The 101936-nt window shown below is 43.0% G+C and overlaps 2 protein-coding genes across 2 annotated transcripts; one reads left to right on the top strand and one right to left on the bottom strand.

Annotated features, from left to right (window-relative positions):
* Positions 1-10170: 10170 nt before the first annotated feature.
* On the top strand, positions 10171-77486 carry CNOT6L (CCR4-NOT transcription complex subunit 6 like). The gene is made up of 12 exons (XM_039541050.1): positions 10171-10320; positions 53268-53389; positions 53961-54147; positions 54862-54947; positions 57290-57379; positions 59643-59711; positions 61441-61598; positions 62682-62836; positions 64058-64209; positions 65730-65957; positions 66788-66990; positions 69282-77486. Exons 2-12 carry the CDS (start codon positions 53278-53280, stop codon positions 69492-69494), a joined length of 1653 nt encoding a protein of 550 aa, XP_039396984.1. The 5' UTR covers positions 10171-10320; positions 53268-53277; the 3' UTR covers positions 69495-77486.
* A 10910-nt stretch (positions 77487-88396) lies between these two features.
* On the bottom strand, positions 88397-99418 carry LOC120407083 (C-X-C motif chemokine 13-like). Its single transcript, XM_039542424.1, has 4 exons — positions 99275-99418; positions 96224-96359; positions 92556-92639; positions 88397-91334 (listed from the first exon to the last, which is right to left on the bottom strand). The coding sequence occupies exons 1-4, from the start codon at positions 99390-99392 to the stop codon at positions 91301-91303; spliced, it is 372 nt and encodes a 123-aa protein (XP_039398358.1). The 5' UTR covers positions 99393-99418; the 3' UTR covers positions 88397-91300.
* Positions 99419-101936: the final 2518 nt, after the last annotated feature.

Here is a 101936-nt window from a genome sequence, read left to right as displayed (position 1 = left end):
TATTTTCAAAGGGAAAACTCCAGCATGGTGATCTTTTTGCATTTGAAAGGTTATCTTGGCAATAAGAAGAGTGGGGATTTGTTTTCCCCCTACCAAAAACTTAGAATAGGGGGAGTAGAGGTCCTATCACTTGTCAGCTCTCCCATAACTGTAACTCCCTTAGGTAACTAACACTTCAGTCTCTAATACCCGGGGGTCTGATTCTGTGAACACTTCATTTAATGCAGCTCTAATAGCCTCACCTCAAAAAAGGTATACTAGAATTGGGAAAGGGGTGGAGAAGGGCAACAAAAATGATCAGGGGTATTGAACAACTTCCATATGAAGAGAGATTAACAAGACTGGGACTGTTCGTCTTAGAAAAGAAATGACTATGGAGGGATAGGATAGAGGTCTATACAACCATGAATGTTGTAGAGAAAATGAACAGAGATGTGTTATTTACCCCTTTACATAACACAAGAACCCGGGGTCACCCAATTAAATTAATAAGCAGCAGGTTCAAAATGAACATAAGGAAATACTTCTTCACATAATGCTCAGTCAGCCTGTGGAACTCATTGCCAAGGGATGCTGTGAAAGTATAGCTGGGTTCAAAAAAGAACTAGATAAGTTCATGGACAATAAGTCCATCAATGGATATGAGCCAAGCCGGTCAGGGAGGCAACCCCATGCTCTGGGCATCCCTAAACCTCTGATTGCCAAAAGCTGGGAATGAGCAACAGGGGATGGATAACTCGATTACCTGTTCTGTTCATTCCCTCTGGAATATCTGGCATTGGCCACTGTTGGAAGACAGGATACTGGGCTAAATGGACCATTGGTCTGACCCAGTATGACCGTCCTTATGTTTCATTAACTCAAATCAGCAAGCATCAAATACAGTCTAACTGCTTCATACTTCAGCTGCATTTAAATGCAAACTCCCTCAGTCTGGAACTTGATTACCTCAAGATGGTATCTTTCACCTAGTCAGACTCCTAGAACCTAATCCTAAAAGATAACAAAAGTTCCATGTATTGTTACATCAACAACCTCTGGCCCTTGGTGTCTTCATTTAGAAGCTCTCAGTACTTCATTGTACCATCTATTACAACCAATATCCCCAATTTTAAGACAGTTTTTGTTATGCTATTTTTTTCTCTTTAAAACCAAGACCTTATTGGTTTAACCAATTTAAGCAACCGAATAGTCCTTTCAAACCATTCCTGGAGCTACAGAAGATCGGTGTCTCCTGGCTCAAGTGAGTCTCATTCCATTTCAAACATATTTGACAGAGGGTCAGTGGTGTCTAGAAATGAATCATTGCAGGATTTAAGGACCCACTCTATCATTTAATTGGAGTGCCTGATGGTCCTCCTGAGTAAGCCTTCAGGAGTCTATTGATAAATCCACTATTGTTGACAGGATGTGCCATGAACATCCATCATCATCTGCTTTTGTCTGCAGGATGTTATTGCTATCTTTTGAGGGTTCATTCTGAGAAAGTGGGGTGCGGAATATTCCCTGGATTGAGAATATTCTGTTGGAGACTCTGGGTCCTTTCTGTTTCTGAAACAGAGGGTTACCCAGTCTATCAGCTCTCTGTAGCCTTCTGTTAAAACGCTCTGATTTCCCACCCCACTTCTGGATAGAGTGGTGGGGAAATAATCTTCCTCCTCTGCAAACACTTTAAACACTTCTTAGGGGGGAGGGATAGCTCAGTGGTTTGAGCATTGGCCTGCTAAACCCAGGGTTGTGAGTTCAATCCTTAAGGGGGCCACTTAGGGATCTGGGGCAAAAATTGGTCCTGCTAGTGAAGGCAGGGGGCTGGACTTGATGACCTTTCAAGGTCCCTTCCAGTTCTAGGAGATTGGTATATTTCCAATTATTATTACCTTTCTTAGTGGCTCTAGTTGACACTGAAGAAAAGGGATCCCAGCCCGTCACTTTGAAATGTGTTTGATCTTCTTGGATACTTGCCCTTGCCATGTTCTTGTCACAAATACTAATACACCTCTACCTTGATATAATCTGTCCTGGGGAGCCAAAAAATCTGACCGCATTATAGGTGAAACCACGTTATATCGAACTTGCTTTGGTCCACCGGAGTGTGCAGCCCCGCCCCCTCAGAGCACTGCTTTACCGCATTATATCTGAATTTGTGTTATATTGGGTCACGTTATATCGAGGTAGAGGTGTATATGTGTGTGTGGGGGGGGCGGGCTTTCTATTAGTGTGATATTATTTATTATTTATGTTACCATGGTGCCTAGGAGCCCTGGTCATGGACCAGGACCCCATTGTGCTAGGTGCTGTACAAACACAGAACATGATGACAGCCCCTCCCCCAAAGAGCTTATATCTATTACAGGTAGCCTTCCGATGGCTCGCCTCTGGCCCTTCATTATTAACCGGTTTCACTCTGGGGTCCCCACTGCTTACAAGAGCAAGTTACTAATCCTAACTGTGCACTCCTTAGGGGTTGGGTGGAAGCATCCTGTGGCAGCTGCACCCAGATTTATTTCAAGTGGTGCTGGGTGTGCTTACCACTGGGTTCCTCGTTTTAGGAATCGAACCCTGCAACTGACAGAGCACAGGCAGGCTTCTGCACCTGAATGGATTTCTGTTGAGAACAAGGGCTCCATGCTGGTGCAACAGTCCATGCATTTGCTATAAATTGCAGGATTAGAGTAAGTAACATCTCACAGCTTTTCATGTGAGCAGCAAGATTATGAAGGTAAATTAATGGTGGCGTCTGCATTTCTTGCTGATGATATTGTCACCAATTTTAATTTTTTTTTCCCACCACACTTGATGCTTCCTGGTCTCACAGGGCCAGCAATCCCTTTGTTTCTTCAGTGGCTTTGCATTCTGTGACCTCCAGCAGAGACCAAAACATTTTAAGTCCTGATGAGTGCCATCTATGTTCTGTGATATGACGCAAGAGCCAAAGGGTAAGTTGGAATCCTGCCATTACAGGAACTATGTGACCTGTGAAGATACGATATGATAGATGGTGGAGCTTGTTTGTCCTAAAGGTTTGTTTATTTTCTTGTCTATTGCTTGCTCCTGTACTTTGGAATTAAAGAAGAGGAGCTATAATAACACACCTCTGAACTGGAACTAAACTTCATCTTAAATGAGACTAATTTAACACATTGATTCATGTATGTAAAGAGGCAGTAAGAAAATTGGAATGTATCCATCCAATCCCATTATTTGCTCCTTATCCTAAACAAGGAATAAGATGTGTGGGAAAATAATAGCTTGCTCATGAAGAAAACCCAGGAATTGATGACAAGGAAAAAATTCACAGATGTAAAATACAGCTACAGAGCATATGATTTTTTTTTTAAACACTAGTGTCTACTCCAGTCACACACATCACAGTAGGTGGTGGTGAGAGAGTGTGATAAACTGCAGAACCAAGTAATAAAATTTTGACCTGCCCTCTGTGCCCATTAAGCCATCTCCCCTGGAACTACTGCTAACCTTCCAAATCTAAAACCAGTCTCAAACAACGCCTTAAAAAAGAAGCCACAAACAAAGAAACCCTTTCCTCCCCCAAGAATTACACTGGTCTGAGGCTCAGGCCAGGTAACATTCAATCCCAGTATGGGGGTGGCAACATTTAAAAAAAAAATGCCAGCACACGCAACTGTAATATCCTCCTTGCATGGGGTATCAACTGAGTTTGACCCTGAAATCTTCATATCTGTAGTACAGACCTTCACTATTTGAGCTAAAGTAGTAACTTGTAGTAACAGTAGTAGTCTGTTAACCTTTATGGACTAGTCACTAGAAGGGAACACGACCCACACTGTGTAACTGGGTTACAATCCAGATCCTCAACGGTATTTAGGATCTTAACTTCCAGTGATTTCAATGGAAGTAAAGGCACCCAGATACCTTTGGATCTATGCCTATGTGACTGTTTTCCAGACCACAATGAAATGCTGGCAATCAGGAATCCTGGATTCTATTCCTGGCTCTGGGAAGGGAGTATTTTCTAGTGGCTCATTTGCTAATTTACATGCTCACTCATCTGTATGTCAAACAGCTTTTTGAAGGAGGATAGGCAGGAGTAACCTCTTCTGGTACACAGCCTAGCCAAGAACATAGATTTGCTACCTGTATTCTACTAGGCAGTGTGGCTAAGCAAATAAGACTACAGACTGCCTTATAAAAGACTTGGGATCCCCTGGAGACAACTCTGCCAGAAGTGTCTTTGTGCAACTGCTCTGAACTCTGATTCTCATTAACCTTTTCTTTAAGAAGTGGGTTAAATATCACTTCCCTCTACCTTATGAGGTTGTCATGAGGCCAGGGTCTCTAATAAGGCCTGAGAAATGTACAGAATTATTAACACAAGCAGGGCTTAAATTCAGCCAGAGCTGTCCGGAGTAGAGCTCCAGTAAATATTTTCAACCCCTGTGGAGTTTTTATAGCATGTTGGTGGGAGGTGTAAGGGCGGGTTCTAGGAAATACTTAAATGAAAATTTAAGACTTCCACAAATCAGTGGAAGAAAAGAGATTACAGCACAATCTCCTGGCTTCCAGTTTAGCACACTTCCCTTAGGCTAAAGGGTACTGTGATGAGGAAGCTCAGTAGGATTTAGGAGCATGCTCAGTGCAGATGGAATATTCAGATAATTGAAGAACAAGGGTAAAAAAAGTTCTATTGAATGTATGCAAATCGTGATTTTTTTTTAAAGGACATTAACACTGCCAAATCTGCACAGCTGTTCATGGAGACAGCAAATGACACCTATCTTACCCCAAGACAATCCCCCTACTCCAAATCCCTGATGGGCTAGAGTTCTTCAAAAACAAATGGCTGGAAACAATTTTAATATTGTCAAAACTATGTATTTTTCACTAACCTCAATCTGAGAAGAGGCTGAACTGTTTTGGCTCAGATTTTGTTTTTTTAAATTAACTTGAGGAAGAGATCAAGCAAGGAAAATTTCAGCTGGAACAGTTAGTTTGCCATAGCTATAACCCATTTTCAGTTGCTTGTAATAGAAAGTGTTGGGCAACATTAACGTATAATATTCCTTTGCATCCTGCCTGTAATAGCAAAACCATGCTAGTGACTACATAGTTAAGTATGCACTGAGAGCTCCATGGCAAACCTTATTTTGGCATACTCTAATGATTACCCTCAAAATTGCTTTGAATAAGCAATTTGCTTGAAAATGTATAATGTAGGTCAGTAGATCACACTTTTCAGAATACTTCATAACCTTAGGATTTGTAATTTTCACATACTAGTTAATAAAATGTAGTACTTTTAAAATTCTGATGTAATCTCATTATTTTTGCAGTCTTTATTTTCTTAGCATATTCACACTTCTAAATCCCCAAATTAGCACATGAATACTTGGGTCTGTAGATTTGAGCACTTAACAGAACTTTTGGCCTTTTTTTATATAGAGAAAAATAACAACTGTGTATATTAAATGAATCCCTGACAACGAAGCCAGCAAGTAAAAATGTAGATGGGATTTCACCACCATTCGAAGATGTGTACTGGGGGAGAAAAGGGGTGTTATCCAGCATGCAACGAAATACATTCTAGTTAATATTCTCTTTAAATAAGGTGGTTTGTCTCCTTCCATTCCCCCTTAAAACTGTCCTCCCCACTCCCTTAAATACCCATCTGCTATTTGACTCTATTCATTCGGTCTTGTCCCCCAACAAATCTAAATAATCTCAGTGGATGTTGATGAGTAATAATTCCATATACCAGAGCTCTCTGCCAACACTTCTGCCCCTTCATTGTCTTTCAACACGCTACCTCCCTCCTCCCTTCCTTCCTAGACACTTTTAAAATCTCCCTCAATCACCTCCATTCCCCAATAACCTTTCTGCAACAGACTTTCTCCTGCTTTCCTTGTGCTGCTGTCTACACCTCACCAGTTTTTAGAAACTTGGGAACCTGTCAGCACATGAAGAACAGGTTGGCCGTGTTCCAACTAAACAAATTGGCCTTGTGTGTACAGATTTTCAAAACAGCAGGATTAAATAGGTGTCTCTTTATATCCAGATGCTTTTTGCCCTCCTTTAGGTCAAAAGCCTGGAAAAAAAAAAAGTGCTTTGAAGGTCAACAGACTTGTGGTCTGTCCTAACAAGGGGTGGGGCGGAGAATATCAAAATTGTGTTTTTATAACATTATTTGGTCTCCTCATGGTCCCATTATAACAATGAACTGTATATACCACAAGTGGGGGAAAAAACCAAACACTCTCCTCACTATCAATAACTCGCCTTAAATCTTCTTAATAACAATAGTTCTTCTTCTAGGGGCTGTGATTATTCAAAGCGCGTTACAGCATTAAAAGGGCACAATTTATATATGTCTGAAAATGTTGACATGCTATAGTTACAAAAAACAGCTAAGCCCTGGTCTACACTACGAGTTTAGGTTGAATTTAGAAGCCTTAGATTGATTTAACCCTGCACTCGTCCACACGATGAAGCCATTTTTGTCGACTTAAAGGGCTCTTAAAATTGATTTCTGTACTCCTCCCTGATGAGGGGATTAGCGCTGAAATAACCCTGCTGGGTTGAATTTGGGGTAGTGCGGACACAATTCAACAGCATTGGCCTCCGGGAGCTATCCCAGAGTGCTCCACTGTAACTGCTCTGGACAGCACTCTCAACTCAGATGCACTGGCCAGGTAGACAAGAAAAGCCACGCAAACTTTTGATCAGTACAGGTGACCATGGAGTCCCAGAATCGCAAAAGAGCTCCAGCATGGACTGAACAGGAGGTGCTGCATCTGATTGCTGTATGGGGAGACACATCTGTCCTATTCGAACTCTGTTCCAAAAGACAAAATGCTGGAATATTTGAAAAAAATCTCAAAGGGCATGAAAGACAAAGGTTATAACAGAGACCCGCAGCAGTGCCGCATGAAACCTACCAAAGAACCAGAGAGGCAAACGGCTGCTCCGGGTCAGAGCCCCAGACATGCCGCTTCTATGATGAGCTGCATGCCATTCTAGGGGGTGCCCCAACAACTACTCCACCCCTCCTGGGCTACTTTGGCAGTCATCCACCCATTTGTGTGATGAATTAATAAAGAATGCATGACTTTGAAACAACAATGACTTTATTGCCTCCGCAAGCAGAGATCGAAGGGGGGAGGGGAGGGCAGTTGGCTTACAGGGAAGTATAGTGAACCAAGGGGACGGGTTTTCATCAAGGAGAAACAAACAGAACTTTCACACTGTAGCCTGGCCAGTCATGAAACTGGTTTTCAAGGATTCTCTGATGCACAGTGCGCCCTGCTGTGCTCTTCTAACCACCCTGGTGTCTGGCTGTGTGTAGGCAGCAGCCAGGCGATTTGCCTCAACCTCCCACCCTGCCATAAATGTCTCCCCCTTACTCTCACAGATACTGTGGAGCACACAGCAAGCAGTAATAATGATGGAAATACTGGTTTTGCTGAGGACTAACCAAGTCAGTAAACAGCGCCAGCGAGCTTTTAAACTTCCAAAGGCACATTCTACCACCATTATGCACTTGCTCAGCCTATAGTTGAATTGCTCCTTACTACTGTCCAGGCTTCATGAGCCATGGGAGCAAGGGGTAGGCTGGGGTAGGTGCGACCGTGTGGTGCTACCAACTGGGAGAGCAGCCTGAGGCAGAAGCCTCCAGCTGGCATGATATTCCAGGCAGGACTGAAACTCCATTAAACGAAACTTAAAGAGTCATTCCCATTTTTGTCCAGGCACCCCCAACCAACCTCACTGAGGCTGGCCAGGCACCCCCGACCAACCTAACCGAGGTCAGCCAGGAGCACCCACGGGATGATGACGGCAGCTAGCAATCGTATTGTACCGTCTGCCATCTGCAAGGCAAGGCAAGGGGATGCTGCTGTGTAGCACTGCAGTACCGCGTCTGCCAGCAGCACCCAGCAGACATACGGTAACAGTGAGCTGAGCTCCATGCTTGCCGTGGTATGTTGTCTGCATGAGTAACCTGTTGCTTTCACGGAGGGAGGCCTGACGACATGTACCCAGAACCATCCACGACAATGTTTTTGCCCCATAAGGCATAGGGAGCTCAACCCAGAATTCCAATGGGCGGCAGAACAGTGCAATGTTCCAAAAGTCGATGCTAGCCTCGGTACTGTGGATGCACACCGCTGACTTAATGTGCTTAGTAAGGACACACACAATTGACTATCAAATGGATTTCTAAAAAATTGACTTCTATTAAATCGACCAATTTCATAGGGTAGACATACCCTTGATCATTATAAAGGATAGCAATTTCCCCTATTTCTGTTGAGTTTGTACATTTGGACAATACTTCCTTCAGTTTCATGCTTTGGCCTGTACTATCACAGTTGTTTGTGCAGGCCTTTCAGATAGTGCCAGAGGAGAAAAAAAAGCACTTCAGAAAAAAAGAAAACATGATTGCAAAGTCCACAACTGACCCTGCAACTCCAAGGCAGGGGCAGATTCCAACATTTTATAAAATATATATGTAATTTCAAGTCCACTGTTGTTTCTCATTATCCCCATTTTACAGATGGAAAAATGGAGGCCCAGAATCGTCAGTGACTTGTTTAAGATTGCTGTCACACAAGGCCTGATTCACCACTGCTATGAGCTGTGTGTTGCCATTGTCACTGGTGTAAGCTGAGTGTAAAATACGGCCATGCTGACTTGCAGTGTGTTTTGTTTTTCTCAGTAAGGGCTATGCACAGAGGTAACTGACCACACTAATTGCAAGAGCAAGGATGCACTGCTCCCAGGGAGAGTCTGTGGCAGGGATAGGAACAGAACCCAGGAGCTCCCCCCCAGTACATGCATGCATGCATATACATAGTAGGATACACCCTCTCCGCATGCACACACACACACAGGGTGTGACACCCACTCCCCCCAGCACGTGTATACCCACAAAACAGGTGGGATACCCCTTCCCCCCAGCATGCGCACACAGGCTGCTACCTCCTCTCCTCATCACAAACACAGGGTTCAGTACCCCGTCCCCAGCATAAACACTCACACACACAGTGCAGTACCCCGTCCCCAACAAGTGCACATGGTGCAATACCCCAACCCAAGCGCACACATGAGGGTGTGGTATCCCCTCCCCACATCTCTCTCTGTCACACACACATATTATGGTATCCCCTCCCTCACGCGTGTGCGCGCGCGCACACACACACACAGAGCATGTGGTACCCCTCCCCCCCGCACACACACAGAGCATGTGGTACCCCTCCCCCACCCCCGTGCACGCGCGCACCCACACCCACACAGTGTGGTACCCCTTCCCCCATGCACACACACATGCAGGTTGTGGTACCCCTCCCCCCGCACACACACACACACACACAGCGGGTGGTACCCCTCCCCCCGCACACACACCGGGTGGGGTACCCCTGCCCCCCCGCACACACACACACACAGAGCAGGTGGTACCCCTTCCCCCCCCCCACACACACACAGAGCGGGTGGTACCCCTTCCCCCCCCGCACACACACACACAGAGCGGGTGGTACCCCTCCCCCCGCACACACACACACACACAGCGGGTGGTACCCCGCCCCCCGCACACACACACACACCCACACACAGCGGGGGGTACCCTCCCCACACACACACACACACACACAGCGGGTGGTACCCCCGCACCCACCCACACCCACAGCGGTTGGTACCCCCCGCACACACACACACACACACACACACAGCGGGTGGTACCCCTCCCCCCGCACACACACACACACACACAGCGGGTGGTACCCTCCCCCACACACACACACACACAGCGGGTGGTCCCCCTCCCCACGGTGTGGTCCCCCTCCCCTCCGCGCACCCCACAAGGTGTGGTACCCTCCCCGCACACGGTGTGGTACCCCTCCCCACACACACCCACACACACAGAGGGTGGTACCCCTCCCCCCGCCCACCCCCCCACGCGGTGGGGTACCCTCCCAGTGCACACACCCCCTCCCACGGTGTGGGGTACCCTGCACACACACTCTCTCATCCCCACCCCCCGCAGGCCCAACCTGCCCGGGGCGCAGAGCGGGCTCCCGTGGCCGGGCCGCGGGCCGGCGGCGCTGTGCGGAGCGGGAAGCAAGAGAGGCAGGGCCCGCCCGGCCAGCGGGGAGGAGGCGGAGACAGGGCCCGAGCCCCGCCCCGTCGCTCCCGCCCCGAATAATCCCAATATTTATCCGGCAGCAGGCGCCTGCGGCCCCCCGCCCGCCGATCCCCGCGCCCCGGCGGGCCGCTGCCTGCATGTATTTGCTGCCCTCCGCGCCGCCGCCCAGCCCCGCCGCCCTCGCCAGCCCGGCGCGCTGGATGCAGGTGAGCTGGGCCGGGGGGCGGCGGGCGCGGCCTAACCGGCCGAGCGCCCGGGGCGCGCGCTGAGGCGGCCGGGCCTGCCCCGGCGGCCGGGGGGGGCCGCTCGCCGCCCCGCGTTAATGAAGGGTCTCCCGCCACGGGGGCGGGGCCGCGCGGCCATGGGCGCCTGTGCGCGAGCCGGACCAGCGCCAGGCCTCGGCCCCGCGCGGCCATCGCGGCCCCCGGCTGCCCGCTCCCGCCCCGCCATGGCGCGGGGCGGGCGGTGTAACACGTGGCCCGAGCCCCGGGAAGGCGCTGGATGTGTGGGGTTCCCCGCAGCGTGGGGGGAAGCGTCAGCGCTCGCTCCTGCTTGGGGGCCGGGAGTTTGGGGGGGGGAAAGCTTGGCTCGGCTCCCCCCCCACTGCCCCAGCCAAGGCTTGGTCCTGAAAGCTGCTGAGAGCCCTCCCCGGGGGGACGAGCGTCAGGTGCTCGGGAACTTTTGGGATCAAGTCCCAGGGCTGTAAATTTGTCATGTAACCCTAGGTCTTTATACTGCTTTTCCTGTAGCTCAGGGGTAGGCAACCTATGGCACGCGTCCCAAAGGCGGCACACCAGCTGCTTTTCAGTGGCATTCACGCTGCTCAGCTCCTGGCCACGGGTCCGGGGGGCTCTGCATTTTAATTTAATTTTAAATGACGTTTCTTAAACATTTTAAAAACCTTATTTACTTTACATACAACAATAGTTTAGTTTTATATCATAGACTTATAGAAAGAGACCTTCGAAAAACGTTAAGATGTATTACTGGCTCGCGAAACCTTAAATTAGAGTGAATAAAGGAAGACTTGGCACAGCATTTCTGAAAGGTTGCCGACCCCTGGTTTAGTTGGAGGCTCTTTGTCTCATGTGTCCATCCAGGCAGAAATACAACTTTTAGTAGCTGACACCGCCAGTTATCCATAAAACTGTTTCCAGTGAGACCTCTGACACTTATTTTATCTTCAAGTTTGTTTTGTGATACTAAACCTCATAGGGGACTTCATCATAACTGGTATTATGGGTTTTCTTAGTTCCTTAGTAAAGAAAGTTTTTAAAAATCTTGTTTTTAAATTGTGTATTTGTGTTGATAAATGCCAAGTAATGCACACTGGAAAACATCATCCCAAGTATACATATAAAATGATGGGGTCCACTCAAGAGAGACGTCTTGCAGTCATTGTGGACAGTTCTCTGAAAACATGCGCTCGGCAGTCAAAAAGGTGAACAGAATATTGGGAATCATTAAGAAAGGAACAGATAAGAGAGAAAGTTTCATATTGCCTCTATGTAAATCCTTGGTACGCCCACATCTTGAATACTGAGTGCAAATGTGGTCACCCCATCTCATAAAAGATATATCGGAATTGGAAAAGGTTCAGAAAAGGGTAACAAAATTATTGGAGGTATGTAACAGCTGCCATGCAAGGAGAGATTAATAAAATTGGGACTTTTCAGCTTGGAAGAGAGACTAAGGGGGGATATGATATAGGTCTATAAAATCATGGCTGGTGTGGAGAAAGTAAATAAGGAAGTGTTATTTACTCCTCATAACACAAGAATGGTTTGAGCATTGGCCTGCTAAACCCAGGGTTGTGAGTTCAATCCTTGAGTGGGCCACTTAGGGATCTGGCGCAAAAAAATTGGTCCTGCTAGTGAAGGCAGGGGGCTGGACTTGATGACCTTTCAAGGTCCCTTCCAGTTCTAGGAGATTGGTATATCTCCAATAATTACCTAACTAGGGGTCACCAAGTAAAATTAATAGGCAGCAGGTTTAAAACAAACAAGTGTTTTTTCACACAGGGCACAGTCAACCTCTGGAACTCCTTGCCAGAGGATGTTGTGAAGGCCAAGAGTATACCAGGATTCAAAAAAGAACTACATAAATTCATGGAGGATAGGTCCATCAGTGGCTGTTAACCAGGATGGACAGGGATGGTGTCCCTAGCCTCTGGCCATGGCTAGACTTGCAAATTTGCAGCGCTGCAGCAGGGTGTGAAAACACACCCTCTCCAGCGCTGCAAAGCCCCAGTGTGATCAAAGCCCCAGCGCTGGGAGCGCAGCTCCCAGTGCTGTACTTTATTCCCCACAGGGAGGTGGAGCACGGACAGCGCTGGGAGAGCTCTCTCCCAGCGCTGGCGCTTTGACTGCACTTAGCACTTTGAAGCGCTGCCACGGTAGTGCTTTGAACTGCAAGTGTAGCCTCAGCCTTTGTTTTGCCAGAAGCTGGGAATGTGTGATGGGCTGGATCACTTGATGATCACCTGTTCTGTTCATTCACCCTGGCACTGGCCACTGTTGGAAGATAGGATACTGGGCTAGATGGACCTTTGGTCTGACCCACTATTGCCGTTCTTATGGTCTCGTGTTGCAATACCAGCCAGAGGTTAGACACTGTAGAAATATGTGGTAAAAACACAGGTCCTGTTCTATAGAGCTTACTATTGAGGCAATGACAACTCAAGACAAACAGGTGCGAGGACAAGGTGGCAAAGGAGGAATGTTTTCACTTAGTCTGGAGTGTAGACATAGCCTATGTCGACATAATTTATGTCGCTCAGGTGTGTGAAAAACACACCTGAGCGACATAAATTACACTGACATAAGCACTTGTGTGTACTGCACTATGTTGGTGGGAGAACTCCTCCCCCTGAAATAGCTTCTGCTGCTTGTGGAGGTGGTTTTATTATGCCGATGGGAGAGCTCCTGTTGGCATAAATGTCTTCACCAGATGCACCAAAGTGGCGCGGCTGTATTGGTACAACTGCCGTGCTGTATATATAGACACGGCCTTAGATTAGCTTGCCACTTGCCTACCTGTCATCAGCTTGTAGCGTTTCTGCAGGCACTGTTTTGCGGATGTCATGGTTAAAATTGAGTCTTAAGGAGAGATTTGGTGGAGGCTAAATTAGCTACTTTTCATATTTGTAGGGGGAATTTGTGCCAGGCATGGGAGTGTCAGGGAAGTACAGTAACTTCACTTAATGTGTAGTTACGTTCCTGAAAAATGCGACTTTAAGCGAAGTGATGTTAAGTGAATCCAATTTCCCCATAAGAATTAATGTAAATGGGGGGGTTAGGTTCCAGGGAAAAAATTTTCATCAGACAAAAAACTATATATTATATAGATATACACACACTATATGTTTTAAACAAACAATTTAATACTGTTAACAGCTATGATAATTGTGAAGCTTGGTTAAGGTGGTGAAGTTAGAGGGTGGAAGAGGGAGGGATATTTCCCGGAGGATGTCTTGCTGCTAAATGATCAACTAGTACTCAGCTGAGCCCTCAAGGGTTAACACATTGTGGTTAATGTAGCCTCTCACACAAGGCCGCACGAACACGAGGGAGGGGAGACAGCATAGCAGACAGAGACAGACACCTTGTGTGTGTGGGAGAGAGAGAGAGGCACATTGCCCCTTTAAAAGCTGACCCACTCTTTTAAGTGTACTGTCTTTTTAAGTGGATCAGGAAGTTGAGACAGCAGCTGCTGCCCCAAGCTCTCTCTGTCTCTCTCGGTCGGGTCGGTGTTCCCTGCCTGGGGGTAAGCAGGGTGCAGGAGAACACCCGAACATTAGTCCCGTCCCCCCCTGCATAGCAAGCAGGAGTCTCTGGGAGCAGCTCCAAGGCAGAGGGCAGGATCGCACATGGTAGTGCGGGGGGAGGGACAGCTGAAGTGCCGGCAATTGATAGCCTGCTGGGCGGCTGCAGCACAGGGGACTTAGGGGAGCGGGGAGCTGATAGGGGGGCTGCCGGTCCACCCTGGTTACAAGCCCCCACCAGCTAGCTGCAACGGGCTGCTCTTCCTGAAAGCAGTGAACAAAGCAGGTGGCTGCCAAAGACATTAGAAGGGAGCATTGCACAACTTTAAACTAGCATGTTCCCTAACTGATCAGCAACGTAATAACGAAACATTAACCAGGACGACTATAAGTGAGGATTACTGTACACAGTTGTTTGTGGGAGAAGTTGACTAATATAGTAAAGAGTGGCAGAGATGGTGAGGTAAGATAGTGGGTCTGGTAATAGGGCTGGTTTCAACTATGAATGTCCCTTAAAGTCATGATAATAAGCACGTTTGATGCTACAGGGAGGGGGGAATTTAGTGGACCAACAAATGGGTGTATGATATGAGTGAAGTGATGAAGTGTGAAGACTTTGGCAGCAGCATTTTGAATTGACTTGAGGATGGCAAAGTTGCAGTAGTCGAGGCTACAGAAGAAGAGACCTGTTGTATGAAGATGTGATATAGAGCAGCGGTCCCCAACCTTCTTAGGACCAGGGACCGGTTTCGTCCTGCCCCCCAGGACCCTCCGCAGTCATGCCTGCGGGAGGTCCACCGGCTCCAGTGTAGCTTCCGCAGGCATGCCTGCGGGAGGTCCAGCTGAGCCGCGCGACCAGCGAACCGTCCGCGGTCATGCCTGCGGGAGGTCCACGGCTCCAGTGGAGCTTCCGCAGGCGTGCCTGCAGGAGGTCCAGCTGAGCCACGCGACCAGCGAACCGTCCGCAGTCATGCCTGCGGGAGGTCCACCGGAGCCCCGGGAGCAGCGGACCTCCCGCAGGCATGACTGCAGAGGGAGCGCTCGTCCCGCGGCTCGGGTAGACCTTCCGCAGGCACGCCTGCGGAAGCTCCACTGGGTTGGTTCGCGGCCCGGTTTCTAAGAGGCCGCGGACCGGGGGTTGGGGCCCCCTGATATAGAGGACCTAGATAAGATGTATTGCTTCAGCAGTCAGAAGAGAACAAATACATATCGCTGTGTTGAAGCAAGTTTTTCTGTTACATAGTTGCATACATACTTGAGTCCTGATCCTGCAAATGCTTAAGCATGTGCTTAACTTAGCATGTGTGAGTACTCTCATTGAAGTCTGCATGAAGTTAATCATGTGCATAAATATTAGCAGGATATGGGCCTGTGCTAGTTAACATGTATGGATGGCTCAGATGTCTGGGACATGTATTCATATTAGAGAGGTGAATTCTCTCATTTATCCGATTCTCCAGAGCAGCCCACTAGAAGGAATTAGCATCACCTTTAAATGACGAGAGGAACACTGTCAACTAGACCAGTGTTTTCTCAATCTGTGGTCCATGGACCTTTGGGGGTCTGCGGACTATGTCAAAGGGGTCCGTGAAGGGCTTTGACTGAAAACAACAGAATTCAGCTATATATACAAACAATAGATTGCCAAAGGGGTCTGCACCTACAATCAAATTATTTTAGGGATCTGCGAATGAAAAAAGGTTGAGAACCACTGACCTAGACTTCAGAAAGTTAGATTTTGTAAATAAAATGTTGCAAAACCAAATATGAATAGAAATATTTTCACAAATGTTTAATTAAATGAAGACTCTTCTATGTAAAGGGATATAACTCTAGTTAGTTTTTTTTTTTTAAGATTAAAAAATAGCTTAGATACTACTCTGCTTCTGAGTTCCTCTGATAGTTTTTTCTTTATAACCACATTTTCCACATAGCTGGTTATAAGGCCCACATGAACAGGAAGACAATAGCAAGGTAAAACATAAAGAAACTAAAATGAGCCAGTTTTTATCTAACCTTTTAGTTAAAGTTATCTTAAAATATTCTCAAGCAAGTAACATTTATCTACTATCACAAAGTTTTTAAAAATTTGAGTTGGCTGTATAAGCATTTGCTGCAGGGTGCTATGATTCCAAACAGTGTTCTTGTGCATAAGAGCTTGAAAGTTAAATTGACAAAGGCCTTGTCTACATGTAAAAAAAAAAAAAATTCGGTATAACCCTGCCCTGTACAGACACTCTTATTTCTGTATAATATTGTATTTTTGGATTATCTTAAACCTGTTTCCAGCCATCATAAAGCTAAATTGAAAAAAGCCACTCTTTTACCAGAACAAGTGTGTCCACACAGGGGGATTATGCCTGCATAACTGAAAACTTTCCTGTGTAGACAATGTCTTAATAAAAGTGATTGCAAACAGTCGAATTTCAGCCCCTGCCACTACTTTAGAGAAATAAATGCAAAACCAGAAAGTTTCAGTGGCAAAAAGTAAAGTTATTTTTTACTGTTTTTAATAATGAAGTTGCTACTAGTGGCAGAGAGGTTTTTTTTCCCTAAGTTCGTTTCTAATTTGGAGGTTCAGGAAATGGACAGTCAGTCTCAGTAAGCATGAAGTATGGCCACACACAGATACTACTATGACAGTAGGTTGCACTTTTCTGTTCTGTTCCTTAAAATATGCATTGATAGTGAAATTCTTAAGTTTGCAGTAAAATATGATTCTGATAAAATTCAACTAATGTTTGTCTTGGTTAATTATTTTACAGTTATAAATTATTATGACGGCAATACTTTACACAAGGTAATTTAAACGCTGAAACACAAGGGTTCACTTATATTTGTGGCTTACTCTGTGGTGAAAACAAGTGCAGCAACCTGATCTGATTTCCTGTGCTTAGCATTTCTCACTTGCATGGTATATTATGCTTCATACATTTGATTTAATTATTCTTCAGTGCAAACAACTCATTAAGAACCCTGGTATTGTGAATGGTCACCCTTAAATCTTCTCTGTTTAGTGCAGCAGAAATTTATTTACTTCCTTCTGTGGTTTTGGTAGTATTGCTCGAGAATAGATCAAAATGGAGAAACTTCTATGACTTATTGCCCTTCACTGCTCTCATAGAGATGACTCCACCATATGTATGACCTGGACTTTCATGTTGAGTCTGGTTCATCCTAACAAAACCCAGATCAGCTCAGGCATAAGATTGAAGATAATAATAAAGTAATGACATTTTGCTTGGGTGTTCAAGGCAATTTTGCAAAGCTGTATTGACCAATGCCTATCTAGTGTACAGTACACCCGTGCTATAACAAACGTGTCAGGATCCAAGCCATTTGTTCATTATAGCCAGGAGTTTGTTATAGTGAAAGAGCCCCGCTGGTGGTGGTGGTGGGGAGCACTGACAACTCCTCCAGCCTCAGCTATGGGGCTCGAGGTGGGATCTGGGGAAGGGGTTCATTATAGCAGAAGGTTCATTATTATGAAGGGCATTATAGCGAGGGTGTACTGTGGTTTGTAATTCTGTTACACAGTAGCAGGTGAGGCTTGTAATGGTCCTCTTTGCTTGGGGAGCCCCAATATATTTGCATCTCCATTTGGCAGTTTTCTTTTTGTTTTTCATCTATCAGGAATGTTTCCTTTTAGTTTAGTTTTGCAGAATTTAATCTGAAACTCTGAAGGACAATGTGAATAGATAATAGTTGAAGATTCTCAAGATACCTATGTTTACCGTGCCTCTGTCCTTGAGGACTGAAACTCTACAATGGTAAGATATGAGTGTAAATATTAATCATCTAGTTGTTAGACAAGAGGTACGTTTGGTGATTGCATAGCTTTTCTGCAGTTGTGGGAGTGTGAAGCTTTACAGCTTCTGTTTGAAAGTGCACAAGCTGTAGTGTAGACTAAAATTTTACTTGAAGGAAGTGATAGGTTAGTTTGTTGTTTGCATCCTCAACCTCTTCCATTGTAAATGGAAACTTGTAAATTTTAGGTTTGCAGAATTTTGTTGTGTGCTAACAGCTGAAATGGGAGATGGTATAAAACTATTGCTTATTTTGAAGGTTTTTATTTCCTTTGTGTCATATAGTTTTTCATTAACTATTAATTTTTCTATCATAATCTTTACAAAGATAATTACTTTGCTTAAGTTTGCCTAGCCCAGCACTATAGTAATGTCAACATTAACATTAAATTCACACCTGTTTTCAGAAAATAAAGCAGTTTTCTCCGAGCAGTACCAGGAACTAGAATCATAGAATTGGAAGGGACCTCAAGAGGTCATCTAGTCCAGTCCTGTGCACTTAAAGCAGGACTAAGTATTATCTAGATCATCCCTGTTAGGTGTTTGTCTAACCTGCTCTTTAAAATCACCAATGGTGGAGATTCCACAACCTACCTAGGCAATTTATTCCAGTGGTTAACCACCCTGACAGTTAGGAAGTTTTTCCTAATGCCCAACCTAAACCGCCCTTGCTTCAATTTTAGCCGATTGCTTCTTGTCCTACGCTCAGAGGTTAAGAAGAGCAATTTTTCTCCCTCCTCCTTGTAACAATCTTTTATGTACTTGAAAACTGTTATCATGTTCCCTCTGTCTTCTTTTCTCCAGACTAAACAACCCCAATAATCTTCCCTTATAGGTAATGTTTTCTAGACCTTTAATCGTTTTTGTTGCTCTTCTCTGGACTTTCTCCAATTTGTCCACTTTTTTCCTGAAATGTGATGCCCAGAACTGGACACAGTATTCCCGTTGAGGCCTAAATAGAGTGGAGTAGAGCAGAAGAATTACTTCTCCTGTCTTGCTTACAATACTCCTGCTAATACGTTCCAGAATGATGTTTGCTTTTTTTGCAACAACATTACACTGTTGACTCGTATTTAGCGTGTGATCCACTATCACCCCCAGATCCCTTTCCGCAGTACTCCTGTCTGGGCAGTCATTTCCCATTTTGTATGTGTGCAACTGATTATTCCTTCCTAAGTGGAGTACTTTGTTTGTCCTCATTGAATCTCATCCTATTTACTTCAGACCATTTCTCCAGTTTGTCCAGATCATTTTGAATTTTAATCCTAAAACTAAGCCGGAGAGGAAGTCTTTTGTAGTAAACTGAAGGAGAAATGGTAGAGAAAATGTTTCATTGGCACTCTGGCGTTAGTAATTTATTTTACTCCAAAACAGACTGCGATGGGATCCCTGGGGTACAACCTGAAACTGGGGTACCGCTGTGCCCCTTAACGCTCCAGCGTGGGCTGTCTCTCTGTGCTTTGCTAGTGACAAAAAGCAAACCCCTCCAGGTGCTGTGATCACTTAGCACAACAGCACGTGGACCCCCACACCTAGATCAATTGTGTGAATGCTCCCTGAGCTACTCATGAATCACATAGAGAAAGGCACCAGCAAATCTTCCAGGACCCCACCTTTGCACCGCAGGAATATATATCGCCTTGCCCTGGTCAGAAGCCTTGACCAGTATAAGTTCATTACTCAGTCCGCCCCTTCCTCGATGTGGAGTGGAGACACACTAGGGTGACCACACAGCAAATGTGAAAAATCGGGACGGGGGTGGGGGATAATAGGAACCTATACAAGAAAAAGACTCAAAAATCGGGACTGACTCAATAAAATTGGGACATCTGGTCACCCCAAAACACACTAGCCCAGGGGTGGCCAACCTGTGGCTCCGGAGCCACATGCGGAAGTTAATATGCGGCTCCTTGTATAGGCACCGACTCCGAGGCTGGAGCTACAGGCGCCAACTTTCCAATGGGCCAGGGGGTGCTCACTGCTCAACCCCTGGCTCTGCCCCCTCTCCACCCCTTCCTGCCCCCTCCCCCGAGCCTCTTGCATGCCACGAAACAGCTGATTGGGAGGTGCAGGGAGGGAGCAGGAGGCGCTGATCGGCAGGGCTGCCGGTGGGTGGGAGGCATGGGGGGGCGAGGAACTGATGCGGGGGCTGCTGACGTATCACTGTGTCTCTTTGGCAATGTGCACTGATAAATTCTGGCTACTTCTCAGGCTCAGGTCAGCCACCCCTGCACTAGCCTTTGTAAACTGAACTGAGATTTCCCAAGCACTTCAACCAGAACACGCTGTTTTAGGTAAAATGTAAAACAGATTTATTAATTACAGATAGATTTTAAGTGAATATAAGTGGTAGGCACAAAAGGTCGGAGATAGTTACCAAAGAAAATAAAAGGAGATTGCAGTATTGGAGATCTATCCTATGCACTGCCACCAAACCCCTGATTGACAGGGTTGTCAGTTTGGCATCCTTGACAAGCATTAAAATGAGGCAAGGGTCTGACAAAGTTGGAAGGAGTACTGTGTGTGCATGTAACTGGACTGTCATCATGCATATGCATAAGGGGACAGAATTAAGATTGCATGGGCAACCTTAATTCTGGCATTTCCTAACTTGAGAGCTTGACTTTGCAACCTTAAACTTTGCTATTTTTTTTTGTTTTGTTTATTTCTCTTAGAATGTAGGCACCTTGGCATCCCAACTGTGGATAGAATTTGTTTGAACAGTCAGAGCTCTTATGAAGATAACTGTCTAGCAAGATTTATTTTTCTAATTGTGTATCTCTGCAGTTCAGCAAAAGCAATCTCATGTGTTACTAAAAATATTGGACTCTAACTGTAGCCTAGGGAACAAATGGAAATACTCATTTTTTTTAAAACCTGAACAAAAAACTGACCACTTCTGATGTGCATTGTTCTCCATATGTCTGAAATCTTCCCGTGTCATATTTGTGTTTGCTAATTTTTCCTGTAGGAGGAACCATGTTATGGATGATGCTCCTGGATTTTTATATAATGCCCAAGTGTGCTTGTATAGGTCCTTTCACTCATTGAGAGAGGTGGTTTGAAAATTGAAGTGCTTATTTGACCTCTAAGCATACATTTTTATCTGCTTTTATTACATTTGAAAATACAGAGCAATATAAATTATTGCAGAACTGTACTTCATGATGGCTAGGAAAACTTGTAGTTGAACTTTAAATTATACCACGATAAACTCAGAGATCTTTGAACAGAAAACTATACTACTTTGATTTGAGTTTGTTGGCCATGACTTTTTATTTTAATTATATTTTTTTTAAATGCAGGATTCTTAGATTGTGTATCAGTGGCTTTTGTAAGTTTGTTTGAATAGGTTTTTTTAAAAACAAAAAAGGCTTGTGGGGTGTATTGCATACAGTCTGTTTAGCAAAACACTGGAGAGGCAATCATATCAATGAAGTTGACCAGTTTGGGTGTGAGGGAAAGGAAAGTGCTGTAGAAAACACTGTAAAATAAGTTTGAACCTGTATATATATGCAGGCCTGTTGGATCTAGTTCAGATTTGCTAGTGGATTTACTCCTATGGGAGCATGAATTCTTACTCATATGCTTTTCTTTCCTCTTAAAATTCTGTGACTCCTTAGATCAGGGGCGGGCAAACTTTGGGGTTTCCGAGGGCCACATTGAGGGTTTCCGAAATTGTGTGGAGCGCTGATTAGGGGAAGCCATGCCTCCCTAAAAAGCCAGGCATGGCCCGGCCCACGCCCCCTATCCAACCCCCCTGCTTTTCACTCCCTGACGGCCCCCCCGGGACCCCTGCTCCATCCAACCCCCCTTCTCCCTGTCTGTCCCTAGAACCCCTACCCCTGACTGCCCCCCGCTGCCCCATCCAACCCCCCATCTCCTTCCTGACTGCTCCCCCAGAACTCCTGCCCCCCTTCAACCTTCCTGTTCCCGCCTTCTGACCGCCCCGACCCCTATCCACACAGCCCGAACTCACCTGCCCTCTATCCAACCGCCCTATTCCATGCCCTCTTAACCGTGCTGCCTGGAGCACCAGTGGCTGGCGGCGTTACAGCCATGCCACCCAGAGCACCAGGACAGGGAGCCGCGCCGCTCAGCAGGAGCCAGCCACGCACCGTGCAGCACAGAGCACCGGGTCAGGCAGCTGCGCCGCCCAGCAGGAGCCAGCCACGCACCGTGCAGCACAGAGCACCGGGTCAGGCCATAGCTCTGCAGCTGTGCTGCCTTAGGAGCTCACAGCCCGAGCTGAGGTTGTGGGGGAGGGGGAACAGCAGGGGAGGGGCTGGGGGCTAGCCCCCTGGGCCAGGAGCTCAGGGGCTGGGCAGGACGGTCCCTTGGGCTGGATATGGCCCGTGGGCCATAGTTTGCCCACCTCTGCCTTAGATAATTGCATATGACAATACTTCAAGTGTTCTTGTAACCCGCTTTTCAGTTTAACAGAAAACTCCTGCTATCTTTGCCATAGCCATAAAGATGTATATTTAGATTTCTGTTTCTGCAGATCTGATATGTACTGTGGAGCCCCACTGACCTATCTGTTACTCAGACTGGACCAGCCAGTCTGCCAGATAGAGGTGCTGCTTGCCTAACATCCATTTATTTTACTTCATGACAACTCATTTGGTTTTCAGGTCTTCCTTTATTCCAAAGAATTGTGTGTAATCTGAAGGCAAATCCAAGAACTGCTCATTCATCCAAGTTTGTCATCTTGCACACCAAAAAGCAGCACATAACTGGAGTTTGTCACTGGAACAGTAAAACAAGGGGTGGTCTTTTTATTCAGGGTTTTGAAGAAGGCCAGTTGTTATTGTCTTCCACAGGCGTCGTCTAACTCTCCGGTAAATCGTAGTCCTGGTCTTTTCTTTATTTTCCTTCTCTCTATCCTAAGGGAGTTTCTGAAGGTGCTAGTTGTTGAAACATGTAGATGTTTATTTATCACACTATCTCTTATATAAAACTTTCCCTTAATGAAATCTAGGTTGCAGGTAAATCTGTGCCATTAGTTAACTTTATACGGTAGCGTTTTTTTTTTTTTTTAAATAAAAAATGTAATGTTAAGATTGCACTCACATGCAAACCATTTGTGGTGAAACAATAATCACAAACTTAACCCTGTCCCAGCACTATTGCAGTCATGTTGAATTTTTGTAATGAGTAGCATGGTAATAGACGTGTTTAGAGTTGAGCTTAAGGAAGTGTCTAGTTAATAGAATATGATGCAATCTGAGTTGTTGACTTCACTTATTATTGATTTACGGACCAGCTGTACAATTCTCTTCCATAAATTTGTCCTGAGTGTTTTGGTTTGTTGTCTTAAATATTTTTATGATGTAGTCCCACAGATTCTAACAGTCACTCTGGCAGCTTTGCAGGAGGAGACCTGTTAACACTAGAAGGAAAAGGCTGATTTCCTTCCAGTGGAAAGCCAGATGGTTCTCTCTCCCTCCAGACTAGCAAAGGAGGTAGCAGACCTTCCCTTAGGACAGGGAAACCTTGCCTCCTCCCTCCAAAATTTCTTTTCTTTGCCTATAGCCCAATTTTGAGCAGTGTCTGATTAATTTGGCTCCAAATTCTGATTATGGGGTAGTTGTGTTTTTTCTCTGAGGTGCTGCTGCAGCTTCCCTAAGGGGGCAGGCAGACTCAAAAATGGTAGGACCCCTCAGTAAAAAGACCAGGGGTGAGAAATGCCTGTCCTGTTCCTCTATTCTGCCAAATTCCATTGAAAGGGATGTTTGCTGCTTTTACAACCAAGGGAAAGCCTCATGTTGGCACAGAGTTGCCTTTGGAAAGCCACAGGATCATCCTCCTTCCTCAGTTAGTCACCCAGTGAGGGGAAAAAGCATAAAAGAAAATGGCAATTGCTCTGCTTTAAACATTCCCAGGGACTGGAATTCTAAGACAGTCCGAGCCAAAGAGGGTGTAATAGAGGCTTTCAGCATCCCTTTGAAACTGGGTGTGGACCCTGCCACAGCCACTCATGGGACTGAGTTGCTGGCCAAATGGTGGGCTCCCCCCAACTCTTCCAATTTGTCAAGGTCATTTTGAATTTTAAACTTTTTTTAAATTTAATGTGGCAGTTAAATATAAACTTAGTGTTTGTTTGGCTAAATGGTTTACTGCTGGATATTTCACTGTTTTCTTGTCTAAGAGGTTTCCTAATTATATTTTTTCCTCCGTACTGAGGAATCTGCAGAACGTGACTGTAAAACTCTATGGGATTTAGTCTTTGGATCCCTAAGGGGATTAAGAAAGAATGTATGGTGTCAGTGCTTAAATTAGGCTTAGATCAACTATATGTACATTTGGTCTGTAGGTTTTTGTTTTTTTTGTTGTATTATATGCACAAGTGGCACCAATTTAGAACATTGGTATATCGTGCAGTGTCATGTCAATGCATTAATGAGGACACAGAAAATCCGGAGGGAAGGGGAAAACCTAGGAATTGTATATTTCATTTCTTAATCTCTCTTCCCCTCCCCCCCCCCCCGAAAATAAAATAAAATCAAAATAGGGAAAATACTGATTCCTCCCCCTCTGAGAAAATTGGTGTAGCAATGTATATAGACAGAGAAGAGTAGAGTGTTGTATAAGTGCCTGGAATGCTGGCACAGTCTAAAGCAAGATCAGGCATGTTTATGACCTGATAGTTAAAATTGGCAGAGTCAGAAATAGCTAAATTGAGAACACCACCTCTATAGAAATTCCATATCTGGCTTCACTTTAAGTAGGGTCATGGAACGGCTATATCACACTGTCAGTCCCATCTTTTTTGCTATCCTGCCTACAATGGCCAGTGCAAGTCTCTCCAATGGAAAGTATGGGGGGGGGGGTGGCAGTGATATGGGAATAATGGTGTACGTGGTGCTTGAGTAGTGTTTTAAGTAGGAGAATATTCCTTCTGGACCCCTAGAGGTGCTGACCTTTAAAATAGTTTCTGGTTTGTATGTAGGAGCAACAGTTTGGTCATCTTCCATCAGATGTGAGAATCTCCAGAGTGACTTATGAATTAATCCTTCATGCCACCCCTGTGATTATTACCATTTTACAGATAGGGAAACTGAAGCAAATAATATTGTTCACTGCCCTGTATGAACCTACAAAGGAGAAACATATCATGCCTCCATCCTCATCTGTACGTGGGTTGTGAATAATGGGAGTCTTTGCAATCAGGGAGTACAGGTGACACAGCATCTACAAAGGAGTTGAGAAGTAGACAGTAGCTATACTTCCCCCTGCAGAGGGAGTCTTCAACACACATTCTTTGCCAGAGTCTAGTCCAGGGGTCGTCAACCTTTCAGAAGTGGTGTGCCGAGTCTTCCTTCATTCACTTTAATTTAAGGTTTTGCGTGCCAGTAATACATTTCAACATTTTTAGAAGGTCTCTTTCGATAATATATAACTATACCATTGTTGTATGTAAAGTAAATAAGGTTTTAAAAATGTTTAAGATGCTTCATTTAAAATTAAATTAAAATGCAGAGCCCCCCCAGACTGGTGACCATGATCTGGGCAGCGTGAGTGCCACTGAATATCAGCTTGCATGCCGCCTTTGGCACCTGTGCCATAGGTTGCCTAACCCTGGTCTAGCCGTTAGTGACGTATTTGAGGTCATATGCAGTGGTGGTGTAGCCGTATTGGTCCCAGGATATTAGAGAAACATGGTGGATGAGATAATATCTTTTATTGGTTTTATTGAACCAATAAAAGATACTACCTCATCCACCTTGACTTTCTAATATTCAGGGTCACACAGGAAACCTGTGGCAGAGAGATGAATAAAAAAACCTCACCTCCTTATTACTAGTATTTTGCACTAACCACAAGCCCATTAATCCTTTCACAAATACCATTGAAGGTACATGAAAGGGAGTGAATAGTTCTTACTTTTCAAAAAGAAAATCAAAGCACAGTATTTTTAAATGATCTTCAGAGGGAACAAGTTTCATTGGTTGAGTTGACTAAACTATGGTGGCGGGGTGGGGGTGGGGGGCATCACTTTTTAAAGAGACCTGCCAAAGGAGGAAAATGCATTTGAGCCTTTTATTTGCTATTGTAGCAATAATGAAGGCCTGAAAATTAAGTCTGCTGTGTTGTACCCTTAGAAATAAGCAATATGAAGTCAGAGAACTGTAGTGGTGGAGTGGGAGTTTTCTCAGCACTTAAATGGATGCTGTCAACTAGAATCTTTTTTAAATTGACTAAAATAAAAAAATAAAACTTTAAGAAAACAATGATGTTTTGTTTTGCTACCCTGTTGATGATGATAAGAAGGGATGTTTGGGCAGATATGAAACCAGAAATGCTCAGCCTTTCCTGTTCTTTTCTCTGCCACTCCTGCCTACTGCTGCTTTAGTCTTAGCTCTGCTGCTGCTATTTTTATTTTTTAAAGAGACAATTTTTATCAGGGGGGTGGGAGGGCTAGGGAACATGGGAGGAGTGTAGAGTGGAATTTTCAGTTTTAAGATCTATCTAATGTATTTGGTTTAGTCTAGTGAATTTCACAAGTAGAAAAGCCAGTTACACCTCTACCCCAATAGAACGCGACCCAATATAACACGAATTCGGATATAACACAGTAAAGCAGTGGGGAGCCCCGGGCCCTTAAGCACCACCCAAGCCCCGCTGCTTTACTAAGTTGTATCCGAATTCGTGTGGAGCCCCGGGCCCTTTAAATCACCGCCCGAGTCCCGCTGCCAGGGCACCAGCGGTGATTTAAAGGGACCAAGGCTCCCCACAGCAGCTGGAGCACCGGGCCCTTTAAATCCCTGCCGGGCCTCTGGCAGCCGGGCTCAGACAGTGATTTAAAGGGCTTGGGGTTCTGGCCGCTGCGGGGAGCCCTGGGCCCTTTAAATTCCCACCAGAGCCCCACTGCCCGAGCTCTGGCGGTGATTTAAAGGGGCCAGGGCTCCCTGCAGCAGCTGGAGCACCGGGACCTTTAAATCACCGCTGGGAAAGCCGGTCCAGTCCGGCATGGCATACTGGCTCTTGCCGGTACACTGTACCGGACCAAACCCGATATAACATGGTCTCACCTATAAGGCGGTGAGATTTTTTGGCTCCCAAGGACCGTGTTATATTAGGGTAGAGGTGTACTAAAGTAATCTAAGTAAAGATACCTTAATGTAAAAATGACTCTGTGTGTGTACATGTCCTGATTGTATCTTGTTTAACCTTTCTCCTTCAAAGGTTTGTAAACTGTGTGCACACACTCTGAATTTGGGGATGTGTGGGAAGGCCAGACAAACTAAGCTTTCTGTTGTTAAACGTGACTAGGGCCCTACCAGATTCACAGTCCATTTTGGTCCATTTCACGGTCCGGGGTTTTAAAATTTGTTTTCAGATATTTACGTCTGAAATTTCATGGTGTTGGAACCGTGGGGGTCCCAACCCAAAAGGCAGTCGGGGGGCGGGGGTCCTGGGATTGCCACCCCTTCTTCTGCCCTCCTGCTGGCAAGGGTGCTGCCTTCAGACCTGGGCAGCCAGAGAGGAAGGCTGCTGGCCGGGCGCCCAGCTCTAAAGCCAGCACCACTGCCAGGAACAGCACAGAAGTGAAGGTCGCAGGGTATAGGGTGATGGGTTACCATATGTCCGGTTTTCCTGGTAGTCTCCCACCCGAGTGGGGGCTGACAGCTGGAGCCACAGCCTCCTTGTGCAGAGAGGTGACAGCCGAAGCCACCAAGCTTCTTGCAGCCAGGGGAGATCCCGGAGGTGGGTTTGAGCAGCTCAGGGTGCAGCCACTGCAGGGGAAGAGGAAGTCTTGTCCATCCCCATCCCAGCAGCGGGAGCCCCTGTGCCGGGTAGTAACCCCTGGCTGCATGCCACATTTCACAGGGGAGATCAGATTTCAGTTTGTGACACGTTTTTCACGGCCGGGAATTTGGTCGGGCCCTAAACGTGACCATTTAAATGGAACTCTCTTTGTGATGTGGCTGCAGACTGACCAATGTGGAGTCTCCCCCTTTGTATATCAGGAAGATGGCAACCAACAGAAGCAAAGCATTTGTGTGCCTTCTAATCAGTGTAACTGCTTTTCTTATCACTGCTAATTTCACTTTCTGCCTCTCTGCAAAGTCCACCAAAAATCTCTGCGTGAAAATGATATTTTGGCGACTTAATCTTTCTTGGGCGGCTTTTGTTCTTATTTCTTGCTTTTCATGTTGTAGGTGAAATAATCTACTAAGCTGAAGGGGAAGAAAATATTATAATTTGGAACCACTTCATATGCCTTGGTAGTAGGTTCTTATATTCTTTATGCGGCTAAGCTGAGAAAACCTTCAACTTCTCCAGTTTTCATTTGGGTTGATTACAACTATTCCAGCTTCTGGTGTTCAGTGCCCGGAATCCAAGGCCCAGAAGGAAATCTGATATCCTCTGATGGAAGGATTTCAGCATGGCTATACTGAGACAATAGGCTGCTTTCCCGGGTGGACTAGCTGTTGTATCCACTGGGTGTACGAGCTTGGGATGGTTCTCAGGGTACCCAGGTCTGAGTCGCTGTGTTACCCCCTGCCTCTAGCGGGAGGAGCCTTGCCAGTGATGGCTGGGTTTTTGCCTCCTAATACCACCAACCTTGTAGCCACTCAAGTGCTCTCCTGTGGGCTTTGCCAACGCTGCCTTCACCTTGCAGGTTAACAAATAGGTGCACCCCAGTCCTTGAGATCATTTGATGTCCAGCCCATGACACTGGCTACTCACAGAAATCCCAGATCCTCTGCCCCAAAGGAGCAGTGTACCACACTTTACTCATTTTTACTGTAAATCACTGCTTCTGTATAAAGCACAGCGCTTGTAATAAAACAAAAGATTTATTTAAGAAGGAATAGAGATTCAGCTAGAAACGAGAGAGTGATGGAAACATGATTACATACAAAACAAAATAATAATAAAACATGAACTAGAGTCTACAGTTACTAAGAGTTACTTTTCCTATTTGAACTTTGGAGAGAAACCTAGTTTTAGTCTGTTGCAGAGCTGGCTGGCTTTCTCGGAATCAGGATCCAAACTTGCATGAAAACACCCCCACTCCACAAGATGTTTCCTCCAAGTGGTTTTGATTGTTTGCTGTTGTCTCTCGTGGTTTTCCATTGGGATGGAGCAAGGCTAGACAATTCAGCCTTGCGTTATATCACTGGCTAACCAGGAAAATTGACAACTCCCTCCTGCTTGAACAGACGTATTCTCCCTTAATGACTAACTTTTACTCCAAATCCATAAAGCATACTTTCAACATAGCAACATTATTTCTTAAATATTACTTGTACAGACATCTTTCAGTGATTGAGTCTTGATAATTATGAGCTTTCTGTGGATACCTTATCTATTTCCCTTTATGGATAAATACTGTTTAAGACATGTGTTTGGTACAGTGAGTTTGTCAGGTCTGAGATGAGAGTTGTTTGCAAAGAATAGGGGACCCTTTGCCAAGGGGCTTCTGTGTCGCACCAGTCTGTTTAGCTTATTAGATAACCAAATGCAGCACCACACCCACCTAAAATTAATAAGTGGTTTATCTCAGGCGGTCTCCTCAAATTAGTTATTCATTTAGCCTTTTAAGTTCTCCTTCTGTGGTAGGGGATTCCAAGCTTGGGGAAGATCCTTTTCCCTTCCCACTTCTTCAGCCTTATTGTGTCTCTGAGTTGGAGTGGAACTGAAACCTTCATATGAGAATGTGAAGTTGTCCTCCACAGTCCTCACTGGGCATTTATTCAGGAGAACTGAAGATAGGAACTGTGGCTAGTCTGAGGTCTGGTCTACACTGGGGGGGGGGATCGATCTAAGTTACCCAACTTCAGCTACGTGAATAACATGGCTGAAGTCGACGTACTTAGATCTACTCACTACGGCGAGTCGACTGCTGACGCTCCCCCGTTGACTCTGCTTGTGCCTTTTGCTCTGGTGGAGTACCAGAGTCAACAGGAGAGTGCTCGGCGGTCGATTTATCGCGTCTAGTCTAGACGCGATAAATTGACCCCTGCTGAATCGATCACTGCCCGTCAATCAAGTGGGTAATGTAGACAAGCCCTGAGCGTCCAGCTGTTCCTGGAGTCTCAGAGAAAGGCTTGTTCACTTTTTTAGTTGACCACTTCTCCATGTGCACTGCACTCAGACTCTTCTTACACAAGTGAGAAGAGGCTTATCAAAACTCCATCTTTCTGAGAACAGACAGTAAATGTGCAAGTGACAACTGTGATCTGTTAACTGGCAATAGACATGGAAAACAAAGTCCTCCTCCGATAAACTATTCTCTTCAGATTGTCAAAAACACTCCCCTCCCCCGCTCCTCCCAAATCACAGCTCATCACGTTCTGGAGTAATGGAACCTGGCAAGGTGGGTGAGGAAATCCACCTGGACGTGTGGCAGTTAGAGGAGATGATGGAATAATTATTGCCTAGTTATTTCATATGCCTAAATGTTGGTTTTCGTTTGTATTTGTCCTGATGTACAATTTTTGTAATCTGCCCTGGAAATGGGAGAGCTGGCACAGGATGAATTCTCCACCCAATAGAAATTTCCACTTGTGAACGCCTTTCCTGTAATCCCTTTTTGTTTTGGAAAGCTTTAAGGAAGGCAAAGGGAAAACAAGGCAAGACAATGTCTCAAGTACTGGAATATAGTCAGAAGTGCCAGGAAGACCTAGTTTCAAATTGTCAGCTGACCTCAATGGAGTCCTGCTGGACTTTCAGCCTCTGTGGATCTGGCCTTTGGCTTGCATATTTTCTCCAAATTGACCGGGCCCTGCCCTTACGATTCACTATGTGTCTGGACAAAGTCACATGCCTGTACTTTGACCACCTTCCTACTCATCGTATCTGCAATGAGTGGAAGAGTCCGAAGAAGCTAGGATTGTCAGATAAAATGATCAGCTTTCAGTTGAGGAGATAAGAGCACCTCTTCAGGATAGCATTGAGTATTTAACGGGTGTTGGTAGAGTAAGGGAACTTTAGCACAAAGACCTCCCTTAAATGTCTTAGACTAAGAGAAGGCTTCATATACCAAAGCATTTATCTGCTAGGTTACACAGCCTTTACAGATATGAGGTGGTATTGTGGCCACCAAAGGAATCCATATTGTTCCATAGATGTGTTTTGGTTTAAGAGCAGCTGACTATATTTTTAGCATTGTGCAGTGAATAGGTCAGTGTACAAAGTTTCTCAGCTTGGGATAGTCAGGGAAGTAATTCATACTCACTGTCAAGTTTAGTCCTTTTGTAGTTATAAAAATGGAACTGCTCTCTTCCCAAACTGAGATCTACTTTTTCCATGACACATACAAGTTATAAGCCAACTAATTATGGATAGGCTGAGGGGTAACTGGGTATAGCTCATAAGCATTTGTTTATCTAGCTAGAAAACAAAACTAGGTGTGTTTTTAAAAACAAAACCCCAAAATGACCAAAAGTGTACATTGACTTTTCTCCCTCTCCTTCACCCTTTGTGTGGTATTTGCTGTTTTAGGCTCTGATTCTGCAGTGCTTCGATCCCGGTGTCTGTGCATGCCCACGTGTTTGTGATGCATTGCAAGACTGGGACCTTGGATTACAAATTCTTTGGGACAAATTCTTTCTATGTGTTTATACAGCATCTGGCGCAGTGGGGAACTGATTGCATACTTGGAGTGCTACCACAATAGAAATAACTTTGAGTCAGTGCCACTGCTCTCAGTGGTTGGTGGTTTATGTAACTTTACATCAACAGCAAATGACAGTGGCCCATACCGAACATACAAAAAATGTACAATGAAGCTTTTCAAAATGAAAACATGAAGTAAACTATTTAACATCCAGTGCCTCACAACATAAAATAATAATAATAAAAAAAACCCTGACCTGTTAAAGGAATAACAAGCTAAATGTATCTTCTGACTAGCAAATAAACATATTTTTTTAAAAACCAAGTCCTCCAAGTGACAATTAGAGGAGGCACTCTATTAAACCAAACTTAGTTTGACAAAATATATAGAAATAAATTTCTGCTTATGCCCCTCTCCAGCTGCTGTATAGTTCAAGGCTTCCTCATGTTTGTTGATCTACTTTGTTCCGTTAGGCTAAGAGTAGTGTTACCAGTATTAGCCTGCTACTGAATTTCATTTGATTCGGAGACCAGAATACTTGTTATAATTACATAGTAGCTGTCTGATGCTGTATTTAGTGGATCAGCACTGTTGTTGTACTCTTGAGGTGAGTTGCTTTACTGGTCTTCATGGTTGAATTTAAATTATTTTATGAGTGCTTATGATGACGACGTAAATGGGATTTTTGAAAAAGCTCTTTTGCATATTTCAGACTCATGGTTCCCACTTCTGGCAAAGATTGTTACTTTAACTGCTTTGGGTATAATGTATTTCAGTTTTCTCAGTGTCATACTGCAAGTTAGTTATGACTATAAGAATGCATGCTGATAGCTGTCAGATCAGTTTTGTGAAAAAACAAATAGGTTTGGAAACCTGGTGTTCTGTAGAGTTATAACCTTGAATTAATACAGATATGCAGAGCAATGAATACATGAGAGGGGCTGAGTTGCGTGTATCTAAGTTTCTGGATATAAAGTAAGATTTCAAGCTAGACCAGGTGAGCATTGTTGACTTCCCTAATCAAATAACGAAGATTTCCTCCTTTTAAATATATCCCTTGGGAGGGATTTGTCACTTGTACTACTGTTCTTTCTATTTCTCATCTTCCACCTCCGGTTTCTGCCCGTCCCCTCCCCGCAAACACCCCAAGCTCTGGGTGGTTTAAACATTGCTGTAGGTTAGTGTGACCTGTTAAGATTGTTCTGTAATGTCAGTTTGTCTAACAAAAAAAGCCTGGTTATTGTGCCAATGATTGCAAAACACAATTCATTTCAGTATCAAGCTTTGACTAATCTAACTTTATTTACTGACAGCTGGATCTCTTTGGGTAAGCCTTGGAACTTTTAAGCTGTGTGAAATAAGGTGGGGTTTTTTGGTGACTTCATTCCACATAGTTAATCATTGCTGCAAAGAATAGATCGAGAGAGAGGAAGCTGGCCATTATCTTTCTGTAACGGAATGAGTGAGAGCTGTAGTGCTGCTGGGCTTCACTTGTTTTATTTATTTTGGCGCTGTACAACATCAAGAGTAAAGACAGCGGTACAGCCTGGGGAATAATCTCCCTTCTCCCTTTTTCCCCCAAGTGTAAATTTTCTTTGAGGGATGAAATGTTACTGATCATTTGATGGACATTAAACATTTCTTTCTGTAAGGTATAGAACTTTTTTTTTTTTTTTAGAATTGCTATCACTGTGTGTGAATTATTCTGAAAAATTCTTGCTCACAGAATATGGATTTCTATTTCAACCCCTGGGGACTCAGCCCGTTAGTGGCCTCATCAGATATGCCAAGGCAGTCACTCAAGACAACTTGATCAGTGACTCTCTCCTTTTACGTTAGAATACTTTACCCTTCTGAACTCTGATATAGTGGAAGGTCTGTCAGTAAAAACTCATCCCTCTACTGTAGGCCTGTGGTTTGCTTGGAAACAGGGCTTCCTTCGTCACTCAGGATCTTCCCAAAGAGAAAAGCTTTCTGTTCAGGTACTGCCATCGTCAATTGGGAACCATAAATGTGCTGTCTTACATTAGGACTATGGACGGTCACTCTTATTCCACCCCCATGGTCAGAGAAAATTTTTTCCTGATGGTGGTTGCCGTTGGTCATGTGATTACTCCAACTGCCCCTCAGTTGCTCCTGACTTCTTTCTGTAAGTGCTTCATGACTGCAGGTCTAACTCTTAGGCTGCTCTGATGTCCTTGTTATATCTAATCTAAGGCCACTAGTAATGCCCTCTTTTTGGGAAGGGTGGAGTCTCCAAACTAGCTATTTCATTGGACAATCCAGGATACTTCTGAATCCTTATGTAAACAGGAGTCTTATTTACACTGACTCTTTCTCATGGGGTTAGTTAATTTACAGTCTGATTGGTGGAACACCATTTCTTCCTGATCAAGAAGTCACAAACATTCAGGCTCCTGTGCATTTAGATGATGAAACTAGAATTTCTCATTTGACAAGGCTTATACTTCTCTCTATATTTATAACCTTCTAGGAACTTACTTACTAATTTTCAATTAAGAAAAAAACCCTTGCATGTACTACATTCTTCATTGTTGTAGCTATTGTTCCTGTGGAAGAGAATAAACACAGCAAACTCTTCTATCTCTCATTTAAGAGAGATCATGCAGACTATCAGGATAATGGAAGAAACTCACTTCTGCTTTACTTACTATACAAATAAAAAATAAAAATCTGCGTGTAAGGACTTAGGAAAACGAAGTATAAAAACTGAAAAACGTAAGTATTTCAAATGGTATCTGGCATTTCCATGCAGTAAACGTTTTAATCTTTCTTGTAAAAATGCTGATTGGAGGAAATGATGGAGGAAACAAGAAAAGGGAAGGGGAGAAATAAAAATCAAGCTGGCTTTACTGTAGTACCAGGGATGGTTTACAAAATAATTGATTGTTATTGCCATTCATTTAAAGGCAGGGGAAAAAAACATGCTGTGATACAGTGGAAAAATTATGCATTTCCACTAAATGTAATTGCAGGTTGGCCCAAAAGCTAAGAGAATAGATGCCCCTGAGGTTTTTGCAACTTTTCTTCATGATTGGTTTCTATAGAATACTTTTTGTGAGCTTTGTTGATAACATGAAGCCCTTTGGAATTCCACCACCATAAAAGTTACTGTCAGCTGCAGATTCCCAGATACCCTGGTGTTTCATGATTTCCTGGTGATAGAATTTCACTACACTTAGGTTTGCACCATATGTCAAGAAAAACACCCCTAGAGTAAGGGGGAGGGTTGGGGAGCCCCAGAGGATGTGGTTGCTGAATATTGTTGCACCCAGCTGTACATTTTTGCTTCTTTTTACATTATAGGGGTTTGGCAATACGCTCTTGGCTCCACACCAAACAGAGGCAGCATTATAAACCTAGAATACTAGATTTGTTTAGCGTGTTATTAGAAAGGAAGCTAGCTGAGTAATTTTAAAGTAGTCTTGCTGTTTGTTTCCTAACTAGTCACTTTACCAGATAGGAAACTAAGATGGTGCTGCAGATTTCTAATGAATAGCTCCACAAAGTTTGGCAGGATGTGAAGCATGTTACTTTAACATACAAACAAACGGAATTTTCATTTAGATTTGGGGAGAAAAGGTTCATCTGTGTCCTACGTGTTCACTTTAAGTGCTCTCTGCCATGAAACATGAACAGGATATGCATTTTATTGCTGTTTATGTTGAAAACTAACTTGCCCTTTCCACATCAGCACTGACCAAAGACATTCATGATGTTCACCTTGAGCAGGTGAACACAAACCCACTCTAAAATTCTGGATTTAGCTTCGCAGAGGTGACTTTCTCCCGTCTACTTTTGTTTGTTTACTGTTTTGGTAATGGTAACTGTATATTGGCCCGATAGAATTTTTTTAAGGCTCTTGGAGTTGTCCTATTTTCTCCATGATAGAAATAATGGGCATAATGCCTGCATTGCAGAGTATCAGTGGAAATTACATCAAGGCAGATAGTTTTTAAATTCAGTCTTAGTGTTTGAATACGCGGGTGTGTGTGCGTGAAAGAGAGAGCAAGAACATGCAGACCTTCCTAAGATAGCCCAGTCATTGAGTTTATACCTCCCTTCCAACAGATGGAGACAGGAAAAAACTCAGTGTTGTGGACACGAGTCCTGTATATGCTTGTCCACTGCTGGGCCTTGGGTGTCCCTGTCTTTACTTTAGGCAGTGGAAAAGCTGCAGCTGATGGCACAGGGTTTCTGTCCTGCAGGTGGATCTTCTCCCCCCCCCCCCCCCCTTGATGAGATTGCAGCAGCTTCTTGTGTATGTGATGGCACATCTGCTGCTGAGCACGGAGAGAGGACCATCATCTTAATCAAATTCAAAGTGCCATTTTCTCTCTTTCTTCACTTTTCTTCTCTTCTTCCTCCCTCCTCTGAGTTCTGAGGGAGGGAGTGGAGATGTGTGAGTGAGAGGAGCCATCTAGTCCTGCCTGTGCTTTTCAGATGAAAGAGCTGGGAGAGACAGCCAAGCCTGTGTAGCTGATGTTCTCCCCTTCCTCCATGCTGGCAAATCCCCTCTCAGCAGCCTGCTCTTTGGTTTTCCCTTGCCAATATAGATCCTGGCTGAGGTATGCTAGTTCTTGTCACAGATCCACAGGTCGCTGCTACACCCCAGCTTTTAAATAGTCCCGAAGAAGCCCCACTCTGCCTTACAGGTAGGTCATGGGGCCGAGCCTCCGGGCTCCAGCGCTCCTGTTGCACACCGTGACCGAGCTCCAATAGAGAGAGACCCCCTGTTCAGAGACTTTTTGCCTTCTTCAGGGATCAGTGAATCTTAGCAAGTATTTGCAGTGGCGCCAGATAGTCTTTTCAAAACAGAGAAGGATTTATTAGTCAAGTGAGACACAGCATCAGGAAGTCCTTAGGTTAGCACAGAAAAACAAAGGTGATGGCAGAGTTCAGGCTGGCCACCATCAGGGCTCTACCCAGCCAAGCTGCCGTGGAGTCCATATTTGGCTTGGTCTCCCTCTGTCTCTGTGAGTCCCAGGTGAGATCTCTGAGTCTCTCCAAAGGCCAGCTCCTAACGCAGACATCTGATGCCTCTCACCTTGTTCTCCAGCTTGGGGCCTTTGCTCTGCTCTTTTGGCTGTTGGCTGCTATTTGTAAATAACTTGAACAATGGGGTTCCTATTGTCTTTCTGGATCCTCCATTGATATGGACTGACTAGAACAACCCATTCATGTCACGTCAGAGAGTTAAGTGACACAGCCATCTCCTGTCTCTTTCCCTTTACACTCAGTGCATAACAATGCAATGTAAAGCACAGAGAGAAACTGTTACATGCATAGGAATCACGCAAAATTACCAAAATGCCTCACTTTGTCACAGTTCTGTTTACTAGTTGTTGAAAGCAAAGGCCAAAACTTGAGTTAAAGAGGAACAGATTTTTTTGGGCAGCTTGGGGCTGTGTTTTCCTAGCTGGGTCTCCATTGGGATATGTATGAAGAAAGTGAAATTTTTCTTCTGAAGACACTAAATTGTCATCTGGAAGCATTTCCCAGAGAAGAGTATAGTGAGCTAAATTTCCTCCTAAATCTAGGAGATTATAAAACCCAGAATCCTCCAGGGGGAGGATCTCATCTAAATTTACATGAAGTTGATATTGGTCCAAGTGAGATGATTTTGATAGGAAATTCTCTCCTATTCTCTTTGAGGGAGTGATGTGGCATTTGTGGGCTAGATGTGTCTTGGACTGGCATGGACTCCTATACAGCTGGTTATAGTCAGGAAAACTACCACCCTAGTAGGAGGTGCAAAATCTTCCAAACATGAACAGATCTTAATATAATGAGGGCTGTCTTCCCATGTATGCAGACAGCTAGCTCCAATGTCTCTCCGCTACTGCTTATAGCTTTGCTAAGTTGCAGTAGAGTGAAAACTGACCAGAGTCTCATCAGCTTTTACTGCTGTTATTCAGAGCCTAGTGGGCAGCTGTGGAAGTGGTGAGAATTGAGTCAGTTTCACTCTGCTGTTACTTTTGGAAAATTGAGCTTAGCAGAGGCAAGACCTGGAGCTATTCACTGGAGAGGAACCAAAAATGGAGGTGGAGGGAAGGTTAGAGTGGCTGAAACCCTTTCCTTACAGCAGCCAGAGGCTCTGAGGTGGAAGTAGGAGAACACAGAATGGTGGGCTTCCTTTCTTCAGAAAAGGAGAGGGATTGCAGGTTGGGTTTCAAATTTATCAGACCCCTCTGAACTGGATGCTGTTGCAAACTATGGAAGCACTGTGACAGCACCTTTTGTAAGAATCCCTTCCTCTTTCTGAGCAGTGGGGAGATGATTGCTGGTGATTTCTTACCTGGGTATTTCTTCCCCCCTCTCCCTCCTTTCCCCTCCTAGGAAAATCCTTTCATATTTGTCTATAACTAGTATAGTCTAGTCTCCTTACTGAGTGTCTGGTAAAATCACAAACGCTATAGATGGGCATGGAAGTAAGGGGGACATTGATAGGGAATACAGTTTATGAAAATATTACACTGCCTGTAAAACTGTTTAAATATGTAGGAGCTTCTTGAAATAGGAGAAACAGTTGTCTGAGTTCCTGTGCTGAAGGGAATATATTACAGCAAACCACGAGAGAGAGAGTAACAGTCTCATTTCATTTTGTGATGAAGGCAGTGGCCAAAAAGTTACTGACCGACTATGATATGACTTCTTTGTATATGTAAAAATACACAAAAGAAAAAAAGGACCAAGAAACTAAGATTATGTTAAATGCTTAGCAGTTGGAAGAAAGGTCAAGATCTCCGTCATGGTGTGTGTGCTGTTCTGCTGCATACATGTGAGGAGAATTGCTAAGAACATAAGAACGGCGGTACTGGGTCAGACCAAAAGGTCCATCTAGCCCAGTATCTGTCTACCAACAGTGGCCAATGCCACGTGCCCCAGAGGGAGTGAACCTAACAGGCAATGATCAAGTGATCTCTCTCCTGCCGTCCATCTCCATCCTCTGACGAACAGAGGCTAGGGACACCATTCATTACCCATCCTGGCTAATAGCCATTTATGGACTTAACCACCATGAATTTATCCAGTTCTCTTTTAAACACTGTTATAGTCCTAGCCTTCATAACCTCCTCAGGTAAGGAGTTCCACAAGTTGACTGTGCGCTGAGTGAAGAACTTCCTTTTATTTGTTTTAAACCTGCTGCCTATTAATTTCATTTGGTGACCCCTAGTTCTTGTATTATGGGAATAAGTAAATAACTTTTCCTTATCTGAATACATCTAAGGTACGTATTTAAAAAGAAACTGGGATGCTATACCTCTAAGAGCACATGGCATACTCCTAGGTGGTTATTTTAGAGCTCTGTAGTAACATGTATTGCAGTTCATACTGTATTGTCAACAACCTTAAGATTTATCAGATCTCTGTTAAATTGTAGATGCATGTAAAAGAAGCTTCTGACTTTTCAGTATTGGTCCACTAGAAAGGATAACAAATGTATTAAATTTACTACATATGTGCAGCATAGCCATTTAAGGTTACCACGAGAAACTGAACTGAACTTGCTAACTTCCTGTCTTGGGTGTAAAATATAGCTACTTTTTAACATTCTTCTGTTCAGGAAGGTCCTCTGATTTACAGGAAGGTCTTCAGCCTGTTCATGGCTCATCAGAAAGAACCAGACCCAGCAGGGGAGGAGATACCAAACCTGGAGACCTCACTGGTTATATTCTGCCTTTTCAGCTACAAGTTAGGTTTTGCAGATCATTCTCTGGCAGAGCACTATTTCTAAAAGGGGGAGGGAGGGAAGATAAAGGCATCTCTCATCCTATGACTAGATTATGTTTGTTTCCTGGGCTTGATTTCCCCATGAAAGGGGTTCTGCAGTTCCCCCACATCGCTTTCTTGCAGGTTGAACATTCCGTTCATACACTAGTGCTAGGGACCGCTGCCTAGGTTGCTGGGAGTAAGCAGGCCCATTCACAGGTCCCAGGTAGTGGAACATCCCCCCCACTCTCCCTCGGCACTGAGAACCCATTATTATAAGGCTTAAACTGCATTTCAGTCATTGTGCAAGAGTAGGCCTCGTAATACATACAGCCTACAAGAGCTGCCTAAACTGTTTCAGAACCATTTGAACACAGTTTTCGAGTACGTAAACTGTTTCTATGTTGAAAGACTTTTCTGTATAGATATTAGCTGCAATATTATTTTAGTCATGCAGATAATAGCATCGCGGGGAATGTTAGCAAAAGTTTCTGCTGTGTGTATGCAAAACTGAGGATTATACCTGAAAAGTTTAAAGTTTAGAAATTCGGGCATTTGAGCTATGCATGAACAAAGGTATCGTCATATTTTTTACTGAATAAAGCAAGAGTGGGCACACTTTTTGGCCTGAGGGCCACATATGGGAATAGAAATTGTATGGCAGGCCATGAATGCTCACAAACTTAGGGGTTGGAGTGCGGGAGGGGGTGAGGGCTCCAGCTGGGGGTGCGGGCTCTGGGATGAGGCCAGGGATGAGGGGTTGGGGGTGCAGAAGGGTGCTCTGGGCTGTGACTGAGGGGTTTGGAGGGCGGGAAGGGGATCAGGGCTGGGACACGGGGAAGGGGGAGGGCTCTGGGGTGGGGCTGAGGATGAGAGGCTGGGGTGCAGGAGGTGCTCTGGGCTGGGACTGAGGGGTTTGGAGGGCAGGAGGGGGATCAAGGCTGGGGCAGCAGGTTGGGGCACGGGAGGAGGTCAGGGGTGCAGGCTCCAGGCGAAACTTACATCAAGCAGTTCCTGGAAGCAGTGGCATGTCCCCCCTCCAGCTCCTTTGCGGAGGTGTGGCGCGAGCCAGGTGGCTTTGTGCACTGTCCCGTCCACAGGCACTGTCCCTGCAGCTCCCATTGGCCACGGTTTCTGGCCAATAGGAGCTGCAGAGCAGGCGCTTGAGGTGGAGGCAGCGTGCGGAGCCCTTTGGCTGCCCCTACGTGTAGAAGTCAGAGGGGGGACATGCTGCTGCTTCCAGGAGCCGTGCGGAGCCACAGTATGTGTGGAGTGGGGCAAGCCTCCTACCCCGCTCCCTGGTGAGCGCTTGAGGGCTAGATTCAAAGGTCTGACGGGCCAGATGCGGCCCGTGAGCCGAAGTTTGTCCACCCCTGATATAAAGTCTGTCGTTTTCACCCCTGTGTAACTTGAAAGTAGGTGAACTGATTTTACTCCGAAAATTGTTTTTAAATTGCTTTACTGTAACCTTAACTACATTGTTCAGTACCAGACATTCTATAAATGAATTGTACATCAGGATAAAAATGTTACATGAAGGGTTTTTTCTTCTGTCATGTACATATCAACTGATTTTCACACAAACTGACTTCTCTAAAATGTGGAGCTGCTCTGAACTCTGTCATGATAATTAAGGCATATGTTTCTTTAGGAGAATATAGATGGTAGCTTGCCCCCGTGGATAAATCCAGTCCATTTCTAAGAAGCGTTTAAAAACTGAATGTATATTGACAGTATTTCTAGCTGTTGCTTAAGTCAGACTATATTCAGGTATATTAAGCTTCTAAAATGGTAGATAAACTTCTGCTTTACTTTAAGTCACAGGAGGGTTGCAAGGTGATACAGTTTAGCTACAGCTCTACATTGTTGGGCCCCATGCTTCTAGAGTACAACTTCAAAAGAGCAAAATAAGAATAGCGTCTGCCAACAGGTGCCTTTAGGGGCTTAGGCGGTGTAACTGTCTCAACAGAATTGAAAGGAGATAGAAGGAAGTGACCTTTAATGCACTACACTTCTGAAGTTCTCTTTAATGTTTAACTTATGATTGATTCTCTTTGTTTAATAGAGTCTTCATGCTAGAGAAAAGGAGATACTGAGGTAATTTAGACCTACCCTTACATTCTGCTCACTTAGGAGAAACATTGCTGCAGGGTCAGAATATCTCTGGCAGCATCCTCTGAGAATGGGACAATAGATGGATAGTATAAAGAAAAACTAGTCAGGGTTTCTTCACTAATCCTTTGTTACAGATGTGTCCACAGACTCTGAAATTTGTTGCTAGATCCATGATATCAGACATAATGTTCAAATTCAGTTGCCGTTCCTGGGAGGTGAATATTCATTTAAGAACTGGTCTCTGTGAATATCATTTGAAGCATACTATTAATTATTTTATTCTCCTCCTATTAGCTGGTGAATATCTGAGTTAAGGTCTGATAAGCAGTCTTTTTTTTGTGGTTGTACTTGTGATTTAACTAAAAGAGGTATCTAAATTTTAAATATTTCATAATAGCAGTAACAGTAGCTGCACAAAAGAATAAGCATTCCCTGCTCTCAGCAAAAGCTGCAAAAATAAGTGTTTCCTTTATATACTTCATTAATAATCTAGTTTCAACAGAATTACTAGAATAAAAAAGTAAGCAAAGATGAGGCCAGAAAAGATGCAATGCTTTTGTTGTTGACAAAACCACAATGGGCCTATTAATGTTTTTTTCAATATGAACATCAGCTATGGGAATAGCTGAAGTTACTCTTGGAGGACTAGAAGAGGAAAAAATCCTCAGACAGATTCTGGCAATGATAGAATTTAGAGACAGTAGAGCCAAAAGATGTCCCTGAATGTTCTGTGTCTAGCATCCATCTTATGAAAGCCAGAGAAACAGCAATGCAAACTGTAGTATTTTCATTTTTTATGAATAAGATCCATAGAAATTCCACCTGAACGAGAATAGTTATCTGGGTTGTATTTATTCTAACTTTCTGAAGAAGTGGAGAGAGACTGAAGCAGCTCTCATTTAAGAGGCTCCCTAATTCCGAATCTTGAATTTCTGGCATCCACGCTAATGACTTTCACAAAGGGATTTTTAATCTCGATAGAACCTCTGAAGAATGCCTAAGCCTCCCAGTGAGATCAGGACACAGGAATTTGATATCAAGCCATATGCTAGCAGTACTACACCCTTCTGTTTGGTTTGTCAGCTGCATCCAAGGGTACTTGAAGATTCTGGGACTTCATTTATCTGTGTTTTGGCGTGCTTGCTTAATTGAGTAGGCAGTTTTGCTATGGCAGAAATGAAGACCCGACAAAAACAAGCATTTACACTTGGAGCCAGCAAACGCTACTCCAAAAATATCTGATCTGCTTCTATATATAAAGATAGCCTGTGCATGAGTCTGAGTGGATGTTGCTTCAGAGAGAATATATTTACAAGTTTTTTTAAATGTACACAATCTTTTTCCCTGCTCCTGTCTTAGTGCTGCTAATAATGGGCATCTATATTTTGCCTTTCGTTTCAGCAGTAGGGGAGAGAAGAGGGCAAGGCGTAGTCTTGTCTTGCTTGCCAGTAATGCAGCTAGCTTGTGACTGACTGGCACTTGCACTCAGAGAGCCAACATCTGTGGATCTTGTCCTTGTGATCTGAACTTGTTAAAGCTCTGTTTTATTGCACTTTTGTTCAGAAATAATTGGAAGACTTTTTTTCAGTATGTAATTTTGTCCTAATTTTTCCAGACTAAAGTGATATTTTTTTGGTCATTTAATACACTGAAATTTAAAGGGACACACACCCTCTTCCTGGCTTATTTGCTGTGGTTTTTGTTTGTATCAATATCTAGCTGTGTAGCCTTAGGGCGGGCATCCTACTCTTGCTACTGATAATTTATCTTGTTGCTGGAAATAGGTTTTGTTTTGTGTTGTTTTGCTTAAACAGCTCATCCTGTTTTCCCCATGAAGAGAGAAACCTGCAGAATGGACTTGTCTGTTTTGTTTTTTTTCTAGTAAATTCATTTTAAGTTCCCACAAGCATGTCCTACAAATCAGTTATTTTAATTTGCTAGCCAAACATGATGGGTTAACCTCTTCTCTTGCCCTGTGATAGTGATAACTTGCAGCATTGAGGACCAGGTACAGGTTAGGAATTAGCTGCTCAGAAGGTTAGTTACAAAGTGAAAGATCTAATGCTAGCCAAAAAAGTGACATTTAAGTAATACAGGCTCATCTGGCGTCCAACAAGCCAATCTGGGCCTCCATTCAAGTAGGTCCTTTTTTTACATTTTCCAGTGTCCTATTCTTCCCGCCCCCCACAAAAAAAAGGGGGGGGGAGGAGAAAGAGATTTAAACACTGTTTTAGAGTATAAGTATGTTAAGCTTGCATTTAGAATAAAAGTCCTACTTCTCACCAAAGCTAGCCTACCAGTCTTTGAAGCAAGTATGGATGTTAGATAAAGGACCAAAATTAGTAGCTTTCAATGGAAACTATGCTGCTCCATAATAAATAGAAGCAAAATTATATTTACTGTGGCTAGGTTTTTTGCTCAAGTCTTAAAATGTTTGGCTAATTAACGAGATGGCACAAATGTCATATTGTGAAAACAAGTGTCCAAAAGTATAGCTAATTACTTCAGTGCAGTGACCGCCTGCAGAGAAAAAGTTCAGCTGTGTGTGTAGGGAACTTATTCCTAGAATATTTTTTAAATTAATAAACGCACCCTTAAAATAGTGGAGTGTTTCACTGTTTTGTTTTCATTCTGCTTTTCCCCCATTGTTCTACTAGGATGCAGTTGTAACACACTGGTCATTGTGCATTACATTTGCCCTTCTGTGCCCAAACTGCCTAAGATACAGGTCTGTCGAAGCTCTCTGCTTTAGAGCCTGGCTCTCTCTAGCTCAGGCTTTAGCCAGGGGCGGGCAAACTTTTTGGCCTGAGGGCCACATCGAGTTTCCAAAATTGTATGGAGGGTCGGTTAGGGGAGGCTGTGCCTCCCCAAACAGCCAGGCCTGGCCCAGCCCCACCCGCTATCTGACCCCACACACATTTCTTGCCCCCTGAGAGCCCCCTCGGGACTCCTGCCCCATCCACACACAGCCCCCTGCTCCCTGTCCCATGACCGCCCCAGATCCCCCACCCCGACTGCCCCATCCAACCCTCTTCTCATTCCTGATGACCTCCCCGGGACCTCTGCTCCATCCAACCATCCCTTCTCCCTAACCTTCCCCAGAACCCCTGCCACCCCACTCCTTCCTGACTGCCCCCTGGGATCTCTGCCCCCATTCAACCCCCCTGTTCTCTGCCCTCTGACTGCCCCGACCCCTATCCATGCCCCCGCCCACCTCCCCGAACTCCCCTGCCCCCTTACTGCGCTCCCTGGAGCACTGGTGGCTGGCAGCGCTACAGCCGCGCCGCCCAGAGCACCAGGACAGCCAGCCACGCCGCCCGGCTGGAGCCAGCCACGCCGCCCGGCTGGAGCCAGCCACGCTGCCGCACAGCACAGCGCACCGGGTCAGGCCGTGGCTCTGTAGTTGCGCTGCCCCAGGATCTCGCAGCCTCACTGCCAAGAGCATTGCACTGGAGGCGCAGTGAGCTGAGGCTGGGGGGAAGGGGGAACAGCAGGGGAGGGGCTGGGGGCTAGCCTCCTGGGCCAGGAACTATGGGGCCAGGCAGGACGGTCCCACAGGCCACAGTTTGCCCACCTCCGGTTTTAGCTCTGGAGGTCCCAGGATCAGTTTCTGGTGTTGGCCATTGGACAATCGCGGATCTCCTTGGTTAAGGTGTAAATGCTGTTGTGTATGCACAGGTGTGCAGTACCAGAACGCAAGAAAAGCACTGTCAAGCCACTCTTCAGGGATTTCAGCACAGAGAGTTTTCAGGTGATACAATCAACTTGAAAAATGACATCTGTCTCAACTTTTATACCTACTACTATTACAGTAATCTTAGGAGTTGCTTGTAACTGAAAAGTTAGCAAAAACCCTCCCTTTTCAGTTTGCGCATTTGACAGCACGGATTGTCAGCTCTTTTGGGGATGATTGGTTGTATATCCTGTCTCCTCCTAGTATGGTGGTCCTGCTCTCAAGCACAGTGATGGACCAGAGGACAGTGCAAATCTGGGGAAGGTGTCCAGTGGAGCCGCTCGCTTCCTTTTTTAGACCACTGAATAAAGCAAGAAAGCATTAGGAGAAGAAGCAAAGCAGGAGTGGGGGTGTCTACTCCCTGGAACTGGGAATTCTCTGAAGGTTGGAAAGTAGGAGAGTGAAGGAGGAGTGAAACTAAGTGCAGACATTAGTAGAAATCAAAAGTTTAGTGGCTACATAAGAATAATTTCCTATCCTTGATCTTTCATAGAATATCAGGGTTGGAAGGGACCTGAGGAGGTCATCTAATCCAGCCCCCTGCTCAAAGCAGGGCCAATCTCCAGACAGATTTTTTTCCCCCAGATCCCTAAATGGCTCCCTCCAGGATTGAACTCACAACCGTGGGTTTAGCAGGCCAATGCTCAAACCACTGAGCTATCCCTCCCCCTGAAACTTGCATGTAACTTTCATTTATACCCATGGAAGATGTGTTGTGGAGGTGGATTGAGGTTTGTTTGTTGTCCTGTGTTTATTATACTCTGGTCCATGAGCCATAATTAAAAATAGAATTGGGCTACAATATTAATTGAATGTTTTTGGTGGTAGGGTTAGTTGTAGGGGGGGGGTCTCAGTGCAGTGTTGTTGCTGCAGTAAGAGGGAAGTTGGTCTTGTGGCTATGGCACTGGCATGGGACTTGAGAGAATTGGGTTCAACTTCTGCCCACAGATTTTGTGAGCTTGGGCAAGGTACTTAGTGTGCCTGGGCCTCAACTCCCCTATATGTAAAAGCAGGATGCGGTTCCTCTTCTCTCCCACCCTGCGGCCATCCTGCAGATTTAGATCATATGCCTTCCAGAGCCTCTAGACATTACAGCATTACTCATATCTGTAACCAGACCAGCAAGAACTTCCTGCCATTGAAAACAGCCAATATATCGAGGGATTGGTACAAATATGTGAAGTTTAATTAGCTTGATTGTGGTGAGTGTCAGTTTCCAGGTAACTGCAGGTGTATTCCCTCCTCTGTGATCCACTCTAGGTGCTCCCAGTCTCTGGGCAGGAACCCTTGTCCCACTCCCTTCTGACCATGGGTTTAAGGTTCCACAGCTCCCTGCCTTACACTGTGATATCCCCAGCAAGCCAGACTGCCTAAAGGCCAGCATGGCTATGTGTTTGTTACACTGTTCATAGCCCAGGAGAGAAAGTGTGCCATCACTTACAAGTTACTACACAGCTCTTTCTAAGCAAGCATCTTCATTGTTAAGGCCAAAAGCATTATAAAAAGGATAAAAATTCCTATATGCATGCTAAAAGCTCACCAGAGGTCACCCATCAGTCCTATTGGGCCCCACTACGCCAAAGTCTTCACAACCTTTCTGCATACTTGGGGACGGGGTCCCCTTTAGACAGGAAGTCCTGTCCATTTGCTGGGTCAGAAAAAAGGTCCTGAGTCAATTTAAAGGCAGCATTTTTGTGCCAAAAGCCCATTCTTTCAGTCTGTTGGTCTGTGGAAAACTCAGTTTGAATCAGTATATGCAAGCCTCCCCAGGAGGTAGTACCTCTCTGGAGGTGTCTACCACCTAGAAGATTCAGCTTAGTCATGCCCCAACCAAATTTTGTTCCTGGAGCAGTTGTAGTAACCTTACCCCCTGGAATTGCACACAGTTTCTGGCCCACGGTGATGCATTAATTCAATAGATTATGATCCCCAAAGATACTGCATGGGATTCCAATATCTGTCACCTGAGGTTTTTGCCTGTGAAGATTTCTGGTTGTAATAAAGAGTACTACAGTAGATGGAACAAACAATTTTGTGGGTTTTTTTTATTGGGGATTGAGTTCTGCTGGCTGTCCAGGGTAAACTACTTGTAACATGTGGAAGGGGCAGCAAAAGCCTTGGATAAGTGACCGTTTTCATTGTATAAATCCAAGTAAATGTAATTTTGACAAACTAATTTTCATCTCAAGTTTTGTTTCTTTTCTCTTTTAGTTTCTCACAGGTTCAGAGCAAAGGGACTGCATGCGTCTTTGCTAGTACTTGATGATTAAACTGAAACTAATTAATAATCAATTCAGAAACTTTTATTTTCGGCTTGATCGCTCCCTACGTCATGTTAGGAGCACGGTTCTACTTCATACCTTTATGTTAACATAATTGTATCACTATTAGAATTAAGCGTCGTCAGACATTTGTTAATCTTTGTTTACATACAATATGTAAATAATGTAGCACACCCCAGTTTTATGTTTGAAGTTTTGTCTTACAAAGTATTTCTGAAGTTATTATTTCTGACTTCATTCTCTACATTCATGTTGAGAACTGGAAGTGTTTGGTGGGGAAAACGTCCCTTCACTTCAAGGAAAACCAAAGCGCTAAGGAACGCTGACATCTCTGATGTAGGTCAGTGCAGTAAGTGTTAAGTAGAATAATTTTAGTACTCCTGGGAATTATTTACTCTTGCTTACAGTATATTTTAATGGATTTTTTTTTCATATTTTGTGATCCAGGTCTCCAGAGGTGAAAACAAATGTATTGATAAACACTCCTATCTTTTTAAGGAGGTGTGGTTTTAATCCCATTTGGCAAGCATTAAATGGGGTTGATGGACATTAGACTGTTTTACTTTACAGGGGAGGGAGAAATTATGCAGGCTATCTGCTGGAGAACCTTCAAAAAGCACTTGGAGTTTTACCAAGACTTTGAAAAAATCATGAAAATGTCAATGTGCTTAAGGCCTAGAAGGAGGATTTGAATTGTGCCAACGTGTTTATGAATAACTTTTATATCTCATTGCAGTCCTACATAGCTTCCTGCTTCCTTCCTCATTAAAAAAGAGAAAATGCATTTGTGTGTTCAAGCCTCTGTTCAGGCATGAAAGAACTAAGACTGAACAGTATATGCCATAATGACTCAGTAAAATGGATTTATATTAGATCGTAAGCATTTGGGGGGAAGGGACTGTCACATGTTTATACAGGGCACAGCTGGTCTCTAGATGCTAGTGCAATAGAGATATTAAATAATAACTGTAGGCAGAAGCAAGTTGACTATTCTCTCTTCCCCCCTCCCCCAAACACAAATTAGTAACTTCTTCCTAGCTCAGGGTTTCTCAAACAGGGGTCGCCACTTGTGTAGGGAAAGCCTCTGGTGGGCTGGGACAGTGTGATTACCTGCCCCGTCCGCAGGTCCGGCCGATCACGGCTCCCAATGGCCATTTCCAGCAGCTCCCATTGGCCTGGAGCAGCAGTTCCGTGTAGGCAGGTGTAAATGAGTGCAAGAGACCAAGATTATTTAACCACCTCAACCTCTAACTAAAATCTTAACTAAGACCAGACTCTTCAGGGTTTTTTTTCTGTCTTTCTGGGTCATATTTGCATCAAGTACAGCATCAGCATTATCCTACATACAGGACATGGATTTCGTGATATGCCTGTCATCAGGAACTGTTGCTTGACTTGTGCATTAACCTATCACAATCAGCTAGAAGTGCCATCTGATCACTATGTTAGAGTAAAGTGTTCAGGCTATAGATGTGAGTATGTTCGAGGAAACCTCCTCTTCTAGGAAACGTGTTGATACAGATATCTTAGTCATTGAAGGGAGTCTGCCTTGTCCATAAGGGAGTGAATCTTCCTTGTTTTCTGGACCGGGCTTCTGTTGCTCCTGAAGAGTATATTGATGTTAATGAGGCCTGAGATGCAGCAGAGACCTTGTATTGTAGTTCTGACCTAGGAAAGATTTGATTATGTATAATTTTGAACATAGGGTGTGTAGATATTCATGACAACACATGTGACAAGGTGAGAAACTAACTGAAATTTTTCTGGTTATCTCTATTTAGAAAGAAGAAAACATACAGTGGGAGGAGCGGGTCCATTAATTTTATAGTAATACCTAACTGCCTGTCATTATTACTAGAACTCCTCAAATTCAGTGCAAGTAGATTTCAGCATCACTTACCTTTTTGTATATCAACAGTGAGTAACATTGAACTGGGGGGACTATATCAGTCCAGCAGATTCTGACTCAATTCCTGTTGTTCTGTAAACATGCAGTTCTCAGTTGTGTGATCTGGATGGATTACAGCTTGTAAGCCAATGATGAAATATTTTACTGCTTGGTGTAATAATGAGATGTGATTCCTATTTAATTTACTGCATTTTGCCTTTTAATGGTGCTGAATTTTAGGAAAGACACACAAAACAACAACCCTACACTCAAGTTCCAGGTATTTTTGTTTGCTTACATAGCTTGCTGACAAGTTAACATAGCATCACAAGCTTTCATAAAAAATGTTCTAGTCCATACCTGGTATCCATTACCATTGTAATTAAGGTAAGGATAAAGCAGGTGATTCTACTTCAACTGGGTGAAAAGCTGAGTTGAAATTTCCAAGGAGGAACTTGCCTCTTATTAAAGGGAACATTACAGTAAAAAAGACACCTGTGCCGGGGGACCTGTATCCAACGTTCGTTCAGTTGCTAGGATTTGGCTGTGTGGAAGCACTTGATGTATATTTTGGATCTCAGCAAGAATTCTGAACAATTATAAAATGGTAACTTTTGCGTCTATGAAAGTTTCCAGTTGAGATGCATTTAATAAAAAGATTGACATTTGAGCTTAACGTTCCATGTCAGATGGCTTGAAGCTTGACGTCTGATGAAACAACAAAAGCAAAAACCTAAATAATTTTGAAATGTTTTTTGTTTTTATTTAAAAAATATATTTTGAGAAGCAACAGGAAAGTGTTGCCAACCTTTTCCCCTAAATGGGTGTCTTTTTATATAAAGAAACTTAGTATAAACATAAACTGCGTGAATCTAATGCTGTAACATTACCCTGCTCTAGAAATTAGTGCTGGAAAAGACCTGTTGAACATAGTCCATTTCACTGAGCATTCAGCTCCAGGTGCTGTAGTTACCATTTTATAAGAGTTCAGAATTCTTGCTGAGAACCAGAATGTACATTTACCTGCATCCACACAGCCAAATCCTAGGAGCTTTGCTCCCCAACCTAACAGCCGTAGGATAACGGTTGTGAGGCAGAGGTGTCTTAGACTTAGATACATTAGCGGTTCTCAAACTGGTACGCAGGCCATAACCAGGTTGAACATGGGTTGGTTTCACGTCTAGCATTAGTCTCAAAATCAGGGTTACAGCTACACTGATTTAAATTATGAATATGATGCACTGAGTATTCGATTTTAAGCGTGGTATGCTAAGTTTTAAATAAATATAAGAACCACTGGCCGCTGGTACTGCAGCAGCAAAATGCGGGGCTTATGGAGTCAAGGGTAGCAGCCAGCTAACCAGAGTAATTGCACATTAGAAGAAGCGATGAGGAAGTTTTGGCAAACAGCAGGACCACCTCTCTTACGGGGAGTGACATGGAATACTTAATGTCCATTTGGAGCCAGAATGGATTGACTTTATTGTGATTTAAGTCTTTGGGCTCCACAGAACATTTAATTTTTCAGTAAACACTCAATAACAATACAAATACTTGCTTTATTAAAAATCTGCACTGAACAAAATCCTGTTAAAATGTCTGAAAAAGAACAGTTAAGGGATCCAAATGGTGCCCCATAAATTCATCATCACTTATTGGCATTCCAACTGACTTGTACTACCCGGCTGACCGTATGTTGCCCCCTTGCAGAAATGTACATAAGTCCAAAAAATTATTTCTAGGTTATAAAGTTTCATTTCCTATTAAGGGATCAACTTCAAATAATGCTAACAAATTACAACATTACTCACTACAATACTAAACTACAGCTCTTCAAGGCATGGACCGTCTTACTGTGTGTTTGTAGAGCATCTAACACAGTGGGGCCCTGATCTTGAATTATTGTATATTGGGGTTGGTGGTATTGCCGCGCCCTTTCCAGCAGAGATTAGAATTTGGGTCTTGCACTCCAAGGCTGGCGGAGCCTGTGGTTTTGAGAGCCCTCCACATACAGAGGTGCTGATAGTGCCTTGTTACTTTGTAGAACCTCTCTGGTTTGCTTGAGTTGTTCTAGTAAAATACAGAAGGAGCTACGGACTCACTGTAATGTAGGTTCCTGGTGCATGTCTGAAAGCAAGGAACCTTGTAAATACTGTGGAAATAAGAGCTGCTTTCTGGAGTCCCAGATGGGACTGGAGGAATCTCTTTATTGGAGCTGGGGCAGTGTGCTGTTATATTACATGAATGGCTTTGGAGACTTAGCAGAACATCAGTGAAATCTGTAACCTGAAATCAGTCATTAGCAAAATCCTAGTATTCAGACTCTGAAACCAGGTTCTGATTTACTCATGACAAATGCTGTATCCTTGCTTAGTCTGTTCAGTTCATGGATGAATGAAATTGCTGCACATGGGCAGCCTGAGTATAGAATCCTCTTAACAGGATAGCCCTTCTATTGCAATACAACTTAGTCTGTCAGTGGAAGTTCACTGTCATTAGCACTTTGGTTTGCATACTGCTATGTACCTTGAAGATATTTGAAACCTTCGTTCAGATGTGTTATAAATGAAATTTTACTGTGAGTTTGTCATAAGGTTTCTTTTCTGTATAATAACTGAGACGGTTGCTCAAAGGAAAGCTTTGATAACTCAGGCCTTTCCATTTAAAAGGCCAAAGTTCTATTTTGTATGCACTGTTGTAGCCGTGTTGGTCTCAGGATATTAGAGACACAAGGAGGGTGAGGTAATATCTTTTATTGGACCAACTTCTATTGGTGAGAGAGATGAGCTTTGTAACTCACCCACCTTCTCTCTAAAGTTCTGTTTTGTCTTTTGTACCAATGGAAGCCTGAATTTGGAAGAGTATCATCTAAATAGTGAATGATCAATCAGCTGATGAATCAGAGATGCACAACACTTACTGATTAGACTGGCTGAAATAATTTGAACTAGCTTCCTCAAATTCTTCATAGGTTTTTTGAGTTGTCATTTCAGCATACCAAAGAAGTTACAATTATTTTAACATTTTCAAATATACTAGAAGCATAATTACTAAGGAAAACGTGCATTCTGTAGATGACTTTGCTTAAAATTCCAGGAAATGGAGATATACATGTGTTGTGTGTAAAAGCAACTCCACAGATTATAATTGTTACAAATCAAAAGCCTTTATTTTGTTGTTCAGCACAGTCTGAGTGTATAGAGAGAACCACTTCTCACCACATGATATGTAAAATATATTAATCTTTTTTTACTGGAATGGAATTTGAGCTCCCCACTCTGCTGAAAACGTATATCATTTGAACTTAGAGAGACAAAGTGGGTGAGGTAATATCTTTTATTGGACCAACTTCTGTTGGTAAGAGCAACAAGCTTTTGAACTGCACAGAGCTCTTCCTCAGGTCTGGGAAATGTACTCAGAGTGTCACAGCTAAATACAAGGTTAAACAGGTAGTTTAGCATAAGTAGTTGGCGCACATTCTAAGGCACCATTCAAGGTAAACGCAAGCTCAGTTTGAAAAGACTATAAAGCATGTGAGATAATCAGAAAATCTAATTGCTGGATTGGCTCTAACCCTATAATTAAATAATAATGCTAATGGAAATTTACCTTCCACCTTATTTTTCAATTTCACCAATCATAGATAGTGTAAGAGTCTCTTAATGTAAACATTGGGAGGCACAATGCAGAAGAAAAGCTTAAGCATTTACAGAAAGCAAAAATGTGGTTAATGTACCTACACAGATCCAAATTACAAAGAATTTTGAATCTGAAGCTTGAAAAAAGGACTTTTCTACCTGGAAATTAAATGGTTGTGAATTATGTACAGTACACTAATCTGAAGACTTTTCCTTGTTTGTATCCTTGTTTTCTAAAGGAGGGAGCAGTTGTCTCGGCTGCTTCATGATGATGTGGCCAATAACAATGCAATTGTATGGGCTAGTAGATCTAGGGTAGTGAGATGGATATTCTGGAATACTCTTGCAATTCTGCTAGTCGATCAGTATAAGATAATGCAATTATTCTGACTTTAGAAACCAAACTTCCATGGAAGAAACTCCCCTTTCTAACATTGGCCCTGATTCTGCAAAGACATGAGCACATGCTTAACTTTATTTATGCACTGTGAGAAGTATCATTGAAGTACACACATTTTTGCAGAAGCAAGTTGATGGAGTGTAATCTGTTAGGTGGCTTGGCTTTAAAATGAAAATCTGTTGTTTCAGCTATATACTGTAATAATCATGGCAATCTTTCAGACTAACAGGGATGCCAAAGGAAAAATATGATCCTCCAGATCCTCGCAGAATTTACACCATCATGTCAGCAGACGAGATAGCCAATGGGAAGAAGTCTCACTGGGCAGAATTAGAAATCTCGGGTGAGTTTTTTCAAATCTTGGCATGGCTAAATTGCTGATTAGGAATAGCTCTTGATGTATAGTAATACTGATAGGAGCTCTTCTCTTATAAAGGTGCTCTGTTTCAGAGAAGGGAGAGAACATAATTAAAGAAAAACACCTGACTTCTAGGATCACTCGAGAGAATTTCCAGTTTAGCCTCAAAACACTGTCAAGTTTTGAGTTTGAATAGATTTGGTTAAAAACTAACTTGCAAAAAGCAGGTTTGCTTCTGTTTTTTTTCTCTTTTCTTTCCATTTCTCCTTCCTACTCAAAATAAGTGTTGGATGGTCATTTAAAACCTGTTAGTGACGAAATGTTGCAGATAAATTCTGCTGAGTGAGTTCACTTCTTCCTCCTGGGGTATATTTCAGCACTTATTTAGGGTAAGAAATCAAAATTCCATTCTATTACCAAGAGTGGGATTTCCACATCTGATCTTTCCGTGCAGCACATTAAAAGTGTACTTCTCCATTCCCTATGACTTGTGCCTATTGTCTTGACATAATAAAAAGCTGTTTGAAGACCTAGTTCTTTACATTTTCTCTTTTAGGTAGAGTGCGGTGCTTAAGTATGTCACTTTGGTCACTGACTCACTTGACTGCTCTACACCTCAATGACAATAATCTTGTTCGCATTCCACCTGATATTGCCAAGCTCCATAATCTGGTTTACCTGGATCTATCATCCAACAAACTCAGAAGTTTACCAGCAGAACTAGGAAACATGGTATCTCTCAGGTGAGAAGCATTGCCCTGGTTAACTTCCCAGGAGTCTGTCAATGATGCATATTTGAACAAGTGAACATGAACTTTGTCGTTCAACTTTCTGAATACATTTTTCTGAAAAACTCTTAACAGAATTACAGTAATATAGACATGCAAGGCAAATTAGTTTTATTTTTAAGGAATCCTCTGTAGCATTAAACCTCCAAATCTCTGAATGTTTTATTGTTTTTTAAAGTATCCCCATACGTCAGGCTAATGTTTTACATGGATAATTCACTAATTACATTGAGCTAATGTCCCTTGCTACAAATGTTCAATGCTGGCTTTCAGCCAGCTTGCAAATAGAAAACCCTTTCAACTAGCCATTGAGCCCACAAGTAGCACTTCTTCCCTTCCAAGTAAAATGCTTACTCAATTTAAAAAAAGATTTTTTTTCTTCTTATCCCATTTAAGTGACCTTCAAAGGTCAGTACAAAAATTAATGTAGTTTCATGCTACCTAAACTTGAGACCTTGTGCATGTATGCTGTCTCCTTTCTCTGATGTATTTTGGTATTTAGTTCCTTCTCTTTGAACGTAGAGATGTAAAAGACTATAATCTTATTTATAGAAAGTATAACCATTTAAAAACCAAAGTAGGCATCCCTCAAGAGTATCACAGCATATAGCGTCATGAGAATGATCCTTCTAAAATGATGCTAATAAACTACTTTTTCATCTATTGCAGGGAATTGCTTTTAAATAACAATCTGTTACGGGTTTTGCCTTATGAACTTGGACGGCTCTTCCAGCTACAAACCCTAGGTTTGAAAGGTAAGTGCACTTCTAATAATTCTCCTGATTGATACTTTTGGGTTGTGTAGCTTTCCACAGTGTTTTAAAACTCCCTTCCAAAGCGAGTCATAGTCTAAATATGTGGCATGCATGGCTGCTTCTGCTGTATTTGCTCCAGAGACCTTCTTTCTCCCATTCCTAGAACAAAATTATACCTAATAAATAGAACTGTATATATCATATTAAAACATTATTTTATAATAATAATTCTTGTCCACATCAGGTGTACTAACAGCTTTATTTAGATGACTCTGTTCTTGGAGAGAATAATTTTAACACTTAACTTGAAACAGAACAATTAAATTATAGAAAGGCTACCAAATCAGTCTTTATGAATCTGGATACTCTTGTTCCCATCCTGTGCAATGAGCAGGAAGGAGGAATTCACAATAATAGGTATGACAGACTGACTATGACTGCCTGTGAGGAATGTAGAGGAGTTATTAAAAATGTTCTGATTGTAAGTTAATAACAATTTAGTCTGCATTCTAGTCTCCTAATAAACATCAGTATTTACTCAGAAGATGTATAACTTTTGGGGAGGATATCTAAAACAAAAAGCAGGCGTTGCAGGGAACAGACCTGGAAAAGAACCAAGTTGTGGAAATTTCCCTTTTCTAGCAAAATAGTATTGCTCGGCGTTCTGATAGCACCCTGTCTTTGTCCAATAATATGATCACATTTTTACTTTAAAAAAAATATTTTCCTGCCTATGTTCCACTGGAAGAATATTGCACGTTCTCCATATGAAAATAATTCTGCATTCTTAAAAAAACCCAATGTACTTGGCCTTCAACGTACGGGTGCTGAGATGGCAAGAAAGATACTCTAGAGGTAATATGAATGCTTTTAAAAGGGGAGAGTAAATGAGATTTCAGGGCTGTGGAGGTTGTTTTAGAAGAGCAAAAACTGGCTGACTAAATAAAAATGCATATACTTCCCTGATAAAGAGAATATTTATTACATTAGAGTTTGTATTTTGAGGACTTGCGTTTTTAGGGGGAAAATCCCCAAACTTTCCGAATTTGGCAAAATGTCCTGCAGATTTCTAGTAAATTTATTTATTTTTTGGTGGTTTTTTTTTTTGTTTAAAAAACTTTTTGTTTAAAACTTGGTCTGTGTCCAAAGTTTGCTAATTTGGAAAATGAAGCAAAATGCGTGTGGCCATATTTGAGATAAGCAAGGATGAATGAAGTCTCCTATAGGACAGTAGTAAAAGACTGATCTTTGAAAGCTGAAACTCTGCAAGTAAAATACTCCACACTGGGTAGAAGAGCATTATCTGGGTTTGAGGAAAAATCAGTTTTTCAGTTTGGCATAACTGTCCAACTATGCACTGTGCATGCCCTATACAAAGTTTCAAAATCCTTGAGTCTGGGTGCTCGTGGGAAGAGATGCATTCTGCATGCATGGACAGTTAGGAAGTGCATTGTGAGGCTGTTTCTCCTGAAACCTCTCTTTTACCCGGAAATTGTTGGAAAGTATAATTGCTGGCTCTTACATTCAGTTCAGATTTTTGAAGCTTTTGGGCTTTGTAATATGAAATGCCTGCAGCCTGGGAAGGCTTGAGAATGGTATCAAGCGTTTCCCTCAGCAAGACTTAACGTTTGCCCCGGAGCAGTGCCCACCCGCCTGTGCCTGTGTTTAATGGTGCAGTTTGAGTGTACATGTCATAGTGCAATGGTTCGCAAACTTTTGTACTGATGACCCCTTTCACATAGCAACCCTCTGAATGTGACCCCCCCTTATAAATTAACCCCCCTTTTTTATATTGAATATTATTATAAATGCTAGAGGCAAAGTGGGGTTTGGGGTGGAGGCTGACGGCTCGCAACCCCCCATGTAATAACCTCGCAACCCCCGAGGGGTTACGACCCCCAGTTTGAGAACCCCATCATAGTGGCACTGCACATTTTGCTACAAGTAGCTTATCTGTGTCCTCGAACTGCCCATTTTGTCCTTCCCTCACTACTTTTTTAAAAAAATCAGAAAACAATGTTTTTATGCAATAGTTAAGTGCATAATTTCCAAATATAAAAATGAATGTTTAGTGAGTTTGAAGTACAAACTATAAACCACTTAAGTTATTGCTCAGTTGACATGAAATGAAAGTTATACTATTATCTGTGCTAGCTATTTCTATATCCTCGGTCATTGTTATATTCTAGAATTATAGAAATTGGAAATGGAAAAGACCTAGTGGATCATCTTGTCCATCCCCTCCTGGGGGAGCTCTTCCTCCCTTTCAGGAAAGTCCAGTTGCAGTGCAAGTTTTGATTTGGGTAGCGAATTATCACATTTTTGTTCTGAATCTCTTTCAGGCAATCCTTTATCACAGGATATTCTCAGCCTGTACCAGGACCCAGATGGAACACGAAAGCTACTGAACTACATGCTTGACAATCTAGCAGGTAACACAGCCAAACGTTTAGTTTGATATACATAACTAACTGCCAAACACTTTCACTTCTGTTTGATAGCAGTGAATTGAGGGTCTGAGTTTCTGAATCACTTGTAGTTGCTTTTATGTTACTATCGAGTCCAGGGACTCCCGCCACTAAAATAACAAAATTGATGTAGTAGTATTGTAACAGATATAACTTGTGGTAGAGCATGAAGAAATCTAGCTTCCTAGGTAACTGGATGGCTCAGGGTTTAGTATATGGAATATGGTGCCCTTTACTGCTAGATCACTGACATGAGTCCAGAACTGATCAGCAATGACAGAAGGTTTTGGCTTTCCTAAAGCTCTTCCTGAAGGGATCTGCACATCCAAAAGAAGCTGGTGAGCATCAGTGTCTCCTAAATCTATAAAAGCTGGCATAATTGTTGGCAGTCTCAGTAGAGACAAGGATTAATTTGACAAGGAACCAGACTAGCCTTCCGTCCGGAGAGGTTGAGGTACATTTGCTGGGTGACGTGGGAAAGGTTTGCATGGTCACTGTCCTTGTTTTAGACCAGGGGTGGGCAAACTTTTTGTCCTGAGGGCCACGTCGGGGTATGGAAATTGTATGGCGGTTCCATGAATGCTCACGAAATTGGGGGGCAGGGGTGCAGGAGGGGGTGAGGGCTCTGGGGTGGGGCCAGAACTGAGTCGTTCAGGGTGAGGGCGGGGGCTCCGGGTTGGGTTGTGGGGGGTTGAGAGTTCTGGGGTGGGACTGGAGTTGAGGGGTGCAGGATGGGGCACCCCTTGGTTTGGAGGGCAGGAGGAGGCTCAGGGCTGTGGCAGGGGGTTGGGGTAGGGGAGGGGTGTGAGGGCTCCAGCTGGGGGTGCAGGCTCTGGGGTGGGGCTGGGGATGAGGGGTTTGGGTGGTTCGGAGGGCGGGAGGGGGATCAGGGATTGGGCAGGCTGTTGGGGCATGGTGGGGTCAGGAATGCAGACTACGGGCGGCACTTACCCCAAACAGCTCCCGGACACATATCCCCCCTCCGGCTCTGAGGCGCAGCCAAGCGGCTCTTCGTGCTGCCCCGTCCGCAGGCATCTCCCCTGCAGCTCCCATTGGCTGGGAATCGCAGACCCTGACCCTGACCCGCTTCCGTACTGGAGCTGATGGGCCGGCTGTGGCCTCTGGACCGTAGTTTGCCCACCCCTGCTTTAGACCTTATTAGTAAACAGAGGGCTTCAGTTTCCTATTTTGGTACTTTTTACTTTTATTATATTCAGATTACAAGCAGCATGATTTGAAGTGCTCATAAACTTCAGTCCAGAAATACCACTGTGATTAAGGATCTCACACATTTGTTTTAAATCCTGTCCTTATGGGGTTATAACTTAGCCACTCTTAATTCACTGCTGAATATTTTAGCTTGTGTCCAGTTTCCCTTCTCCAAATATTTGGACACAAACTGAAACAGAGGTTGGTTGTAGGGTTGGTTGGTTTTTTTGTTTTTTTTTTAAGTATTTGGTATATTTTGAGAGATTTACTCTGTAGTCCTGCCTACAAACAGTCTTTGTCTTTTTGAAGAAGTATTAAATACAAACCTTAAAAAGATTTATGGGTTTCTTTTGGTAAGACATTCTTTAAACATTAATGACTTCCCATAACTTTTCTTTAGTGCAGTTTGTTAGAAACTGCAGTTTATATGCAAATTGAATAAAGAAAAGTCAGTCCATCACACCTGGACTTGACTGGTATGTGTTGTAAAATTATTACACACAATTTCCTTAATACCATTTTGAAAAAAGACTTTTTTCTTGGACAAAGTCCTTTGTAGTCTTATTGCCACTCATGCAGTACATGCAAACTGACTATGGTGTAAATAAGGTCCCCAGGGAGAGGGATTTCAGTAACAATACCAGATGAGAAAATTTGGTCAAATAGCAACTTCACAGTGGGGCAGAAGTGTTTCAGTGACTGCCTTGTGATATATTAAGAGCAACAGAGGATTCCCAGGTGCCGAGAAACCGCGGAGAAGCTACATGATTGCTGAATTTCCTATTTTATTGCACTTACAATTTTTAGGCCTTTGTATGATGTTTCATATCCCTTTTTCTTTCCTTGAGCTTAAACAGGCTTTGAAATTTCAGGTGACTGGGGCATAGCTCCTCTCTGAGTTTGTCTCGCACACTATGGAGCAATGCTTCTGAGCCATCAGCTTGATTGTAAATTAAGATAGTGACTTACATTGATACTTAGAAATACTAAATTAAATGAATCACTCTTGTAATTTCAGTTCATCCAGAGCAGCTGCCTTCAAGGCCGTGGATTACTTTAAAAGAACGAGACCAAATTCTGCCCTCAGGTAATTTTGTGGCCTTTCTCCCTCCTTTTCTGTCAATGCTTTGTTGACATTTAAAAAACACGTCAAATGTTTATGCTTAATACTGTCAGTTAAGTACAAGTTTTATGTCTTTAAAATTTGGGTCAGTCTTAAAAAAACCAGCATATTTTTAAACTTTCTACAATTTATTCTATGGCAAAGATCTATTTAGATTATTGCTAACTGACTGCAATAATCTCTAAATCATACAGAGAATTAAAGTTTAAAAAAAAAAGAAGCCGTGAACTGTTTTGGGTTCTTCCCTGTGCCCACAATGGCCCCCTCTAGGTGTTTTGTGACACCGGTTGAGAAGAATAACACAGCCTTGCCTGTGCTTTTCACTTGGTGCAAAAGCAGTTACCTTCCCAAGGTCAGAGCTCAGTGTCTCCAAGGTGTACAGCCAGTGACTGCCCTGATAAGGCAGATACCAAATTGAGTTTGACTTAAACCAAGGAAACTTTCATGACCGTTTCACAGAAATAGTGAAAATCATCAAATAACTGCACACAAATACCACAGGCAACACCTCTAGACTGCTACTGAATGTAGTTCCAGAAGCTCTTGGATCTGTTTTTGTTTTCCTTTCCTTCTCTCTGCTCCCCTGGGTCCTTCAGCTGCAATAGGACAAGCACAGGAATGCCTGGTACTGAAGTTAGTTTGGTGCCCTCTGCCGCTGCTTGTACTGAACTGCAAACATGCACTTTAAGAAAAAAAATTAAAAATGGAACAGCTTTCCTTGGTCCAGTACAAGTTCCTTCTCTCCTCCTTTTTTTTTTCTTGTTAATAAAATTGCTTGTTTTAGAACAAGAATACTTTTTTCTGTTCAAACCGAAATGGATTACTTTAGTGATAACACAGTAGGGTCTTCAGAGAATAATGTGGCTTCAGATGCACAGTATTGCACCAATGCCATTAGTGTAACGAATAATTAAGGCTGCCAGTGATTCTGTGAAGGTTTCTTTTTTTTAATAACAGATTTATAGTTGTAAACTATGGATGGAACATTGTCAGTGTTTTCTCCAAAAAGATTATTCATGACATTTCTGCTATATTTAGCCTTCTGCTGGGCATGCATACATCAACTTCCTGTGCTGTTTAACTTTTTTTTTTTTTTTTTAAATTAATCTCCTGCCTCCTTAAAGTAGCTAAAGGAATAGATATTAGCTCTCGGCTCAATTAGTAATCGTTTCCGCTATATTCCTTGCTTTTCCCAAACAAAAATCCTGTAGAGACCCTTGGCTCCTCCAGATTCTTGCTGAGTCACTAAAGTGAAAAACAAACCCTAAAATAGGGACCTAGTTGCATTTACAACTCCCATTGATGTCAGTGGGAGATGCATGTATGCACCGACCACTGTACTTTATTTTAACAATAGTTGTTTCCAGGTTTTAGTATGCCCAAAATGGGTAATAGTGCAAACGTAGGCCAAGCAACTAAGAACTCTGCGAACAGTTACCTTTTGCACAAGCAAATGCATAATTTGCACATGCAAGTGAGGTGCTTTTTCCCCAGAGTTTAGCCTTTTATGCCAGTTGTTGGCTCAAAGGACTCCAGTTAATTAAACTCTTAGGGAAAAAAAAACAGTGCTCTTATTGACATATTGACTTACTCTCCAACACAGGGGATGTAACATACAACAATAGGTATCTTGAGAAAAAATACTATGTTTTATCTATATTCATCAGTAATTCCCTCTTATGTTTCCTCCTAGCTTCATTCACAGTTATGTGTTACAATGTGTTATGTGATAAATATGCCACCCGGCAGCTATATGGCTACTGCCCGTCCTGGGCATTAAATTGGGAGTATAGAAAAAAGGGAATCATGGAAGAAATCATGAACTGGGATGCAGATATCATTAGTCTTCAGGTAACAGTAACAAAACAACAATTTTTTGGCTTTTATCTGAAAACAGAATACCACCTTTTGAGCCAATATTCTGTTCAAAGCATTTTATCCTCACTGTTAGTGGTGAACCTCAAAGTGTTTGTTACAGAATGCAAGCATAGTTGCCTTGTTGTAATTTTAAAATGATAGAAAACTAGCTAAACTAGTACATAACTTGCATTAGAATTTCTACTTATTATCTATAAGCCTCCTAAATATTTTACTACTTGGGTTGTTATACATCAACAGGCTTTACTGAGTAAAGGAAGAGATTGTGTTTTAACCAAAAAGCTATTTCCTCCAATCCCCCGCTGTGACTCTTACCCAGCGTAGCACTTGCGTATATGCTTAACTTCAAGCATGTGAGCAGTCCAGTTGAAATCAAAGGGGACTACACTCATGCTTAAAAGTTAAGCTGTGATCCGCTGAATTGACACATACGTTGCTATCATGTTGGTAGGAGTTTATCCTAGGTGTTGAGTACAGTTAAGTGGTGCTGGATTTAAAGATGATCTACTTTTTTGTTTTTAAACAAGATATAGTGTATTATAAGAATAAAAACCATCACCCAGGAAGAAGAGACTAGCTGCTTGAATTAAAAAGCTGACACAAGCTGAGTAGCAGTGGTGTTTGGTGTCCAAGAAAATACATTGTTCTAAAATGGGGAGAACCCTTCAGTAAAAGAGAGCTCACCAAGCCAAACACTAATGGCTGCTGCATACTAAGAATTTTTAACCTAGGAGAGTATCCACTTTTTAGCTGTCAAAAACAACTGGTGTGGTTTCCTGTTGATGTTCAGGACAACTTCTCAAAATATGCCTGCCACTTTTCCTTCTTAAAACATCCTTTTAATTTTGATTTGCAGGAATCCCAATCTGTTTATCATACATCAGACAACTAGTCTAAAATGTGATATAAGCAACATAAATGTGTGGTTTTGGCAACAAGTTATTTGGCAACATATGCTTGTATTGGTTGAGTACATAGAGTGGTGGGAGCATTTACTTATTTTATTAACCTGTCACTGATTTTCTTCATTGTAATGTTAACTGTATTCAATTCCAGGAAGTGGAAACAGAGCAATACTTCACCCTCTTTCTGCCAGCATTAAAAGAGCGTGGGTATGATGGATTTTTTTCTCCAAAGTCACGTGCCAAAATCATGTCTGAGCAGGAGAGAAAGCATGTGGATGGCTGTGCAATATTCTTCAAAACTGAAAAGTAAGGGGCAGCTTCACAGATACCTTCTTTTTTTATAAATGTAAAGAATCAAACCGCAGCACTGGAAACATTTTTCCTTAAGTCTGAAAAAAATTAATGAAACTATCAGTTTGCTGCAATGGGTGGCAACCAAATTAGTATGCCGTAAAGCTAAAAATTTAAATTAATGTGAAGTACATTTTGTTCATTGTCAAACAGAGTTGTGCTTCTGTTAGTGGTGTACTTAAAATGGTACCTTTCCATTCACTTTGCAGATTATACACAAAATATTCCCCTGCAAGAAAGTGATATGAACTGAATTAATGGAATAGCTTCACTGTACTGATACTAAGTTTCTAAAATCTACATACTATACAGGCAAAGACAGAGATTTTTACATCTAGAGGTTTCTTGCAGGCATAGGCCCACCGTCTGTATTTTGACTATAAAGTGGGTATGCTTTTGTAATCTCTGTTTTGTGAAGAGAGCTATAGTTTTGTGCTGTAAATACCAGAAACTGTAGGTCGGGTGGGGAAAGCAGCGCTGTATGCAATCCCATTTTCTCCTTGTGCAAAATAATGAATCATTTGCCAATCTTGCATCAATGAAACTTTATTCTTTCTGATTTATAGTGTGCTGGTGGTTATAACCTGCTGTAATTTAAGGTTATGTGATGTTTCCATTGTAACTCCAATTCATACCTTTTAAAAAAAAAATAGTTTGCCTTTTTGGGTTGAAATGTTCCTCATTTGGGATGGATCAGGTAGTTTTGGATAAGGGTTGTCTGTGAGGGATGGATGCACAGAGGCACTAAGAACAAACCTCAGCACATCTCTACCATGATACCTATAAGAAATCAGAGCCATCATATAATTGTCTATCTGACCCTACATGTAGTCAACTTTCCTAGCTATAGTTTAATCAAAACAAACCTCTGAAAATAAATTGCATATATTTTACCTCATCCATCCTTCATTTTCCCCTGGCCTTTTTTAGGTTGTATGCTTTTGGGGGCAAGAACAGTCTTTTAGAGTATCTGAATGTGAGTGAGACAATAGGCCCCAATCTCATTTGGCGCCTTTGGGAACTATACAGAGAATAATAAATTGGATGTTTATGGTGAACTTTAAAATGTTTTTAATGCCACTGCCTACTTATGGAGAATGCTGTCCATATTTGCTGTGTGTTTTGTCTTTACTTTTTACATTGGTGGGGTTTTTTTTTTGTTTTTTTTTCCCCCAGATTTACATTGGTGCAGAAGCACACAGTGGAGTTTAACCAGGTGGCAATGGCTAACTCTGAAGGATCAGAAGCTATGTTAAACAGAGTGATGACAAAGGACAACATTGGAGTTGCGGTGGTGTTAGAGGTGCACAAAGAATTATTTGGAGCAGGTCAGTATAACCACCACTGCTATCCTGTGTATTGATAATAGGCAGTATTTGTTCAGATGTAATTTTTTAATAAGTGAATTGCTCCTCTGTAGACCAGTCATGTAAGATATTACTGCATATAAGATTCTTGGCCAAATATTTGCAACGGAGAACTGTTCAGCAGACTACTTTGATGAAAGCTCTTATAAAGTGGGAAATTTCTTGGTCACTCTGACATTAGATATGACACAAGGAGCATCAGGCATTTGGTATTCTACTCAAGACTCTCATTCTCCCTTACTTTGATTTTACTTTACTTTTCCCCAGGCAGGAGTGCAGACCTCTCTCCCAATAGCTGTTAGTGCTGTTCAACTTTTCATCCTGATGTCTCTTTCCTCTTCATTTAATCCTTCACGGCGTCTCTATGGCAGTGCTGATGTTCCTAACTGGTTATCAAACAGTGTTTTAATAAAGGATGATTAATTAGTGATGTCTCACAAATGTCATTCAAAGAATCACGACTCTTTTTTGTCACCTTCCAATTTTGTGGCCTTTTTTATATAGCCCAGAAATTAGTAGGCAGTCTCTAATTGCAATGCAGGAAGAGTCTTTTAACTTCATCTCCTATCTAGTCTGCAGTCTCAGTTCTTAGGGAAGTAAAAGCCCTAGCTGTACTCTTACTGCACGACCCTAACCAGGAGCTTGGCCTTTTCTTTGCGAACAAATTGCTATACCAATAGGTAAGAACCTGTCTCAAAAACTTCTGCGTTCCTATGTTAAAACACTGAATGGCGAGGAATTTTAGGTGGCTTTCTGTGCTTCAATTGTATTCTATTAAGAGAACCCAAAATTCATGTGGTTCCCCTCTAATAGTTGGGGATTGATAATTTTTCAGGGTAGCAGTAGGTCTGACAATTTATCCCGTTGAGGGGGAATGTGCAGTTATGATGCTAGCAATAGGGGTGAGTTGCCAAGGGTACACAGTTCCCAAGCAGTGTATTCCATAGACAGTCTGTGCTCTCACAAGTGGTGGTATACAACCCAGCAGTGGTTATTGCACTGCTAAATAGGTAAGTAATTTTATCACTGCTGTTGTTTGAGCTTTTATCTGCTGTTGTGAGTAATTCACATAATTGTACCAGTATTTGGAAGACAGGGCATGGATTATAGTTGACACTTAATTTAGTATCCTTTTTTTAGTACCCTTAGAAGGAGTTGTTCTAATTCTCTCAAATTAAACAGTTAATAGTCCTTCCAGTCACCATTTGTCTCATATATTCAAAAGTTCGTATTATGAGACCTGTAACCAAATAAAGTTAATGTGAAACAAAATGTATTTTTAGTGTGGGATAAAGCTTTGTTTAATTTGTTGCTAGACTTACCTTTTTTTCCAGTTGTGAAAGTAGGAGTATTTCTTTTCTATTTATCTACATTTGTAGCTGATACAGGAGTGGCAGAAATTTTGCATTATCATTTGTAACAAGGTGGAATTGAATACATTCACCTAATTGACTTCTTAATAAAAACTTCTTTTAATCCAGGTATGAAGCCACTTCACGCTGTGGACAAACAACTGCTTATTGTGGCAAATGCCCACATGCATTGGGACCCTGAATACTCAGATGTAAAACTCATTCAGACTATGATGTTTGTCTCAGAACTGAAAAATGTCCTTGAGAAAGCCTCCATCAGGCCTGGCAGTCCAACAGCAGATCCTAATTCTATCCCTCTGGTGCTGTGTGCGGATCTTAACTCACTGCCCGATTCAGGTATTTAGAAATGGTTCATCACTTGTACTATCGTCTTTTTTCACTTTTGATTTTTATTGGAATGTTTGAGTCAGCCTTCCAGCCGACATTTGTATGGTATGCCAGTATATCCATTATTATTATTGTGCAACGCTTTCTTCATAAAATCCAGTTGTGGTTCAAAATTCCCAAACCAGTTAATATAACTCCTCTATTTGAGCAGATATCAAATACTTTTCAGTATGTTGTTAGCACTTTAAGTATTGGTCATGTGCAAGATTTGGTAAATATTGAGTATAATAAAAAAAGCATAAAAAGATCTAGGGTTGATATATTTTAACTCAAGTTTAATGTAGTAGTAGTTATGTATCAGAAGTGTGGTATGCCTGTTTTGGACTAAGCTTGAGGAGTGTTTAATATTTAGGAATTTGGAGTTCATGGTTTATTGGACTCTGGGTGAAAAGCTGACAAAATAAAATGAGGGCAGAAACTTGAGATGGATATACTGGAGTACTTCTGCAATTTAACTCTATAATCAAGGAGAGAAATACAAGAAAACTTACTCTTAGTGCTGGCTGCTACCGTACGGTTAGTATTCTTACTGTGCTCAGGGTTTTTAAATGCTTATGCTGTCAAAGATGGTGGTGAGCCCTTTCATTATATAGATGCACTCAGGAAGTCAGACCTCACTAAAGGAGACTTAAAAAAGGAAAAACTGGCTGCTCTCTCTATATATATCTGCGCCTATTTGGAGACCATGATCTTTCAACGTGGTTCTTAACCTAAGGCATTTAAATGTTGTGTTCAGTAATTAAGTAAATCCACTAATTGCATCTTTGTTTTGCAAACAGGTGTTGTGGAGTACTTAAGCAATGGCATAGTAGCTGACAACCATAAGGACTTCAAAGAGCTGCGTTACAATGAGTGTCTCATGAACTTCAGCGGCAGTGGAAAAAACGGGGCTTCTGAAGGAAGAATCACGCATGGCTTCCAGCTCAAGAGCGCCTATGAAAACAACTTGATGCCTTACACCAATTACACCTTTGATTTCAAAGTAAGGGGTGATCTACTGAATTTAATTTCTCATGGACTGAATTTTACTGTGGGAATTACCATGCTGGATCAGACCCAAGGTCCATCTAGTCCCCTGTCCTGTCTGTGAGAGTGGCCAGCATTAGATGCTTCAGAGGAAGGTGTAAGAGCCTTGTAGCAGGCAGATGTGGGATAATCTGCCCCTTCAGCATTAGGTGTTATCCTAATCTCAAATACTTAAAGGTGGGCTTAATCCCTGAAGCATGAGTCTAAAAACCCCTTCCAGAATTTTTTTTTAGCATTAACTGTTATAACTCTGGATGTTCTTGTTATCTATGTAAATGTCCAATCTCTTCCTGAATCAAGCCAAGTTACTGACCTCAGTGATATTCTGTGGGCAGTTCGTTTCAGAGTCTAATTACATGTTGTGTGAAAAAGTACTTTATTTTACAGGCTTTGAATTTGCCGCCTTTTAATTTAATTGAAAGTTTGCTTGTTCTTGTGTTATGAGACACAGTTTGCTCCAGCATCTCTTATTCTGACAGCTCAATCTCTGCTAGTACCTCATTTTTATGACCAACAAAGAGCGGGGTTGGAACAGGTATCTCGCCACCATCTTTGGTGGTGAACACTGATACAAATAAATCATTTTAGCTTCTCACTGATTTCCTTATCTTAATTGCACTCTATAATCTGGTGATCCAGCAACCTTTGATTGTTTGTTTGTTGCACAGGCTTCCTGCTTCTGATATTTTTACAGAATTTCTTGTTGTTATACCTTTTAACTATTTGCTCTTTGAATTCCATCTAATCCCTCTAAATTTCCTTATTGCCTACTGTAGTTATGCTTCTTTTAATCCTTTACTAGGTGTAGGTTTCCAAATTTTGAAGGACATGTACCTGTCTTGAATCATCTCTTGGACCTTGCTATCGAGCCATACTGGCTTACCACTCACCTGTCTGCTTCTCTTCTTGTTCAGCACTGCCTTTTGAGACTGTTCTCTCCTTATGTAGCATCCAAAACAAAAATCTAAGGATTTTGTTTTCTTTACTTTAGATTTTGCAGCCTTTTTGACTAGTCCCTTCATTTTATTGCCTTCTCTTCTTTTCTAAAGTTTAGTGTCACTGTGTTTGTTGCTTTTTGGTACCATCCTTCCCCTTGGATTGTTGAATTTAATTATATTATGGTCACTATTATTTGGAGGCTCAGCTATTACTACTTGAATCGACTTCTTTTGTGAGATGTTCAGGTATCTCGGTTAAGAAACAGTACAATGATGATAGAGGGACGGTACATTTCTGGAGGATTGAAAAAATTGCTTCTGAATGTGCATAATTGGCATCTAAGGTTTTGTCTACATTTCCCGCTGGATCAACGGGCAGTGATTGGTCCAGCGGGGGTCGATTTATCACGTCAAGGCTAGCGCTCTCTCATCGACTCTGGTACTCCACCAGGGCGAGAGACACAGGTGGAGTTGACGGGAGAGCGTCAGCTGTTGACTTACCGCAGTGAAGACACTATGGTAAGTAGATCTAAGTATGTTGACTTCAGCTACCTGAACAACGTAGCTGAAGTTCTGTAACTTAGATCTTCCCCTCCCCAGTGTAGACCAGACCTAAGACTTTGACTATAACTTAAGCTCCATGTCTTTGTGATGAGGAAGAGGGAATACTTCCTCTACCCAGCCTCATGGGTGCAGGGGTTAAGGCGGTTGTATTAGCTGGTGGTTTGACTATGTCTGCTATGAATGGCAAAGGGCTTTCCCCAAAAAACTGTCGTATTGGGGACAGGAAAAACTGTTCTTCAGGATGTCTAGTCGGTGTTTGCTCCATTTTGCAATAGTCTGGAAATTCTAAGCTCATGTAAAAAAACTTCAAATTATCAGTAACTTTGCAAAGTTACAGTCATCAAAATGTAGCCAAGTGTGCTTCCGCCTGTTAATGCAGCCTTCAGAAAATTGTCTCCAGCCAAACAGTAGCAACCATAAAAAAGGAAATTTGTCCATTCACGTCCAGTGAGGAACTGTTGAAATACTAAAATTATGCACAGATAATATATTTTAAAGTAAATTAAATGTAAAATATGTTAATTGACTGGTAATGCACAGTTAAAATAAAAAAGTAAAGATATTTAGAAAGACAGCACTAATTTGGTCACATTGCACATTCTGTGAATTGTAAAAACATGCTTTTAACATCAGGGAGTGGGAGTTAGCAAGTGTGTGCAGCTGTGCCAAATACATCTTAGGAAAATGTTAAACTATAACTTGTGACCTGTCCCTGTTTTAACAGACTGTTTCTCTCTCCCTTTAGGGTGTGATTGACTACATTTTCTATTCCAACACTCATATGAACGTGCTTGGTGTCCTGGGGCCTTTAGATCCTCAGTGGCTGGTTGAGAACAACATCACTGGGTGTCCACACCCTCACATCCCTTCAGACCACTTCTCACTGTTAACACAGCTTGAACTCCATCCTCCGCTCCTGCCTCTTGTCAACGGTGTACACTTACCTAACAGGAGGTAGTGGAGCCCTGCCCCTTTGAGGGCTGGGACCTGTTGTTATGGACCTGTACAGTTGTAAATCAAAGTATGTAGGAGTGAAGTATGGCCAACCTTAAGCTGCTTCTTCAAGCTCCTTTCATTGTGTGTTTTGATATGAGATTTTGCACATTTTGGTGCATGTTGGTATCATTTGGCACTAGGGCTGGAACCAAAGTATTATTCCCTTTCCAGGATTTTAATTTAATTTTTAAACTGGTAAGCTTATTGTTTCATTAGGAAGCTGTGTTTGTAAAATGGGCAAATCAGATTCACAGCTTGCATCATAATCTATTTAAAATGAATGCTTTCTTCCAAATCACAGCACAACAAACCCTCCTTTTTTTAAAAACAAAAATAAACTGATAAATACAACACTTCAATCTGTTTCAGTTGTAAGGGAGAATAATTAGAAATACTATTTTACTGAACTCAAAATGGAGATCTGGGTCCTGCATCCAAAATTAATTTTGCACATTAGCAAAGCACTTAATATTTAACTGTAAATTATTAACAGTATAGCCCTCCCCCCACATTTAGCTAATACTGGAAAACCAAAAATGGTTGCATATACATATTGAAGGGTTAAATCATCTCCTGGTGCAACTCTGTTGACTACAATGGAATTATGCCATCAGAGAATTTGGACCTAAGCATGTAATGCCACGTAGAACTCTTGGTTGGCAGACAACATGGTGGTAACTTTCTTGGAGCTCTTTTTTTGGTTAAGAAATTCAGGAATTCAAACGGATGGCCTGTTTTGAGAGGTCTAACAGAGAAATCTCCCTACTTTGACAAACCATGATGGGAAACTTCTGCAACGTAGGTTGGGAACAGGATTTAGAAGCATAAAATTAAGAAATTGCACTCAAATCAGCTGCAAGTTTTCTTATTGATGAGTTCTGGAAGAGCAAATACGTTCCAACTCAATCTATAGGTTCCCGTTTCTAATGTTAAATTGCAAAAATGATAAACTTTGGATTGGAGGTACTGGTTAAGCTAAGGTACAGGAAAAAAAACCCTCTGGAAATGATCTTACTTCTATCTCCAAAGTGAAGGTTAAATAGCTGTGTAGGTGCTTTTTTGTGTAGGGGGGAGAGTGGTAGCCATAATCATTCCTTGGATTATTTTTCCTGACCCTAGTTGCCAAATAGCCATCGTATGCTTTTAATACTTTGTTTTTGTTTTCCATCAAGGTTGAATTAAAAAGCTGCTGGTTCATTCCCAACTGTTAACGCTCATTAGCTGTGTTGCAAATCTTTCTTTTTACGCTCTAGGGGGCCAGTTCAAAATGTTGTGTCTCAAGAGGCAGTAAACATAATGCAATTTTCTGAAAGAAATTGGTTGGCTGCTTAATGTTTAAAAAAAATATATATATGGCACCGTAATAGGAAAAGGTTGTGTCTGTGTTTTTAAGTTTTTCTTTATTCTGCTTTTTTGCTGCTATAAGATTTTCTTGAATTTATATTTTAAACTTTTCATGCACTTTACTGTTTCTAGTCTCAAAATGTGATATTTTTAATAAAAAAGAATGTTTCCATTTATGTGAATGAAATTTTTAAACAGATAAATAGCCTATATTTATGTCTCATTCATAGATTTAAAAAGGGTCACATTTAAATTGTTAAATTAGTTTTAAATACTAAGGAGCAATCTTCTGCCTTGCAAAACTAATACTTTAGCTTGTTCCACCATCCGTTAATTATATATTTCCTTCGTCGTCTTTTTTTTTTTTTTTTTTTTAGAAAATCAGGCTCTAGTAGAGAATGTTCCCTGTATTTGTTTAGGGGTGGGATGGGATGCAACAGTTGGTTCAATGAAACCACAACTCCCTTTCAAAAGTGCCTTGGAATGGAGGCATCACCCGTCATCCAATATAAAATTGGAAGTTATTATAGTTGAGTGAAATTTAATATAAATAAAAAAAAATTGTGCAGCACAAGAAAACCCAACCAACCAATTTAAAAAAAAAATAAAATAAAAAAAACCTTTTAAAGATTTTCCTCTAGGTGCAGGTATCTCTTTATATATACCTCAAGAGTTCAAGGCCTAGGCATGCATATAAATTGAACAAATAAGTAGCATATAGTACTGGAAAGTAGAATAGCATGAAAAACTTAATTTTGTGGACATTACCTTTTGTAATCAGCTACTGTATTCTTTTTTTTTTGTTTTTCTTTTGGAGGGGTGGGTTCTCTGCTCTGGAGATATGCACTAACAAACCATTTTCCTCCTTTCATACACGCATGTTAACTAGCAATGTGAGCAATATTTCCTACCATACTTCACTCCCAATATTTTTGAGATGTTTGTATAAAATGGAATTTAAAGTTCACCTATGATTGTATATGAACTGCAGAGGAGCCTGTTTATAAATAAATTAAAAAAAACAAACCACAATCTTTTATAGTGTTGGGGGAAAATAAAAAAAATTGGGCAACAAACAGCTTAAGTTTTATTTTCTTCTGATTCATAATTAATTTGAGGCACTCTGTTGCAGGAAGGTGTTTAATTGGGTTTTCTCTGCTTCAAAATGCATTCTTCAAAATGTCCATTATCCTGTTACTTTAAAAAAAAATGTAATTGACATTGCACAAAAGCTTTTTATGTTGAAGTGGGTATTGTTTGTTTTAGTTGGCCCACACACCTGAGCATGTTTATCCAAATTTCATGTGTGTGATTCTCCCCTCTTCCTCCCCCTCCGCCCCCGCTGTATTGCCGTTTTTTTTTTTTTTTAAACAGAAGGAGCAGTATCTGTATTGAGCTTCCATTTCCGGTGATCAGAAATGCTGCTGTCCTTCGTGGTGTTGTTTAAAATACAGAAAATCTGGAACTCTGTCAATAATAAACTTAAGATGAATGACACGTTTAGATAAAAAACATGCATGCGCATTATCCAGAAGTCAAGATAAATTACCATATGTGTCTAAAATGGAAATTCATGGCTTTAAGAAGAAAACCTACACATTCGAAGACGAGCTTTTCTGCAGCTGTGATTCTTCTGATTGCGAAAACTGAAAACTCAGTACCCTATAAGAGGGGTGTGTGTGTGTGTGTGTGTGTGTGTATGTGTTTTGGGAGGGGGAGCAGGCAGGGAAGAGGAATCTGGGAAAGTGGTATCACTAATTTCACAATAGATAAATGTACAACAAAATACACACTATTATTCTCTCCATCACTGATGCATGTCTCATAGCTTTAAACATTGGGAACACTGCAGCATCCTCAGGACTGGTCACAGGAAAAAAAGTTCAAATTCACATACTGCTCCTTGCTTATTTGGTTTTGTTTTAAAAATATTGTGCCTGGTGTCAACTTCTAAGCAACAGCACTGCCTAAAGGAAGCAGAGAAAAAAATCGAACACCGTTCTACAGGCAACTTTTTAAAATTCGATATGGTAAATCTGTTAGATATGAGGTTTTGTGTGTGTATATAAAAAAATTTTGTACAATGTAGCTGAATATTTTTGTTTCATTATTTTGATGTAAGGAGTGTGAACGTTTTGTGTACCACACGTTGAAGTCAGGTATGGCACAATGGGTTCTGAGACCAGCTTTTCTTCCCATTTGCCTTGTTCAAAGCTTTTCTTTCTTTCTTTCTGTTTCTACCATTCATCAAGAAAATACTTCATTTTACCAATGAGCTTACTATGTGTTTGAAGCCACTCTCGTTTCTAGTCGGCAGAAATACAAAACCCTTTTTCTTATTGGTTCCGACGACTACTTGTTGTTCTATGTTTATAAACCGTAGCCAAAATCTTCAAAAGCACCTACCCCAGGGTTGGCCTAACTCTGTTCCCAGAGTTTCACCAGTGACTTCAATGGGGATGGAGTCAGGCCAATGCTGAGAGAGTCTGGAAAATCTCCCATCCTGGGTGATTTTGAGTTAAGCTTCCTCTCTCCAGGGACATGGCCCGATGCCAGAATTACAGTGGCCTGTTTTTCCAAGGTGCTGAGCATCCGCAGCTCCCATTTACTTCACAATTTCTGAAAATTCAGGCCAGTTACATTTTGGTGTCTGAACATGATTTTAGGAGCTTAACTTTCAGCACTTTGTTCTGAAGTCTTTGACCTAAATCACAAGGGAGTAAATAAAAAGATATTAAAGGCTCATATCACTTGATTCCACGGGGACTAAGTTTGGTGAGGAGATCACAGGTATGAAGTATAGAGAGGAGACAAGCTATAAAAGTTGGTCTAAATTCAAGGTTATTCTGTTTTGGTCACATGTAACATATGAGGGAAATATGGTGGATAACTTTGGGCATTTACATCCGTTCAAAGATTTCTAAATCACTAGTGCATTATTAATACTCTTTCCATAATCTGTTAAATTGAGAAGAGGAAGGTGGGGGCAGTTAATATCAAAGATCAGATTTAAACCCAGCAACTGAAGTGACTACATTTCTATTATAATTCTTGGCTTTCGGCATCAAAACTTGGTTTGGCAAGATACTTGGCATACAAGATTTAGGAGCGGAAGGGGTCTTTTAAATACTAATTATCAAACAATACTGATTAGATTGCTATTTAAATATCACAAAGGTTTAGTTTGATATAGCCTCGAATTCATATAAATTTAAAAAGGAAGTTGTAGTAGTCATTAATCTTCAAATAAATGCTTTTTTAATGGCTTGAGTATTGTACATATTTACGTGGTTAATCTAGTATCAGTTATTCTGTACTGCCATGTAGATATTCTTCTTTATTTACAAAAATCTAACTTCACAAAAACAAGGAAATGTTACATTTTAAGATTACATTCTGGAATGACACTTCATCTTCTATATTGGGAGATGACAGGTTGAAACATACGTACTTGGAGCATGTCTCACTGTTAGGAGATGTCTAAGCGTGAGGAAAGTGATGTGTCCTGCTTGTGTTAAAGTTTAAATCGCCTTACTCTTATGAGTTTCAGTGCTCTCTCTATTCTTTTTGTGATTTGATCCTCTGAAGTTTTAATACAATAGAAAACTCTCCTAGAATTGTGTGAATGACTCAAGAGACTGTAGAGTACTGTGTACATATACACTTAGGAACCTGAGTGGTCCATCAAGTACTTGATCTGTTTTATCAGTCTGCAGTAGGAAGCCATTAAGCTAAAATCAATCCTTTTAAAAACATGGAGCCGGGACAGCATCATTTGAGAGATTGGTAATGGGATAGTGAGCTGTTTACCTGGATTACCATTTCAGATGTGATTGCTTTTACACAATATTCATAAAGTGAGTTGCCTGCTAGGAGGAGAAGTGACACCAAGGGAGAAGTGCTGGCCCCACTGAAGTCAGTGGGAGTTTTGACATTGACTTCAGTTGGGGAAGGATTTCACTGCAATTGTCCAGGTTATATAACCACCACCCTTGCTAAAAAAATTAACATCTGGATTGATAGTCTGAAATATCAGTGGCTGAATACATGCAACAATTGGATTACTTCCTCTTTCCTGTAGAGGTGGTCTGTCCAGAACACCATTGAGACGTCTTGGCAGAGCAACATAGGGAAGCTTTAATCATCACTACTTGTACAGATGTTGAACAGATGACTCAATTTGTTAGTACCTTACGTTAAAAGGATTACTAAAAATAGCTGAATAAGTTAGCTGAACACTGGCAACAACGAAAAGTTCACTGTTAAGGTCTGGGCCTGCTAAATTCATAATGTGAAAGTCATTCCATGTTAGATCGGTAAATATTTTGCAAGAATACAGTTAAAAAAAAATCAGTAAAAAGTTTTCTATATTAACAGCTTTAAAAAACCCAAAACGTTTCTGGAGTCTTTATGCCAAGTGTCAAAATAGAAATAACTTTCATAAGTTTATAAACACTTTAAAATGAGTTTTACATATATACCCCAAAGCACTGTTATAACTGATTGGCGGGGATATTAAAATGCTGAACTCTAAACTGGTGCATCTTTATCCTGTGTAGTAGTGAGGACATTTTGTACTGATATTTACCAGACTTTATTTAATTTCAAAATCACTGGGAGAAAAAATGATAAAGTAACGTTTTGTCTTTGAAAGTGATTAGAAAAGTGACTAACATCTTAGCTAATCTTAAAACATGGTATACAAAGTAAACTTGGCTGGATTGGGTTGGCTGGAAGATAGAATACTTCAGGGGCAGCAGTTCTTGTAGATTCTAAAATAAGTGTGAAGTTGGGGAAATATATTTGTATTTGAACAATTTTGATGGCAAAACACACCAAGTGATATGACTCTTTTCAGCATAGTACAGTGTGTTTAGCTTGCAAAGTCCTTCACTGTTTTAGTAATGAAAGGTGGAGTGATTCTGATATTACTTGGTCTCATCCTTTTGTTAAACTGTTTCCAAGAGTAAGACATTCACCAAGTTCTTCCTTGTCTCTGTATTTCTTTTTGTTTTAAAGCAAAGAATCATGGTGACTCTCTTTACAAGTGACATTGTTGATATTATTTTGGCTTTGTTTTCCATTTTTAATTATTGTGTAGTATGTTTTTTCCAAGCAATTAAAGTGTTGTGTGCACCATGTTATCAAAATTTGCCTGTAAGTCACTAAACTCATAAGTTTGACTGGATCAGTGGTGATTATGAGCTCAGGCTTTGTTTGTTTGTTTGTTTTTTGAAAACTAGACAATGGGAGTATAATGCTCCTAGGTACATGAACCGTGTCTGGGTCATCTGAAACTGCGCTATAATTTTTCTGTACAAATCTGTTAAAATACAGTTTTCCCATTTTATGAAAATTCGAACTGAGCAAACTTTTCCTGAATCCTGACTCAGCTCTGCATTTGAACAGCTACATTATTGCACAAAGGAAACATGAATTAAGTGCCAATCCTGCTCCCGTTGAGGTCTTATTTGAGTTTTGCCTTGACTGCGATGGGAACCAGGTCAGGCTCACAGTCTGCATTGAATGCAAATTTCTTAAACACCAGCTTCTAGGAGTACTGGGGAGGGGTAGAGAGGGGTGCACTTTTGAGATTCCATACAGTTGTCCTAATGCAACACATTCTTGGATTTTGGAAAAGTTTTCATAAATGCACCACTGGATTCTGGTTTTTCTCCTTTCTGGTAATACACCGAGTCATAAGTTAAATGGGCCTCTTGCCGCAAATATAACCTGCTTAACCATATAATCTTAAATAAGTGCCAACTGAGGGAATCCGTAGGGGGGTTTGCTTTACTGTGAATCCTGCCAATTACATTTCCATAAGAAAAATATTCTCTAATCTTTAAATTTTGTTTCATACACAGTTCAGGTGTCTCATTGAAACTACATGGGGGTGTATAAATATTTTCATCTAATGGTTGAAAAGCAAAGCAGTTGATTTTTAGACCTGAGCAAAAAAGCTTGTTCAACTTTTCCCACAAAATAATTGTAAAACTATTGACCTTCCTCCAAAACAATCAGTTATTTCTCTCCAAATTGAAGTAATTTTAAAAAATGCAAATGATTTTTTATTTTAAAAAGTTTTTCTTTAAAAGAAACAAAGTGCCATGCAACTGTAGCTTCAACTGACTTCCCTGAACCAGTCCATTGAATCCCACGTCATTCATAATTCTACCTTTTATTGTGAGACTGTCGGACAGAAATCACCAGCTCTTCGTTTTGTTTGTTAGTTTACCAGTCGGTGAGGTGGGAACTCTTAATTACACAGCTCAGTGGAGGTATTCGCAATATATACTGTACAACATGTATATGCAAGGGAGAGGTTTTACTTTTACAAAAAAAAGTGAACAATACAAAATGAAGACAGTAACTGTACTAAGCAGTCTTGCCTTTTTAATCTTATGGCAGCTCAGAAGGGAGGTGCTGAAAACCTTGAATTATTGTTGTCAGATCAGATGACAAAATACCTTTTTTTTTCTTCCATTACAGAAATTGGGTACTGATCACACATGATGTGTATAGGGCTAAATATCTGCTTGTTTCTTTCTTTGCACCTGTGTACTTTTATTTCCCTCTGTAGGCAATAAATGGCTATTTTGCAACTGCATTTTCTGTCCTGTTTTTGTTTCTACTCTTGAGAATTGTTGTATGTATCACAAAAGGAGTTGGGAGGCGAGGAGCTGGATGTTGGCACATGGCCCTTACTGTTGCTACTTTCTGCTCTGCATCAAATTGTACATCTAGGTGTTTACAATTCAGTGGCTGCTTCTGGCCACGCTATGGGTGGGTAGGAGAGATTGCCTGGGTAACGGAGTCTGATCCAAAACCCGTTGAAGTCCATGAGAGTTTCTCCATTTAATTCTGTGGGTTTTGGACTGCTATATGCTTTATGAAAGGTAAGAGGTGTAATTATGTGACTGTCTAGTATCTAATAATCCGGTTTTAATACAAAAGCCACATCCAGTTCTTGCATGTGTAAAGGTTAACCCTTAAAGGTGCTGCAAGTTCTTGAGTATCTGTGGGTGTGAATGATTAGCCCTGGAATTGGGATTTACTAGATAATTCTATGGAAACACAAAGAGGATGAGCGTCCGGCTCGGTCCCTTTGTAGCTGGTTTGGCTGTGTGGTGCTGACAGGGTAAAATACTAAACTAACACACACATGAGTGTTACAAAGTGACACAAGCAGATATTACGGTGATGCGCACATGCAGTAGATCTGCAAAGGTGCCATTTTTTTAAAGTGCGCTACCAGACTTGGCAGGCCACAGCGGCTCACTACCAAGTGTAAGTCTTCATCTTCCTTCTGTCAAGAAATCCTGTTTCTTGGTGCTAAAAAGGTGAAGTGTGTCCCTCCCCTTTCCACTGGGAAGAGTACCGATCCAGTACACTGCTTCTGTCCAGCATGTGTACATCAGAAGCTAGGAGTCGGAAGTATCTCTTGTTACTGTTCTGTAAAGCGGCGGCTCCAGGCACCAGCGCTCCAAGCACGTGCCTGGGGCGGCAAGCCACGGGGGGCAGCCTGCCGGTTGCTGTGAGGGCGGCAGCCTGCTGGTCCTGCGGATTCGTCGGCAATTTGGCGGCGGGTATGCTGAAGCCGCAGGACCGGCGGACCTCCCACAGGCGCGCCGCTGAAGACTGATCTCAGTACGGGCCTCGAGGATCTACTGCCTGCCGTGCTTGGGGCGGCAAAAAAGCTAGAGCCCCCCACCCTGGTTCAGTAGCGCCTGTTCACAGTGCTAGAGGGAAGAGTGGCTTATTGTCGTCAACAGTGATGCCACTGTGCGAGCATTGGCAACGTTTTTTAAGTTCACTGATATAGGTTCAGTGCTTTTGGAAGTTTACAGAGTCTAGAAGCAGTAGCACCCGCCAGCACAAGCGTTTTGACTATTTGTACTATTACAGTAGATCCTCGAGGTCCATACTGAGATCAGCCGTACATGCATTGTGACGCGTGCACATGGAGATGGACTGTTTCTTCTGCTTAGACTGCAAGCTGTGGAGGGCAGTATGGTCCTCATTTAAACTACTGAGTGAACCGAGGCGCAGGGAATAAGTGACTTTTCCCAGATGTCACAGGGAGCCTGGAGTCCCAGTCCAGTGCTTGAACTTTCTGGCCTTGGCCTGTAACTAGATAGCAGACTTTTTATAAATGCGTTATTCTGATTGCTGCTGGGCTTTTCCTGCTTCATTTTTGACCCAGCAGTCACCTCGTGATATCCTGCCTGTTCAAGAGATTAGCTATTAATGTGGTGGCTAAGGAGTACCAGGAGAGCAAAGGGTAGTACACCGCTACCTCGATATAACGCTGTCCTTGGGAGCCAAAAAATCTTACCGTGTTATATTGGACTTGCTTTGATCCACCGGAGTGCCCAGTCCCGCCCCCCTGAGCACTGCTTTACCGCATTATATCCAAATTCGTGTTGTATCGGGTGGCATTATATCAAGGTAGCGGTGTATTTAAAGTCCAATGTCTATGCAACTTTTAACATGGTGACTTTTTTTTTTCTTTTAAGGTCTGACGTCTTACAACCTGCCGGGACTGGAGTCCCAACTTTCCAGTGATATCAAGCATTTGTTTCTCAACTGGATGGCTCATGTGGTATCAGACCTTGTGTTATGCTTATAAGAAGCACACAGGATCTTTTTCAGGGGAAAAGGCAATACGCCGCATTTATTGGAAATACAACAATTATCATATGCACTCATTCAGACCCCCACACACTGTCCTGCCAGTCGATGTTATAGTTACCAGTCCGGATCAGTCTAGTGGCCAGCTAGGTTGATCATGGGTAGGTAGGAGCTGGGTTCTGTCGGTCCCAACGCGATGCTCCGGGGAAGTCTTGGCAGGATGAACCCAAAGTTTCGTGGTAAGGCACCCTGTTTATATAGTGATTTTTCCTTCATTGGCACCAATGAGTTTTGCACCGTCCTGCTGTAATCAATTGTTTGACGAGTGCTTGTTTTTTTAAATTGTTCTTCTCATCCTTTATCTTGTTCTATCATCAGGTCTCTCAGGGAGTTACCCCAGGCTGGTTTGATCACCACTGTCTTGTCCCCATTGATAGGTGCCTGTCTCATCTTTAGAATCCTCAATCTGCCCTTCTCTGACATTTCAATAGGGGCGTGTTGCAGCCTTCTGGCGCCCTTGCGTCTGTCCTCGGTTCCTGCCTAGAACATCTGGTTCGGTGGTGGCCTACACACATTCATCATTCACACACAAAACAGAATTGATTTACACAGAATATTTTGAACAGGAACATCAAGTTGCAAAGCAAAAGAAAAACAATCATTGCTTTCTATTACTTATTTTAAAGTGCTAAACCTGCAACAAAGTGGTGACCCTAAAAGGTTTGATTCTGCCTTGAAACCAGCCCAGACACAGATTCTGGCTGATGTAGCTCTACCAATGGCCCATTAGGCCATTCCTTTCTGCTTTCAGAAAGGGTGCCTGGCAGGATATGGTCAAATCATACACTACTACGTTTAATACATGCTACATTATTATTCTTCATCCTTTTATTCTAAATTATATAAAATACAAACATAAAATCCTACTACTACACTTGGAGTAGTCAGATTGTTCTGCCTCATATTCCTCTTTGGCATTTTTCCAGGACTGAATACAGCAAATCCTGCACTCTCCCTAGGGAAGGAAAGTTTTGCTGGCCTTAAGGGATGGGGAGCAAGAAAAGATTAATTGGGACGTCCCCTTTGATGTGGTGTCAACAGGTCGAATACATCATGATGACCCCATTAGACAAAGCTATGATGAAAACTTCTCTCTTGGAGATTGGGAGGAATGTTCCTTTGATGGGGGAAGTAAAACAATAGCGAGCATGTATTGGCAAAAGCCTTGGTCGTTATAGGTCTCAGTAATATGGCTCCCCTCTCTATGAAACACACTCAAAAATATTGAAATGTTTGTATTGGTTTCAGGGCTGCACAATCACCTTTGTGGCTTCATTCTGTGTATCAAAGGGAGGGAGATGTCCTCTCTCTTGACAAATGGAACTGCGATTTCTGCTCAAACCTCATTTCCAAAGGCGTTTGTTAACTGAGGTATTTTTATGCATAGTGAGGGCCACAGATCTGCAACATTAGGTCTCTCTCTATGCAGCTGTGGAGGCAGACCAGACTTGTCAATCAGTGGAGAAGTGGCTCCACCTCTGAGAAACCTGTGAATTTTTTCATCTGCCTCCTGTGCTGCAGGTTGCAGCCCAGCTCCTCCCTACTGCGGAGCAAAGTTTTTTTTTTTTTTTTTGTTTTTTTTTTTTTTTTAAGCTAACTTCAATTGGCTTAAACTCTCCAAATTCCCAGGGTCTGCCGCTGTTGGCAGAAGGAATTCCCTATTTCCCGTGGTCAGTCGGACTCTCCATGTGCCCTACTCACCCACACAGATTACAGCGTGGTGGTGAAGGGTACAACAAGAGGGAAAGCTAGACACTGTCTCCTGCACCTGCCCTGCTGATTGAGTGCCTGCATGGAGATCGTACTCTGCACCTATTCTGTGGAGACCCAGGGCCTTCTCAAGTGCTCAGACTGGGCCGGGGTTTCCTGCCCTCTCTCCTCACCAAGCGAAAGCTCAACAAACACTGCACACACACTTCAGCAGCAAAGCTCTCTCTCGCTGATGGCATGGCTCTCTCCTCTCCCCCCCCCCCCCAGCAGGAGAGTATGAAGGAGGACAACATCACAGGCCCAGAGAAGTTTCCTGCCTCAGTCACCGTTATTGACCATGGAGCAGCTGCCCAGCTCCTCTAGGACAGGTATTGTGGTGTCAGGGAGCTACAGAGCAAGGAGGGGGAGGGGGGGTAACCCTGACCCTGCCCTCCCCTCCTTTCCTTCCTCCCGCCTCCGCCCCCCTGCTGGCTCAGGGCTACTCCCTACCAGCAATGTCAGCCCAGCACAGCAAGCGGGCCAAGAACTCCTTTTTAAACCTCCAGGGTTGGAGGCTGGTGCCCCCAGGTGGGGTCAGCCTATGTCCAGACCACATCCAAAATCCCCCATGAACAAAGCACGCGTCTCTGAGAAGCTCCCGTCTGGACTCAGTCCATTGCAAAGCTCCAGTATGAGCTGCTCCTTTCTCAGGGCAAGAAAGCTGCTTGTAAGTGGTAACCATGAGGGCCTTCTCTCCTCTGGTGGACTCTGTCTGAAATTTCCCTCGGAGGAGGAGGAGGATCAAGGGCATCTTAGGAAAAAGGCCTTTCTCAAGGCACGTGTACAGAGCCGGCAGCAGCAAGCCTCCCAGCCCGGCCTGACAGACTCAGGCGAGCAGGGCTCACGCTAGCGCTCTGAAAATAGCTGCGTAGGCAGCGCTTTGAAGTTGCAGCTCAGGCTGGAGCTGGGGCTCTGAAGTGTCTGGGCTCTCTGCACAGCTATTTTTAGACCACTGGTGTGATGAGCCCTGCTAGTCTGAGTCTGTGGAGGAGAAGCTCGCTGCCATGAGCTGGGCAGACGGACCAGATGTTCAGACCTCTCTCTAGTTGCCTCAGCAAAAAAATACAAACAGGCTCTGGACCTGTCCCCTTCCTTCCTATCATACTGCTCTGAAATGGATGAAAAGAGAAGAGCAAGGCCCTGGTTGACAAAGAGCAGAACACGGGGGTGAAGGAAAAGAGCCCCCAGATCCCCTTCATCTTAAGAGATGCAAAGTGTTTCCCACCAGCAGCATAAATCCCAATACTCCTCTTTGAGGAGGGTCAGCTTTCAGATTCTGACAGGGGTCAGAAGAAGGAGGAGGAAGATGACTTTCAGTGAGACTTTTGGTAATAAGTCATTTTTGGAAAACTTTACCCATAATAAATGTCTAAGATTAAGAGTCCATTGTGTATAGGAAAATGTATCTGTGACTTACGTGAAAGCTTTCTAAATCACTTCTAAAAATGGATCTTGGACTTGAAAATTTTAACCTAAGTGAGCTAGGAACTCAAGTGCCACACTACCTCCTAGGTGAGATTGCTTTTCTGATACTTAGTATGTTTGTAGAACCAGTGAGCTCCATGCCTTTATATTAAGTGAATGTGGGCATGGTGGTATTTGGTCAGTATATATTTCTCTCTGTTCTTCCCCCGTATGTATCCAGATAAAGCTTTAGAAAAGCCCTGTAGAAAGTTGTTCTCGAAAGAACGATCTCAACAGACCTGTATTTCTCATGATTGTTTATCAGTAGGATTGAAATGGTAAGGGCCTTTTGGGGCTCATTCAATCTCTCACTGCCTCTTATTTGGAATTTTAAACCACAGCAGATAAAACAGCAGCGTGAAGGGTGCTTTATCCAATTGTCCCAATGCAGACAGCACTGGAGGGAGCTTTGTTAGTCCTCAAGCTAGTGCTGCCTTCCCTCTTTGTTCAGTTGCTCCTGGGATCCCAATGTGTAGTGTCTCCTAGATAAAGGCAAAGCAAATTTTCTTGTACGTGGGCTTTGTTTTCATTTCATGTGCTCCAATATCCCAATAGGTATGGGTGATATCCTGGCCCTGTTGATCGTTCGTTGGTTGCATATTAATTAGAGCACAACTCATGTCTTAGAACAAACTTGGTAAGTTTAATAAGAAAAATTCGGGGGAGTATTAGCGCCTCCCAGCTGTAAAAGGGGGAATACTTGCTGTACCTGCATCCGATGGGTGTGAGGATTAATTGTTTCAACATACCATGGGCCACAAATTCTGTGTGAAGAATGAGAACATAAAACTAGACTAAACTTAGATTGGTGAGGATAGAAATAAATTGAATTTCCGTGTATCATCTTTTGCGTCAGGCTTGGGAGTTATGAAGTGTTATATGAGTTATAAAGTGCTCCTCAGTTGATGCTTATAATAGTACTTAGAATTGGTTAGCACATTTTGGGCAGAAGGGAGAAACATCCAGAAAGTGCACAGATAACAGGTGCTTCCTGCAGCAGGCTAAATACCCAGCATGTCAGAGAGGGGAATGACTGATCCTCACGGGTTGCGTCTGCCAGCTAGCTCTGCGAAGGATGCTATTGAGGGTTAAAGGAATTCCAGAGCTAGCCTGCAGCAAGGTTAATAGACTGACTGTGGAAGTTATGTGAGACAGCTGGTGCTTAGCTCTAAAGATGGAAGAGTTCACAGTTCATTGTGCAGCATAATCCCGGTTTATTTTAAAATACTTCCTTTGTGAAAATAGTTCTGGGACAATGGAAGCAGGCCCACCGACAGCAATTCCAGGCCCCAGGGCACAACTGTCAATAGGCCACCTACAAAAAGGGACGGCTGAGGTTTGATTTGTGCAGGGGAAGCCTCGCGCTGCTGCTGGCCCGGCCTGGCATCGCCACACGGGCGCGGTGCTGGACCATGTGCGGCGGCTGGTGCGCGCACGCCTGACATTGGGGCGGTGCTGCACCTGCGCTGGCTGGTACCCAGTGAGCTGCTGCTGGCTGCACTGCTGGGCACGCTCTTCTGGCACAGCCAGGGCTTCCACATGCCTGCCCGGCTGCCTTCACCACCACCAGTATCACCCCATGTGCATACCTAGGAGCCCTGCGGCCCACCCCGGTGCTTTAAAATTGTTCCCTTAGCCCCCTGCAGAAGGTCTGAGTGGAAGTGTCAGTTGTGAATTATAAAGAACAAGGTACAGGGCATAGCCTCCAGCAGAGAACACCCTGCAAGCCAACAGATAATCAGTCATGATTTCAAACACCTCCATGTGTGTCCTGACTTCCCATCTGACCACAACATCTTCTTACCTTTTCCTTTGTCCAACCTCTTTCCCTTCCCCTCCCCGTGTTAGCTCCTGCTCTTTACTTACATTTGAGTAGGGAATCTGACTCTGTGTCTACCTGGTTTTGGACTTAATGTTTCTTTTGGAGATTTTTCTACAGAGTGGCTTCCCCTCAATGTCTCGCTGCAGTTGTTCCAGGGCTGCCACTGGATAGAGGGATCCATCTGTTAAGGTCACTGCAGCTGTGCTTTAAAATAGGAAATTGACAGGTGAGTGAAAAGTCATCCCAGAACCAAGATCAGCTTTGTCAACTCCTCTTTCCTCTTGTCACACAGATGAGCTAAAACCCCGCCAGTCAGCATGCTAAAGGGAGAGATGTATAAAACGTTTATAGCTGCTTCTACTTTCCATCTAAGCCTTATAAGTATCTGGTTTGTTTTTCACGGTAAATTCACTGATGCAAATGCTCGGCTGCAGCTAAGGAGCCAGGAGAGGATGAGCAAAGGTGACCTTAAACACTCCCTTGTTGCACTTCCCTGATCCAGGATGCTCCTCCACGCAAGCTAGAGCAACTTCAAGGCTGTTCTAACTTGTGCCAGCTTCCAATAGTCCCAAGGAGTTGATATGCCCATAGGGGATCAGTCCTTTTTCCCCCAGGTCAAGCTCCCTGCGCCAGCTGCAAGGAGGACAAGAGTGACACAACAGGATCCCCCTCTGCTCGCGTGAGGGCTGCTTTGCGCTGGTGGCGTGGCACACAGAGTCTGCACTGCAAAACCTGGGCCATTGAGTCTAAACCAGGTAGGCTGTGAGAAATTGGCACGCTGGTGCTCCTGCCACTGCCTTTGGGATTGAGTGGGCCCATGAACAGGCACAGTGCTGCTCTCTGCTTGGAGTCTATTCTGTATTCAGCATCTTTTTTGAAATGGGGCGACCAGAACTGCATGCGGTATTCAAGTTGTGGGTGTAACATAGATTATTGTATGGTGGCATTATATTTTCTGTCTTCTTATTTGCCCCTTTCTTAATGGTTCCTGGCATTCTGTTAGCATTTTTGACTGCTGCTGTACCCAGAGCAGATATTTTCAGAGAACTATCCATGATGACTCCAAGATGTTTGGGTGATAACAGCTAATTTAGACCCCATCATTTTCTGTGTGTAGTTGGGATTATGTTTTCCAATATGCATCACTTCGCATTTATCAACATTGATTTTCATCTGCCATTTTGTTTCCCCATCAGCCAGTTTAGTGAGCCTTGTAACTTAAAGTTCAAAGCTGACTGCAATCTTGAGCGATTTCGTTTCATCTTCAAACTTTGCCAGTTCACTGTTTACCCCTTTTTCCAGATCATTTATGAATATATTGAACAGCACTGGTCCCAGTACAGATCCCTGGGCACACTGTGGTTTGTCTCTCCATTCTGAAAACTGACCACTTAATTCCTACCTTCTGTTTCCTGTCATTTAACCAGTTTCTGATCCGTGAGAGGACCTTCCCTGTTATCCATGACTGCTTAGTTTACTTAAGAGCACTGGTGAAGACCCTTGTCAAAGGCTTTCTGAAAGCCCAAGAACACTAGATCCCCCTGGATCACCCTTCTCCAAATGGTTTTTGACCTTCCCTCAGAGAATTCTAATAGATTGAGGCATGATTTCCCTTTACAAAAGCTGTGTTGACTCTTCCCTAACATACTGTGTTCATCTATAGGTTTGATAATTCTGTTCTTTACTATAGTTTCAACCAATTTGCCTGCTACTGAAGTTATGCTCACCGGCCTGTAATTGCGGGGATCCCCTCTGGAACACTTGTTAAAAACTGGAGTCACATTAGCTATCCTCCTGATAGAGGCTGATTTAAGCGATAGGTTACTGTGAAAGTAGAATGAATTATATTGTAAAAACAGAAAGGATTAAAGAAATGCCGGATGTACCTTTTAAGCAGAAATGAGGAATGTTCAAATACAGGTGTCAGGAAAAGAAACATTAAGGCATAAACAATGCGTCCACATAAGCTAATGGTGAAACATTAACCAGAGATTGGTAAAAGTTAGTAAGGAAATTAACTATGTATGTCTAGCCTCAGGTAAACTTGTCAGTTCTGTTCCCTTTGTTATCTTGCCAAGTTTGCACCCTTTTTATCTGTATAAAATAAGGTAGTGTGGGCCTTGCCTGGTGCTCACATTATTTGGGTGTTGTTAGCAGAGCGCTGTGCTAATAAACAGAGTGGTCTAACAAATTGTGAGTCCTGAGTCTGACTTTGACATTACATACCCCAGTTAGTAGTTCTGCAATTTCACATTTGAGTTCCTTCAGAACTCTTGGGTGAATGCCATCTGTTTCGGGAGTCTTATTACTGTTAAATTTATCAATCTGTTCCAAAACCTCTGCTACTGACCCCTCAATCCAGGACAGTTCCTTAGATTTGTCACTTTAAAAAGAATGGCTCAGGTGTGGGAATGTCCCTTACATCTTCTGCAGTGAAGACCAATGAAAAGAATTAATCACAACTGCCTTGTCTTCCTTGAGTGCACCTCAGTTGTCCCACTGGTTGTTTCGCAGACTTCCTGCTTCTGATGTACTTAAATTGTTTTTTGGCTGTTGATTTTTGAGTCTTTTGCTAGTTCTTCAAGTTTTTTTTATTTGCCTGCCTAATTGTACTTTCCTGGTGGCAGGGCTACTGAATGAGCTCTTGTAAAAAGCGGGGATCAGAGGGGGGAGTAACTAGGAAGTGGAGACTGTGGCATTTCCCGCCACCTTAGACCAAAGGATGGGAAAGTCTAAGACACCAGCTACAAGGGACAACAGCTTGAACAGCCAGAGGCTTGGGAGAGCAGCAAGTCCAGCTCTTGGTCAAGGTTTTCAAAAGTAATGGGTGATTTTAGGTGCTCAGACTGAGACATTAAAAGGCTCTGATTTTCCTCACAGAGCGCAGCACTTCTTGAAAATCAGACCCTTTAAAAGCGTCTCAGGTTACAGATCCAAAATATTTTTTTTAAATCTTGGCCAAGTTCTGTACCTATTTCCTTTAAAACCACAGAATAACCTGTGGTGTGGTCCTCTTTAAGGGGACAAAAGAGAAATAATTAACATAGAAGCCTAATGGTTGTTCTCAGTAAAGACTGAATGTTTAAAAGCAGGTAAGCACTTTTGAGTTATGAATGGAAAAAACATTTGAAAAGAGGACTTAATTAAAGGTAGAGCTGCTTGATTAGACCTCAGAAAACTGTAGGACTAGGTAAGGTTTATCTACGGCATACAGCTGTGCAGGGTAATGGATAAAGGATTTAATACAAACTCTCTCTGAATGGGAAGAAGGAATATGCATTTTGCAGGAACATGTACCCAGCTGTTTTCATAAAATAGGGAGCTTTTATTTATAAGTACATCTTATGGAGTAATAATTGCATTGGAATGAGGTGGTTGCCTTAGACCAGGGGTAGGCAACCAATGGCACGGGTGCCAAAGGCGGCAGGCGAGCTGATTTTTAGTGGCACTCACACTGCCCGGGTCCTGGCCACCGGTCTCGGGGGCTCTGCATTTTAATTTAATTTTAAATGCAGCTTCTTCAACATTTTAAAAGCCTTATTTACTTAACAATAGTTTAGTTCTATATTATAGACTTATAGAAAGAGACCTTCTAAAACGTTAAAATGTATTGCTGGCCCACGAAACCTTAAATTAGAGTGAATAAATGAAGATTCGGCACAGCACTTCTGAAAGGTTGCCGACCCCTGCCTTAGACAGTTTTACCTAATGAAACTTTACCGGCATGTTTGAAGAAAACAAAGTTTTCATTTGAAATGCGAGTGGAACCAGTTCTCAAATCTGAAACCACCAAGTGCATAAATGATTTTATTGTATACTGTACAGTACAATTAAAGTGCAGTCAGAACAGAAATGGCAACCCCGGGAAAAGAGAAGCCAGTCTAGTTTTGTATCTGGTAACAGCAGAGTGGGAATCGCACAGCAGTGTGTACCACCACAAAGGACTTCTGTGAGGCGGAAGGCACTGATCCAGATCAGAGTCCTAAATATGTTTCTGCTTATCCAGATAGGTGGCTCAGATAGCATAGTAGTGAATGGAACATAAATATTCACAGGAGCGAGAACGGGGATAGGCTGCTGAGACTGGGAGTCAGGACATCTGGTTCTGTTCTCTATGCTACCACTGACCAGCCGTGTGACTTCCCCATTCTGTGCCTCTGTCTTTTAAAGTGCTTGGGGCACACAGGGACTGTGTCTCATTATGTGTTTTGTACCACACTTAGCCCAATGGGGATCTTGGTTGGGACCTGCTGTAAATCAGAGATTGAATAATGAGAGATCAAACTTGCAATGAGGCAAAGCAGAGAGTTACTCCACTAAGAGTGTTACCTTTTAATAAAGCCTCTTGCTGCCATCTGGCATGTATGAGCAGGGGAGGGAGTAACACTCGACCATATACTTATTCCTTAAGAACAGGGCCTCACAGATGTGATTCATGGAGTCCTCCCTGGCTGGGCACCAAAGGACATTCTCAGAACCAACTTGTGGAGGAAAAGGGGCCATTGGCCCATAAGAGTTTCTCTCATGAGGTGGTCCCCAAAATGAAAAGTGGGAGAATCCTTGGCCTAGGGTAATAGTCCTGCCCCACTAAACCCACAGGTGAAACTAAAGTTCCTGGACCACAGACAAGGATCAAAAATCAATCGGAGGAGGTGGCTCCTAGGTTTCTCTCTTCTACCCTGCTGTGTCCTGTACTTAGGTAACTAATTGACGTGTAAGCCAGAAAAGACCAGAAACATACATGAGGGATGTGGAAGAGGGGTTTGCTACATGCAGAAGTTTTACACAGTCAATCCTTGTCTGGAAAAATGGGCTCTGTCGTGAAAATGGTTGTCTACCTCGAATTTTACCAACACTCAAGTGGGTCAGGGTGACAGCTTTAATAAGACTCTCAATACTCTATTGTTTGTGGTAGTGGCGTCAATACATTAGGCTCTTTCTAGACCTACAAGAAGACATGGTCCCTGCCCTACGGAGCATGCAGTCTAAGAAAGAAGAGGCAGGTTGACAGAGATGAGGGAAGGGTTTGGGTTTTTTTTCCTGTACAAATCTACAACATTCACCATAGACAGCATGGCAGACGTGATGTAAGAGGGACTGAAAAGCAGAGAGGCTTGGGCCTGTTACATGCACAATATTCTCTGTTACTCACACGCTACGGCACCCACCCTTACCCCGTTCCTAGGGCTCAGGCGTAACCCTGTCAAATTCAGTACCCGCCCTCACCCAATTCCTTGGGCTCAGGCTGTAATTTTCTGTGGGTTTGCAGGACCTTTTACCAGTGAAATAGCCTTACATGGTAATATCCTTATCCTCTCTTTATGAACAAGCACCAAAACCAGACTGCACACACTACACGTACAGTGCTTGCCAGTCCGGATCAGGCCCAGTTTCTGCACGGCGTCATTGGCAGAGTGGTGAGGTTTGGCAGCTCTGTTCTTGGCACTGGGTCCTGGAGTTTGTTCCCAAAGAACTTTGTTTTGGACCCAGTTTATATAGTGAAACTTGAGCCCTGCTGAGCTAGATCTTAACCAATTATTTAACTAAAGTTTTACTAACCAATCCTAGCGAAATTCTCTAACCAGTCATACCCCACCACCTTAATTAATTTACACCTAGCAAAATTAATGCTGTGACAGACAAACAATTAAAGAACTGGCCAGAGATCACAGACAAACAGTAGGGAAGCGGGGACCATAATGACAAAACAATAAAGAAATGAGGACTTCACAACCACCGCTATTGATACGGCTGTCGAACTACGTTTTCTTTAACCATCTTAAGATCTGTTTCTTTATCTGGTGATAGTGGGTGCCATTAGGACAGGGTCTCCTTCTTAACAGCCCGATATTACATTGTTTTAATGGAATAGATGGACTGTGAGGATGCGACTTCCTGCTTCTCAGCTAATGGCTGCTGTTCTTTTAACCTGACTGCAGATGAAGGCCTTACACCTTGCAATATGGCTACAGACAAAGGTCTTATCCTTACACCTTGCAATATGGCTACAGACAAAGGTCTTATCCTTACACATTGCAATATGGCTACAGACAAAGGTCTTATCCTTACAGCCTTGCAGATGGACTTTCAGAGGTCATACCATGCCTAGGGGGCCACGTGGAAGACGACACGGAGGCAGTTGTTCAAGACATTGGGTGGAAGCACTGGTGGAGTTGAGGGTCGGGGGACAGAGTTATAGAGCGCTTGAAAGGAGGTGCCAAGTACCAGGGTGAGAGCTAGCAGGAGGGGAGCGATGCACATTTACTGACAGCTGAAGAAGATGAGTTTTACCCTGTGATACAGGGTACAGTAGTACACTTACTGATTATTTCATAGTTAACTTATGCAGGAATAGGGAGGGTCCACTTGAATCCTCTCCACAACATATTTGGAGCTAAGCTCGTCACAGTATTTGTCTCAATAGAAATATTAAGCATTCACAAGGCAGAGTTCATGCTTACTGTTCCAATCAAAATAGGCACAACTCCATACTCTTTCCCCTGAAGTTGATGAGGGCAACCACAAGTAACTATCGATTTTCAAACTGCAGCCCTTAAACATGCTTAGCAGAGTAAAAAAATAGTATGACAAAGAAGTAATAGTAGTTAGGAAATTGGTGAATTGTTGTTTTCCAGGAAAGGAATTTCAGTCCATTAGTCAGCCTGCGTCTGGTCGGTTTCCTTTGCTGGGAAAAATCAGTCAAAGAATTGCACTGCATTGACGCTGGTACTGTGTTGAGAGAGAAAAAAGTGGTTTTTTTTAAAATAAGGTAGTAAATATTTGTAGTTACTTAAAATTATCCAAAACCAGGAGTCAGTTACTGCAAACTACAAATGGCAATTTATAGTGTGTCTGAACTGGGGGATGTTCATGCTCTGTTCCTATCACTGTGGTGCTTGTGATGTTTGAACGCTAGTTGTGATATGGGGAATTTAAATTAATTATCCAGGCGACTGTTTCTGAAGCATAGACGTTAGGGAAAGAAACATCTTGCACCATCATTTCCAAGCTTTTCTGTTGGTCGATGACTAGCATTTGCATAATGACATTTCTCATCCACCACCCCCCACCCTCAAAGTGCTTTACACACCGTAAATCCCCCACTGAAATACTGCTCCCTCAAGTGTAGAATGTAGCAGCTGTTTAATGGTTCACAATAGCATTAGGGGCTGGTCTCTGTAGGGGGAGGGAATTTGAAGTGGCAGAATATAACACATTGCTAGATTCTTCTGACTGTCGAGTGGCAGCAAAAGAGACTTGCATATGATTAGACTCCTCTCTGTCTTCTTTAGACCCCTGGCTGTTTTTCAGTTTGAACTGGTGAGCCAGAAAAACACAACTATTTTGCTGTGTATTCTTGCATCTCTTTCTCAAGATGCCCCAGAGGTGAAAGTAAGCCAGTATGGTCCGGTATGCTGTGCCGGACTGGACCAGCTTCTCTGGCGGTGATTTAAAGGGCCTAGGGCTCCAGCTGCTGTGGGGAGCACCAGGCCTTTTAAATCACTGCCAGAGCTCCGGCAGCCAGGCTCAGGCAGAGATTTAAAGGTCCTGGAGCTCCGGCCCCTGCGGGGAGCCCCAGGCCCTTTAAAGTGCCGCCCGAGCCCTGCCATCGCTACCCCAGCCCTAGCCCAAGCCCTGCTGCCCCGGGGTGATTTAAAGGGCCCGGTGCTCCCCGCAGCGGTGATTTAAAGAGCCTGGAGCTCTGTGGCTGCTGGAGCCCTGGGCCCTTTAATTCACCCTGGGGCTCCCAGCCACCTCTTCAGCTCGTAGCTCCGGGGTGATTTAAAGGCTACAGCCACAGCCAGGGCCTTTAAATCTTGAAAGGCCCCGCCTCTTCCGGTTGAGGCCCCGCCTCCCTCAGGACTCCAGCGTACAGGTAAGTCCTTTAAGTTACTTTCACCCCTGAGGTGCCCACCGACAGGTGGCGATTAACTAACGCATATACAGTACCTCTGCGTCAGCTTCCGAAGCAATAGCTGGATCCACGGTGCATTGGGATGCACGCAGGCTCTCTGTTTATTCTTCAGGGTAAGTCTGAAACATAATGGGGTCATTTTAGCTTCTCATAATATCAACCCTTGGGAAATCTTCCAGGGGATCACCTAGCGAGAAGAGCCAAGGCAGATTGCAGTTCTGTGGGGCCGTGGGCCAGATCAAGTGGGGGGCCCCTCCCCACCCTTTTAGCCTGCAGCCCCTCATCCCCCACCCCGCTTGGCACTCCTGCTGGGGAGCGGGGTCAGGGCATGGGGGCTTCCTCCACTCCCCAGCATAGGAACTCCAGCGGAGCAGGTCAGGGTGCGGGGGCACACATTTTTCCAGGACCACCCAATTGTCTGGGGCCCCTGGGCACAGGTCCCATTAGCCTAGTGGCTAATCCACCACTGCAGAAGAGTAATCCTGCAGTGTTCAGGTGGGAGCTGGGCTTGGTTGTGTGGAACTGGCAATTTCAGCATTCAGTGTAGTGCACCGGTGCTGACCCCTAAGGGCATGTCTTCACTCAGAGTTAACTTGGGTTCTTACATGGGTTCTGCCCCCACCCTCCTGCTGTCCACACACAAAGCTCTGACCCAGGTTTGTTGGTGGTGCTCTAAACCCAGGCTAGCTGGTCCGGCTGCAGGTGTGGGTTAAATCTCAGGTGTTGCTTTCACTCAGGCCAGTAACACACCCACTTTGCAGCCAAGGTGCAGGCTAAACCTCTCAAGTGCTGATAGTCCTTAATGCCTTCTCACAATTATCCCTGGGTGCTCAGAAGGACAGACAAGTTCTCCCACAATTCATTGGGAAAGAGTCCTAGAGCAGCTCAAGCAACATAGTTCTTACTGCAGCACAAGAACCATGGTCTGTGTGACGCATGGGGGAGCACAGGACCAATGAGGACATAGTACATTTTGGTGTGACTTTGCACTGTGGTTGCTTACACCTGGGCATGGCTGACCCAGCTCACTCTGCAGTGAAGATATAGCCTGAGAGCATGGCTACACTTGCAGATGTAGAGCACTGTGAGTTAAACCCGCCTTCGTACAGCTGAGTAGGGAAAGCGCTGCAGTCTGTCCCCACTGACAGCTGCCAGCGCAATGGCATGGCCACATTAGCAGTTCTTGCAATGGCCACAGAGAGCAGTGCATTGTGGTAGCTATCCCAGCATGCAAGTGGCTGCAACGTGCTTTTCAAATGGGGCGGAGTGTGACAGGGAGTGTGTTGTGTGTATGGGGAGGGAGACAGTGGGGTTTTGGGGTGCTGAGAGTGTGTCAGCACGCTTCTTTGTAAGTTCAGATAGCAACAGACTCCCCGCTCCCCCCGCCTCTCTCACACACAGCATTCCACAGTAATGGTTGCTTTGTCCCGGAGCAGATAAGCAGCTGGCTGTCAGAAACGGAGCTTTCAAAGGGCATATCTGCATTCCTGCAGCGATTCCAAAACAATGACAAGAGTGGCCACTTGACTTAAGGGGATTATGGGATGTTTCTGGAGGCTGATCAGAGCGCAGTAATGCAACACCTCGTTCACACTGGGGCCTGGGCGTTTCAGCCAAGGCGCACCAAGTGTTAATCTTCTCGCCGAGGTGGAGTACCAGGAGTGCTCTAGCCGTGGACTCAGAGTGCTCTACGTGCCTTGCCAGTGTGGACAGGGAGTGAGCTAGGGTGCCCGGGGCTGCTTTAATGCACCTTAACTCGCAAGTGTAGCCAAGCCCTGAATGTAGACAAACACGTACAAGGGGCTTTCAGCTAAGCAGGGTTTACCTTATTTTAAGTAAGGTTAAATCCTGACTAGCAAAATTGGTGCAAATCTCTGAATATCTTTGTTTACACTTAGGGTAGGTACAGAGAGGAGTTTATGGCTGTGTTGTAACTCAAGTAACAATTGGCAATGAACCAATTAAGCCAACTCCTCTGTAAATGCCAGTTTAGATACTCTTTGCAAATGTTTGTTCCAGGACACACACAGTTGTGATGTAGCAGGATTGAACTGGGGATCTCTGGAGCTTAGTGCATGAGCCTCTACAGCATGAGCTAAAAGCCAACTGGCTGGTCTAAATTAGCATTTACAAAGGTGTGAGCTAACTTGAATTAACTGGCAACTAATTAAGTTGAGCTCCATTGGGACCACAAACACTTAGGGGTGAACACAGGTGCAGGTGCGTGCTCAGACTGGGCTATTCCTGAGTGCAGATACGGCCTAAATTAAACTGACAAGAGCCATGTTTACATCAAGTGAACACAGTGTCCACAGAGGGGTTTGCGCCAGGGCTTGTCTACACTGGAAATTTAAAACATTAAAAGTTTTACTGTATAACTTTTTCTGGATTAGTTTGTCACTTTGGAAGGAGTTCAAACTAAATTGGAGAAAGCTACTCTTGTTCTGGATTAAACTCAGATATAACTGGGCAAGCCCTGAGACACCGACCTTGTCTAGACTAGGAAAAATCATCTGTGGTTAGCTGGTCATCTTCAACTCTGGGCTCTCCTCTCTTTTTTAAGAGCTGCTCTCACTGTTAAAATGTTTTGAAATGGCACTTCTTTGAAACTTGGCAGCTAAAGCCTGCCCTTACACACTGAGGCCTGGTCTGGAAAATAAATAAATCTGCTGGGTTTTTTTTTTTTTTTACATGGGTCTAAAGATCTGCGTAATCATCACAGTGCAGTGGGATATCGAATGAGGAAAGTTTCTGTGGCCAGCTAAAGATTGTGCAGCATTCCCACTTCCGCACTTTGAGATAACAGATCAAAACTGCCGAAACACAACAGCTGGCTGCCCACCAACACGCAAGTGCACAGAGCATGTGTGTGAGAGAGGATGTGAGTCACACAAGAGTGAGTATAGGTTTGGGGGGAGGGGAGAGTGGTTGTGGAGTTGCCTTGTGGTTTGGGGTGGGGTGGCTAGGTGCTGGGTTTTTTGCATTTCAAAGGTGGCAACCCTAGTGTGATTTTAAACTGATGCAAACCCCTCTGTGGATAAGGTGTTAACTTGATGTAAACATGGCTCTTGTCAGTTTCACTTACCGCAGTCAATTTACAGGTAGGTCGTACTGGTATAACCAGTTTTAAATCAATTATAAGTGTGTCTTGTAAATATACACACGGTCTTGCACGGGGCTCAGCTAAATCAGGCTTATACTATTTTAGTGAAACCAGTGCAACTTGTGTGTGTAGATGTAACCCAGTGCTCAGTGCAAGTTCATTATGGCCCCTAGCTACATAATCTGGCATTTTTAACTCATGCTATAGAGACCCGTGTGTTTAGCTCTGGAGCTGCCCAGTTCAGTATCTGGTATGTTGGCCAAGATGGCAGATGTCACAGAAACAAGACCTAACACATTTTAAAATGCACCTTCCCTTACTTTAGACTAGGCCAGTGAGGATTCAGTGGTCACGCCCCATTAAAGTGAATAGAGGCATGTCACATCCTGGCTAGGAGCAATTCTTGCCTCTTCTTGCATGGAGGTCTCGGTTCAGTGGAATCTGTTACAGTTAATCTACAAGAGGTCTGGCAGGATCTCAAGAGCTGAGGCAAGACATGTATAACCAACCCCTGGATAGAAAACTGATCACACAAACTACTCAGTGAATGAATGACAAAAGAAATAGAATAAATTGAGGGTCATTGGAGTTCCCACTTACATAATCTCCTTCCTTCTACACTGAATCCCCTGAGGAATCACCTCAATAAAACTAATCTTCCAAGCACTGATGACATCTGAGGTTTGCTTGCGGCATCTGCATCTCTGGTTGGTTAGAAGGCTTTCCATAGGTAGACCTGCAACAGGAAGCGTTGAACAAAACCATCTATTTGTCTCTGTTAGCCAAAAATTGCCAAGGCCCAAACCCATTCTAAGCTACTACGGAGAGCACATCAAAAATAACCTAGCCTCAAAACGAATAAATACTAATGAAAATAACGGTTGAATTTACATCACTGTCTTTTTTACTATGAGCCATAGCCGTGTGAGGGAAAGCAGGATGGGAGTTAAGGGTATTTTGTTGTCCTCCTTCAAACACCCTCTCTCTTTCGTGATACCCACGGAACACTTGACAATGGTTAGACAATTCTTATGCTATGAGCACCGTTTATCATGCTCAATAGGATCATTTCCTTATGCCGCCGTGGTTTGTTTGTATTTGTCTGTTGTCTACAGTCTTAAACTTAGTCCCTGTCCTGAAGAGTTCAAAATCTAGCTCTTTGCTTGTACAGTGCCTAGCACATTGGGGCCCTGACTTCTAGACTTTAACATAAGACAAGTAATTAATAATACATTTATTCTATGCCCATGGAATAATACATTTATTCTATGCCCATTACAGGGCTGTGTTTAAGAAACTTCATTTAAAATTAAATTAAAATGCAGAGCCCCCCTGACCAGTGGCCAGGACCCAGGCAGTGAGTGCCACTGAAAATCAGCTCATGTGCCGCCTTCAGCACATGTGCCATAGGTTGCCTACCCCTGCATTAGAGGTAACTAGTTTGGAAGAAGGTTAAAATTGGAGATAGACACTGAAATGTGGAGCCTAAAGGCATGTCTACACTGCAGCTGCAGTGCGCCATTATGCAGTGTTGTGCTGTAATAAAGGTAATAAGGTAATAATTGGAGATATACAATTATAGCGTAGAAGCTTCCTATGTCAACAGAAGGGGTTTTCTGTCAGCGTCATCTCTGTGAATGGCAGTAGAAAGGTCAACAGAAACATTTCCATTGCCCTAGCCCCATCTCATTGGGCGTAAGATTGCCATAACTATGGCATTCAGGAGTGTGAGTTTTTCATACCCCTGTAATCTAAATTTTAAGTATAGACCAGACCTATTTAAGTGGAAATTAGTCTTCCAAGTGCTTAAGCTGCTTCTTTCTTGCTCTCCCCAAAATAAACAAGCTCTAACTTTTTCCTTCTGTTCTAGTGAGTTGGATTTTTTTTTATATATAATGAAAATGTTTGCCTTTTGGTTCAGCCAAAAAATCATTGGTTTTGCTATAATAGACTTTTCCATGTTTGAGTTAAATTGTGTTAAGTTTAACTAAGACATAATAACCGTCCATGTAATATTACTTTAAATATTTATTTTAGTTTCAGTAATAAGGGTTTTTATTTCAGAAGCTAAGGCTCATTTTTAACGAAGGAGGCAATTAGGAGACGAAACTCAACGGGAACTAGTCTCTCAAGCACTTAAGTCACTTTTGAATATAGGCACTTCTGAAAATTTACTCAATGTTTTACACAGTCCATTAGTTCCACCATTATGTACAAAATAAGTGACTGGTACTTTAAAAAGTATAATAAAAGAATAATTGTTACAGTAATAATTCCTTTTGCAATGTTATTGCAGTGAAGTGACAGAGTGTAAAAGACAACTGCAAGAAAGGAGAAGGGGTGGGGGGAGTCAGCATTTGGGGATTTAAAGTATTGTTGACAGTGCCAGTCCCGCAAAGGTACATGCACATGCTTAACTTAAAATACTGTTAGCAGTGCCATTGACTTCAATGAAGTCGTCTACTCGCAGTGCATAAAGATAGCCATGTGTAAGTTTCTGCAGGATCAAGGTCAATATTACTGATGCCTTGATATTTTCTTTGACTAATTAGGTACCCCTGCTTAACATGCAGTAGGTTAATTTTTCCAATATCATTACAGGCCCAATCCTGCTCGCATAGGACTCCATGGCAAAATTCCAATTGGCTTCAGTAGTAGCAAGTATCAAACCCTAACACTTAGTTTAGAGTTCCAGGTAAGAAAACCAAACATCGAGGACCCCAGTTTCTGTGGTGATGCTATACTGTAGATAGTAAAACTGAATGCTTTGACATCTGTTTCACCAGTAAAATGATTTGAGTTGGCAGCTGACTCCCAGACTGCTGCACGTAATTAATAAATTGTCATATTAAGTTTCTTATTCAAAGTCACTAACAAAAAATGGTTCAGACAAATTTGATCAGAAATAGAATTGTGGAATTTTAAAGGGGCCGGGTGGAACATACATAATCTCATTTTGCCCAGTTAAGAGGGTAAGAAAGGTGTGGCACTACTGGTGAACCAAAATGAACCAATAATCTCTCCCTGCCTAGATCTGTAGAGAGGGAAAATTACTGTAGGAGGCATGAGAGAGAAATATTAATTTACTCCCCACATGAGAAATCTCAGGCCTTTTCCCCAGTTACATCGTTTATGTCAAAATATAGTTTCATTGTAACTAACATTTAAAACTGGTTAATTAAAAAATACAGCATGCGCTGTCTCATTTGCAGTGTTGCATTAATATTTTCAAAGATGTCTTATTTTGGATGTTATAAGGAGAAAAGCAAAATAAGGAGTACTGTACATGGGTTTGGACTAGAAAGTACTATAAATAGTCCTATTTATTTACTGGTTTGTATATTCCATTATAACACAATGTAATGTAAAAAGAGATACAAGTATAGGCTCCAGTCTTGCATACCCCCACGCACCGAAATGGAGCTGCCCGCGGCATGGCGCTCTCTGGATCTGGCCAGGGGTATGAGAATCTGCCTGCGCAGTTCAGCTTTCAGAATCAGGGCCTTACTAATCGAGCGGTAGGAATAGCGCCCAAGCCAAAAGGAGAGTCATAGCTTATAGGGCTTATTGACAGGTTCACCGTGAAAATTACATCCTTTTAAAAGCCAATTATTGCAAGAGAGTGAAGTTCTAGTAGGAAAAGTTACTCACCAGTCAGCGTAGTGAGATCAGTTACAATCAGGGCTATTGCCAGGACTACAGCCAGGTTCTTCATCTTGGCCTCCGTTAGACTGAACGCAGCTTGAATGACTCCTCTTTTTATTTCCATCCAAAAAGGGGAACTTGCCGGAGATTAGCCTTCACAATGGAATTTTCTATTCAGAGTCCTGTAATATACGGAAACAATTTCTTCTCATGTTTTTTTTTTTTTTTTTTAGTGTCTTGCCTGGACTTCTCATTCCTTCCTCTTAAGAGCCAAATGTGTGTGTGTGTGGGGGGTGGGGGGGTGTTAGGGGTTAGTACCACAAGTGCCTATGCAAATTTGCAATTGGGGAATCTAGCGTGGCACCCCTTCTGCCTTGCTGGACCTAGCGCTCCCTCCTCTGGCATGGACAGGGCCTGGGGTAAATCAGCCCCACTCCGGAGCACGACTGTCTTCCCTCTTTGGGGCTTGTTTCTCAGAGCCTTCCTGGTAGGCCTCAGGGCAGGCCTGAGGAGGGCTCCTCTGCCAGACAAAGGGAACCCCTTTCCCTGGCCCCCTCACTGGGGCAGGTGTATGTTGTCCTGTCGCTGGCCCCGGGGTGTCAGTCCTTCCCCTAAACAGGCCCTGGGTTTGGGCATCTCCCCTATGGGGAGGAGTGCAGTCTCTCACACTGGAGAAGCCTCTCTCTCTGCCGCCGCCAGCCTCCAGCAGTTTGTCCCCACTCCTCACCAGGAGAGAGGTTTTAATAGGTGTCAGGTAGCCCTTAATTGGCCTCGGGTGTCTCTAATTGACCTGAAGTAACCCCTTCCCGGCTTGTTGGGAAAAGGTCCTTTGGCATTCTAGGGCTAACTTACCTGTTTTCCCAGACCCTCCTGCAGCTGCCGGGCCTGACTTTGTCACAGGAATTAGGTGTAATTTTTACTGTGAGCAGGGCCGGCTCCAGGCACCAGCGCGCCAAGCGCGTGCCTGGGGCGGCAAGCTAGGGGGGGCGCTCTGCCAGTCACCGCGAGGGCGGCAGGCAGGTTGCCTTCGGCGGCTTGCCTGCAGAGAGTCCGCTGGTCCACGGCTTCGGCAGAACTCCTGCAGGCGTGCCGCCGAATCTGCGGGACTGGGGACCTCCCGCAGGCTGCCGCTGAATCCACGGGACCGGGGACCTCCCACAGGCAAGCCGCAGAAGGCAGGCTGCCTGCCCTGCTTGGTGCCGCAAAATGCCTAGAGCCGCCCCTGACTGTGAGGGAGCTAGCATGGTGCAGTGAACCAGATAAGACAGAAGAGAATTAGGCCTCAGCCCTGGGACTGTTCACATGTAGAAAGGTGTTAAGAGTAGTTGAACCACAGAAGTTCTGTGTCTTATGTCTGGGCACGTGGTGGCTGCGCAGATATATGATAGAAGGTAACACTGTGCGTTCCCGTTGCACTCTAATTCCCTTTCTCTATGCCATCTGCTGGCCTCCTACAGATGCAGAAAAGTCCTGTACCGGGGAAGTTCCGTCTCGGTGCCGTGCTTCCACCATTGTACTCCACCGAAGCGGAACAAGAGGGGTCAGCGCTGGAGCCCGTTGACAAGCTGTGGAGGAAGAAGGCATGAGAAGCACTCACTAGTGGGTTACAGGGGAGACTGAGGAGGGCCGGCCTGCAGCTTGCAACATAGCTACAGATGCAAGAGCCAGCCACAGAGATTGGATCTGGAAAAAGAGGCTTTGCTGCTTAAAATTCTGATGGACAGATTCAGAAATAATCCTTCGACTATCCTTCCAGCAGGCAGCCCAAGCTGTAAAATGGGGCTACGACTACTCAGCAGCGGTTACCAGGGCTTTGGCAATTGTTAGGTGTGAAGTCTGTACGTCTGTTATTGTACTTACTCACTTAGCATGTGTCTGTATGTTCTGGATTTCATCAGAGCTTAATTCTGAATAAATCTCAGAAAGCTGTGGCTTCCTTTGACCCATCCCTTTCTCTTTTTTGAAAATAGACTCCATTTTAATCAGCAAACCCTGAACAAGGGCAGATGATCAGTAGCAAGCCAGGCCGTGGCTCAGCAGGAAGCCCGACTTATTGTGTAAACTCAAATTCAATACCTTATTTTATACTCAATATTTCTCTATCATTTCTTGCTTGTGTGGTTTCTCAGTGGAAACTATTACTTCTGAGGCAAGTGGTTTTTCTACTGACTATTGGCCTGTTTTTGGCAGGAGTGTCTAGCTAACGTGCTTATCTCAAACTACCTCCCACAACTTCTCCGGTTGTAAAAGTCCCAGTTGTGTCCTACACGGCTGTTACATCTCCAGCTTTCCTCCATGAACATTTTTATGATTCAGTTCTGCGCTATCAGTGCAAAATTTATTGGCATATTGAAAATGAAGCGGCAGCTAAAAATGGAGAGTGATTCATTGCATTAAATATAAACCATACAACCAGCGCAATAGCCCCTCTTTTACTGAATTTTATTATTTAATCTTATGTGAAGCTGCTTCAGATTTTCCAGGCAGTGCTGTTTTGTATTAATTTTTATGGAACAAATGGGCTGGGGTAAGGTGCTCTGTGAGCTACCCACATGTGATCCTGGCAGCAGCACTGTCCAACTCTGCTCCCTTTTGAGTTCAGTGGCAAAGCTTGTATTAAATTAAATGGGAATAGAATTGGGGTCCTTGGTTGCTATGAGACTCCCCG

This window comes from Mauremys reevesii, linkage group 5 (assembly GCF_016161935.1).
Source record: "Mauremys reevesii isolate NIE-2019 linkage group 5, ASM1616193v1, whole genome shotgun sequence".
Classification (NCBI taxonomy): domain Eukaryota; kingdom Metazoa; phylum Chordata; order Testudines; family Geoemydidae; genus Mauremys; species Mauremys reevesii.
The sequence above is the reverse complement of the archived record's forward strand: the minus strand, read 5'-3'. Positions and strand labels throughout refer to the sequence as shown.

Coding starts and splice junctions, on each gene's coding strand:
- LOC120407083 (XM_039542424.1), bottom strand. CDS start 99,392: ATGGAAATAAAAAGAGGAGTCATTCAAGCTGCGTTCAGTCTAACGGAG. Junction 96,360..99,274: donor TGATCTCACTACGCTGACTG/GTGAGTAACTTT, acceptor TTCCTGTTGCAG/GTCTACCTATGGAAAGCCTT. Junction 91,335..92,555: donor CTTCGGAAGCTGACGCAGAG/GTACTGTATATG, acceptor CTCTCAACACAG/TACCAGCGTCAATGCAGTGC.
- CNOT6L (XM_039541050.1), top strand. CDS start 53,278: ATGCCAAAGGAAAAATATGATCCTCCAGATCCTCGCAGAATTTACACC. Junction 53,390..53,960: donor GGCAGAATTAGAAATCTCGG/GTGAGTTTTTTC, acceptor TTTCTCTTTTAG/GTAGAGTGCGGTGCTTAAGT. Junction 54,948..57,289: donor ACAAACCCTAGGTTTGAAAG/GTAAGTGCACTT, acceptor AATCTCTTTCAG/GCAATCCTTTATCACAGGAT.